The sequence below is a fragment of the Muscardinus avellanarius genome, assembly GCF_963383645.1.
Source record: "Muscardinus avellanarius genome assembly, chromosome: 15".
Classification (NCBI taxonomy): domain Eukaryota; kingdom Metazoa; phylum Chordata; class Mammalia; order Rodentia; family Gliridae; genus Muscardinus; species Muscardinus avellanarius.
Genome location: NC_137801.1, coordinates 65,746,529 through 65,887,740, shown reverse-complemented (window position 1 = coordinate 65,887,740; position 141,212 = coordinate 65,746,529). Strand labels below are relative to the sequence as shown.

General features: G+C 50.0%; 5 protein-coding genes and 1 pseudogene across 6 annotated transcripts in view; 2 read left to right on the top strand and 4 right to left on the bottom strand.

Moving 5' to 3' along the window:
* The window catches only part of NAGK (N-acetylglucosamine kinase), a gene marked incomplete at its 3' end in the record, with an annotated part of 9,380 nt that extends 2,165 nt beyond the window's left edge, over positions 1-7,215 (bottom strand). The window contains exons 1-7 of the mRNA XM_080711119.1: positions 7,105-7,215; positions 5,464-5,548; positions 5,212-5,310; positions 4,255-4,396; positions 3,359-3,469; positions 2,548-2,660; positions 636-723 (exon numbers count right to left, since the gene is read on the bottom strand). Of these exons, the coding sequence (XP_080567245.1) occupies positions 636-723; positions 2,548-2,660; positions 3,359-3,469; positions 4,255-4,396; positions 5,212-5,310; positions 5,464-5,548; positions 7,105-7,133 (667 nt within the window). The 5' untranslated portion in view covers positions 7,134-7,215. The remainder of the gene's footprint in view (positions 1-635; positions 724-2,547; positions 2,661-3,358; positions 3,470-4,254; positions 4,397-5,211; positions 5,311-5,463; positions 5,549-7,104) is intronic.
* Positions 7,216-37,467: 30,252 nt separating this feature from the next.
* TEX261 (testis expressed 261) lies at positions 37,468-43,574 on the top strand (the record flags this gene model as incomplete). The annotated part of the gene is made up of 6 exons (XM_080711943.1): positions 37,468-37,537; positions 38,387-38,466; positions 39,725-39,878; positions 42,475-42,542; positions 43,188-43,290; positions 43,445-43,574. The coding sequence occupies 6 exons, from the start codon at positions 37,468-37,470 to the stop codon at positions 43,558-43,560; spliced, it is 591 nt and encodes a 196-aa protein (XP_080568069.1). The 3' UTR covers positions 43,561-43,574.
* Positions 43,575-46,740: 3,166 nt separating this feature from the next.
* ANKRD53 (ankyrin repeat domain 53) lies at positions 46,741-53,148 on the bottom strand (the record flags this gene model as incomplete). Its single annotated transcript, XM_080711392.1, has 6 exons — positions 46,741-47,436; positions 49,232-49,352; positions 49,757-49,921; positions 51,675-51,874; positions 52,182-52,703; positions 53,008-53,148. The coding sequence occupies 6 exons, from the start codon at positions 53,146-53,148 to the stop codon at positions 46,741-46,743; spliced, it is 1,845 nt and encodes a 614-aa protein (XP_080567518.1).
* A 7,650-nt stretch (positions 53,149-60,798) lies between these two features.
* Positions 60,799-89,951, bottom strand: ATP6V1B1 (ATPase H+ transporting V1 subunit B1; the record flags this gene model as incomplete). The annotated part of the gene is made up of 14 exons (XM_080711839.1): positions 60,799-60,962; positions 61,042-61,171; positions 61,376-61,480; positions 62,828-62,910; positions 63,151-63,301; positions 63,765-63,888; positions 65,563-65,660; positions 66,230-66,331; positions 66,736-66,875; positions 67,306-67,383; positions 67,847-67,940; positions 68,139-68,237; positions 82,339-82,394; positions 89,834-89,951. 14 exons carry the CDS (start codon positions 89,949-89,951, stop codon positions 60,799-60,801), a joined length of 1,542 nt encoding a protein of 513 aa, XP_080567965.1.
* A 2,371-nt stretch (positions 89,952-92,322) lies between these two features.
* VAX2 (ventral anterior homeobox 2) lies at positions 92,323-122,205 on the bottom strand (the record flags this gene model as incomplete). Its single annotated transcript, XM_080711005.1, has 3 exons — positions 92,323-92,766; positions 100,918-101,105; positions 121,959-122,205. 3 exons carry the CDS (start codon positions 122,203-122,205, stop codon positions 92,323-92,325), a joined length of 879 nt encoding a protein of 292 aa, XP_080567131.1.
* LOC308274304 (KATNB1-like protein 1) lies at positions 105,801-106,642 on the top strand (annotated as a pseudogene). The gene has a single exon. The product of its transcript is annotated as a KATNB1-like protein 1 (transcript).
* Positions 122,206-141,212: the final 19,007 nt, after the last annotated feature.

Below are 141,212 nucleotides of genomic sequence, written 5' to 3'. Positions count from 1 at the left end.
TGTCTCAGCCTCCTGAATGCTGGGATTACAAGCGTGTGTCAACATGCCCGGCTGAGGTGGACCTCTTGGCGTGTGTGTGAGCGAGCTTCACCCGCCACACACCCCAGACACTTTCCCCTTCAGAGGTGCCCTGCTGGGAAGGTGCATCGGGCACTGGCACAGGCAGCCCCTGCTGAAGCGCCCTGGCACCAGGTTACTGTGCTATACTCAGTTGGGACCCTGGCTGGGAAGCTGACTGATACTCCTGTCTGTGCTCCCCACCCCCAACAGTCTGCTGCTGGCCAGTCCCTTGCTGGGGATGACTGGGTCCAGCAGAATCTAAGAGAGCCTTGGGCTGCCCTCAGGGTAAGGAATTCAAATTAAGGGTATGTGGACCTTACAGAAGAAACAGGAATGTACAGACAAGCAGGAGCTCTGTTTAGCTCCTCCTGACCCTCAACAACAAAGTATGTCCAAGCTCTCTTTGATCCCCCAGTTTTTGGGTACAATTGGCTAAAAAAAAATCTGTCCGAAGAACAACTGCTTCATAAATTCTTAAACAATAGGCATACAACTTGCACAAGCCATGACAACTGTCATTAAAGATGTCTTTGGGGTTTGCAAAGGCAGACAAAACCCAGCTCCACTTCCAGTACCTTCTGCAATTTTCCGGCAAAACCCAGCAAACCTGGATTTATCAAAGTCCCTATACAGGTGGGTGAGGATTCCTAGCCGATCTGGCACCTGAGAGATAGAGAAAGGACACAGGAAAGCCATGAGAAGCAAAGAAAACCTCCTCCCTGCCCACCCAAGCTGGCCTTCCTGATGCCTCTGCTGTTGGAAAAGCCAGACTCGTTCTGGGGCTATCTTTGAGCTCTAGAAAATGTAAGGATCTGAGATTTCTCATATGAGAAATGTTTTGTTTCCCCAACACAAGCTTCACTGCTGCTACTGATCAGCTTACAAGCAGCACAGGGCTCAGACTTGTACCCCGCACAGTCCGTTCTGCAGTTCCCACATGTGCTCTTGGGCTGATTTCTTTGGTCAAAGGAATCTAAGGAATACTGCATACTGCAACCCTCCCTTGGAGGGTCACAATGCACATTAGCAAATCAAAGGCTCTGAGAAGTATTATAAACAAGAAATTAATTCATTTCTCCCAAGCTTATAAGACCACAGGTTCTTCCCTAACAAACGTTTTTTTTTTTTTTTTTTCTTGTTTTTTTTCAGTACTGGGAACGGAGCCCAGGGGCATTCTACCTCCAGGCTACACCATCAGCCCTATATTTTACTCTCTATTTTGAAACAGGGTCTCACCGAGTTGCAAAGGGCCTCACTATGTAGCTGAGGCTGTCCGCAAACTGCAATCCTCCTATCTCAGCCTCCCAAATGTTGGGATTACAAGCGTGCGCCACCATGCCCGGCCCCTAACAAACTTACACACTCTTAATACCTCTAAATTCTAAAGGAACCAGTGATTCCCCAGAATACATTTTAGTAACGGGGAGATACTAAGATTTGAGTACCTAGAACAATGTATAAAGTATTTTATATACTATGTCATTTAACCTTGGTAACAACTTTAGAAGACTGGTTGAAGGATGTAAGAGGGCGCAGAAGGAATGTTAGTGGGATTTAGACCCGAATGGCTGGGTCTAAAGTCCTACAGAAGTGTTTTCTCCTCCTGGTCCTGCTTGGCACTGGCCAGAATTCCTCTCTACCCACACCAGTGTCTCCGCCCTGAGAAGACAGGCTCCACCTTCCGGCATCTCTAACCAACTTCCTCGGCCTAGCCCCAGCTCCCCTCAGTGGCTGGACAAAGAGGTAGAGACCGCTACTAAACAGACTTATCTTCCTCTTCTCCACCTCTGGCTCCTCACACATTACAAATGAGTCCAGACCAGACGAGGAATCAACCCCCAGTACCCAGGGCAGGAGTCTACCCTGCCTCTTAATGGGCTCTCCTGACCCATATAGGCCAAAGAACAGATGAGTGTCCAACACAGTTGCTCAGACTCCGCCTGCTGTCTCTGCCTCCTGCCTTGCCGGGCACTTTTCATACTAGTCTAGAATGCCCTCTGCTTTCACCTCCCAACAGGCTCACACACCCCTTCCCTCCCTCCCTCCCTCCCTCCTTCCTTTCTTCTGTGGTGCTGGGGATGAAACCCAGGGGCATTTTATCTTTGAGCTACACCCCCACCCTATTTTTATTATTTTATTTTGAAACAGGCTCTCACTAAGTTGCAAAGGGCCCACATTGCTGAAGCTGGCCTCGAACCTGCAATCCTCCTGTCTCAGCCTCCCAAATACTGAGATTACAATTGTGTACCACCACACCAGTTTCCCAGCAGGTTTTATCTAAGAATGAAGTCTGGCTAACTACTTGCCCCCTTTCTCATGACACCCCTCTAGAATGCACTGCCACATCATTCTGAATCCCGTCTTTACCTGTGGCTTCATCCTGCAGTTCTGACCCACCTTGGGTCTAGTCTTTCCTGCAGACACTCTGGCTCAGAGCGCTAGACTGCCCTGGCCCACGTGGGCATGTGAAACGAGGCAGGGAAATACCTGGAAATAGCTGAACATGGCCTGCTTGACATGGCCTATGTCATGAGGAGCCGCCTCCAGGTTGTCGATGGAGTCGAACACTATCTTCACTGCTTGGTGAGCAATCCAGTATGCTGCAGAGAGCAGAAAGCAGAGAGGGCTAAGAAGATGGGGCAAGCTCTCAGAGCTTAGCAGGAAGAAAACTCAGGCTTAGACAGGGTTAGTGATCAGCTTGGTTTGGGAGCAAATTAGGTTTCCCGATTCTAGGCCCTGGGGTAGGAGAGGATTTTTAATCAAATTCTACCTGAATGACCCAGAAAAGGGAAAGCTGGAGGGGGAAGATAGTCTAGGTGAATCTGTGTGCCACTGGCTCCTACCCAAAGACAAGGCTGGTCAGTCACCACAAATACCACCAGAGTCACTGCCACAGCCGGGCCCCAAGGCCCCTATGAAAACGTGTACATGCTACCATAAAGAGGGAGGAGCTTCTACCCCCCTCTCGCTAGCAGACACTGGTATGGTATCTCCTGGCATCCGTGGCCTTAACCTTCATAGTTTCAACTCTTCCTTAGGGTCTCTAAAAGTTAACACAGGTGGGCCATCGCCATTGTGCTGAGGTATGAATCTGAACCCTGGTGTGTGTCACTGCTGGAGCAAGGTCAGCATTCAGTCCAGCATTTGCACCTCCACGACCTGCCAGCCACTACCGTGCACCTGGAGTGGTCACCTTTAGGAGCTATCCCCAGAGAGCCCCCAGGGGACAGCAGGCCCACAGCAGGGAAGAAGATGGGGGCTGCAGAAGTCCAGGCCCAGCCAGGCCGCGTGAGCTCACCTGAGCCCTCGTCTCCCATCATGTGGCCCCAGCCACCGCAGCCACTCTCAGAGCCATCAGGGTTGATGAGCCTGCAGTTGGAGCCTGTCCCAGAGATGAGCACGATCCCACCTGGGGAAAGGGCACGGGGGGCTCAGTGTGGCCGAGGCCCTGCACAGAGCAACAGCTTCTGACTGCGGAAAGACAGGACAGAAACCAGCCCCCCAGGGCAAAGGGATTACTACTCAGTCCTGCAGAGAAAGGGGAGCCCAGTTTCCTGCCTAAAGGGGAGGGCCCACGTCTTGGAGAGACTCCATTTGTACACAGCCCTTCTCTAGGGACAAAGAGAAACAGGAGTTGGCACCTCGCCGCAGGAACATGGTTCGCAGCCTGGCTAGTCTTCAGGGTGCTCCACCGTTTGACTGAGTCCTACTGTGTGCCAGAGATTGTCCTAGACACTGTTGTTACAGGGACAGTCAATACCCTAAAGCACCTTATGAGTACAATTATCCCCACTGTATAGATAAGGAAACTGACATTCAGAGAGTCCAGAGCATTCCCAGGACGATGGAGCTGGCACTCGAAAGCCAGTCCTCTGAGGCCAGCACTCCCCCTGCCAGAGCTCCCCTACCTCCTCCCGGTGGCCGCCAAAGCCGGCTTCTCACTGCGCTGCGCCAGGGGCGCCCTCTGCAGGGCAGTCTGACTCGCTTCCCACCAAGTTCACCTTTCTGGCCCTCCCTCCTCTGACCCCCCACCCCCACTTGCTCTGGCAAGGACTTAGGCTCAGGTAAGAAGGAGGGAGGAAATATGACAAAGGCTTCCTTCTAGATATTTGCAAGACCAGTTTTGCCAGCTACATCTAAGGGGCTTTCCCAAGAAAACCAGTTCTCAACCTCACCCCGCCCCCACCTCCTCACCGTCCGGCGTGGCTGTGGCGATGGAGCCGGCGGCATCGGTGGTGATTAAGTAGCTTTCACTCAGGTAAGGGAATCGGTCCCTCATCTCTTCTATCAGGATCCTCACTGCATCCTCCTGCTCCCCACCGCTCAGGGACAGGCCCTAGGCCACGCGGGAGGTGAGCAAGCCTGCAGGGCCCCAGACCCAGTGCCTTCTCACCACCCCCATGCCTGCCTCCTGTTCCCTCCACTGGCCATACCCTGCTCATGCAGCCCCAGGCCCTCCACCCCCACCCCCACCTCCCCACAGTGAGCCCTCAGAAGGCCAGGCCTCCAAGAACAGCCTGGGCTGGATGGACAGAGAAAGAGGGGACTCAACTGTGCTATGTTTGGAGCTTGGAGAGCAGTGCTCTTAGAAAAAAAACAAGCAGGGGAGCGAGGCGAAGGGAGATGGAGCACAGGAGGGCTGGCTGTGCCTGAAGAACATCTCCCCTGTGCACCCAGGGAATAGCTGCAGCTATAGCAGCTTGGAAGAGAGGTGTGAGCTGAGAATAAGAACATCCGGCATTTAATGAATGCTTGTGGGTCAGGTTCTGTGCTAACTCTCTGAAGGTATATCAGGCCCATGGACTTTCCAGCAACTCTGGAATAGCTACTGTTAGTGACACTTTCCAAATGAGGAAATGGAGGCTCAGAAAAAGTAAACAGCCCATTTAAGGGTCAACCAGATGAGCAGCTGAGCTGGGATTCAAACCAAAGTCTCAATGGCTCTCCAAAACCCCATGATCTTCTGATATACTTGGCTTGGAGGTGGCAACTGAAACCACGAGAAAGCGTAAGATCAGGAGTTTCGACACTGGGGACTGGACCTTGGAGGCCGTTTCCTCTACAGTCGCCAAGCTCGTCCAGTCCAAACTTGCCACCTGTCTTACTTAGTGTGGCAGTTGGCTGTACTCCCAGGCTCCACGCCAGACTCACCAAGCTGCGCAGAGGCACCAGAGGACCCACCCCTGCTTTCCGTTTGGCCCTGTTCACCATCTCGTTGATCCTCTCCACACACTTGTCTGTCCCGATCAGCTGCCCCCAATCAAGAGAAAAAGGAGTTATGAAGGCCGCATGACCTGCGTTGCCCCTACCGGCTGCCCAATGAGTCCCAGCCACCTCCTCAACAGGAGTTAAGGAGAATAAAATCAGAACCGCGCCCTCTGGTCCCCTCGGCATGACTTTTACCCAGTGGTTTGTGCTCAGTCCCTCTGCTTCTGCCAGGATCTGTCCATCCTCGGAGAGTAAAAGGACCTTGGACCTTGTGCCTCCCCTACAGAACACAAGAGGGCACTTAGTCCTGCTCAGAAATCCTGCACACAGAGCTAAGCTTGTACAGTTCCTGCTGCAGGCAGAGCCCAGGGTGACGGAGGCGACAGCTTCAGCAAACCCAATCACTGCTCTCAAACCCACTTTTGTGGTTTAGTATTTGTTGAGCTCTTGAAAGTGAAACATAGTTCTCCCTCATCTGGGCCTTGAAAGCTTCTCTGATGTGTGGTCCACCCAACACACTACTTAAACCTCCAGGAGTTAAACCATCACAGTGTCCCCAGAGCTATTAAAAGGTCCTCTATATTGAGTGCATTCAGTTGTTCTGTGTCTGCTCCTCACTGCCAAGTGTCTTTAAGACACCCTGTGAGAAATGCTGACCAGATGGCAGGGAGAACTTAAGACTTAGTCAACTCAGCCTGCCGATGCTGATTACTGGAGAAAATGGTAGCTTAAAGGGAGATTTATGGTGGTAGGGTGTGTGTTCCTCATTAATTAGAACTTTTAGAAATGTCTTGGAAGACAATGAAGACCCAATCTAGCTCGAACATGACATGGAGTTTCAAGGAGGAGTTAATGAAGTGACATATTTGACATCCAAAATAATCTCTTGACAAAAATGGAAAAACTGGTTTATATCTTAGAGATGAATATAACATGAATGAATGCAAACTCTCTGTGCTCTACTGAGTTTTAAAAAAAATGCTATAGACACATGATGGTACAGAATGGAGAGCATGATGGGGGAGATCAATCTTAATAACTCATGTGAAAAGACCTTGGGGTAAGTCAACAGTGAAATGTGGCTAAATTCAGTTTCAGATTCAAAACTGCAGTGCTTGTTCTGAGCTATCTGCCACCTTCTATTATGCCCTCGTTTGACACGCGAAATGTTGTCACGGGCGGAGGACTTGGCAATCTTGTACATCCTGTCCTCGCTTTACATACGCAGTAACTTAAGCACAGGGAATGCAAATGTCTTGTCCAAAGTCATACCTAGGGGCAAGAGCTATTACCAGAGTTGGATAGACACGCTTCAGAGTAGGAAAAATGCAAGTAAAAAAGAGGGTTCGAGCCAGCATGTTGGGGCTTTCGGGCATCACTAGCACCGTGGCTCCCCGAAGCTCAGGCTCCCAGATACCCTTTGGCAGAAAGAGATTCTGGTCCCAGTTTCTGCCTCCAGCCCCACCCCTAGACCAGAAACTTCACACCTGACACCTGTTCTGCAAAACTCGGAGGAAGACCAACTGCTCCTCCAGATGGAGACCGAGTGGGTCTTTCGTGAAAGGGGCGTGGTTCCGCCCTGAAACACAAAGGACCCCCGGGGTGTGGCCGTGGCACCGGCGGGGTCTGCGTGGCATCGGGCCTTGCACCGGGGGGCGCCCCTAAGCGTGCACGCACCCCTTCTCCGCAAGGCCCCGCAGCCCAGACGCCCAAAGCAGCCGGACCCTGAGGTGCGAAGACACCTGCCTACGCGCCTGGCCACGACCTTCCGCCCCGCCCTGCGGCCGGGAGAGCCAGGGCCGCCCTCTCGGGATCCAGCTGTCGGATCGCACTCACCCCTCTACACCCCCGTAGAGCGCGGCCATGCTGCCGCTACTGCCGCCGTGGGTCCCGCGGGTGTCTGCTCCCTTCTCGGGCAGCTTCCCTCCCTCCAGCCTGCTCGGCCCCACCCCGCGGCACGTGACCGCCGGCGGGCTCGCAGTGCGCACGCGCGGGCGCGGCCCCGCCCCTCGCCCGCTCGGGCCCTCGCGAGGCGACTCCTTCTTTGGGCTGGGAGAGTTCGGCGGCCGGCGGCTGTTCCCTGCCTCGGCCGGACTCTTCTCGCTCCCGGACCCTGCTTCCGAAGTCGGATACCTGGATTCCAAGCGGAGGAACCAGAAAAAATAAAAGTGGCGCCCCAAGTGGACCCGCCCGACTCGTCTCTGCCCTCCCCGCCCGGAAGTTGCTGGCGGCGCCGCGGGGCGCGTGCGCACTGCACGTGTAGGCCACGTCGGCCGGCAGACACGTGTTGACCCCTGCACCGCCGGGCTCCGCGGAGTTTGGGATTCCGGAGCAAAATGAGGAAGCTCGGGATCCCCGCGCGTTTTAGGGAGTTTACTGTAATGTTCAGCCCAACATCTGCCCCTTGGGCAAAGTCACAAGGGCACACAAACACCCGCGCGGATCGTGATGCGGAACAGACCGGCAGGTGCAGTCCTGGCTTCTGGTTCCCATTATTGACACCGTGTTGAGAAAGGGAGTAATATTTATTTATTTATTTACTTATTTATTTATTTATTTTATTTATTTATTTTTATTTTAGGAACTGGGGATGGAACCCAGGGGCATTCTACCTCCGAGCTACATCCCCAGTCCTTTATTTTTATTTTTTCTTTTGAAACAGGGCCTAAGTTGGGAGGATCTCTCACTAAGTAACTGAGCATCGCTGGGAAACTGCAGTCCTCCTGTCTCAGCCTCCCAAGTGCTGGGATCACAAGCATGTGCCACCATGCCTGGCTTTGAGCCACATCCTTTTGACTCTTTCATAACCTTTCCCAGAAGGTTTAAACACTAGGTGCTTGATTATTATACTTGTTACAGTTTTGAGGGAAGATGTTCCGGTTTGGACTGTGACTGTTACCGTCTGGGGAAACTGTCCCCAGGGACCTTTGTTAGACCCCTGGGAATAATTCAAAAAAAAAAAAACCCACAAAAAGTGCAGGTTCTTGTCCTGAGCTAAGGATAAATATGCAATAGCCCCGGACTCTAGCTGAAGATTTAAAGAAGTTTATTAAAAAGATACAAATACAGAAGACAGTTACAGTCTCATGTTACCCAAGGGTTACCCAAGAGTAACATGAGGGGGTGCTTTGAACAAAATCACCCGAGAAAGGGAGTAATATTTACAAGGAGAAAAATATTGGCATGGTATGGGAGAACAGCTATGATTACTGTAGGCCTCGGGCTCATCTGGGCAATTCTTTTTTTGTGTGTGTGTGTGTGGTACTGGGGTTGGAACCCAAGGGCATTCTCCCTCTGAGCTATACCCCCAGCCCTATTCTTTATTTTGAACCAGGGTCTCACTGGGTTGCAAAGGGCCTCACTAAGTAGCTGAGTCTGCCGGTGAGCCGCGATCCTCCTGTCTCAGCCCCCCAAATGCTGGGATTACAAGCGTGCGCCCCCATGCCTGGTTTATGTATATATTATTTTGAAACAGGCTTTCACTAAGTAGTTGAGGGTCTTGCCAAGTTGGCGAGGCTGACCTCAAACTCCTGCTGCTCCTGTCTCAACCTCCCAAGTACGGATTACTTGTACTACACCTGGCCTGCACAGTTCTTAAGTAATTTTTATTTACTAATTAGTATGTGCTTTAAAAAAATTAAAAAAAAATACAAAACTAAAAAAAAAAAAAAATTAGTATGTGCTCTTCTACACAGTATCTGCACAGTATTAAGCTCTCGAATTACCACTAGTCCAAAATGAGATGTGCTGTCAGTGTAAAATACAAGATTTCACAGACTTAGCACCAAAAAAGAATGTAAAGTTTCTCATTAATTTGCATATGAATTATATGTTGAAATGAGAGCATTTTGGCTGGCCATGGTGGCGCATGCTTGTAATCCCAGTACTTGGGAGGCTGAGACAGGAGAATCACAGGTTCGAAGCCAGCCTCAGCAGCAATTTAGGCCCTCCACAACTTAGTGAGACCCTGTTTCAAAATAAAGAAGAATAAAATAGGGCTGAGGGTGTAGCTCAAAGGTAGAATGCCCCTGGGTTCAATCCCCAGTGTCGCACGCGTGCACGCACACACACACACACACACACACACACACACACACGAATGATAGCATTTTGGATATAGTGGGTTACGTTTTTATATTATTGACATTAATTTTTACCAGTCTCTTATTATCATTTCAAATACAGATCTTTAGAAAATTTAACATTGTGAATATGGCTCATATTTGCAGCTCATACGTTTTATTGTGCAGTGTTTCTATGTCTTGTCTACTATCTATTCAGACCAGAATGTTTCAAAGTAATTGAGTGTCTTTTCTGAAATTTGCCATATGATTGATTTAAAGAAGAAAGGAGCATTGAATAAAAGATGAATGATAATACTGTACACATACGTTGCAATTAGAATTCTTTGAAGTCCTTTATATAACTTTGTTTCGTTTATCATCCTAAAAAGTTTATGAGAAAGACAGAGATTTCTGGCCACATATTACAAACGAGGAGATGAGTATGGATAATTACTACAACCATAAGGAGAAAGATGTTGGAATACGGGAAGGTATTCTTCAACCTCTAAACAGCCTTATAAAAGTTTAATGCCCTTTTGCACCGGGCTTGCAAATTCCACCAGCAACTCCTATGAAGCGCACGAGGTCAGTATTGTCCTCTAAGAATCTGTGTCATTCTCGGTCTTCTCTATTTCGTCTCTGTTATGGCAGGAAGGTCATGGTTGCAGGGGAGGCAGAACAGAGGTTCAGGTAAGAGGGACAATGGGAAAAGAGCTTCCATGACAATCCATTAACTTCGTGGAAGAGGAGCTTGGGCTCCAAGAGATAACACTGACTTAGTTCACGAAACACAACCACACCTGCCTGTATTCGCTACTGCATTCTAGGGCTAACTTCAGTGCCAAGCACACGATAGGAGCTCCGTAAAAGGTTTTGAGAATGTTAGCCAGGCGTGGTGGCGCACGCCTGTAATCCCAGCATTTGGGAGGCTGAGACAGGAGGATTGCAGTTCGAGGACAGCTTCGGCTACTTAGGTCCTTTGCAACTCAGTGAGACCCTGTTTCAAAGAATTAAAAAAATAGTCCTGGAGGTGTAGCTTGGAGGTAGAATGCACCGGGGTTCCATCCCCGACATCACAAAAAGAAAAAAGAAAAAAGAATGCTGATAAGTTATAAAGCACTGACTGTCCATAAACGGGTTGTAAAAGCCCTACTGTGAACTAAAAGAAGGAGCAAGCAAATTCCATGCCAGAGACAATTTGCAGAACAGATTGTGGAGAGAAAGGGAAAAAAACGAGAAATGAAATGGTGAACTAAGGAAGGAATTCGGCATGTGGTCATGATGCTGAAGATGGGGACTTCTGAGCCAGTGATAAGAGAAAGGAAACCCAGTTATCCAGGAGGAGGAGCACATGGGCTGAGCTTTAATGGTGGTGGTGGTGGTGGGGTTAACTCAAGGAGAGGGAGAGAAAGATCAGGCTGTTCCCCAAACAAAGTAAGGAGCAAGCCTTTTACTGGGTTGCTGGGGTGAGCGAGGGTCTGGTTGATCATTAGCTCCGTGCTGGTTTTGCCAGGTGACTCCAGAGAAGTCCTTATCACTTGAAGGGCAATCTTCATTTATTTTACAGGGCGCTGAGCTACCAGACCTGTGATCCTAGAAGGTGGCAATTCAGCTTCCATGAGGTGATTTCTCCTGCTTGGGGGTACAGTCTCAACATGGGTGACCTGCCCGCAAGCCTCCACTGTTCCTGGATGGTGTGGGGCAGCGACTGAAGACTTCCAGGCCCTGCACTAGAGGTCTGGAACAGGACGTTGTAAAAGCGCAGTCGAATGTCCCTGCAAATCTTGAGATACCTTCGTTGCCCTTGCCTTGGTGTCTTAACCTTGAAGGGGGGAGATTACTAGCATTAGATGGACACTCCTTGAATGATTAATGTGTCTATGTGCAGGGTTTTTAATTTTTTATTTTATTTATTTATTTTTTGGTGGTACTGGGGTTCCTGGAAGCCCTTCTACCTCCGGGCTACACTCCCAGACCTATTTTTATATTTTTTATTTGGAAACAGGGTCTCCTAAGCCAGCGCGTGCGGCTGGCTTCGAACCTGCGCAATCCTCCTGTCTCTGCCTCCCAAGCGCGGGGATTACAAGCGTGCGCCACCACGCCCGGCTAATTTTTTTAATTTTTTATTTATTTGGTTTTTTTTGTAATCATACATCACTTTGGAATACAAGACTTGAGAGGATATACTAGCACATATCATTCAATAAGCCCTCATCCAATCTCCATCCCATTCCCTCCCCCTCCCTCGATCCCATGCTTAATTGGTGATTATCTTTGATATATTTATTTAAGCACCTCATGAGTTTTAAAGAGATTCCATCCTCCCCCATCCCCTCCCCTCTGATTGGTCACCTTAATTGCTTCTCAATAGGGCCCTTTCTACTACTCGACCTCCTCCTGTTACCCGGTGGCCAGGCCACTACTGGGGCCGTCAAGAGGTAGAATCGGAACTTGCAATGCGGCACGCACAGAGAAATAACACAGAAAATAAAATCCAGATGCTTCCCCTAATTAGCAAGAACTATGTGCAGGTTTGAGCAGAAACCTGACCCCAAGTTTAAGGTCATAAAGGAGGTAGATACAAAATGGAGGCAGAGATGCCAAGCTTTGTCCAGCTTTTAGTTACTCATTGGACATCTGTAGGTCCAAGAGAAAAGTCAGTCCTTTTAGCAAAGGCAACTTCTCTAAGTCTCTGTTATAATGGGGGCTCAGGCTCAGGTTCATTCAGGGTTTTTTTTTTTTTTTTTTTTCGGTACTGGGGATTATACCCAGGGGCCTTCTACTTCCGAGCTACACCCCAGCCCAGTTTTTTATTTTTCATTTTTCATTTTAAAACATGGTCTCATTGCCGGGCATAGTGGCGCATGCTTGTAATCCCTGTGCTTGGGAGGCAGAGACAGGAGGATCGCGCAGGTTCGAAGCCAGCCGTGCTGGCCTAAGAGACCCTGTTTCCAAATAGAAAAGTATAAAATAGGTCTGGGAGTGTAGCCCTAAGGTAGAAGGGCTTCCAGGAACCCCAGTACCACCAAAAAAACAAAACAAAACAAAACAAAAAAACACGGTCTCATTAAGTTGAGGAGGGCCTCACTAAGTAACTGAGTCTGGCTGTGAACCTGTGATCCTCTTGTCTACCCTCCCAAGTACTGGGATTACAAGTGTGTGCCACCATGCCCGGCTTTCATCCAGTTTTTATGGTTTGTGTGTTTACTGGGGATTGAACCCAGAGGCAGTATATCTCCGAGCTACCCCCAATCCTATTTTTTTTTTTTTTTCAGTATTGGGGATGAAACCCAGGGACATTCTACCTCTGAGCCCAGCTCTGTTTTTATTCTTTATTTTGAAACAGGGTCTCACTAATTTGACAAGGCTGGCCTTGAACCTGTGATCATCCTGTCTCTACACCCCTAAGTACTGAGATTCCAGGTGTATGCCACTATGCCCAGATTTATGGTACTTTTAATGAGTAATAGGTCTTTTTTTCTTTTTTTTTTTTTTTTACCAAAGATTGAACTCAGGAACATTTTACTTCTGAACTACACACCAGCCCTGTAGTTTTAATTAATCAATTTAGTTTTAATTAATTCACCCATCTCTTATTTTGAAATAGTGTCTCACAAATTTTCTAAAGCTGGTCACAGACCTGCAATCCTCAGCCTCTCTAGTACTGGGATTACAGGCGTGCATAATCGTGCCTGGCTTGCATGGGTCTTGAGTGAAAGCCTTGGGACTGCATCTGCCCTTTCTTTGTCCCTGTGGTCTCCAACTCTCGGTTAGGAGGCCTTAAAGGGATCTGGCCCTAAAAGCTTCTAGTACATATGTGACCTTAGCACTATGCTTTAGAATAATTAATCTGTCAGATTTCCTACAGTGGGACAAATGGAAGGGGAGAGCTTGGATCAGAGACACTTAGAAGGCTGGGCACTGGCCTAGACAAGAGAGTGATGGCGCACGAGGCAGGCAGGGCCACCGGGAGGGTCAGGCTGGGAATCATGCTGGCCTCTGACTGGGTGAGGAAGAGGAGGAGGGCAGAGCTCACTGTCCTGCAGTGAGGCCTGAGGCCGCCTTGCTGGGGGTGGCAGTGCTGAGATTGCTGGCAACTGCAAAGTAACGAGAGGGCTCTTCTAGACCAACGGGGAGGGGTGTTGTGGGTCTCCGGAATGCAGAAGCATGTGTAGCTGACTGGCAGAAACATTCTGCCCTTCCAGTTTCTTCAGCCAAGTGAAGGAAAAGAGGGGCCTTATGTGCCTTGATCTGAAGTTGTTCTGAAGGGAGTGGGGCCTCAGGCCAGGGCAGCAACCCTAGCACATCAGTTTGGTTTATTTCCTCTCCTTTCCCGAGCATGTGGGTGTCTGTGTGTGAATTTATATGCATGTCTCACCCTGTGTCAATCTCTCAGTCAATGTGCACATATTTATTTGTATGTTTGACCTTGTCTTTATATATATATATTTCTGAGTTACTGAATGTGTCTACAGATGCATGTATTTGAGATAACATCTTTATTTTTCTGTAGAAATGTGTCTACAGAATTAGAATTTGAATCCTTGGGGGAACTGAAGAAATCCTACACAACTAGGTTCCTTCGGACAGATGCACAAATGTGCAAATGTGATTTGGACTGCTCACACCAGCTCACAAAGACCCGATTTTGTGTACCTCTCTCCAACTTCCATTCGGAGACATCATGTTGGGAGCTCCAAATCACCATGGCAGATATATTTTTCGTTTTTTTTTTTTTTTTTTTACAAGTCTATGGATAGAACCCAGGGATATTCAACCTCTGAGCTACACCCCCTGCCCTATTTTTTATTCTTTATTTTGAAATAGGGTCTCACTGAGTTGCAGAGGGCCTCACTAAGTAGCTGAGGCTGTCTGCAAACCGCGATCCTCCTGTCTCAGCCTCCCGAATGCTGGGATTACAAGCGTGCGGCACCCCGCCCGGCTGCAGATGTATTTATACCACAGAAATCAGTAGCTGTTGAAAATAATACTGTTTTTATGGCTGTTTTCAAAGAATCTGTCTGTTGAACATTTACTAATATACCACTGGGTACAGGTTTTATGCACATGGGAATGTCAGTGGTCTGTGTCTGTGCATATCAGCATACAAACATTTTATTTTCCTGTGGTACTGGGGATTGAACTCAGGGGCACTCTACCTCTGAGCTACACCCTCAGCCCTTTTCTATTTTTATTTTGAAAGAGTCTCTCTCTAGGTTGATGAGCATCTCACTACTTGTTGAAGCTGTTCTTAAACCTACAATCCTCTATCTTAGCCCCCCAAGTACTGGGAGTACAGGTGATCAACACCACGCCTGACACATAGAAGCACATTTATGAAAGTGTGTACCTATGTTGTGGGTCCAGCTTTTTATAGTCTACAAACTCAGGGGCACAAAAAAGTAACTACCTGCAACTAAACTTGATTTGCAGTCTCAATCATACTCTCTCCTTAAGAGTAGAAAGCTTGATCCATTCACAGATTAACTCAGCCATTTCACTTGCAACTTAGACCCAGCACCTACCTTCCTCCCCTTGGCTTCCCAGGGCTCCTGTGATGTTGCCATAGCAGCAGTGGGCGGGGCTCCCACATCCATTGGCTGGCATGTGCACTCTTCTCATTGGCTTTTGGCGTCCAGGCTCCTAATTTCTGAGGTTCCTCAGACCCCATGGGCCTCTGGTTGTCCAGTCTCCACTGCCATTTTTGGAATCTGCTCTTGTCAGGTGTCAGAGATATTTATTGTCCTTCTCCTCCTGAGCTCCTGTGATGTTCTTCCAGTCTGCCTCTTCTGGGAATGAGAGAAAGAAGAGAGAGAGAGAGAGAGAGAGAGAGAGAGAGAGAGAGAGAGAGAGCAAGAAAGCCTTATATCACCTGGCTATGTAAATCTGTGTACGCCCATTCTCCGAGGTTAGGGGCCTCAGAGTTGGCCACACTGATGTTCAAACCCAGTTCTCTGCAACCTTATCCACTCCACCAGACGGCCACAATTCCCTGTGAACTATGGTCTCTTAGGACATGCTTTTGGTCATGACAGATTAGGACACTGGTACTCAAACAATCATGGAATCCTTGATTCTGCCTTTGGATCTTGCACCAACTATCAGCTCTCCTAATCCTGTGGTGCAGCAGATGACCAAGTGTGTGTGTGTGTGTGTGTGTGTGTGTGTGTGTGTGTGTGTGTGTGTGTGTACAGAGAGAGAGAGCGCGCGAGCTAGCTGTGCGGGTCAGCCAGCATGGTTCTAGGCAGTGTAAAGTCAGAAGGATCAGCTTCTCAGACTTCCAGCCCCCAGCCTGGCCCATCCCTTTATCGGGATTTGGGTCCCTGGCTCTTGGCTGGAGTCTTGGATATGGGACTTCTTGAACTATGAGCACTGCATGTCCCGGGAGAGAGGGGTGAAAGTCTCAGGGCAGTGGGGTGGACTCTCCTAGAATAGACCTCTTCTGGAAGAGGTCCCAGGGAAGGAGGAGGCAGAGGAGTGAGAGGGACTTGTTCCTGCCATGATACTTCTTGCCTATTAGCACATGTGAGAAGCCCACAGTCCTCCCTTTGCTGGGGATTGAACCCCGGGCCTCACACATGCTGGGTTAAGTGCTCTCCACTGGGCTACACTACCAGCCCTTGAACTACTTTTTTGTTTAACTGAGTTTTGAAATAGGGTTTCTCTCTCTTGTTCAGGTTGTCATCAAATTGTATGGGCTCAAGTGATCCTCATGTTTTGGCCTCCCGAGTAGTGGGACTATAGGTATGTGCCATGGAGCCGAGTCTGAATTCATTCTTCCCTTCCCTTCTCTCCTTCCCTTCCTCCTTGACAGCTCGCTCCTTCCTTCCTTCCTTCCTTCCTTTTCCTCCTTTTTTCTTTGCACCCAGGGGTATTCTACCTTCAAGCTATACCCCCAGCCCTATTTTATTTATTTTTTTAATCTTGAAGCAGGGTCTTGCTAAGCTGAAGGTTAGCAAGACCCTTCAGCTGAAGCTAGCCTCGAACCTGTGATTCTCTTGTTTCAGCCTCCCAAGTACTGCAATCACTGGTGTGTGCTACCACATCTGGCTCTAAATTTCTTTTTAAAAAATCATTAGCTGGTCAGCTGGGCATGGAGGCACACCCTTGTAATCCCCGCACTTGGGAGGCTGAGACAGGAGGATCGCACATGTTTGAAGCCAGCCTCAGCTACTTAGTGAGGCTCTCAGCAACTTAGTGAGACCCTGTTTTCAAATAAAATATAAAATAGGTATGGGAGTATAGCCTGGAGGTAGAAAGCCTCTGGCTTCCACCCTCAGTACCACACACGCACAAAAAAAATTATTAGCTGGTGCCGGGCGTGGTGGCGCACACTTGTAATCCCATAATTCGAGAGGCAGAGACTGTAGGATCACGGTTCACGGACAGCCTCAGCTACTTAGCGAGGCTCTTCGCAACTCAGTGAGACCCTGTTTCAAAAAATGAAAAAAAAAAAAAGAAGAAAAAAATTATTAGCTGGGTTTGATGGTGAACACCTGCAATCCCAGTACTTGGGAGGCCAAGACAGGAGGCTCTCAGCAACTTATTGAGACCCTGTTTCAAAAAAGAGGGATGGCACCGGGCATGGTGGCGCACGCTTGTAATCCTAGCATTCGGGAGGCTGAGACCTGGAGGATCGCAGTTAGCGGACAGCCTCAGCTACTTAGTGAGGTCCTCTGCAACTCATTGAGACCCGGTTTCAAAAATAAAGAATAAAAAATCGGGTAGGGGGTGTAGCTCAGAGGTAGAATGCCCCTGGGTTCCATCCCCAGACCTACAAAAAAAGAAAAAAATAGGGATGGGCTGGGAGTGTAGCTCAAAGGTAGAATGCCCCTGGGTTCAATCTCCAGCACCAAAATAAATAAACCAGGTACAGTGATGCACACCTATAATCCCTGTACTTGGGAGGCTGAGACAGGAGGATCACTGGTTTCAGGCTAGTTTCAGTAAGTTAGCAAGATCTGTTAAAAAAAAAAAATAGAGCTGGGCTGTGGCTAGAAGCTAGAAGGTAGAGAGGCCCCTGTTAGAGTAGGTCACTCTTCAGCTTTTGTGCAGGGTTGGGAATAGGTGCAGGGTCCATAACAGAATCAGGAGGGCGTCTGCCCAATCAGAAGGGGCTCCTGTTGGGGGGGTGTATAGGAAGTCAAGACAGAGATACCTGTGGGGCTTTGCCCTCAGCTCTTGAGCTGAGTGACTGGCAGCCCCTAGTAAACACCAAGTGAATGCCTTGGGGCATGTGATAAACAGCCCAGGCCTGGCACTAAGGCAGGGTCTGCAGAGGGGGTGTGTGGGGTGCACCCCGGCTAAGACAAGGGACCTGGTGACCTGGTGCCTGGTGCAGAGTGGGGGGAGGGTGCAGGAGGCAGAGGCTGGGGCGCTCGGGCAGGCAGCTCTCTCTGCTCTTCCCTTCCACTCGCACCCAAGAATCTCCCAGCTTGAGCTCTCTTCTCCCAGAATCCTGAGGGTTCTCAGTCTCCCTCCAACTTAATTCCACCTGCCACAGATGCACGTGGATGTGAGAGATGGCTCCTCACTGCAATTCCCTGGAGCAGGGATATGGGTAAAGGGCTGGGGGCATCATCAGTTTGGTACACAGATTCCTTTCCTTTCCTTTCCTTTCCTTTCCTTTCCTTTCCTTTCCTTTCCTTCTTTCTTCTTTTTCTTTTTCTTTCTTTCATGACACTGGGGATAGAACCCAGGGGTATTCTACCTCTGAGCTACACCCCTAGTCCTAGTGTTTTATTCTTTATTTTGAAACAGGGTCTCACTGAGTTGTGAAGGGTCTCACTAAGTAGCTGAGGCTGTATGTGAACCGTGATTATCTGGTCTCAGCCTCCCGAAAGCTGGGATTACAAGCGTGCATCACAAAGCCTGGCCAAAACCTATTTTTTTTTTTTTTTTGAAACAGGTCTCATTAAGTTACAGAGGACCTCACTAAGTTTCTGAGGCTATCCTTGAACCTGTGATCCTCCTGTTTCAGCCTCCCAAGTACTGGGATCACAAGTGTGTGCCACCGTTCCCAGTTGGTACATAAATTTTTTAGTATCTGCCTCTTTTTTTTTTTTTTTTTTGCAAGTCTGGGGATGGAACCCAGGGGCATTCTACCTCTGAGCTACACCCCTTGCCTTATTTTTTATTCTTTATTTTGAAACAAGGTCTCATTAAGTTGCAGAGGGCCTCAGTAAGTAGCTGAGACTATCCATGAACTGAGATCTTGCGATCTTCCGGTCTCAGCCTCCCAAATGCTGGGATTACAAGCGTGCGCCACCACGCTCGGCTGCCTCTTGCCACACGTAGTGTCTGGCCAGGCTATGGGTAAGCAGACTTGAGGCCTCACCCACGGGCTGGTGAGGCAAGATGGAGATTCCTGGCAAGTTAATTAAGGAGCAAGAGAAGTCACAAGCCCAGAGTGAGCCCAGTGAAGACTGTGGACTCAGGGTGCAAACATGAGAACAAAGAATAAAAAGGCTGGCGCCATCCGGAAGGCTTCCTGGAGGTGGGGTGTGTTGGCTGGGTGTTGAAAGACTGGTAAGAGCCGGGCTTGGTGGCGCGTACTTGTAATCTCAGCATCCAGGAGGCTGAGACATGAGGATTGCAGTTCACGGTCAGCCTCAGCTACTTAGTGAGGCCCTCTGCAACTCAGTGAGACCCTGTTTCCAAATAAAGAATAATAAAAAAAATAGGTCTGGGGGAATAACTTGGAGGTAGAGTGCCCCTGTGTTTCATCCCCAGTACCATAAAAGAAAGAAAGAAAGAAAGAAAGAAAGAAAGAAAGAAAGAAAGGAGAGAGAGAAAGGAAGGAAGGACAGATGGATTAGATGGGCAGAGAGAGGGGGCAGAAAGGGCACTGCCTGAGGTGAGGGTGGGGGTGGGGAGGGTTTGTGCAGGAGGCGGGGAGCCTGTGTGGGGTTGTTTAGGGTTCAGTGTGATGACTCAGAGTGTCTTGCTTGGGGACCGTGGGCAGGACTAACTTCCCTTCTCCACACGTCCAGGAGACCTAGTGTCTTAGTCTGTTTTGTCTTGTTATAAAAAGAATACCTGAGACTGGGTAATTTATAAAGAGAGGGAGCTGTGCTGGGGATGTAGTTGAGTGGCGGCGTGCTTGCCTAGCGTGCGTGGGACCCTGAATGCCATCCCAGCAGAAGCGGAGGAAGTAAGAATGGATTCCTACAGCTGCGAGGCTGGGAAGTCCAAGATCACATGAGTGCATCCGATGAGGAACTTCCTTCATAGCAGGGCCCAAGGCCTCACGTGGAGAGAGCAGGAGGATGCAAACTCAGGTTTCTCTTTCTTTTCCTATAAAGCCACTAATCCTACCAGGGGCATCAACCATCATGGCCTCATCTAATCCTAATACTACCTAGAGCCCTACTACCATATACATGGATTTCCAACACATGAACCTTTAGGGGACACAATCGAACTCTTGTGACCTGCAGGCAAGAGAGTAAACAGAAGAAAAAGGAAGGATGAACACCATCTTTGTAGGGTGCCCTGTAGGTCTCAGAGAGCTCCTTGGATTTCTTGGTCAATCCCAGCTATTCTAAAAGCTGATGAAGAATGAGGTCAGTGGTTGGCTTGCTCAGGGCTGAGAAGGTTTCTGGGACGTGGGACTTTCAGTTTTATAAATGGGTAAGTCTGATGGGCATGGTGGCACATGTTTGTAATCCCAGTACTTGGGAGGCTGAGACAGGAAGATCACAGGTTCACAGCCAGCCTCAGCTACTTAGTGAGGCCCTCTACAACTTAGTGAGACCCTGTTTCAAAATAAAGAATAAAAAATAGGACTGGGGGTATAGCTCGGAGGTAGAATGGCCCTGGGTTCAATCCCCAGCACCACATACCACACACACACACACACACACACACACACACACACACACACACACTGGGATGAGTCAGTCACTTTATAAAGAAATGCTTTTTGGAAAGGGTTCTTAGAGCAAGTCTCAGAGAGTGACCCCAACAATCCATACTATATACTATATAATACCACTTGAGAGTTTTTAGGAGGAGAAAATATTTGTTTGTTTTCATGGTACTGGGGATTGAACCCAGGGGCATTCTATCTCTGAGCTATACCCCAAGCCCTATTTCATTTATTATTTTGAAGCAGGGCTCACTAAGCTACTGATGATTTTGCTAAATCCTTACTCTCCTGAGGCTGGCCTCCTGTCTCAGCCTCCCAAGTACTGGGATTATAGGTATGTGCCACATTGCCTGGGGATGTTTTTTTTGTTATGTTTTTGTTTTTGCAATTCTGGGGATTGAACTGTACACGCTAGGTAAATGCTCTACTGCTGAGTTATAACCCATCCTTTTTTTATCTTTATTTTCAGACATGGTCTTACTAAGTTGCCCAGGCTGGACTGCAATTTGTGATCCTCCTGCCTCAGCCTCCCATAGGAGGTGGTATTACAAGTGTGCAACACAATACTTGGCATGCTTTTAAGTTTTATAAAATTGTTTCTAATAACTTAGGAGGGTAGGATTTACATATTCCTTTTTTTTTTTTTAAACTGGGAATCGAACCCAGAGCACCACACCTGCAAAGCAGGCGCTTTGCCACTGAGCTACATCCTGACCCCGGATTTACATATTTCTGAAAATTACAGCATGAGATATCACACATATCTATTCATCAATATCTCCCAAATGTATTCTCTCAAGAGATAATTGAAGCCAGGTGTGATGGTGCATGCTTGTAATCCCAGTACTTGAGAAACTGAGACAGGAGGATCTCAGGTTCGAGGATAGCCTCAGCAAGTAGTGAGACTCTTATCAACCTAGTGAGACCCTGTTTCAAAATAAAAATAAAGCTGGGCGTGGTGGCGCACGCTTGTAATCCCCGCGCTTGGGAGGCAGAGACAGGAGGATCACGCAGGTTCGAAGCCAGCCGTGCGCGCTGGTTTAGGAGACCCTGTTTCCAAATAAAAATGTAAAAATAGGTCTGGGAGTGTAGCCCAGAGGTAGAAGGGCTTGCAGGAACCCCAGTACCACCAAAAAAAAAAAAAAAAAGTAAAAACAAAATAAAAATAAAATAGGGCTGGGGGTGTAGCTCAGTAGCTCAGAGGTAGAATGCCCCTGGGTTCAATACCTAGTACCCTCCAAAAGAGAGAGAGAGAGAGAGAGAGAGAGAGAGAGAGAGAGAGTGTGCAATACCTAGTACCCTCCAAGAGAGAGAGAGAGAGAGAGAGAGAGAGAGAGAGAGAGAGAGAGAAAGAAAATGAGAAATGAGAATGAATACTTCCAGAACAAAAGTTCTTGTGATTTTGGGAACTCTGAGTCCTTTAAAGTCCACCTCCTCCACCCTATCTTAGAGAATCATGATTCCCAACAGTACATGAGGCTAAGAAAAACCCCAAAGGAGAGAAGCTTGTTTCGTCCTATTTAATGGGAGGGAAAAAGTTATTAGCTAAGAAGTTTTGTTTCTCAGAAAATATCAAGTCTCCAACACACTCCACACCCCTCTTCACATGCTCCAAGCTTTCTCTTGATTCCAGTTTGGAAAAGTCTGGGAGAAAACAGATCTAAAGGTGTCTACCCTTTATGGCTCTAAAGATCCTATACCAACTCCATGACTCCACAGGCCGACTTGAGGGATAATCCTGATAAAGGTATAATTTCTATTCTTCTTCAATTTCTCTGTTTTTCTCTAATAAGCCACTGGCTTGTAAATGCTGGGTCCCATTTAGAGGCCACGAGACCTTTCAACTCCCCAGATGCCCCCACCGAGGCCCCAGGGCTGGACTCATTCTGGGCTGAACCACCAGCAGCGAGGAGTCCATTCCCTGCAGCAGGCTCCTCCCTGCTGGGGGCCCCTGGAGGAAGCGGAGCCCTTGGCTGGAGGGGAGGCTGGCACCCCTCCGCTCCTCCTTCTTCCCTGGGGCATCCTGCTCTTCCCCCTTGTGTTGTCCTCATAGGATCTTGGCCTGCCCCAGTCTCTTCTGGCCCCCAAGGGGCAAGGGCAGGTGGCTTTCAGCTCTTCAAACCCAGAGCAGGGGCCAGGAGGAGTCACTCACAGCCTCTGGAGTGGCTTCCCCAGAAGACACCAAGAGAGGCCATTGGAGGTGCTGAGCCGGGGGATGTTTTTTGTAGTCATGACTCCTCCCCCTCCTCCAGGTGGGGTTCTGGGCAGAAAAGCTGGAGAGGCCACACCCCAGATCTGCCCTCAGCTCAGCAGAACCCTGATCACGGCAGGTGGGCAAGGATGCAGGCCAGGTTGCTAGACCGCGCCAGAACAGCAGTAAGAGGGACCTTTTGGAGGAGGAAGGATTGGAGGATGGCTTGGAGAGTGAGCGGTATTTATTCTAGTCCCACGCTAGGAGGAGATCTGGGCCCTTAAAATGCTTGGTAAAGCTGTGAAGAAGGATAAGTTGGGCTCCGGAGGCCTGGAAAGCGGACATGATGTGGTCATGTCCTGTAGGAAGCCAGGTCTTCGTGTGTCTGTGGTGCTGGGCGTTGGACCCAGGGACACTCTACCTTGGAGCTACACCCCTAGGCCTATTTTATCTTTCCTTTTTGAAACAAGATCTTACTAAGCAAGTTGTTAAGGACCTCATTAAATTGTGGTGGCTGGCTTCAAATCCACAATCCTCCTGTCTCAGCCTCCCAAGTACTGGGATTACAGGCATGCACCATTATCCTGGCAGAAGCCAGGTATTGCACTTTCTAGTGGTCTAGGCGCTGTCTGACCTCAAACCTCATGGAGAGGAAAGTGAGATAAACCAGCAGCCCCAGAGGATCCCGGCCTTGGCTAAGGATGTGCCGCTCTGAGTTCCCTGGGGCGGTAATGGGTGTGTGGGCAGATACTCGAGGGCCGCTGCTTCTGCCCTGAACACAGTGCACTGAATTCCCCTGGGCACGGGGGCCGGGCTCAACACCACCAAGCTGAGAGGCCTGGCAGGTGGATGGAAGGCAGATCGATGGTAAGATTCGCTGCAAGTGCACTTTAGTGGAACCCTGAGGGGGAGCAGGCCCAGCTGCGGGTGGTTCCTCTAGCAGTGGCACTTCACCGCATCGGGTGTGGATAACTGGCTTGGGTCCTTCCTCGTACCCCGGGGGCCACACCTCGCTCCTGAGACAACTGCCCACGCCACGGCCAGGCCTGCCCATCGAGTCATCCCCGCCGTCTCTCAAGAGTGAGCGGGGTGGGGGCCACCATTGGAGGGGCCCGCCGGCCCGGCCGGTCCCTTGTGGCTGGGCATGTGCGGTTCAGTGGCCTGCTGAGGCCTGAGTAGAAGGGACAGCAGTGGCTTTCCTGAGACAAGTGGGAAGAAGGTATCAGCCATGGCTGACCGAGCGGTGACCCAAGGCCCAACACAGAGCCAATTAGCAGCCACCACAATGGTGGTGGGCTTGCCACGGCGTGCAGGGGCGGGCTCCTGTGCAGCCGGCGTGTCAGGCCAAGTTAGCACCGGGAGGGCTGAACGGAGCCCAGCTGGGCGGGGAGCAGGGGTGAGAAGGCTTCCCGGGGCTCTGGGGAGCTGAGCCCCTTGAGACAAGACCTGCAGGCCTCAGCTCGGGGAGCTGGTGCGGGCTCGCACAGGTGTGTGCTGGGCCTCCGTCTGTGCACACGCTCGTCATGCAGGACTGCCAACTGCAGGCCGTCATGTGTTCACTTAGCACATTTAGTGCATGCCTGCTGTGTGCACTGGGGAATCAGATTAACAGGCCCGAATCCCCATTCTGGGGAGCTTAAATTGGAGCGAGACAGACAGAAAAAAAGATAAGACTTTGCTGTCATGTAGAGATAAGTTCTATGAAGGGAGGTAAGGCAGGTGGACGGGCTGCTGGTCAGCTTGTATGATCAGGGAGTTCCCTTCTGAGGGTTATATATGGTATATCTGGAGGAGGGGGCTGTAGATGTGGGACAGAAAGCAGGGCCACAGTGAGATGAGCTGAATTCTACTATACTGCTGGGCAGACAGGAGGGGGAAAAAAGTGCCATACTTGGTATGGCGTCTAGCCCACAGGGCATCAGCACTCAGTAAGAACCACCTGCTGGGCGCGGTGGCACATACTTGTAATCCCAGCATTCGGGAGGCTAAAACCAGAGGATTGCGGTTTGTGGACAGGCTCAGCTACTTAGTGGGGCCCTCCACAACTTAGTGAGAACCTGGTTCAAAAAAAGAATAAAAAATAGGGCAGGAGGTGTAGCTCATGGATGCCTCTGGGTTCCATCCCTAGACCTGTAGAAACAAACAAACAAACAAACAAACAAACAAACACCTGCTTAGCTGGGCGTGGTGGGCACACTGGTAATCCCAGTACCTGGAAGGCTAAGACAGAAGATCGCAGGTTTGTGGCCAGCCTTAGCAACTTAATGAGGCTCTCTGTAACTTAGTGAGACCCTGTTTCAAAATAAAGGAATAAAAAAGGGCTGGGAGTATAGGTCAGAGGTAGAAAAATGCCCCTGGGTTCCATTCCCATTACCATAAAATAAAAAAGAACCTCCTTGCCCAGCCTGGCTCTGGGAGCCACCTCTGACCCCTTCCTAAGTTCAGCCCCACTGCCCAGAACACTGGGGCCTCCCCTGCTCGTGCACCCGGCACCTGGGACTGTCCCTGTGGGATCCCATATGTCCCTGTGGTGCCCAGCCCCTAGGGGGACACTGGGCTCTCTCAGCTCAGGCTTCCTCCCGGGAGCCAGAACTGGCACAGGTGCCAACCCCGGGTGAGTACGATCACCAAGGCTGGCCCGTGAGGTAGCCAGGGCTTCGCCCGCCCTCTCTGCCCCGCCACCTCCTATGTGTGGGAGGACAGCTCCTGCCCCTGCAGGGCTCCCGTGTCCCGCGGTCCCTGCATGGCGAGCTGCGCACGTGCCTTTCTGAGACTGTGTGTGGGCGTGTGAACATCTCGAGGTTTGTCACCTGTCAGCCTCTGAAATCTACAACACCCTCTTCCCCAGCCGACCTGGAGGAGAAGCTGCCGGTTCCATTCTCAATGCACTGCGGACGGCCGTGGTGAGGAGTCGAGTGGTCTCGGGAGGGACACGCTGTTCTGTGCCATTCAGAGGCTTGCACTTAGTTTGTACTGTGCATTTACACACACACGCACACACACGGCCATGCAGCTAGCCAGGTCAGGGCCCTAAAACCAGTCACACATTGACCCTGGCCTCTGGCCATATGCTTCAGACTCATATCCCTGCTGTCGCCAGCCCCGAGAGCGTGGAGCATGGCGGTGAGCGAAGGCGGTGACTGGCCGGGAAGGGCAGCTCGTTCAGTGTGCTGGCACAGAGAGTTCAGATGAAACTAAAAGGTAATCTCAGCCCTCCCTGCCACTTGTCAACTCCCGCTGGCCACAGATGCATGTGGACTCGAGAGGAAGCCTGCCCCTGCTCCCCTGGCCCCTGGCTGCCCTTCTAAGGAGGGTCCTTGCTGAAATTCTTGGGGGCAGGGAGCATCAACTGGTGCAATTTTTTCCTTCCTCCTTTTGTCGGGGGGAGGGCTACTGAGGACTGAACCCAGGGGCAGTCTACCTCTGCTCTGAGCTATACCCTCAGCCCCCCCCCCTTTTTTTTTTGGTGGTACTGGGGTTCCTGGAATCCTTCTACCTCCGGGCTACACTCCCACAAGCTACACTCCCAGACCTTTTTTTTTTTTTTTTTACCTTTTTATGTGGAAACAGGGTCTCTTAAGCCAGCAAGGCTGGCTCCAAACCAGCGCGATTCTCCTGTCTCCGTCTCCCAGGCGCGGGGATTACAAGTGTGCGCCACCACGCCCGGCCAACCCTCAGCCCTTTTTTATTTTGAAACAGGGTTTTACTATGTTTCTGAGGCTGGTCTTGAACCTGTGATCCTCCTGTATCAGCCTCCCAAGTACTGGGATCACAGGAGTGCACCACTATGCCCATCTTGGCACATAGATTTTAAACATCTGCCTCAAACCAAGCCTGGTGTCTGGCCAGGCTGTAGGTGAGCAGACACAGGGCCTCCCGTTCTGGCTGGTGAAGCAAGTTGACCAAGAAGCAAGAGAAGTCACAAGGAGGCCGAGAGTGAGCCCGGAGAGGACTGTGGGCTCAGATAGGAGGCTGGAAAAGGGCTAGAGTGGTCTGGAGCAATCAGGAAGGCTTCCTGGAGGCAGGGCATGTTAATTGAGCATTATGAGGCTGGTAAGGTGAGAGAGGGAGGAAGGGCACTGTAGAGTGAAGCAATAGGGGGGTGAGGAGGGTTTTGTGCAGGAGGCAGGGCCAGGATGGGCAGGGTTGTTTAGACTTTCAGAGCCAGGACTCGGAGTGTCTGGCTTGGGGAGGGAGAGCCAGGAAAGCCCCAGGGGGTTGCCCTTGCTGGGTAGGGCTGGAAGGAAGGAGTAGCCCTTCCTGAGAGGAGCAGGTGGGTGTGCAGCTCAGGGCTACAGAGGCCAGAGCATCCTCTGCTCGGCTCCCCAGGGCAGTGACTCCCATCTGGCTGCCCTGTGGGGACTTCCAAGTCTGCTGCTGACAAATCTCGCCCCAGTGTCTGCTCACAGTTGGGCTGAGAACCACCCCTTGGACATGAGTTAATGCGGCCAGCAGGAACAGGTGGGGCCTAATTTCTGTTGCGCCCTATTTTTTATTCTTTTGGGACAGTTAGGACGGATGCATTGCAAGAAGCAGGAACTCACTAGCATTTCCTAGAACCCAAGGGTGGTGGGAGGCAGCTGGGACAGACAGGAAGGGCCTGAAATTGTGTCAGAGGAAGGTGCAATGCACACCCGCTGGCCGCTCCCTAGCTCTGCCTTGCTCAGAGTACCGGTGTCTGCTGCCATCACCCACGTGGCATAAGATGGTGGCCACGTGATGCCCCCGCAATGGCCTGATATCACATGCTGCACATGGGCCTGCCCAGCTCCTCTCAGGCCCCTTCTAAGGGGAATGCTATGACCAATATGGCTGTAGGAGCCAGCCCTGGAGGCTCTTGCCACCTTCTGCACCTCTTTGTGTCGGGCATTGAGAGCACAGAGATAAGCACAGTCCTATGGCTTTCTCAGGAAGTACTGGGGCTGGGCTTTGAAGAATGAGTAGGACAGCTGGGCGTGGTGGCACACGCTTGTAATCCCTGCGCTTGGGAGGCTGAGACAGGAGGATCGCACAGGTTTGAAGCCAGCCTCAGTTACTTAATGAGGCTCTCAGCAACTTAGTGAGACCCTGTTTCCAAATAAAATAGAAAATTGGTCTGGGAGTATAGCCCGGAGGTAGAAAGCCTCTGGGTTCCACCTCCAGGACCACACACACACACACACACACACGCACACAAAAAAAGAATGAGTAGGAGTTTTCCAGATGAAGAGGTGGGGTAGGTGTTCATATATTCATATAGGTGTTCATAGTGAGACCCTGTTTCAAAATAAAGAATAAAATATAGGGCAGGGGGTGTACCTCGGAGGTTGAATGACCCTGGGTTACATCTTCAGACCACCAAAAAAAAAGAAAGAAAGAAAGAAAGAAAGAAAGAAAGAAAGAAAGAAAGAAAGACAGAAATACAGAAAGAGGGTCTCACTGAGTTGCAAAGGGCCTAAGTAGCTGAGGCTGTCTGCAAACTGTGATCCTCCTGTCTCAGCCTCCCGAATGCTGGGATTACAAGTGTGCGCTGCCACACCTGGCGGGCTTGGTTTATGAAGTGGAAGGTAGAACTAGTTGCCTTCTGGTTCAGAAATTTCTTAGTGTCCTGGTCAATGTGATCCCTTCCTCCTCCTCTGTCCCTCCTCCTCTTCCTTCTCCTTTCCATTTTTTCCTGCAGAAAGAAGCCTGCAGTCCAAGAGGCGATTCCTTTTTCTCTGCATCAGGAATTCCTGTCAGGTGAGACCACCTGGAGCTGCTGGAATATAGGCAACAAGTGCTCAGGCCTAGGCTTCAGAATGGCTCTCCTCCATCCTGACCAATAGGGCTGCCTCATGAGGAGCTCCAAGCCCAGGCCAGCTGGACGCCCGTCAGCCAGGGGCTCACCACGCTGCCAGGCTGGAGGACTAGAACAGCCCTGCTCACCAGCTCTGGTACTGCTGGTGGTGTGTGTCAGAGAGAGAGAGAGAGAGAGAGAGAGAGAGAGAGAGAGAGAGAGAGAGACAGAGAGAGAGAGAGAGAGAGAGAGAGAGAGACAGAGAGAGAGAGAGAGAGAGAGAGAAGGAGGGAGAGAGAGAGAGAGAGAGAGAGAGAGAGAGAGAGAGAGAGAGAGGAGAGATTGAGAGATTCTGAGATGTCCTAAATTTAGTTACAGGCCATAGAGTGGAGGTGAAACAAGGTAAGAGAAACTATTCAGCTAACAACTTCAGGCCAAACAAAAGACCTGCTCCATATTTCTAAACATGTGTTGAAACCCCAGACGCAAAACCCCATGAGACCATCAAGGCGCCGTCACATTCTGCTGACAGACCCAACCGATCAAGGAGACACCAGCACTTCTCCTACAGACCATCCTCCTGCCCAAAGCTCGCCTGCTTCGAATTGCCCTGCCCTTATCTAGAGTCAAGGGAGGCTCAATGCAAACAATGCATGCTTGCTTTATCGAAATCTTAATTATAAAATACTTAGACTTCGATTGGGCGGACATTTCCCCACTGCTCCGTGGCCCTGATGGTGGTTAGAGAGGGGTCTTTTCTTCCTAGCCAGTGTTTGTTACAGCTCAATGAGCCCTTTTATTTCAGAGATTGCTTGGTCTGTATAATTTGGATTTAGAAGTTTTCTGGAGTCTTTCATCCCCCCGCTGGGTCCTCTTTTCTTATTCCTTCTGTCCACACACACATGGGTCTGTCGAGCCTCCTGGCAGCTTAGCTAAAGATGCAGCGAAGGTAATTACCAAGGTCTTTTGAGCGCTTGTCACTAGAGCGCTCTTTAGCTCAGCCACCTGAGTTGGGCCCCAAGCATGTGACACAGACAGACGGGGCAGCTTTTGGGTGGGGGCAAAGTGCAGAAACAGGGTCAGGAAGCCTACATTACTTGGACATCCAGGCCATGCCATTGGTTTTCACGGTGCTTTGTCTCTTACTAGAATTCTGCCCTGGCTGACCTGCTGTGGAATACCACACAGTAAATCTGCTGACCACGTGCACATCATAGGAGAAATCCCCTAGGATGTGGGGACCTCAAAAAAGACGATAGGGTATGTATTTGGGGTAGAGTGGGGTGGGCGGAAACATAGCTCTTTATTGTTTTATTTTTTAATTTTTTGCAGGTCTGGGGATGGAACCCAGGGGCATTCAACCTCCAGGCTACACGCCCTGCCCTATTTTTTATTCTTTATTTTGAAACGGTCCAAGTTGCAAAGGGCCTCATTGAGTAGCTGAGGCTGTCCGCGAACCCCGATCTTCTGGTCTCAGCCTCCCAAGTACGGGGATTACAAGTGTGCACCACCATGCCCAGCTATAGCTCTTTAAATTGCTTCAAATCTTCTGTGAGGCCCGAAGAACTGGCAGAAAAAGAGCTCAGGTCTGGGCAGGAACCACACCAGAGATTGGGAGGAGAGAGGGGCCTTGTGCCTGGCTGGTGCGTCTTGTTATCAGCTGCAGTTTTCAGCCTGGGGTAGGTAGCAGAGACCCATGCGCTGAGGCCGACCCTGTCCGCAGCTGTGTGCAATGTGTGTGTGTGATCGGCGCTGTGCAGTGTTTGGGTGGGTGTGGACTCTCAGAGCCTCCCACCTGGCCTTCACTCTAAGATGGCAGTAAGGCCCTCAAATTACCTTCCCAAAACCCCTTTCAAGAGGTCAGGAACCCATCCCTGGCTGTGGTCCTTGCCAGCTCCTCCGGTGGCCACTAGAGGGCAGCAGCCACCACGGCCGCAATGGGAACTCCGATTCCTACTCCCAGCTCTTCCCTTCTCATTCCAGGAAACACCTGTCTTGCCCTCCTCCCGGTGAGCTGGGCCACTGGCACCACAGATCCAGCTAAACCCCCGTCTTGGTCTCAGGCACAGTCAAGTGCGGGGAGTGTGGGGAGATGAGATGCTGAAGACACGGAGGGGCGCAGAGGTGGCCAAGGGCAGAACGCCAGGAATTGTATTCGTTAATTCTTGCAAGTACAAAGGTGGAGCGAGATGAGGAAAAGCCCAGGTGTACTAGATAGGGTGTGCGTGGAGATAAGGCGGGACCAACCCAGGGCCAAAAGCACGCGATGAGCCACAAGCCAGACTCTCCCGACTGACAGCAAAGGCGGGGAGAGGGACTTGGAGTGACAAAAGGAAACCCAGCCTGCTCAGAATCAAACCCTAGCCGGGCGTGGTGGCGCACGCTTGTAATCCCCGCACTTGGGAGGCGGAGACAGGAGGATCGCGCGGGTTCGAAGCCAGCCTCACTGGCTTAGGAGACCCTGTTTCCAAATAAAAAAATATAAAACAGGTCTGGGAGTGTAGCCCGGAGGTAAAAGGGCTTCCAGGAACCTCAGTACCACAAAAAAAAAAAAAAATTATTTTTGTTACTGGAGATTGAACCTAGGGGCTTGCTACCTCTGAGTTACTCTACCAACACTTTTTGTTTTTTATTTTGGAACAGGGTCTCAGTAAGTTGCTGAGGCTGGCCTCAAACCTATGATCCTCCTGCCTCAGCCGCCCTAGTACTTGGATTACAGGCATGTGCCACCATCTCCAAATAACAAAATTTGTTATTTTGAAACAGTATCCCACTAGGTTAGCCCAAGCTGGCCTCAAACCTGCAATCCCCCTGTCCCAGTCTCCCAAACTACAGAGATTACAGGCATGCGCCATCGTGCCTGGCTTGCTGTATTTTTATTTTAATATGCACATATTAATCTTCTTCAACCTAAACTTTAACTCTGTACTCCTGTTCTTGCCACTTATCTTAAACATAGATTATCTAGTGCTTTTCTGTTAATCGCCACCAACTTTTAACCCCGCACTCCTGCCTCACTACTGCCTCCTACACTTAGAACTGTGTCTGGCACAGAGCAAGAACACGATAATTGCTAGCATTTCTTTTCTCCTGCCCTTGATCTTAGTCAAAAGGTTGAAAGCAGTTCAATTATTGACCTCTGAGGAAGGGATCCATATGACAGCTGGGCGTGGTGGCACATGTCTGTACTCCCAGTACTTGGGAGGCTGAGAGGATGGCAGGTTCGGGGCCAGCCTCAGCAACATAGAGAGACCTTGGGAATTTAATGAGACCTTGTTTCAAAAAAATGGGGGGTTGCTGGGGGTGTAGCTCAGAGGTAGAATGCCCCTGGGTTCAATACCCCCAAAAAAGATCCATACAATGCTGAACTAGCTGGCTTCCTAGAGAACCCCTACATAGGAATTGGTCCCCACACATGCAGGCATTCCATGGTACCATATGAATATGTGTATAAGTAAAAGTTAAAGGTGAGCCGGGCGTGGTGGCTCACGCTTGTAATCCCCGCGCTTGGGAGGCTGAGACAGGAGGATCGCACAGGTTCAAAGCCAGCCTCAGCTACTTAGTGAGGCTCTCAGCAACTTAGTGAGACCCTGTTTCCAAAATAAAATATAAATGGGTCTGGAAGTATAGCCCAGAGGTAGAAAGCCTCTGGGTTCCACCCCCAGTACGACAAAAAAAAAAAAAAAAGTTAAAGGTGTATGGGTAACACTGGAAAGAGTATGTGCATAATAGTTAAATAATTATATGCTGGGCGTGGTGGTGCACACTTGTAATCCCAGCATTCAGAAGGCTGAGACCGGAGGATCGTGGTTCGCAGACAGCCTCAGCTACTCAGTGAGTCCCTTTGCTACTTAATGAGACCCTGTTTTAAAATAAAGAATTTAAAAAATGGGGCAAGGGGTGAAGCTTGGAGGTCGAATGCCCCTGGGTTCCATCCCCAGACCCGCAAAAAATAGTAATTATTATATGTCAGTAATTAAAGCAACAATCTGGTCCGTCACCTTTGAAGGCACAAACCCTTTCACTCTTAAAATGAGTCCCTTGAATTGGGTATGGGACTTTCCAGCTCCCTCCCCTGTCTGTCCTTTAATCAAGGCCTGGGCTTGCCCTTCCCCAGCCGGGGGTGGGGTGGGGGGGTGGGGTGGGTGTCCTGAGGAGCCTCCTGACCTGGGGAGGATGGGGGGGGAGCAGATGGGAGCCCACAGTGCCTCGGGGCTCTCAGGAAACTGTGGGGCCTCCCTTCCTGCTCTCAGAGGAAATTCAGATCCTCAGTCCTGGCTCCTCAGGGCCAGTTTGGCTCCAAAACTCCGGAAGTGAAAGTGCTCAGCTCTAGAATGACAGCGCTCACTGGTCTGTCTCTACAGAAGGCGCTCAGCCATCTGGGGCCTCGAGTTTCCCTTGTGTCCAGTTCTGGAGAGGGGGTGTGGGATGTTTTTCCATTTCCTTCCTTCTTGGAGAGATATTTGAGGCAAAGATCAGTTGAGAGTTTACTGTGCCTCTACTCACAGAAGCTTCTGTATCTCAAGCACAAACCTCCCAGTAGAAAAGCTCTGAGCATGAAGTTCCCCTGTTGGGCCAATTGGGGATGGCTAGGTCACGTGATTCAAGGTTAGTCCACTTTACCCATAAGGCAGCGCACAGTGGTTTTTTTTTTTTTTTTTAAAGGAGCTGGGTAACAACTGAAAATTTGAGGCATCTTAGCAGGTCCATCATATTATGAATATGTTAATTGTAAAATTTATTTATGAATGTGATATATTCACATAATTTTTGTGGCATTATGATTTGAATCCAGGTGCATTCTACCACTGACACAATTCCCAACTCTTATTTTATATATTTTTAACAGGGCTTTGCTAAGGTACCATGGCTGTCCTTGAACATGTGAGCACCCTATCTCAGCCTCCCAAGTACTGGGATTATAGGTATGTGCCACTGTGCTTGATTTTAGTTCAATGTGTGTGGGGGGGGCACTGGGAATTGACTCTAGGGGTGTTCTACCTCTGAGCTACACCCTCATCCCAATTTTATTTCTTATTTGGAAACAGAGTCTCACTAAGTTGTAGAGGGCCCACTGGCTTCGAATCTGCGATTCTCCTGTCTCAGACTCCCAAGTACTGAGATACAAACATGCAACACCATGCCCAACTAGTTCAACGTTTTCAGGATATAAAAAGTCATGTGGTGGGAATACATTTAAACCTCATCCCTTCTCGTTCTAGGAAGCAAGCAATGTTTTTCCTTCCTTCCTTCCTCACTCTTTCACCTCCCTCCCTTTCTTTTCCTCTTTTTTTTTTCATTGTTGTTGTGGTACTGAGGATTGAACCTAGGGTTATTTTATTTCCAAGCTACACCCCAGTCCTATTTTTTAATTTTATTTTTAATTGTAAAACAGAGTCTCATTAAGTTGCAGAGGGCCTAAGTAAGTAGCTGAGACTGACCATGAACCTGTGATCCTCCTGTCTCAGTCTCCCAAGTACTGGAATTACAAATGTGCGCCACCCCGCCTGACAGCTCTACCTCTTTCTTTCTTTCTTTCTTTCTTTCTTTCTTTCTTTCTTTCTTTCTTTCTTTTCTTTCTTCTTTCTTTCTCTCTGCGGTACTGGGGATGAAACTCAGAGACATTTGACCTCCGAGCTACATCCCCAGCCCTATTTTTTATTCTTTGTTTTGAAACAGGATTTCACTAATTTGAGGAGGGCCTCACTAAGTAGCTGAGGTTGTCTGCAAACTACGATCCTCCCATCTCAGCCTCCCGAATGCTGGGATTACAAGTGTGCACCACCATGGCTGGCTAGTCCTATCATTTTCTAATGTATTCTTCCAGAGATATTTTATGCAAAGAAAATATACCAATAAAGTCTTTTTTTTGTAGTATTGGGGATGGAACCCAGGGGCATTCTACTTCCAAGCTACCCCCAGCCCTATTTTTTAGTCTTTTTTTTGGGGGGGTGGTACTGGGTGTGGAACCCAGGGGCTTTTGTACCTCTGGGCTATACTTCTAGACCTATTTTTTTTTTTTTGGTGGTACAAGGGGTGGAACCCAGAGGCTTTCTACCTCCAGGCTATACTCCCAGACCTTTTTTATACTTTATTTGGAAACAGGGTCTCACTAAGTTGCTGAGAGCCTCCCTAAGTAGCTGAGGCTGTCTTCGAACCTGTGTGATCCTCCTGTCTCAGCCTCCCAAGTGCGGGGATTACAAGTGTGTGCCACCACGCCTGGCTTTACTTCTAGACCTATTTTATACTTCATTTAGAAACAGGGTCTCACTAAGTTGCTGAAAGCCTTACTTAGTAGCTGAGGCTGGCTTTGAACCTGTGCAATCCTCCTGTCTCAGCCTCCCATTAGTCTTTACTTTGAAACAGGGTCTCACTGAGTTGCAAAGGGTCTAAGTAGTAGCTGAGGCTGTCTGTGAATCGCAATCCTCCAGTCTCAGCCTTCCAAATGCTGGGATTACAAGCGTGCACCTCCACACCCAGCTATGTCTAGCTTTTAAGTGGAGTCTTTTACCCTGTCCTTTTGTGCATTGAACCTGTGCTTTGAACCTGTGCAATCCTCCTGTCTCAGCCTCCCAAGTACTGGGATTACAAGAGTGCGCCACCATGCCCTGCTCCTCAAGAATTCTTAGCTGGTGTCCAGAGGCCACTTAGAAACCAACTGGTATAGAATTTAGGGAGATAGAATCAAAGAGGGTCTTTTTTTTTTTACAAAATTTTTATTGAACATATTTGGTTTATATTTAAACTATACTTGGTGCCCTCTCCTCCTGCCCCCATTTTCCCTTCACCCCTCCTACCAATGATTTACCAGGGTAACCATGCCACATTCATAATTTTACACATATTCGGATGTAGATCCTCATTAAACAAGTTCAGCATTCCTCCTCTCCTATCCTTCCATTCAAACTTTGCTGGTATTTCCCCTCCATTATCTGGAGTCCCACTAGTATCCTCTATGTTCCCTAGTTTGGGCATATTAAAGGAAACATATGTATCTTCTCCTTCTGTGCTTGGCTGATCTCACTTAACATAATGCAGAGGGTCTTGCTAAATTGCTGAGACTGGCCTAAAACCTGAATTCCTCCTGTCTCAGCCTGCCAAGTACTAGGATTACAGGTGTGCACCGCCATGCCTTGCAAAATCATATTTTTGATGCAAAGAACCACGACAGTAGTTCTACTTCTGGGTGTAAAAGCAAGAGTTGAGCCGGGCATGGGGAAGCCGAGTTAGGAGGATTGCAGGTTCGAGGCCAGCCCCTGCTACTTAGTGAGGCCCTCTGCAACTTAGTGAGACTCTGTTTCAAAATAAAGAATAAAAAACAGGGCCGGGGTTGTAGCTCAGAGGTAGAATGCCCCTGGGTTCAGTCCCTAGTACCGTAAATTAGTTAATAAAATAAAAGCAAGAGAGGAGAAGGTAGAGGCGTGGCACAGCAGCACTCACTGCAGCATTACCCACCATGTCAGAAGGTGGGGACGGCACAAATGCCCACTGATTAGAGAAGGGATAAAGAGAAAACAGCATATATATTATTTAGCATTTAAAAGATTTGAAGTTAGCCGGGCGTGGTGGCGCACGCTTGTAATCCCCGCGCTTGGGAGGCTGAGACAGGAGGATCGCACGGGTTCGAAGCCAGCCTCTGCTACTTAGTGAGGCTCTCAGCAACTTAGTGAGACCCTGTTTCCAAATAAAGAATAAAACAGGTCTGGGAGTATAGCCCGGAAGTAGAAAGCTTCTGGGTTCCAAACCCAGTACCACCAAAATAAATAAATAAATAAATAAATAAATAAATAAATTGAAGTTGTGACACATACTACAACATGAATGAGCCCAAAAAACTTATGCCAAGTGAATGAACCAGGTATTACATGGCCCCACTCGCGTGGGGAACTTGGAATAGTCAAACTGCAGGGACGGAGAGTGGAACAGTGATTTCCAGGGGCTGGGGACAGCCTCCAGCAGCGAGTTATTGCTTAGTAGAGATAGAGTGTCAACTTGGGAAGATAACAAATGTCCTGGAGATGGAGGTGGTGATGGCTGCAGGACAGTGTGAATGCATGAATGCCTCTGAGCTGTGCCCTTCAAACGGTCCAGTGTGTAGGTGTGGTATTATTTATGTTTACCATCACAAAAATACATACAATTACAAAGCAAAGCAATTATATTAAAATGCAAGTATTGACCCAGCGTGGTGGCGCGCGCTTGTAATCCCAGCATTCAGGAGGCTGAGACCGGAGGATCACAGTTCGCAGACAGCCTCAGCTACTTAGGCCCTCCGCAACTTAGTGAGACCCTGTTTCAAAATAAATAATAAAAACTAGGGCAGGGGGTGTAGCTCGGAGGTCGAATGCCCCTGGGTTCCATTCCCACACCCCCCCCCACAAAAAATACAGGTATCAATTTTTTTTAGAAAACCAAATATGTGCTACTATAATGCAAGTGACTTCTTCAATAATAAATAACAAATAAAATAGGGCTGGGGTGTGGTTCAGAGGTAGAATGCCCCGGGGCTTAATTCTCAGTATACATACACACCTACAAGAAGCATACCAGATTCCGTTATCCGTGTTTTATTTTGCATGCCTGTTTCGGCCGCTAGATGGGGACTTCCTAACAAGGGCCGCGTCCTTCCTTCCTAGCGCGCCCCGGGGACCTTCTCCCGGGCCGCAGTAAGCGCAGGCAGCGCCTAGTGGGCGCACTGCCATGGGCAGCGCTGGGCAAGGTGCAGGGGATACAAAGGCGCAGAACGTATTCCCCAAAAAATTCAGACTAGAGAGAGAGAGTTCGGCTTGAGGGTGACAAGTGAAAGGCACCCCAACTCCTTTGAGGCTTCCTAGAAGTGTGACTTGAGTAACGTCCCTTGGCTCCAGCTTCCCATCCAGAAATTGACGCACATCATCAGATCAGTTTCCCTTTAGGACCCGCAGCGCGGCCTCCAGCACACTGCCAGGCATCCGACAGGCGCTCAGTAACTTTGCCCTTGTGGCCTGCGATTGCAGGGGGATGCCCAGCGGGCAGCCTGCGCTCCGAGCCTCGCCCGGGGAGCTCTCATCCCCGCGGGGACCGTCCCGCGTCCCTCGGGCCGCGGCGCCCGGCGCCCGGGGCAGCAGCGCTTGGCCTCCGCGCCGCCGGGGGCGCTAGCGCGGAGCTGGCCGCGGGCGGCGCTCGGCCCGGCTGCTCTCGGCGGCGGCGCACGGCTCCCGGCCGTCCGCGGGGCGGGGCGGGGCGGCGGCGGCGGCGGCGGCGGCGGTGGCTCCGTGTCGCCGGAGCCGGAGCGCGCAGGCCCGTCCCGCGGCCGGGGCGGAGGGCGGGCGGGGGCGCCATGTGGTTCATGTACGTGCTGAGCTGGCTGTCGCTCTTCATCCAGGTGGCCTTCATCACGCTGGCCGTCGGTGAGAGTGCGCGACCCCGGCCCGCGCCGCCCGCCCCGCCGTCGGGGCCCCCGGGGGTCGCGGCGCGGAGGGGTCGGGAGCCAGTCGGGGTGGGGGGGCCCGGCCCTCCAGGTGCTGCCCCTGCTGCCGAGTCCGGCAGCCGGTCTGGCCGCGGATCCTGCCAGGTGTCACAAAGTCCGCCCGGCAGTGCCCGGGAAAGACTAGGTGCCCGCCAGAGCCCGCGAACCGCCAACCGCTCCCACCCTCGTGGGCTCGCTGCGCCCAGCTCTCCCGCGGCACCTTCTGCCTCCCTTTACTCTCTGGACCTTTGTATTTTTCTGTCCTTCGCCTTTGACACTCTTTCCCCCTGTGGATAGTTCCTTCTCGCGGAGATCTCGCCTCCTCCAGGAAGCCCTCTGAGCGGTGTGATGATCCCCGCCGTGCCTGGCACTGGTCCTTACGTAGCATTCTTACACAGATTGTCTGGCTCTCCTCCTGGCCTGTCTCCGCTTCCACTCCTCAAGTTGGGCCCGGAAGGGGCTTTGTCTTGTTCTGCTGTATTCTCAGCCCCTGGCCCATACTAAGTGCCCTGAAAGTATCTGTTCAGTATATGTACGTATTTTCTGGGCCGGGGGTTAGCAGCGTGCGGAGGAGTCAAAGGCAGCCTTCCAGTTATTCTTATGAAATCTCTCCTTAGTTGCCCACAGTCGTTTCTCTAGACGTGGAAGGGCAACACATGGATTGTTTGGTTTGTTCCTGAGTTTCTGGAGTCCATGAAGGGACCTGACCCCGGGGAGGAGGATGACCAGGGTGGCGGGAGTGATTCTGGCTGATGCTCTCCCTGCTTGCCCCTTTTCCCATTCCCTCCAGCGGCCGGACTCTACTACCTGGCAGAACTGATTGAAGAATACACAGTGGCCACCAGCAGAATCATTAAATACATGATCTGGGTAAGTCACCGCTTCCCTGCACGCTTGCTCTGCCTCAGAAGCAGACACTGGGACAAGTTTGGCCTGGATGATGAGATCCCTGTCTCTTTCTTGAGGGAACCACTTTTACCTCCCTGCCCTGTACCCTGTCTTTTGGGTCTGCTCTCCTAGCTGCCTTTCCCAAGTAGCAACGCTTCACTATGCAGACCTTGTTCTCTACCCCTAAGGTGACAGCTAGGTGTACCTCCTCGGCTGACAGGACCATGACTTGCCTTAGCTTGGCTCTCTCCCGTGGTCTCTGGTTCCTTTCTCTACTTGCAGCATGTAGAACTTAAAGGAACCTTAAGGACAGTTTTGGATGCTCGTTCATTGCCTCTTTCAAGTGGGATTGAATGTTTTGTTCCAAGGGGCACACCTCCCTTGGCCCTGGCCTCCTCTGTCTTCCATGGGAGTCTCTCTTTCTGAATCACTATCAAGGCCACAGGAGTGACTGCTGGTGGACAGATGTCTACCAGCTGCAAGATAGGCTGGGGATGCGTTTGGATAGGAAGAGTTCATTACCACTCAAGTCGCCTGATGCCATCAGCCACTTTTACTGTGACCGTGGTCTGAGTTTAGGAGTTAGTGATGAGGACAGGTCACGGCCCTCGGCTCTGTGTCCAGAGGCCCAGCTTGTGGGTGTTGGTACAGGGATTAGACCTTCACTCAGCCAATTGTCATTTGTTAAGCACTGATGACTACATGTCCTGCACTGATGACTACATGTCCTTCAGGACATGTTTTTCAAACTCTGGGCATGATTCATGATTGAGTTGTATAATCAGTTCAGTAGGTCATAATCAACATTTAAAAATAAGTGAAATAGGGGTTTGGGGTATAGCTCTAGTGGAGTGTTTACTTAGCATGCATCCCTGGGTTTGATCCCCAGCAATCCAAAAGAAAAAAAAAAAAAGGAATAGAAAAGATTAGTATTAATTAAATTATTAAATTTGAGCTCTGATTACATATATGTGTTGGGTCTGTTGGAATCACTGTACAGTATGTTTTTCTTAACTGAGAGTTGTCAAAAAAAAAAAAAAAAAAGCTTTGAGAAATGGCATTCAAAGAATCTGCCCTTTGGGAGCTGAGAGTAGCTGGGGAGCCCAGGCCTGCGGCTGTGAGGCGAGGAGGTGGAGGCGTGGCCCTAGTGCTGCCAGGGCCCGCGGGGTGAGGGTCTGGGCAGTTGCCTGGAGGGCGCCCTGCATCCTGTACCTCTGCCATGTGCATCTGGTTGTTGCAGTTCTCCACGGCCGTGCTGATTGGTCTCTACGTCTTTGAGCGCTTCCCCACCAGCATGATTGGCGTGGGCCTCTTCACTAACCTCGTCTACTTCGGCCTCCTCCAGACCTTCCCCTTCATCATGCTGACCTCGCCTAACTTCATCCTGTCGTGCGGTGAGAGGGGAAGAGTTGGGAGGCACCTGGCGTGGTTGACGTGCCCATCTCAGTACGAGGCACTGGAGGGGATACAGAGAAGGAAGCAGGCCACTGCGGTCCTCCGGGGGGCAAGGCTGGCTGGGAAGGTGCTTCTCATTCTTGAGGACCCTAAATCCCACCTCGGCCTCAGTGCTCAGAGCTTTTTGGGGATGGAGGGCTCAGGCTGGGAGGGCTTCCCCAAGAGGTAAGTTTAAAGAAGGGTTTGGGAAGAGAGAAGAGGTTGTGGATTGGCAGAGGCAGAGCTCCTAGATGAAGAGTCCCAGATTCAGAGAAACCACGTGGCTTGAGTAGCCTGAAGCCCCTCTGGCCGGTGAGCGGCTTCCCCTCCAGTCCTTCAGCCCAAGGTCCTGGGCAGGATGAGCCTCACGGGGACTGCCTCTTCAGGGGCATTTTCAGCAGCGGCAGTTACCTCAGGTTGAAAGCCCAGCCTTCTTGCCTCTGCCCTGCCACTTTCTGACCCTGGGAGTCGTGTTCCTGCTCCGGCCTTTACTGCTCTCTCTGCTCAGAGGTGATGTTTCTGACAGAACCGTTGCAAAACTCAGTTGACACACAGTAGGTGGTTGTAGATATGTACAGATGTTCGTGGAAAGGGCTTCAGAAAGTAATTTGGTCACGAGGCTTGCAGTTTCTTCTGCTAATCACTACTGGTCAGCCTAGCCTGTGTCCGGCTATCAGGTAGAGTTGGGGGTGTTTGAGAGCACTACTTCTCTGTTTCTGTGGCAGAACCTGTAAAGAGAATACTATCCAGGAGAGCATAGTGCTAACTCGAACAGGTCTCTTCCTTGAATGCCCTGGTGGGATTCCACCACAGATCTGTTTAGCAGGGTTTGTGGGAGCCCTTTCCTGCAGACCAGACCCCTCTGCATCATTCCAGGGAAAGTCCTCCACGGGGACATGCCTCCAGTCCTCAGTTTATATTTATTTATTCACTTACTCATTTATTTATTTTGGTACTGGGGATTGAATACAGGGGCATTCTACCTTTGACCTAAATCCTCAGCCCTATTTTATTTTATTTTAATTTTGAACCATGGTCCCGATATGTCGCTGAAGCTGGCTGAGAACCTTCGATCTTCCTGTCTTACCCTCCCAAGGGGATTACAGGTGTGTGCCACCATGCCCAGCTTCCCCTGGCCCTCCATATAGATGCCCAACAGGATTTTTCTGAGAGATCTTGTAGGGCACTAGGACCATTCTGTCTCCCAGTGTCCCTTGGCCTTAGCATGTGGCAAACAGCTGTGGTCTTTGCCTTAGAAGGGGAAAGCGAAGATGGGAGAGAAAGAGACAGGGTAGTTGCTGTGAGGCATGTATGAAGGGGTTTGGATTCAGGGAGCATGTTCTCCCTGGGGCCTGCCCTTGACCCACTGTGGACAGGCAGGGATTCCTGCCTCTGAGCAGCCTGTCCCCGGGATCTGCTCAGTTGCTTCTTTTCATCAACTTAGTTCCACGCTAAGGAGGTGTGTGGGGGACAAGATCTGTCAGTTCAGCCCAGTGTGCCTCGCCCAGGGGCAGGATGCGGAAGGGCCCCTCCCAAAGACTGTACCTCAAAGCATCTACCAACCATTCCCTTTTACTCCCAAGGACCGAGAGCCCCTTTGTTTGAGGCTTTCTTCACGCTGCTCACTTTAGAGTAGAATTTCTTAGGGGTCTTATCTGCACACTCATGACTTTCTTCTCCCTACTACCCATGGGAGAGCTTTCTTTAGGACATATATCCAATAAAAACCAAGTTCATACTGGGCATGGTGGCACACACCTGTAATCCCAGCTACTTGGAACAAGAGATCCTAAGTTCAAGGCCGGCCTGGGCAACTTGGCAAGACCTGTCTTAAAAAGTAAAAAGGGACCGGGCGTGGTGGCGCACACTTGTAATCCCCACACTTGGGAGGCGGAGACAGGAGGATCGCGCAGGTTCGAAGCCAGCTGCACTGGCGTAAGAGACCCTGTTTCAAAAATATAAAATAGGTCTGGGAGTGTAACCTGGAGGTAGAAGGGCTTCCAGGAACCCCAGTACCACCAAAAAAAAAAAAAAGAAAAAAAAAGTAAAAAGGGCCAGGCGTGGTGGCGCACGCTTGTAATTCCCGCGCTTGGGAGGCGGAGACAGGAGGATCGTGCCTGTTTGAAGCCAGCCATGCTGGCTTAAGAGACCCTCTTTCCAAATAAAAATATAAAATAGGTCTGGGAGTATGGCCCAGAGGTAGAAGGGTTTCCTGGAACCCCAGTACCACACACACACACACACACACACACACACACACACACACACACACACACAAAGTAAAAAGGGCTGGGGATATAGTTCAGTGTGTACAGCACTTGCCCAGCATGTGTGAAGCCCCATCTTCAATCCCCAGTACCACAAAAAAACAAACCAGGTCATTGTCCTGAGGCTCTGGGTCCTGTAACACAGGATCCCGTTCTTATAACAGGCCAGGGCACTCTTACCTCCCTCCTAATCAGGTTGGGGCTGGTTTTCCCATCTTGACAGATGGGCCTTTGGAAGTTGTTTCACAGTATTCTCCCCAGACTTACGGACTCTTCCTTCCTTTAACAGGACTAGTGGTGGTGAATCATTACCTAGCATTTCAGTTTTTTGCTGAAGAGTATTATCCTTTCTCGGAGGTAAGAAGTGTCCACCACACTGATCCAGTAACGGGGACTGCAGGTAGAGGGGAGTTGAGTGATTTGCTTTGTGAACTTTAGCTATGATCTGAAACTGAGTAAATTCAGGGATCCCATGTTTTTTTTTTAAAAAAAATGAGACACGATATAGATGGCTTTTGAAAGCAGTATGGCAGAGGAACAGAGGGGATGGCTTTTGCTGAAGTATGGATGACACTGTTCTCCCCAGGGAGTCCATGGCTGCCTCATTGGCAGCATCTGCAGCCCCAGGGCCCTGGGCTGTCTCACGCAGATCTCCCAGGGCAGGGTGGGCTGTAGCCTTGAGCCCTGGTCCCCCAGTGGCCTGCCAAGGTTTGCCCCTCTGGGGGGTCTCCACACCTTACGGCTCTTGGAGACGTGGCTGACAGTGCACAGCAACGGTCACTTCTTTGGGGAATGCGGCCACATTCTTTCGTCAGCTTCCACCTTTTCCACTGAATTATTTCCATATCTGCAAATGTCCTGACCCTGTTTCCTGGCTCCTGGCCCCGCAGAGGTCAGGACGGGTCTTCTGTCCCCCCAGCCACCTCTCCAAAGCCTGGCGCCCACACCAGCCCACTCTTGGTGTCCCCGGGGTACCCTCTGCTCAGCCTCTCTTGTTGCCAGGTCCTGGCCTATTTCACCTTCTGCCTGTGGATCGTACCGTTTGCGTTCTTTGTGTCGCTCTCGGCTGGGGAGAATGTCCTACCCTCCACCATGCAGCCAGGAGGTGAGAGGGGTGTGTAAGGGCCAGGTGGGGAGATGCTGCAGGGCCTGAGCTGACCGGGGACCCGAGCGCCGCCCCATGACAAGGCGCTGGGGCCCTGGGTTGGGAGAGCTGGGCTCATGCACGCTCACTCCTCCCCCTGCCCGTGTCTCCACAGATGACGTGGTCTCCAATTACTTCACCAAAGGCAAGCGGGGCAAACGCTTAGGGATCCTGGTTGTCTTCTCATTCATCAAAGAGGCCATTCTACCCAGTCGTCAGAAGATATACTGACCCCTGTGGGGAGGGGATGTGGGGCAAGATAAGGAGAGTTGGGCACCTGGGCCTCTGTTCTAGGTAGGGCTGGAGCCTGGAAGGCACCTCCGCCAGCCCTGGCTTTCCCCCGCAGCTCCCTCCCCACCCTTCTCCAGGGGCTCAGCTTGGCTCAGATCTGATGCTGGCCAGGTGTGTAGCCTCACAGGGCACCAGGGAGGGTGGCAGAGCCAAGTCCCCAGCACTCCCCTCCCTGTCCCGAGGCGGGTTGGGAGGTTCTGGCTGGGGCAGGGTCTGTGAAGCCGGAGAGCAGCCAGTGATAAGTTCTCTGGGCAGATGGCCGCAGGGAGGGTCCGTGGCTTGGCACATCCAAGAGAAAGGGTTTTTGCTGTTGAACTGTGATTTTTGTCCAATTGCTGATTCCATTTGAATAAAGACTCTAGGTGGCACTGTTTGCCTTAATACCCCAAAAGTTCACCTTCCTGTCTCCCTGCTAATCTTCTGCCTGAAGTAGCTTTCTGCTCCAGGCACTCCTCCTCCGGGCCTGGGTCTTGTCATTCCAAAGGGACCCTTCTTGTGGCCCTTAGTGAGGGCAGAGGCGAGGAAGAGAGCCGGGCAGGAGCGAGGGGAGGGCAGAGGCAGCCTTTCTTATGCACCTCCCTTTTCTTCTATGGCTTCTTTGCCCAAGGCTCTGGCTGTCAAGCTAGGGGTAGGAAAGGAGATAATTTAGGACTGGGCTAGATTTTCAGAAGAACATCTACAGTATCCTATTTATAAATCTTCCTCTGAGGAAATGGAATGGTTTCTGACCGAATTCTATCTCAGGCTCAAAGAAAAAATAAAAATTGGCTTCCAGCAGCCGGGCTGCACAGCCTGTTTTTTAAGGAATGGGGGTGGTGGGAGGGGCTCGTCCCTGAGAGCCCACAGGCCCTGGCTCTTTTCCTTCTGTGTGCGTCTGGCTCCGGGAGGTGATCCCTTCTGAGAAGGCAGCCAGGCCTCAGGCACAGACCAGCATTGTTGACTTTGCACTCCAACTACAGTGCCTTGCAAGTGCTCACGGCACATGCTGGAGGAAGGCCCTGGAGAGCCGGCCCTGCCCTGTGCCTCAGTGAGGCTGGCGGGTGCAGAGATGGACTGCACACACGTGGCACCGTAGACCACTGGGAAGACCCCTGTGCCTGAACATCTCACCTGCCTCATTCTGGAAATCCTGCCGCAGCCCTTTGTCTCCTTGGCTTTAGCATTTCTCTTCTCTTCAACATACCAGCCTTCCTCTGTTCCTGGGAGGACTAGCACGCTTTGGTCTTCTTTGGTGCACTTGAGATTGCTAGGCGCTTTTCTGCTATGTATACAAGGTAGAGGACATGAGGCCACGGCCTCTGTGATGGGCTGACAGCTGGCCCTGCGCTGGCTGTCCAGCTCTGTGTGGCTTCACACCTCCATCCCTCTGCTGCTGGTCAGTGCTGTCGCCAGTGTGACCAGGGGCTAAGTCCAGCAGACGCTTCATGCTTTTCCTCCTGGGTCTCAGTAGCAGTGGCATGGCAGCCGCGGCCTGCTTCTGGAATTGCACTTCTCTGGCACTTCTGTGGCTGGCTGTCCCTCTACCTCCTTGGCTGCTCCTCTCAGTCTCCTGTGCAGACTTCTCTGTTCGCCCCAAGCACACTGGGGTTCCTCAGGGTTCTGTCGTGGGCTCCTTGGGGAAGCCCATGCATGCTGACGGCTGAATTCTGTGACTCTGTCCAGAGACCGAGAGTCAACCTCCAGCCCCAGCATCCCTCCTGATCTTCTGAAGCACAGCCGCCTTCTTGGTGCACAGATAACTGCAGTCCATGGTCCAGATGGCACTCGTTGCTGTCCTCTGCAAACCTGCCCCTCTGGGGCATCTGCCTCGGTCCCCAAATCACTCAGGAGCCAGACAGGATACTTGCTCTCTGTTCCTGCTTCCTCTTTCTGCTCTCCACACCTGACTTCTAGGAACTGTCGAGTCTATTTTCCTGCAGCTCCTGATGGAGCCACTCCCACCGTCGTCAGCTGTTACCTGGTCTATTGCTACAGCCTCCTGTTGCTTCTCTTTCCCTTGACCAGCCAGAGATGTTCTAGAGTGCACATTTGAGCAAATCACTCCTTGGCCTAAAACCTGCTCCCAGGATAAAGTCCAGACCCCTCAGCATGGCTGGTGAGCTCCGGGCATTCCGGCCCTGGCCCCGGCCCCACTCCAGCCCTGTCACTTGCCGTCCTGCACATGGGGTCCCAGGCTCCTGTACACAGAGAGCCGTGGCTCTCGCCACTTGGATTCTCCGTTCTTCCACTCACCTTGGTACTTTCTCTGTTGAGTCTCAAGACTCCAAGGATGTCCCCTGTCCTGCAGTGCCACCCTGGCACACTTCACAGATCATTCTGGGCTTAGTTGCCTGCTTTCTGGTCTGTCTCCCCACTAGACTGTAAGCTCCTTGAGGGCAGGGACTGTCCTGGAATTTTTGTATCAACCGTGCCTGGCTTGGCACCTGGCACACACAAAGCACTCAATAAATGTTTGTTTAATGAATGGACTGTGGTGTTTAATGAATGGACTGTGGAGGTCTCGGGGGACCTGCGATGGCTTCTTGGAAGAAGTGCAGACGTTTTCTTGTCTCACATCAAAGCCATAGCTCCTCCCCTTCCCCAGATTGCTGCTTGTTCACCCCTCCCTGAACTGCAGAAACCTCACTGCGGCTCACAGGGAAGAAGAAGGGACAGCGCCTCACAGAAGCAGAGAAGCCCATGCCAGGGTGATGTCAGCTGTCCTCTACTCTTTGGCTCAGCAGGTGAAGAGTGAGGCATAGCACCTGCTGTGGGAGGCACTGGACAGAGGCCAGGCTCTCTCTGTGCCCTGGAAGCCTCATCCCCTGGCGGGCTGGGGCAGGCAGTCCGGGGAGGGGGCAGTAGGGAACCAGTCACTTTTACACTGCTAGGGCTCAGCATAGCGGCTGACTCCCACTCTGAATCCTGGGACTCCACCCTAATTTGGATTCTGTGGAGGAGCCAAGATATTTTTTTGCAGAGAGGGAGGAGGCCTGGGGTCTAGGTTTGGGGGGATGTGGGGTGCTTCCTGTCCTTGAGCTGGGGAGTGAGAAGCCTATAGGTTCTCCCCCCCTCCATGACAGGAATCACCACACCTCAGCCTTCAGTAGGCTGCCTCAGGCAGAGGCCACCAGAGTAACTTTATGGGGGGCTTTCAGGGGAGGGCAGGCAGGGGAGCCCTTGATGAGCTTCCAGGGTAGCCAGGAAGGTTTCATCAAATGTGTCACACAGATTCATGGCCAGAGCATCGGTCCAGAAGACACTGTCGCCCCAGTGCCGCCTCTGAGGCGTGCGTAGTATGCTGAGGGGATAAAAGCCCTGGGGCACCTTCATCCTGTAGGGCCGAGTCCCTGGGTGCAACACCCGGAGGATGACCTCATAAGGCAGCTTGGGCACGGGCGCCACCCAGTGGCCGTCCTCAGTGAGCAGCCGCGCACCTCCGTGAGGGGCCCGAATCACTTCCAGGAAGTGGCAGAAATTATGCTCCCAGGAGCGGTCGGGGTGTATGCCCAGGCGGATCCCCTGCGGGCACCTGAGGTCAGTGGTGGGCGATCTGGAAGGGTTATTACTAAGGTTCCACATCTTCGGCCGGCTGATCTGGGGATTCCTGTAGATGGGCTTGGGAGGTGGCACCATAGGCTGGAGCATGTCTTGCAGGCGTGCCTCTGCAGAGGGGAAGAAGTTCTTGGGTCTTGGGGTCTTGGAGAGGGCAGTGGAATCAAGTGGGACACCAGCCTCCTCTTGCTTGGTGTTGGAGACCTGGGAACAACTTGGGTGAAGCAGCTTGGAGCGGAGCCACTTCCTGAAATCGGCCTCTCTCAGAAGTTTGCATTCTTTCTGCAACAATGGAGGGCAGGTGAGTGTGGTGAAGGGCTGCTCTGCTGTGTAGATGGAAGGAGTCCCTGTGGCCCTAGTCCTTGGACATCTCAGGTTTTCAAGTGCCCACCCCCACACCGGGTACTCAGCCCAGCGCCTTGCACGTGCTAGGCAAGCACTTTGCCACTGAGCTCGGTCCTCAGACCTAACTGGTGAGATACAGTTCTCCCCACAGGGAAGCCCTGAGTTTAATGTAAGATGCATCTGCCTCATGAGAGCACTGGTTCAGATAGCATAACCGACCTTTCCCTAAAGGAGTTCCTGGGCTGTTGAGAGAGACAAAGTCTGTCCCATGGGGAAGACAGCCAGCCTGGTGGGGAGATAGACCCTCTGACCTCAGTGAGCCTCCAACGTGGGGAGGGAAGGAGGGACACAGTCCCTGCTTTACGGAAAGCCTCAAACCTTATGGGGACTCAGTTCTCCCCATAAAGGAACCCCCAATTTGTAGTGGAGACATGTCCTGCCATAAGAGAATCTGATTTGATGGGGGGAAAGGCAGCTGAGAAGTCCAGACTACATCCCTAACTCCAGAAGGAGAAAGTAGAAAGGTTTGGTGGATCTGAAATCGGATAGAGCTAATCTGGACAGGCTTCTTGGAAGTGATCAGCTTCGAGAAGTCACAGAGGGGAGGATACGGCCAGTTGGCTCCCTGGCTGCACAGCAAGGCTTTTGTCAGGCTCTGTCCTGGCCTCCACTGGAAACGAGCCTCCCTACCCCATCGTCCCACTGTCTCACTCCCAGACTCCCTCAGCACTCAGGTGCTTTGGAGATTGACCCAGCTCCAGGAGTAGGCTCCGATTAGGCTAAGCCAATCATCATAATGCCTTCAGACCCAAGTCAGTCAGCATATGGCTTCCCTTTAGGTCTAGTCATTGGAACAGGAATGGACACACGATCTGATTGAGGCTAACGAGATTCCCCAGGGAGATCTGCAGGGGGTGCTTGGGAAGGGTTAGGGCCACAGGAAGCAGGTGGACTTTGCCTCCTCTGGACATGCTGCCACTGAGGCTGGGTGAGGCTGGCAGCAGCGCGAGAACAGTGGAGAGGAAGGTGCAGCGCACCAGGCCCAGCAGCTCTCCCTCCTTCAGGATCGCTTGAGGTTCCTGCATCTTTCTGGAGTCTCTGTTTTTGCATCATAAATGATTTTGCCCTTCTCCAGCCAAAGTTTTTCATTGACCTGGACCCCCCTCCCACCTCCTGCCAGGCCTCTAGTTTGTCAATCCCCAACTCACACCTGATTCCCACATTAGTCAATCCTGTTCCGTTCCACACAACTGTGCTTTCTACCTGGTCAGCCCTTCCCTATTCCTTCCTATGGCCAAGGGCTGCTCTTTATCTTTATATATAAAGATACATCCCTTAAGTATTGCTTCTGGAGACACACCCCCATGGGAACATCACTGGCCCTTAAGCCCCTTGGGTGGGGGCCACATCTCATTGGTCTTTGGACCCACAGGCTCTAGCAGGTGCCTAGCTGGGAGTGCTAAGTGTGTGTTGGGAGGAAAACCTGTTTAACCAGTGAGTCCCAGTGATAGGCAGGGCTGGCCTCATTAGGGATTCTCTGCACAAGGAGGTGCACTGCTCACTTAAGCTAACTGCTTCCTAACTCAAGACTCTGGATCTGAAGGAGTGGCTCCCAAGGGAGGAATTTCAGCCCAGCGGGGGAGAGAGGGCTCTTTTTGGTTGTGAGTGCTGCTAGCCACTCTTCACCACCCCGGTATACATCCAGGCCCGGCCCAGCCCAACCTCCCCTTACTTGATGTTCAATCAGGTAGCTGTGTTCCATGTGCATCAGCTGGTCCTTGAGTGTCTTCAGTTTCCCCATCTCTTGGGCAAAATCCTTCTTGTCCCGCCTCCACATGGCATCCTTCAAGAACCTGGTGCCAAGGTGGGGGCGCGTCATCTCACAGACTAAGCTTCCACCAGGGCTGGGAAAGCTGGGGGCCACTGAGGGCTGGAGGGGGTGGGAGGAGCCGCCAGAGTAGGGATGAACAAGATGACCGCTCCCCACCATCCAAGGGTCCTTCCAGGGGAAGAGGAATGTGACCCAATCACACTTTTCTGCTGAGGAGCCAGGGGCCCCAGAGCAAGGAAGGAGGGTGCTGTCTAACCTAAGGGGGATGGATCCTGGTAAAAAACCCTGCCAGGGAGATTCTGGGCAGGGGCCTTCTCAGCAGGCTATCACTCAACATCTGGCTTCCAGACCCTCCTCCTAAAGGCTCAGCCTTGGCTGAGGGCCTGGGAGAGGGCTGGGAGAGGGAGGCGGTTCTCACACCCTCACCGGGCACAGGCGCGGTGGTTCCAGATTCTGCAGTGGTCGATGGCCTTGCAGCCCAAGGCGTCTCTGGCGTGAACATCAGCACCGCTCTGCACCAGGACCTTCACACAGCCCAGCAGGCCCTCGCGGGCCGCCAGGTGCAGCGGTGTATAGCCATTGCATGTCTGACTGCGGCAGGGCAGAGGGCAGAAAGGAAAGACAGGGCATCTGCTTATCAGGCAGGTGGGCACACCAGCATCCACACTCTGCTCTGCTGCCAGCATGACCCTAGCCATGTCCCTTCCCCTCTCTGGGCCTCAAGTTCCTCCACTGTAGAGGAGGGTTTGGACTGAGTGAACAGTGAACATCTGATTATAGGAGGTACCAGCAGTTAAGAACCTGTTGGGAGGGGGCTGGGTTGGTCCTTTTTTTTTTTTTTTTTTTTTTTTTGCGGGTCTGGGGATGAAACCCAGGGGCATTTGATTCTTTATTTTGAAACCGGGTCTCACTGAGTTGCAGAGGGCCTCACTAAGTAGCTGAGGCTGTCCGCGAACCGCGATCCTCCAGGTCTCAGCCTCCCGAATGCTGGGATGACAAGCGTGTGCCACCAAGATGGTTCTGAGTCTGTCTCATCTACTCTCAAGCCAGCCACCCTCTCGCCTTCCCCATGTTTTGCCATGATGCTCAAGGTCTGCAGACCTGAGCCCTGCATCTTCCTTGACCCTGCCCTCTGACGGCGGTCACGCTCTTCCGACACGTGGCCTTTGCGTGTGATGTCCCCTCTGCCTGCAACACTTTTCCCTGGTTCTTTGTGTGGCTGGCTCACACAATCTTCAGATTGCGGTTTACATGTCACCTCCTTGGAAGTGATCTCCTCTTCCAAAATAGATCATCCTCGCCTCCTGACTCTCCACCCCTTGGTCTGCAATGTCACTGCAGGGGCCCAGTCAGAATTCTGTCCACTTCATTCATTTGCTAATTTACTGAGTACTCCTGCAGTGGGAGGTCAGCGCTCTGAGGGCAGGGAGCTCTCTGTGTGTTCACTGTGGTACTCGGTACTCGGCAGCAACTCTGTGCTCACTGGCTCCGTGATGGTACGAACGAACACAGCCTCCTTCGTGAATGCCCTGCGTCTTCTCCATTATCAATGTAGTCTTATGTGACAGGCGCTGTCATCCCAAACTTAACTACAAATTGGAACATGTGGGGATTTCTTAAGACTTCCAAAGCTCAGGCCACACCACAGACCCATTAAAAATCACCATCTTGGATGGCTGGGTGTGGTGGCGCACGCTTGTAATCCCTGTGCTTGGGAGGCAGAGACAGGAGGATTGCGCTGGTTCTGAGCCAGTCTCTCTGGTTTAAGAGACCCTGTTTAAAAAAAAAAAAAAAAAAAGGTCTGGGAGTGTAGCCTGGAGGTAGAAGGGCTTCCAGTACCACCAAAAAATCAATCAATCAATCAATCAATCAATAAATCACCTTGGGATTGGAGCACGGATTTTTTTTTTTTTTTTGTGGTGGTGGTACTGGGGATGGAATCCAGGGGCTTTCTACCTCAAGCTATACTCCCAGACTTATTTTATATATATTTTTAGAAACAGGGTCTCACTAAGTTGCTGAGAGTCTCACTAAGTAGATGAGGCTGGCTTCGAACCTGTGCAATCCTTCTGTCTCAGTTTCCCAAGCACAGAGATTACAAGCCTGCGTCACCACGGCCGGCTTTGGATATTGGTATTTTTAAGGTTCCCAGGTGTACACATGAGTTTGGAAATCAAAGCACTGAGACTTAGAGGTTGAATGACTTGCCTAAACTTTGCAAAACCCCTGATTCTCTTTCTCCCCAAATCCCCCCACCACCACCACCTGTGTCCCCAACAGCCTCTCTCCCTGTCCGGCCTGGATCTGCCTGCCTGGAAAGGGAGTTCCTGTCTGCAGGACTCACGTGTTGATGGCTGCCCCTTTCTGGAGCAGGTACTGGATGCAGGGGAGGGCCCTGGTCTTGTTGCTCCTGTGGATGACCAGGTGCAGGGGGGTCTGGTTACCCTCGGTGGGCGAGTCCACAGGAAAGCTGTACTCCTCTACCAAGACCCGAAGGCATTCAAGCTTGCCCCGCTGGGCTGCGAAGTGGATGGCAGTGAAGCCCTGCGTGTCCAGAGTGGGGCAGGAGGCGGCTGGCTGAGCAGGGCCGGGGCTCCAGGGTCCACAAACCAGCCTAAAAAGCGTTTTTTCGGGGGTGCCCTTCCCCTCTTGCCTATGCCCCTGGAAGGGGCCCTTTCCCACTCCGGGTGTGCAGCCAGCTTGCCCGGCCTCCCTGGCCCGCCGTGGGCCGCAGGGAAAGCAAACAAGCCCCCCGCACCGTGGTCGCGCCCGCGGCGGGGCTCCACGCAGCGCGGAGCTCCCGGGAACGGCGCGGGGACCTCGCCGCCGCGCAGCACGCCGAGGTTTATACCTTGTCGTCGGCCGAGATCTCCGCGTGGTTCCTGTTCAGACAGAACCGCAGCCATTCCACGTTGCCCGCGGCGGCCGCGAACAGCTCGTAGCGGCCCCTGAAAGCCTTGAGCTCCCACGAGTCCGAGATGCCGGAGCTGGCGTGGGACGCGCGCGAGCGGCGCGGGGCGGCGGGGGCCGGCTCGCTCGCGCCCGCCTCGGGCCCGCTGCTCCGGGGGGCGCGGGCCGGCGGCAGGGAGCCCCGCGGGGCCTCGCCCGGCTGCGCCCCGCCGCAGTCTCCCCCTTCCTCCGAGGAGAAGGCGATCCCGCGACTCCGGCGGCCAGCCCCGAGCCGCGCGGGGCGGAGCGAGACCCTCGCCCCCCGGGGCTGGGCCGCCCCTCCGCCCCCCGCCGCGGCTTCCAGGGCGCCCTCGGGTGCGGTCGCCTCGCCCGCGGCGGAGACTGAGCCCGGGAGCTGCGGGGCAGCCCGCGCGCCGCCCAGGCTCACCGCCCGGGAGACTCCGCGCCCCGCAGCCGCGGACTCCTGCTCCCATCACAGTAGCAGCAAACAGAGAAACTAAGTGTCACCACCTCGCCGCCCAGGGAAATCGCGGGCTGCTGAGATACACGCGCGCACCCCACACAATTTTGTATCTCTTTTCATTTAGTGTTACATTGTGAGCTGGTTCCCCTAGCCATTCCACAAAGGAAATAGGCATTATGATGCAACCGCGGTCCGCATCATAAAGCCCGCCACTTGCGCGGGGAGAGCAAATGGCCCAGCTCTGGCTGTTGTCCTTGGGAGGAACCCCGGATTACCACGTGGAAGGGAATGTGTCAATACGGACTTGCAAACTGCTCTCCAGAAAGGTTTTCCGTTCGCTTCCACCTTCCCCGCAGGGAAGCCGGATCTGGCTGCACACCAATGGCTCTGGGCCAGTTGATCGACCTCTGTGTCTCGGTTTCTGCTTCAGCAAAATGGGGACCATGGTTTCTACTTCAGAGGCAGCCAGTGCACAAGTGAGAACCGTGCAATCAGAGAAAGACTTTCTACATATATGCTATTATTTAAATAACTTTTTTTTGTGTGTGGTGGTACTGGAGTTCCTGGAAACCCTTCTACCTCCGGGCTACACAAAAAGACATTCACCACCATGTCCAGCTTATTTGTTTATTTTAAGCCAGATCTCACAAGTTGCAGAAGCTGGCCTCAAATTTTCAATCCTCTTGCCTTAGCCTCCCAAGTAACTGAGAGGGATTACAGATATATGCTACCATGCCTGGCTTAATCTGTTTCTTATTGATCTGTAAAGCTTATTAGCATAATAACCCTTTATATTGTTGCCAATATTTTTCTTAGTTTGTCTTTTGATTTTATTTTACAATATGTAGTAGCCAGGCTTGAATCAGGTTGTCTTCCTGAGTCGCCCACATTTTTACCCCTTCTAAGTAAATTGATGCCAAGCTCATTGGAGGGCTGGCCTTGCCACCCATCTTACCACCAACATTCCAAGTATTTTCCCTGGAAAACTGAAAGAGGAGGGAAAACCCCTAAGATCACAGTGCCCTGCACGGAGGGGCTAAAAATACAGATTCTTACTGGGTGTGGTGGCATATGCTTGTGAACCCTGCATTTGGGAGGCTGAGACAGGAGGATCGCGGTTCGTGGACAGCCTCAACTACTACTTAGGCCCTCTGCAACTCAGGGAGACTCTGTTTCAAAATAAGGAATAAAAAATAGGGCTGGAGGTGTAGCTTGGAGGTAGAGTGCCCCTGGGTTCCATCTCCAGTACCGAAACAAAAACAAAAACAAACAAACAAAAAAGAAAAAACAGATTCTCCACCCAGAAGCCAGAAGCACCTTTCCCCCTTTTTAGGGAAACCTCCACAAGCCCACCTTCCCTCTAACCCCAGTGATGAGGAGTGAGCACCCCTAGCAAGAACCTTCAGAACTAGCAAATCATGCTGGCCTTCTGCCCACATAGGGCCTTAGCAGCTGGCTTGAATTAAGGTTAAGCAATGATGCTCTTCAGAGACAGAGTTGGAGGTCTTCCTGGCAACTGGGAGGATTCTGTGGAAAACTGTTGCTTCCAGGGTGTTGGGGCTCTAACTGTGACACCAGGACCCTGTGAATGTGTCAGGATGGGGAGTGCATCTCCAAATTTCTTCAAGTCCTTCCTCATTCTCTTCACTGGGGCATCTTATGGGTTTTTTGTTGTTTTGTGGCGCTGGGGATTGAACCCAGGGGCATTCTACCTTTGAGCTACACCCCAAGCCCGATTTTTTATTCTTTATTTTGATGTGTGTGTGTGTGTGTGTGTGTGTGTGTGTGTGTGTGTGTGTGTGTTACTGGGGGTGGAACAATGGGGCTTTTCTACCTCTGGGCTATTTTATACTTTATTTGGAAACAGGGTCTCACTAAGTTGCTGAGAGCCTCACTAAGTAGCTGAGGCTGGCTTCGAACCTGTACAATCCTCCTGTCTCTGCCTCCCAAGTGCAGGGATTACAAGCATGCGCCACCATGCCTGGCTATTTTTTATTTTGAATCAGGGTCTCACTAAATTGCAGAGTGCCTCGGCTAAGTAGCCAAGGTTGGCCTCGAACCTGGATGCTCCTGTCTCAGCCTCCCAAGTACTGGGATTACAAGCGTGCACCACCATGCCTGGCTATCTTGTGGTCTTTATGGCAGTGCTTTGTAACTGTGTATTAAAATCACCTGCGGGAGGGGGAAGACCAACACAAGGCACTTATGCTAACAGATTTAGATTACTTGATGTGTTTGGGGGCTTGATCATTGGCAGCTTATAAAGTTCCCCAGGTGATTCTCATGTAGACCCTGGACTGAGAGCCACTTTAAGAATTCCTACCTGAGCCGGGCATGGTGGCATACGCTTGTAATCCCAGCATTCGGGAGGCTGAGACAGGAGGATCCGGGTTCGTGGATAGCATCAGCTACTCAGCGAGGCCTTTTGCGACTCAGTGAGACCCTGTTTCAAAATAAAGACTAAAAAATAGGGCTGGAGGTGTAGCTCAGAGGTAGAATGCTTCTGGGTTCCATCCCCAGTACTGCAAAAAAAAAAAAAAAAAAAAAAAAAATATATATATATATATATATATATATATATATATATATATATATAATGAACAGCGTTCCAATAACGTTGGAGTTAAGCTACTCTAAATCTCAAATAGATTCTGATAAGCCAAAATGAATTTGGTAAGCTCTAGAGCAACCACTAAGAAAACAACTAAAGTACAGTGACAAATACAGGAATTAAATATTACACTAGAAAATATTCACTTAATCCAAAATAACGCATTAAAGGAGAAATAAACAAAAAATCCATAACATATACTGAAAATTAAAAACAGCAGGTATACACCCTATCAGTAATAATAGTCAGGCTGGATAAAAATCAATATCCAATGATGATAGGGCGTGATGGCGCACGCTTGTAATCCCAGCATCTGAGAGGCTGAGGCAGGAGGGTTGCACAGGTTTGAAGCCAGTGTTGGCTACTTAGTGAGGCCCTTTGCAACTCAGTGAGACCGACCCTGTTTCAAAATAAAATAAAAAAAATAGCCGAGCGTGGTGGCACACGCTTGTGATCCCCGCGCTTGGGAGGCGGAGACAGGAGGATCGCGCAGGTTCGAATCCATCTGTGCTGGCATAAGAGACCCTGTTTCAAAAATATAAAATAGGTCTGGGAGTGTAGTCCGGAGATAGAAGGGCTTCCAGGAACCTTAGTACCACACACACACACACACACAAAAAATAGTGCTGAGGGTGTCGCTCAGAGGTACCATGCCCCTGGGTTCCATCCCCAGTACCACAAAAACAAAACAAAACAACAACAACAACAAAAAACCCTGATGATGTGTTACCTACAGGAGTCTCTTTAGATTCAAAGATATAAATAGGTTGGAAGTGAAACATGGAGAAAGGGGTATTAGGCAAGTTGCAACCACAATGGGATAAAATTGGAAAACTCATAAATATGTACAAATCAAAGAACATACTCCTGAATAACAAATGTGTCAATGGAGAAATCACAAGGGAAATTAAAAAATACCTCAAGAGGATCAAAAACAATAGAGAAAATCAGCTGGACGTGGTGGCACACACCTGTAATTCCAGTACTTGGGAGGCTGAGATAGGAGGATCGAGGTTCAGGGACAGCCTCAGATACTTAGTGAGGTCCTCTGAAATGTAGACTCTGTTTCAAAATAAAGAATAAAAAAATAGGTTTGGGGAATCTAGCTCAAAGGTAGAATGCCCCTGAGTTCAATCCCCAGTAACACACACACACACACACACACACACACACACACACACACACAGAGAGAAAGAGAGAGAGAGAGAGAGAGAGAGAGAGAGAGAGAGAGATCAATGTAATTAAAAGTTGGCTATTTATTTATTTATTTTTGGTGGTACTGGGGGTGGAACCCAGAGGCTTTCTACCTCCGGGCTATACTCCCAGACCTTTTTATATTTTATTTGGAAACAGGGTCTCGCTAAGTTGCTGAGAGCCTCACTAAGTAGCTGAGGCTGGCTTCGGACCTGTGCGATTCTCCTGTCTCAGCCTCCCAAGTGCAGGGATTACAAGTGTGCGCCACCACCCCTGGATCCAAAAGTTGGCTTTTATTTATTTATTTTTGGTGGTACTGGGGTTCCTGGAAGCCCTTCTACCTCCGGGCTACACTCCCAGACCTATTTTTACATTTTTATTTGGAAACAGGGTGTCCTAAGCCAGCGCGCATGGCTGGCTTCGAACCTATGCGATCCTCCTGTCTCTGCCTCCCAAGCATGGGGATTACAAGCGTGCACCACCACGCCCAGCTTTGGTTGCTCTTTTTAAAAAGCCAACTTTGCTGGGCATGGTGGTGCACGCTTGTAATCCCCGTGCTTGGGAGGCAGAGACAGGAGGATCGCATAGGTTCGAAGCCAGCCACGCGCGCTGGCTTAGGAGACCCTGTTTCCAAATAAAAATGTAAAAATAGGTCTGGGAGTGTAGCCCGGAGGTAGAAGGGCTTCCAGGAACCCCAGTACCACCAAAAAAAAAAAAAAAAAAAAAAAAGAAAGAAAGAAAAAAAGAGCAACCAAATTGGCAAATCTTTTATTTATTTATTTATTTTGCAGGTCTGGGGATGGAACCCAGAGGCATTCTACCTCCGAGCCATACCCCCTGCCCTATTTTTTATTCTTTATTTTGAAACCGGGTCTTACTGAGTTGCGGAGGGCCTCACTAAGTAGCTGAGGCTGTCAGGGAACCGCGATCCTCTGGTCTCAGCCTCCCTAATGCTGGGATTACAAGCGTGTGCCACCACGCTCGGCTTGCAAATCTTTTAAATAGATCAACCAAGAAAAAAGTTTACTAAAATATGCTAAAGGCAGGAATGAAAGAGGGAATATTACTATATACTTTACATCAATAAAAAGGGTTACAAGAACATATTATGAACCTTTAGTTGCCGAAAACCTAGATAACTTTGAGAATGTGGAAACAATTTTATAAGAACACAAGTCTACCAAGAGGGATGTAAGAAAGAAATAAAAAAGCTGAATAGATTTATGACAACTAAAGAAACTCAATCAGTAGTAGTAGTAGCAGCAGCAGCAGCGACAGTCGTATTAACTACTCACAAAGAAAAGCTCAGGCCAAATATTTAAAGAACAGTATTTCTAACAAAAGGATCAAATAAATACATGCAAAAGAATGAAGTCGAGCCCCTATCTTGCACAATATACGAACATTAAATTGAAATGGGTGAAACACATAACAGTAAAAACTATAAAACTCTTAGAAGAAAACAAACATAAATCTTTATGATCTTGGATTAGGCAATGAGTTCTTAGATATGACACTGAAAGAAAAAAAAAGACAATCCAAATTTAAAGCATTTGCACTTCCAGGGATGCCATCAAGAAAGTCAAAGAACGATACTGAGTTCAGGAGAAAATACTTTCAAATCATTGGTAAAGGTCGTCTGTTCAGAATATGTAAACATCTCCAATAGTAAAAGCTCAACTAACCCGATTTAAAAATGGGCAAAAGTGGGGGTGGTGGCGCACACTTGTCATCCCAGCATCTGGGAGGCTGAGACAGGAGGATCGTGGTTTGCGGACAGCCTCAGCTACTTAGTGAGGCCCTTGCAACTCAGTGAGACCCTGTTTCAAAATAAGGAATAAAAAAATAGGGCTGGGGGTGTAGCTCGGAGGTAGAACGCCCCTGGGTTCCATCCCCAGTAACACACACACACACACACACACACACACACACACACACACAAACACACACACACACACACACAATGGGCAAAAGATCTGAATAGATTATTTCTCCAGAGAAGATATACAAATGGCTAATAAGCACCTGGTAAGATGCTTTATGGGGAATGAAAATTCAGACCACAAGGAGACACCACTTCATACCCACTAGGATGGCTGTAATTAAAAAATACCTAATAATAGGGGGTTGGTGATGTGGAGAAATTGGAAACTCATACATTGCTGATACTTTTTGATGTTGTAGCCACTTTGGGAAATAGTCTATCGGTTTCTCCAATGGTTAAACTGCACTGCCAGCTCGTCCAGCAATTCCCGTCCTAGGTGTATACCCAAGAGAAATGAACACATTTATTCACGTAAAAACTTGTTCATGGCCTGGTGTGGTGGCGCATGCTTATAATTCCAGTATTCGGGAGGCTGAGACTGGAGGATTGCGGTTTTCGGGCAGCCTCAACTACTTAGCAAGGCCCTTCGCAACTCAGTGAGACCCTGTTGCAAAGATAGAAAAAGACTAAAAAATAGGGCTGGGAGTGTCATTTGGCAGTACAGTGCCCCTGGGTTCCATCCCCAGTACTGCCAAAAAAAACCCCCAAACCCCAAAAATCTTGTACATGAATGTTCACAGCAGCGTTATTGATTATAACAAAATGGAAATGACTCAGAAACTGATGGGTAAGCAAAAAGTTTGATTCCACATTATGAAACATTATTTGACAACAATGAGAAATGAAGTACTGATACATGCTATAACGTGAATAAAGCTTGAAAGTGGTTGAAAGAAGCCAGTCACAAGAAACCAGGTATTATATGATCCCATGTACATGGGTTGTCCAGTATACACAAATCCATAGAGATAGAAAGGAGATTATTGGTTGTGTAGGGCTAAGGAGCAGATAGGGCGAGGTTGAGGGGTCATGACTAGGGTGCAGGATTTCTTTTTGGAGTAATAAAGATGTCCTAAAACTGAGTGTGGTCATTATTGTATAACTCTGTGAATATACTAAAAACCGTTCAATTACACTATCACACGTAGGTAAATTGTAGAGTGTGTGAAGTATGTATCACTAAAGCCATTATTAAATAGGAACAACAACCCTATGCCCTGTGGACAGCTACAGTTTCCTCAAGGTGGCTGTGAATTGTCTTGGGGGTGGGAATTTTATCCTCAGGGTCTCCTTTGGGCCAACTCTTAACCCAAGAATTCTGACCCAGTTCTCTACACACTGATCTGAAATGAAACACATCTCTCTGTTGAAGTTCCCTCCTCCCACGCCAAGCTTTCCCTGTAAGAAGCATCCGTGATTTCCTCTTAGATGGGACAGAGAGAAGAGGGGAGGACATCACAGAAGAGCCGGCCACTTTTAAAGGTGCCTCGGACATCTTGGATTTTAGTTTGCTCCTCACCAATTTTTTAATTAGGGGTCTTTCCTTTGCCTTCTGCACCCTCTTTCTCTCATATCCCTTGGGCCACCTCCCTAGCAACTCTCCTCCCTTCCTGTCTGCAGCAAACCAAGTTCCTCCCAGCATCTCTGGGGCAGAGCAGGTTAAGGTCAAGCACATCATCTGTGGCTTGCCCCTTGCAGCCCACCCTCTCTCCGCTCCTCAGCCCCGCCGAGCCCTGGGCTCAAGTCCTACCCAAGATTTATCAAGACATTTAAAAAAAAATTTTTTTTTTTTGTCCGTGCACTGTAGTCATGCATCTTAAGGGAGTACAAGATGGTGGAGGCATAGGTGCACACATCACTGATTTAGCCCTTCCCCAATTCCCAGCCACTCCCTCCCCTGCCCTCCTCCTCATGTTTGGCTTAGTGATTGGCTTTGATATGTTTGTGTCACGACATTTCTCAATAAAGATAACTCTCTACCTAAGAGGAATTCTGTTGTCGGCTGTTAAGACATTGACACAACTGTTTTTTTTTTTAAGAGAAAGAATAGTTTAATCGATTCCACATACCATCATTTGCACCTTTGACAATGATCAATTTCTTACTAATCGTGTTTTCACCTAAGATAATTTCATCTCAGTTACTTATTTGGGGGCTTTTAAGATAAAAATGCAGGGCTCAGGGTGTAGCTCAGTGGTAGGAGCTCCCGCTTAGCATGCATGAGGCTCTGTGTTAGGTCCCAGAACCATACACTTAAAAATTTTTTAATTTAATTTTTTTAATTTAAAAATTAAATAAGTGAGTCAGAGCTTAACCGCCTTCTGTTCTTTCTTAGTGCTGGGAGAGAGACGGAGCTTGGGGGCCCCATAGCCCGCCGGGCTGAAGGTGGGTGCGGACGCGGTGAGGTCGGTGTGGGGGCGCCGGCGGGGAGGGGTGGGCGGCCCTGGGCGCGGGGCTGGCGCGGGTCAGAGCGCGGTGTCGGACACGGGGTCCTGCGGCGCCCCCTCGCGGGAGTAGAACTCCTCGATCACGCTCTGCGGGATGCGCTTCAGCATCTCCTTGGGGAAGATGCGCAGCAGTTTCCAGCCCAGGTCCAGCGACTCGAACACCGAGCGGTTCTCGTAGGGGCCTGGACGCAGAGCAGGAGTCTTAGGGCGGCGCGGGGAGGGCGGGGAGGTCGCCGTCCACGCCCGCCCGCCCCGCCTCACCCTGGTTGATGAAATTCTTCTCGAACTTCTGCAGGAATTCCAGGTAGAGCAAGTCCTCCGAGGTGAGCGCCTCCTCCCCCACCACGGCCTTCATGGCCTGCACATCCTTCCCGATGGCGTAGCAGGCGTACTGGAGGCGCGGACAGAGGCGGCGGCCGTCACCACGGGCTGACCACGGAAGCCCGGGGGCCCCAACCCGGCTGCCCTTGGGGACTCTCCTCTCTTCCGCGGAGGACTTTGGCCAGGATTTGAAAAGCTTGTCATCCCACTGGGGCTCAAACCTCCAGCTTCTGAAACCGGATTACCCACCGGCCTCTGGTCCTCTCCTCCTTACCAGCTGGTTGGACACATCTCCGTGGTCCTTTCTGGTCATGCCCTCCCCGATGGCGGACTTCATCAGCCGGGACAGGGAGGGCAGCACGTTGATGGGGGGGTAGACCTGGGGGAGAGAGCGGCAGACAGCAGGACCCAGGTTTCCTCTCCTGCTCCAGCGCTTGTGTCCCTCCCTGTGGTTCTTCATTCATCTTACAGAGGAGGCAGCGGCTACACCCCGCCCTGTTTTACCTCCCCTATAGTCTAGAGCAGGTGTCTGTCTACACACGTGGCTCTACGCAGGATGCGGCGGGAAGAAGATGACATGACATTAGTTCATAAATGGCTCCCTTCTTCAACATATTTGATTAATTGGACAAAAATTAGATTGAAACTTAATAGTCGCTGCAAACTGGGTGTGGAGGCACATGCTTGTAATCCCAGCATCTGGGAGGCTGAGACAGGAGGATCACGGTTCACAGCCAGCCTCAGTTACTTGGTGAGGCCCTTTGCAACTCAGTGAGACCCTGTTTCAAAACAAAGAATAAAAAATAGGGCTAGAGGTGTAGCTCAGAGGTAGAATGCCCCTGGATGGTTCCATCCCCAGTAAACACACACACACACACACACACACACACACACACGCACGCACACACGGGGTGGGGGGAGAGAGAGAGAGAGACAGAGAGACAGAGAGACAGAGAGAGAGAATGCTGCAAAGAAACAGCCTGTTAGGCAAAGAGGGAAATATCATAGGTGTGGCCTTCAACCGATGAATGGGGCAGACACATTTCTGACCCTGTGGTGCATTGGTCACACTCTCTCTGTGTCAGTTACCCCTTGTTTCCTACCTACCAAAAGAACTGGTGTTTATCTCCTATCTACCATCTGCTACACACTTAATTATTTTTTATTTTTTATTTTTGGTGGTACTGGGGTTCCTGGAGGCCCTTTTACCTCTGGGCTACACTCCCAGGCCTATTTTGTTTTTGGAAACAGAGTCTCTTAAGCCAGCGAGGCTGGCTTCGAACCTGCGCGATCCTCCTGTCTCCACCTCCCAAGCGCAGGAATACAAGCGTGCGCCACCACGCCCGGCCTGCTACACACTTTCCATATGCTTCACATAAAGAATTTTAATTTTATGCTCCACAATGCATCAGTGTGTTAAGTATTACTATCCCCATCTCAGGGAAGACCCGGGCTCTGAGAGATGGGATTATTTTCTCAAAGTCCCCCAGCCAAGTTGGCTGGATGCTACCTGGGCTGTGGGCTATTTTCCCTGGGTACTACCCTCCTGCCCACACTGCGTGTCTCCCCTCCCCTGTGGCCCTCAGGAAACACATCTCATTCCTCCTACAGAGAAGTCGGTGGCCAAGGCTATAGCCCCTGCTCATTTATGGAGGGGAGATGGTGGGCATCTGTTCTTTCATGTCCTTGGGAGGGAGAGCAGAAGCGGGCAGGGAGGGAGCAGTACCTGTCTATTGTGCAGCTGTCTGTCCACGTAGATCTGTCCCTCTGTGATGAAGCCCGTCAGGTCTGGGATGGGGTGGGTGATATCTACAAGAAGATGCAGTGGTCTCAGTGTGGGTGGAGTCCAGGTCTCTACCCACTCAGGGTCACTGAGGCTCTAGTCCCCTCCTGGAGCCACAGGGGTGGAATCAGGTGTGAAGGAGAGGGCAGCATCTACCCTGCTAGGAGCAGGGCTGGCGCACATCTGTGTGAGGCAGCAGGGCTGTGTGGTGTCCAGGTGGGCAAGGGAGGGGGGGACTCTGCAGGGAAGGGGCCTGGGGAGGCTACCGTCGTTGGGCATGGTGAGGATGGGGATCTGTGTGATGGATCCGCCCCGGCCCTCCACACGACCGGCTCGCTCATAAATGGTAGCCAGGTCTGTATACATGTATCCGGGGAAGCCTCGGCGCCCAGGAACTTCCTCTCTGGCAGCTGAGACCTGCAAGATCCAGGGGCGTTGGGATAAGAAAGGATGCAAGAGGCCAGGCGTGGTGGCGCACGCTTGTAATCCCCGCGCTTGGGAGGCTGAGACAGGAGGATCCCGCAGGTTCGAAGCCAGCCTCAGCTACTTAGTGAGGCTCTCAGCAACTTAGTGAGACCCTGTTTCCAAATAAAACATAAAGTGGGTCTAGGAGTATAGCCCGGAGGTAGAAAGCCTCTGGGTTCCACTCCCAGTACCACCAAAAAAAAAAAAAAAAAAAGAAAGGAGGCAAGAGGCTGAAAGGAGGAAGAGCGGTTGGGAGGGCTCAGTAGCTTTGAGAGGAGTGCAGTAGAGGGCAGGAGGGGGTGGCCAGGCTGCAGCTGAGCCCTGGAGCTCACAGGAGCAAGGCAGGCCTGGGCGGGTGAGCGCTCTTAGCAAGATGACTCCCTGATCCAAGACAGGGCTGAGCCTGGCAGCTCACCTCCCGCAAGGCCTCTGCGTAGGAGCTCATGTCGGTCAGGATCACCAGCACGTGCTTCTCACACTGGTAGGCGAGGAACTCAGCGGTGGTCAGCGCCAGGCGCGGGGTGATGATCCGCTCGATCCTGGAGGCGAGGAGGCTGGTGTTAGGGAGCCCGGAGTTCCTGGCCTGTGTCCTCGTGGCCCCAGGGCTGAGTGCAGGGTGAACTACGAAGCTGGCTTGTGCGTAGAGGCAGGGGAATGGATGAGATGAGCGCCTACCCCAGCCCCTGGCTCAGTGGGCACTTTCTATTAAGTCCCACAGACCCCTGGCCTGCTGTCTAGGTAGGGGAGGGGCAGAGGCTGAGGCCAGGAGGGGGCTTGGGTAGGAGAGGGCCAGGCAGGGCCAGCGACATCTGATGGGCATGAGGGTGGACTTGTCCACCGTGGGCTGAGGTGAGGGACTCTGGTGGGGGGCACAAGTGTCTGCTCTAGTGGCCCCCTCTTACCAGGGCTCCCTGCGCTCCATGTCCTCGGGATTCTCTCTCACTCATCGTCCCTCTCACTGTTCCTGAGCACACTTAGTGCACACAGTCCATTCCCATGTCTGCCCTTCGTGTGTGTGTGTGTGTGTACTGGAAATTGAACCCAGGGACATTATACCTCTGACCTACATCCCCAGCTCTTTTTGAAACAGGGTCTCTGCAAGTTGCTGAGGGACTTGCTAAGCTGATGAGACTGGTCTTGAACCTGCTACCCTCCTGTTTCAGCCTCCTTAGTAATTGGATTACAGGCGTGTGCCACTATACCTGGCCTGCCCTTCCCATTCCTGAACAGCGCTTTGGCACCAGGCACTCTCAGTCCCTGGACTCTGGGCTGGTGGGTCTTCCCCTTGATAATATCATCATAGCCTCTAGAATTCTGTTCTTGGTTTTTGGGGTACCCTCAATACCTGAGATAGTTTATTAGCATTTTCTTTTCATCCACCCATCTGACTCCCAGATTTAATTTTTTTTTTTTTTTGGTGGTACTAGGGATGTAACCCAGGGGCATTCTACCTCCAATCTACACCCTCCAGCCCTATTATTTATTCTTTATTTTGAAACAGGATCTCACTGAGTTGCAAAGGGCCTCACTAAATAGCTGAGGCTGGCTGCGAACCGCGATCCTCCTTCTCAGCCTTTCAAATGCTGGGGTTACAAGTGTGCAACCACACCTGGCTTAAACTTCCATTTTCTAAATCTTTGTGTGTGTGTGTGTGTGTGTGTGTGTGTGTGTGTGTGTGGTACTGGGGGTGGAACCCAGGTGCTTTTCTACCTCTGGGCTATACTCTCAGACCTATTTTATATTTTATTTAGAAACAGGGTCTCACTAAGTTACTGTGAGCCTCACTAAGTAGCTGAGGCTGGCTTCAAACCCGTGCGATTCTCCTGCCTCAGCCTCCCAAGCGCTGGGCTTATAAGTGTGCACCACCACGCCCAGGTCCATTTTCTAAATCTTTTAAATAGCAAATTTTTTCCTAAATAAAAGACTTAGGAAAATGATATCTCTAGTGATTTTGTAGAATTAGCCCACGAATAAGGGGCTTTAACTTGGGACAGTGGCGTGATGCAGGCTGGGGAAGAGTGAGGGGCTGCAGGTGGCAGGTGGGGTCAGGGTGGGTCCCGGTCTCTTGGTAAGCTGTCCCTAGCCCTTCCTAGGCCTGGATTTCCTCCTCTGCACAACCAGGAAGTGTTCTCCCAGCTCTGGCTCATGCCTCTGGGGACACCCTAAGCCCTTGGGACATGGAAGGGGGCAGTCTGGGCATGGGAAGGGCTCACGTGGGGTCGTTGGCCAAGTTCAGGAAAAGGCAGACATTCCCCATGGTTCCATTCTGCTCAAAGTCGGACTTGAAGAACCTGGCTGTCTCCATGTTCACCTGCACACACAGCAGGGCGGGCTGGAGACAGGTGGGGCCCAGCAGAGCAGGCGGGGCCTGGCACCTCCCAGCTCCCCTCAGAACCAACCTGCGGACTAACTGCATGATAATTGCTGAGGGTAAAGGGGCCAGAGTTTCTGGGGTGACCTTGGGGCTTGGGAGGGCCTTATCATGTCCCCCTGAGTTCGCATTTCTTTGGGTCAACTCTCTCCTTGCATCCCTACCCCTCCATGACCAGCTGCAGAGACCTCCAAGGGCTCCTATCCCCTCCCTGAAGCTGCCCTGTCTCCCTGCGTATGCTGGCTTCCTCCTCCAGCCTACCCTGGACCCATCTCATAGCTGCTGCGGCCTCTGGGGTGCCTTGAAGGACGCCCTGCCCTGGTCCCTGGGCCCGCTCTCACCCTTCAATCAGGCTCTTGCCTTTCCCATCAGACTACCCCAGACTCAGCTTCTCAAGGAGAAGAACCATGCCTCCCCCATCAGAAGAGGCTGCGCCAGGGACCAAGGGACACAGGGCCGCTGCTTGCGTGAAGCTTCTAGAACTGGCCAGTCTGCCCCGCCTCCCTTACCCCCATGGCCGCAAAGATGATGGCGAAGTTATCATCGTGATAATCCAGCACAGCCTTAGATTTCTTCACCAGCCCAGCCTGGCGGCAGATCTGGGCAGCAATCTGCAGTAGAAAGGGTGGAGAGGGAGGCCCACCCCGCTGAGCACTGCTGAGGGTGAGGGACAGAGACGTTTCCCCCTTAGGCCTTGGTTAAGGGGCCCATCTGAGCCCAGAGAGGTGGAGGGGCTGCGACTTCGGAGGCTGGGAGCTCAGCGAGCAGGGCTTTCAACTCTGGGGGGCCACATGGGGGGCTCTTTTGAGCCATGAGTGTCCCACTCACCCAGGGTGGTGTAAAGATGTGAATGGGCAGCAACAGGGTCTAGAAAGGTCTTGTGCAGCCCTGCGCCACCTGGCTGAGCACCGCACCTTCTGGGCCCAGCAGCCCTCCTTGCCAGCCCAGCAACCCACGCCTCTGCTTGTCCCTGCCCCTCGGTCAGTCGTGCCTGCTGGCCCTGCTGGACTCTCACCTCATTGTGGGGCAGCCCGGCTGCTGAGAAGATGGGGATCTTCTGGCCACGGGCAATGCTGTTCATGACATCGATGGGAGAAATGCCCGTCTGAATCATCTCCTCGGGGTAGATGCGGTCGTGGGGGTTGATGGGCTGGCCTGGGAGGGCACAACCGTGGAGCTGCGTCAGGGTTCCAGCCTCCCCTGCCCTGCTGGCCCCCGCAGACCCCTGGGCAGTGCGATCTGTCAGCACTCTAAGCGAATATGGAAGGGACTGTGCTCCAGCTGAGTGGCCAGTGTGGCCTCGGCCACATGTGGCTGGTGGGCACCTGCGGCGTGGGTTTGAAATGATATTTTCTTTCATTTGAACTGGCATAAGTTTAGACAGCCACGGTGAAGGGCCTCCTTGGACAGCACCACCCTGAGACGTCGGAAGCAGGCGGTGGGGACTCAGGCCTGAGACAGAGCCCTCCTCACCTCTGGCTTGTGGCTGGGAGGGGCTTTCAAGGGGAGGGTGGCAGAAGTGATGGCTGGGAGTGGGAAGGGTTGGGGTAGGTCCTAAAGCCATCCGGAGCCTCTATTCACTCACCATTGATATCCAGAAATTCTTCCGCCATGACTGCCGGCCCTTTGTCAATGGGTTTGCCGGAGCCATTGAAAACTCGACCTGAGAATGGGCAAGGGGCATAGGAGAAAGCTCAGAGACAGCACCGGGGCCCTGACTGTTCCCACCCCCAACGCCTCTTGTCCCTCCGTTACCGCAGAGAGCAAGGTTGGGCCCAGGACAATGGCGCTATGGGGAATTACAGTGCTGGAGAGAGGGGGCAAGGCCAGGCCAGGTATGATAGGACTCCAGAGAGAATCAGGGAACACGCAGGGCTTAGCAGTGTCTTTCAGCCTGACCCCAAATAAAGAGCTGCCCAGTGTATCTCTAATTTATTGGACCTGCCTTCTCATTATTGAATGCTTGCTGTATGCCAGGCCCTGAGCTGGGTGGGCATACACTATGAAGAGAAGGTACAACCCCTGGCCCAGATAGCCCACAGGAGAGACAGACGTACAAGCAGGCAAGGATGGTGTGGTGTGCTAAGGGCCTAGCCAGAGAAGCTGGGCCCCACCCCAGCACTCACCCAGCATGTCCTCTGACACGGGAGTCCGTAGGATGTCCCCTGTGAACTCGCAGGTTGTTTTCTGGGCATCAATCCCAGAGGTCCCTTCAAACACCTGTGGGACAAAAGTAGTGACTGGACTAAGGGGCTTGCTGGAGAGAAGGGGGCTTCCTCTCCCAGGCACACTTTGTGCCCAACCCTAGGCAGGTGCTCTCAGGGAAAGAGGGTCACTTTCTGCCTGTGGAGCTGGCAGGGTAGTGTGGGAACTTTGTCATTTCTGTCACCCAACCAACACCTCCTTGACATCACTTACCTGAACGATGGCCTTGGTCCCCGCCACCTCGAGCACTTGGCCGCTCCTCTGAGTCCCATCAGGGAGGGTGAAGTTGACTATCTCAGCATACTGGGCAAACTGGGAGGGGAGGAGAGTAGCCCAGAGCGACCGTGAGACCGGGGCGAAACCCATCTTACCTTGCACGCCCGCCCTCCAGTGTCCAGCTGCTTGAGCCAGACACTCGTGGAAATGAATGTGCACACCTAGGAAGTGAACTTTTACATGCTGTTTGAGAGGAAGTATACGTGATGGTTACTGGGAAGAAATCTGGAGTCAGAGGACCGGGTGAGAATGGAAACCCTGAAGTTTAGTAGCTGTGTGGCCTTGTGGAAGTTACTTAATGACTTTAGCAACTCATTAAGTACTTAAATCATTGAATCCTGAGCCTTAGTTTTTTTTCTCATCTTTGAAATGAAGGTGATAATAGTAATATTTACTTCACAGGGCTAAAGTGGGTAGGAAATGAGGTAATATATGTAAATCCACTAGTACCTGCAGAAGCTCACTAAAACGGTGTAGATATTGTAGCCATCCAGGTCTCTTAGAAGAGACAGTGCTTCGGCCTCTGTCGATTAGCAGAGAACGCAGAGGCAAGGTGCTTGCCTCTGCGTAGGCACCAGGAGAAAGACTCTGCCTCCAGGTCCATCTATACCCACTAGTGGCCACCTTTTCCTGGCTGGGATTGCTGATTCCTGTGTAGTGAGTCAGGGGTTCAGGAATTCTAAACATCAAGCTAATATCCAGAATATACAAAGAACTCTTACAATGCGCAATCCAAAGGATTTGATCAAGGGAGAAGATGGCCAGTATGCACGCTTTAAGGTGTTCAACATCATTAGTCAGTAGGGAAATAAAGATCAAAGACACAACGAGACACCACAGTATACCCACCCAGATGGCTATAATCAGAAAGACAGATAACAGCCAATGGAACTAGAACCCTGGGGGTGTCAAATGGGCAGTCACTTTGGAAAGCAGCCTGGCAGTTCCTCAAAAGGTCAAACATAGCGTTGCCATATGATCACCGACAATTTCACTCTTAGGTATATAGCCGAGAAATGAAAACACATCCATATAAAGACGTGTTCATGAATGTCATTTTTCTTTTAGCGGGTCTGGGGATGGAACCCAGGAGCGTTCGCCCTCCAAGCTACACCCCCTGCCCTATTTTTTATTTTTTATTTTGAAACAGGGTGTCACTAAGTTGCAGAGGGCCTCATTAAATAGCCGAGGCTGTCCGCCAACTGTGATTCTCCGCTCTCAGCCTCCCGAATGCTGGGATTACAAGCGTGCGCCACCACGCCCAGTTTAGATGAATGTTCATAGCCGCATCATTCACGATAGCCAAAAAGGAAACACTCCAAATGTCCATCACTTGGTAAAAGGATAAATAAAGCATGACGTATTAAAAAGCACTGAATTTGCTTTTTTTAAAAAAAGTCTACATATGTGAATTGTAACTCAGTTTTTAAAATCCCATCAGATTATCTCTTCAGAACCACAGCAGCAGATGGGCAGCTCGAGCTCTTCCTTAAGGGATCCCCAGGCTCTGCCATCCTTCTGTGCTCTGGGATCACAGGGTGCGTCCTCACAGGGGTCTGGGGAAGGCTAGGAGCTTGGCCAGGGAAGCTGAGCTGGAGTGTGCACCGCCCTCCCCATGCACACAGGTCCTGGACCAGTGCCTTCAGCCAGAGGAGGACCTGGAGCGAAAGCAGGGCCTCCTCCACCCCACCTTCGCCACACTTTGCAGATGCTGATTTAACTCAGGGAGTGAGCCACAGTCTACTCCAACAATAGCAACAACACTAAAAAAAAAACAAAGACGCCCACCCAGATTGCTAAGATTTGGTGGGAATTGAAGTAGTCCTCTAAGTTACTCCTTGCACAGTCAAGACGACCAAAACTAAAGTGACAGATCACCTAGAAAAGAATGGATTGGATATCACTTCATGCCATGACCCAGGGCATACATAAAGCTACATCATGTTCTCTGACATCATCAGTGTAAGTTAGGAATTGAGAGCAACAACAAATAGGAAAACCTCATCCACTGGAAAATAAAAACATTCTAGGTACAGAGGATCCTCACCCGAATTAGAAAGTATTTAGTGGTAGACAATAATGAATCAACAAGATGTGGTACATTTAAAGTTTAAGGGTTTATATTAGAACAAGGTTGAAGAAGATTAAGAGAGTGTAGCATGAGGGGAAAAACCATTAAAACCCCACAAAAAGCAGAAGAAATTATGAAAGGGTGGAAAGTATTGAAACAGAAAAAAAAAATGAAATAGAGATGATTAAGCCAAATTGACCTTTTGAAAAGTCTAACAAAATAAACAAATAGGCAGCATTAAGAAAAAAAGAGAAGCTGTAAATAATTGTTAGAATAAAAACATCACAACCAGCTAACTGAAAATATTAGAGAGATCATAAAGAGAATTATAAACAACTTCCTACAACATATTTAAGAATTTAGATAAAACGAATGAAGTCCTAGAAGAGCACAACTCCCACCAAAGCCAATTAAAAACTAACAGAGCCGGGCGTGGTGGCGCACGCTTGTAATCCCAGCATTTGGGAGGCTGAGACCGGAGGATCGTGGTTCGTGGCCAGCCTTGGCTACTTAGTGAGGCCCTCTGCAACTCAGTGAGACCCGGTTTCAAAATAAAGAACACAAAATATAGGGCTTGGGGTGTAGCTCGGAGGTAGAATGCCCCCTGCTTCCATCCCCAGGACCGCAAACAAAACAAAACAAAAACCTAATAGAAAGCCAGAATGACCCAATAATTTTTAAGATATTGAATAAATACTTAAAAATCTTCCCAGCTGGGCATGGTGACACATGTTTGTAATTTCAGTACTTGGGAGACTGATACAGGAGGATTGCAGGTTTGAAGACAGCCTCAAATAGTGAGACTTTCATTAACCTAGCCAGACTCTGTTTCAGAATAAAAATAAAATACGGATGGAGGTGTATCTCAAAGGTAGAATATCCCCTTGGTTCAATCCCCAGTACCATGCACACACACACACACACACACACACACACACACACACTCTTCCCAATGATAAAAGTACATATCTCACATAGTCCTACCAGTGAGTTCTCACAATTAAGGAAAAAATAATTTGAAATTTACTTAAGTCCTTCAAAAGCTTACATGTTAAAAAAGTTACTATGTTCATTTTTATGTTAAGCATAACCCTAATACAAAAATAAAATAATTATAGAAAAAGTATAGGTAATCTCATTCATGAACAGAGATGCAAAAAATGCCTAAACTAAATATTAGCAAACAAATACAGCAGTGTACAAAAAAAAAACCAAGTTACAAACCAAAATAATATAAAACCAAAATGAAGATACACACAAATAGAAAAAAATGACCAAGTTGGGCTTATTCCAGGAAAAATTAGAAAATCTAAATTAGGAAATATATTCATGTAGTTCATCTTACTAATGGATTAAAGGTTTAAAAAATGAACCGGGCATGGTGGCGCACGCTTGTAATCCCACCATTCAAGAGGCTGAGACTGGAGGATCATGGTTCGTGGATAGCCTCAGCTACTTAGTGAGGCCCTTTGCAACTCAGTGAGACCCTGTTTCAAAATAAAGAATTAAAAATAGGACTGGGACTGTAGCTTGAAGGTATAATACCCCTGGGTTCCATCTCTAGTACTGAAAAAAAAAGCTATGATCATTTGGAAAATATTTTGAAAATTTTTAATGATTACAGAAAGCAAAAACCAAAAATCACTCTTGGAAAACAAAGAAACTAGAGGGGAAGTATTTTAATCCCCAAAATAATATCTTTTTATGTGTGTGTGTGTGTGTGTGGTACTAGAGATTGGACTCAGAGGCGATCTATCTCTGAGCTACATACACCAGGCCTATTTTTTAATTTTTTTTTTTTTTGTGGTACTGGGGTTCCTGGAAGCCCGTCTATCTCCAGGCTACACTCCCAGACCTATTTTATTTTTGGAAACAGGGTCTCCTAAGCCAGCGCGGCTGGCTTCGAACCTGCGCGATCCTCCTGTCTCTGCTTCCCAAGCGCGGGGATTACAAGCATGCGCCACCACGCCCGGCCCTATTTTTAAATTTTGAAATAGGATCTCAGTAAGTTGCTGAGGCTGACCACAAACCTGCAATCCTCCTGTTTCAACCTCCCAAATGAATATCCTTTTAAAAAATTACAAAAAAATGTATATAAGATACCATATATCAGCTGAATGTGGTGACGCATGCTTGTAGTTCCAGTACTTGGGAAGCTGAGACAGGAGGATCACAGGTTCACAGCCTGCCTCGGCTTCTTAGTGAGGCCCTCTGCAACTTAGTGAGACCCTATAAATAGTTGTCAATATTTAACAATATAATTAATAATAAAGGGAGTTTGTCAACAAATTTAAAAAGAAAAACCTTTTGGCATTATGTAAATAACATTGTGTGTGTGTGGTACTTGGGATGGAGTCCAGGGGCATTCTACTTCTGAGATACACCCCCAGACCTTGCTGGGTTGATGAAAGTCTCACTACTTTTTTTTAATTTATTTTTTATTGGTGCATTATATTCATACATCATATTGGGGTAAAAAACTTGTGTGTACATACATGTACACATCACCGATTTAACCCCTACCCAATTCCCACCCCATTCCCTCCCCGACCCTCCTTCCCTTGCTTGGCTTAGTGGTTGACTTCGATATGTTTAAGTACATTGTGTGTTTTAGAGATTTTCCTCTTCCCCCCTCCTTTCTCCTCTATAGGATATATGTCTTGTTTGCTCCTCTATAGGATTTCCTTTTTCATCTAGAGTTCCTCCTATGACCCATTTCTCCCTAACTCTCACATATTAGGGTAATCATCTGATTTCTTATTTTTTGTGCCTGACTAATCTCACTTAGCATAATGTCCTCCAGTTCCATCCATTTCCCTGAAAATGATGTAATTGAGGTTTTTTTGATGGCTGAGTAAAATTCCCTTGTGTACATACCCCACAGTTTTGTAATCCATTCATCTGTTGATGGACATCTTGGCTGGTTCCATAGTTTGGCTTCGGCGAATTGTGCAGCTATGAACATAGATACAACTCACTACTTTCTGAGACAGTCCTCGAACCTGTGATCCTCCTGTCTCAGCCTCCCAAGTACTTGAATTACAGGCATTTGCCACCATGCCTGACTAGAGTCATGTAATAGAATCTGAAAGGCTTTTGATAAGTAATGTAATTTTATGTAAAACAGGAATGGAAAGCAAGGAGCGGAACACCATCAAACCAGCATCAGTGACCTTGTTAAATGCTGAAATGCTAATGTCGTCTTCATTTCCAATGAAAATCATTAATGAAGATACTTATATCACTGTTTTTGTTTAGTGTTGTTTTAGAAGTCTTAGTTTATACTATAAGATCAAATATTTCAAAACGTAAATGGAGAATTTTTAATTTTTATTATTCTTTGTGGTACTGAGGATTGAACCCAGGGGCATTCTGCCTCCAAGCTACACCCCCAGCCCTATTTTTTATTCTTTATTTTGCAACAAGCTCCCGCTAAGTTACTGAGGGCATCACTAAGTAGCGGAGGCTGACCTTGAACCTGCGATCCTCCTGTCTCATCTCACCCACGTACTGGGATTACAAGCATGTGTCATTTCACTTTAGCTGAGTTTTATTTAAAAAAAAAAAAAAAAGGTAGGCTGGGCGTGGTGGCATATGCTTGTAATCCCAGCATTCGGGAGGCTGAGACCAGAGGATTGCGGTTCGTGGACAGCCTCAGCTACTTAGTGAGGCCCTCTGCAACTCAGTGAGACCCGGTTTCAAAAATAAAGAATAATTAAAAAAAAAAAAGGGCAGGGGCTGTAGCTCGGAGGTCGAATGCCCCAGGGTTTCATCCCCTGACCTGGGGAAAAAAAATGGTAGTAGTGAGATGGAGCTGTGTTTTTCAAAACTATCAAAGAAAGACTATGGGAATGTCTACCTTTGAGCTATACCCCATCCGTATTTTATTCTTTTATTTTTTGAAATAGGGTCTCACTAAGTGGAGGGGGGGTCTCACTAGGTTGCTGAGGCTGGCCTCCAACCTGCAATCCTCCTGTTTTGGCCTCCCAAATACTGGGATTACAAGCTTGCGCCATCACCCCTGGCTTGAAATAGTTTTCCAATAAAAGTGTGCTTATATAAAAAGAGACAACCAGGCGTGGTGACGCAGGCTTGTAATCCCCGCGCTTGGGAGGCGGAGACAGTGGGATCGTGCAGGTTCAAAGCCAGCCGCGCACGCTGGCTTAGGAGACCCTGTTTCCAAATAAAAATGTAAAAATAGGTCTGGGAGTGTAGCCCGGAGGTAGAAGGGCTTCCAGGAACCCCAGTACCACACACACACACACAAAATTAAATTTCAAAATAAATAAATAAATAAATAAAAAGAGACATAACTCCTCTTATTTGCAGATGGAATTGTAAATCTAAAAACCCAAGAGGTTCTAGTTAAAGCACAGATGCATCCACACACAGCAAATGGCTAGTATGGATGAGAGAACGTGGCTGTATGCAGGATAAGTATCGAAAATCAACCATTTTTTCTGTTCCAGTGATAACCAGTTAGATGAGGCAATAGAAAAATCAACCCATACACAACAGAGCCAAAACTCATGGAATATCTGGTAATAAATGTGACAAAAAGAATGAAATCTTATTGAAGAACATAAAACGAGCCCTGAATAGAAAGCAGTATTTTTTCCCAGACAATGAATTACCATAATAAAGATAGGAATCCTTTTAAAAGTATACATTAAATCAGCCTCAATAAATGGTTTCTTCTAGAATTTAATAAAATTATCTAAAGTTTATATAAATGTCTGAGAATAGCCCAACAATAGTGGAAAAGATCAGAGCGTGGGGACACACATCTGTAATCCCAGTACTTGGGAGGCTGAGACAGGAGGATTACAGGTTCAAGGACAGCCTCAGAAATTTAGCAAGGCTCTCAGCAACTTAGTGAGACCTTGTTTCATAATAAAAAGTAAGATAGGGTTGGAGGTGTGGCTCAGAGGCAGAACAACTCTGGATTCAACTTCTAGTACCAAGAGAATGAGTAAAATGTGCATCTACTAACCTAGAGGGAATCCTTAATGTGGAGAGACCAGCACCCACGTCAATCCAAGCAGCTGTGGGTTTGCCTGTGTGAGCACATCCGGCAGGATGCTTACTGTTTTCCTGGGGGAGGATGGACTAAGAATAAAGCCGTTATCTGGGAGGCTGAGACCGGAGGGTCACAGATTCAAGGCCTCAGCAACTTATTAAGATCCCCTTCCTTCCTTCCTTCCTTCCTTCCTTCCTTCCTCCCTCCCTCCCTCCCTCCCTCTTTTCTTTTTCTTTCTTTCTTTCTTTCTTCCTTCCTTCCTCCCTCCCTCCCTCTTTTCTTTCTTTCTTCCTTCTTTCCTCCCTCCCTCCCTCTTTTCTTTCTTTCTTCCTTCCTTCCTCCCTCCCTCTCTCCTTCCTTTCTCTTTCTTTCTTTCTTTCTTTCTTTCTTTCTTTCTTTCTTTCTTTCTTTCTTTCTTTCTTTCTTTCTTTCTTTCTTCTTGTGGTACTGAGGGTGGAACCCAGGGGCTTTTCTACCTCTGTGCTATACTCCCAGACCTATTTTATACTTTATTTAAAAACATGGTCTCACTAAGTTGCTGAGAGCCTCACTCAGTAGCTGAGGCTGGCTTTGAACCTGTGCGATCCTCCTGTCTCAGCCTCCCAAGCGCTGGGATTACAAGCGTGCGCCACCAAGCCCAGCTTTATTGAGACCCTATTTCAAAATTAAAAAGGGATGGGAGTTGCCAGGCATGGTGGCACAAGCTTGTAATCCCAGCATTTGGGAGGCTGAGACAGGAGCATCCTGGTTCGAGAACAGCCTCAGCTACTTAGTGAGGCTCTTTGCAATTTAGTGAGACCCTGTTTCAAAATAAAGAATAAAAAAATAGGGCTGGGGGTACAATTTGGAGGTAGAATGCCCTGGGTTCCATCCCCAGTACTGTTAAAGAAAAAAGGGCTGAGAGTGTAGCTCAGAAGTAGAACACCCCTGGGTTCAATCCCCAGTAACACACACACACACACACACACACACGCACACACACACACACGCACACACACACCCCACACCAAAATAAAGTACTTGGCAGCAGATAGTTGACTTTGTCTTCTTTGTTTTGCTAGCTACAATGAGTACATTATTCTGTAATTAAAAAGGTAATACCATTGAGCCGGGCGTGGTGGCATGCTTGTAATCCCCGCACTTGGGAGGCTGGCTTAGGAGACCCTGTTTCCAAATAAAATATAAAATAGGTCTGGGAGTGTAGCCCGGAGGTAGAAGGGCTTCCAGGAACCCCAGTACCACCACCACCAAAAAAAAAAAAAAAAAAAGTAATACAATTGTGGGATTTGTTGCAGTGGTCATCCTCACCATCACTCCAATTATGTCACCTGTTGACCACAGACTAGTGGCCTTAGGAGCCTGGGAGAGGAGCCGATGGTTCAATTTCCCCAGCAATGGTGACCAGGGCAGGGCCATCCCCCAGGGCGTCCCTGCTGGAGTCACAACTAAGTGTACAGGATTTACACCTCTGAAGCCACTGAAGGCAGCTCTGGCTTGGGCCCCTCTTGCTTTGGGAAGAGGATTGCAGAAAAGTGTCCCTGTGTTCCCCCTAACCAGCCCTCAGATCTGGAAGCAGGGTCTTCAAGGAGGAGACCCACCCCAAGAGAAATGTTCCCAGGGGTAGGAGCTGCTAATGCCCAGCGGTCTTGGGTTTTTCAACCACAAGAGGGAGCCAGAGAGTAAGGACGGCAAGAGCCTGGGAAATGCCTTCCCAGTGCAAGTTCAGGCACCCTCTCCTCTCCCACGGTGTGGGGCTGTAGCTCTGAAATGGCCACTGGCCACATAGCTCGTTCCCGCATTGGAGGTGATGGTGGGCTCTAAACTCCAGGAAAAAAATTGCTGGGTGGAGCACAGGCCAAGCAATAGGCCCAATAAAACTAGTCGGTGGGGTGATAAAAAGTGATCATTTTAGCCCAGTCTGGTGGTGAACCCCTGTCATCCCAGTACTTGAGAGTCTGAGACAGGAGAATCACAGGTTTGAGGCCAGCCTTCGCAACTTAGTGAGGCCCTCAGCAAGACCTTGTTTCAAAAGAAAAAATAAAGCCGGGCGTGGTGGCGCACGCTTGTAATCCCAGCATTTGGGAGGCTGAGACCGGAGGATCATGGTTTGCGGACAGCCTCAGCTACTTAGTGAGGCCCTCTGCAACTCAGTGAGACTCGGTTTCAAAATAAAGAATAAAAAATAGGGCAGGGGGGTGTAGCTTGGAGGTCAATGCCTCTGGGTTCTATCCCCAAACCTTAAAAAAAAAAAAAAAAGAAAGAAAGAAAAAAGAAAAGAAAAAAGAAAAAAGGTATGAGGGGGTATAGCTTAGAGATAAAATGTCTCTGGATTTAGTCCCCAATGCAAAAAAAAGTGATCGTTTCATGTGGGTAAAGGAGAGTAGGGGAAGAGGAGAGTTTACGGGAGGTGCATTGTGTGTCTCTGAAGGATGAAATAAGAAAAAGTGAATTTAAAATAGCAATAGCAGGGTGGGCGTGGTGGCGCAGGCTTGCAATCCCCGCGCTTGGGAGGCAGAGACAGGAGGATCGCGCAGGTTCGAAGCCAGCCATGCGCGCTGGCTTAGGAGACCCTGTTTCCAAATAAAAATGTAAAAATAGGTCTGGGAGTGTAGCCCGGAGGTAGAAGGGCTTCCAGGAACCCCAGTACCACCAAAAATAAATAAATAAATAAATAAATAAATAAATAAATAAATAAAAAAAATAGCAATAGCAGAGATTATGGTCAGACAAGAAAAACTGTCAGGCCCATCACATCTGGGTCATCACATCATGCGTGACATGGTAGGTGAGCGTCTGAAGTCCTTTAGGAAAAGGATCCCTCTGTATGTGTGGGGCCTGTTTCCTGGAAAGCAGGAGGACTTTATAAGCAGTCAGAACAGTGGGTGGAGGGACAGAATTCCAGGGTGCAACAGTCCAAGGAGCCGTTGGACCTCAGAGTGGGGATGTTCTAGTGCAACTCACCCCCATGCTGGAGCGTCCACTGAGTTCTCAGCCAGCAAGGGGCCAGGCCCGCGAGAGCTGCTGAGGACACAGTGAGGACTGGAAAGTTCTGAGCAGCCTGCCAGGACTCACGCAAGGGAGTGCTGGAGCCCAAGGTCTCTCCTGCCGAGGAAGGCCTGGGTGATGTGGGAACTCCTCTCTGGAAATGGGCTTCTGGGCTCATGCACAGTCTTTTGAAAGCAGACACAGATGCTTGGGATCGAGATTGCTGGATAAGGTGGTTGCTTACTCCAAGTAAACGGAAATAAGGACTGGTGCGAATCGTGGGACACGGAACGGGAGAGCCTCTAGAGCAGCGGTTCTCAGCGTGTGGTCCCCGGAGCAGCAGTAGGAGCACTGCTTGGCAACTTGTTGGAAGGGCAGATTCCTGGGCCCCACCCCAGACCTGCTGCGCCAGAACTTGGGGTGGAGCCCAGCAGCCTGTATGAGCAAGCCCTCCAGAGGACTCCCATGCACTGAGAGCCACTGCTCTAGAGAGACCTCTCTAAAACACCCCGTGCAGGAGAATGTCAGCTATCCAGACTCCTCTCTAATGCTTGCGGTGACTTATGTGTGAGTTTGAGTGTGAATATATGTGTTAGCATATGAGTGTGTGTGTGTGAATGTGCAAATCTCTGAGCTACTGAGAAAGTATACGAATGTGTGTGGGCTTGTGTGAGTGATTTTGTGAGATCAGGGCTGGAGATGTGGATGTCACAGGATCTAAGACGGTCAATTTCACACTCTACAGGTCAGAGATTTAGCTTTGTCTAGACAACAGACCCTGGAAAATCTGATGAAACTCCCTCCAGGAAAACACTTAGGTGCATACGTATAAACCTTCAACGGTTGTGTACATTTTTTTTTTCTGGTACTGGGGATTGAACCCAGGGCCTTGCACATGCTAAGCAAGCTCTCTGCCACTGAACCATACTCCCATCCTGGTTGCATATGATTTTGAGAATCTTATTTCCTGAGCTAAAAACCTCCAGCCTACACAAAATTTTTTTCCCAACACGTTTTTCCATTTGAGAATGGAAGCAGGAGTAAGTGTGTGATTCAATACAGGCAGTAGGTGGCGCTGTGGAGACAGAACGGCGGCATAGGTCTCTCTGGAAGAGGAAAAGTGGGGTGGGCGGCGAAGAGAGGTGCAATGGAGTGTCTTCCCCTTCTCCTGGGATTATGAAGCTATACACCACAGTTTCCTTTTCTTCCTCCACAAGGATACTTCCCTCTAGGTGCCTCCAGCACCTAGTTATTTTGCTCTGTTGGAGTTACAGTTGTATCCAGTAAGAGCTTGGATTTCCTGGGGTGGAGAGTGGGGGAAAATGTCTTCATAGGTCCTGACTCTCCACACTGCCGGGGTCCCCTGTAGACTGAGAGGTGCAGCGGAGCATGTGGGCAGGACAGGGGGGTAGGGGGTATTGCAACTGTTTAATCAGTTAGCATTGCTAATAGGGCTGAGCTATTGCTGGCTGTTCTGGGGGAGGAGAATAATAAAAATACATTTTTCTCATGTGATCCTCATACCACCCTGTCATCGTTTAATAGATGAGAGAACCAGGGATTATAATCCTGGAGAGATAGTTCTCAAACTTGGAAGGCTTGTGAAAACAGACTTCTGGGTCCCAATCCAATAATTTTTATTTTGTCAGTCTGAGGTAGGGCTCAAAAAATTATATTTTCAGAAAGTTCCTAGGTGGTGTTGAAGCTTTTGACCAGGATTAACAGGGAGCTGAGATTAAATATAAGGAGTCATAATTATACATTTAAAATAGCGAGAGCAGAAGAGCATGGAGGCCCCAACACATGGAATATTAACATTGGAGAAGGTGGAAATGCTAACTATTGATTTAATTATTATACATTATGTAATGCATCAAATTATAATACTGTGCATCATAAGGACACATATAGCAATATATGTTTACAAATGCATATGTTTTTCTTTATTTTATTTTATTTGTGTGTGTGTGTGTTACTGGGGATGGAACCCAGAGGCTTTCTACCTTCGAGTTACACTCCCAGACCTGTTTTCTCTTTTACTTGGAAACAGGGTCTCACTAAGTTGCTGAGAGCCTCACTCAGTAGCTGAGGCTGGCTTCGAACCTGTGCGATCCTCCTGTCTCAGCCTCCCAAGCACTGGTATTACAAGCGTGCGCCACCACGCCCAGCTCTTTATTTTCCTTGTGGTACTGGGGGTGGAACCCACGGGCTTTTCTACCTCTGGGCTATACTCCCAGACCTACTTTATACTTTACTTGAAAACAGGGTCTCACTAAGTTGCTGAGAGCCTCACTAAGTAGCTGAGGCTGGCTCTGAACCTGTGCAATACTTCTGTCTCAGCCTCCCAAGCGCTGGGATTATAAGCATGAGCCACCACACTGGGCTATATATGTTCCAAGTGCTGTAGTGCATGCCTGTAATTCCAGCTTCTCAGGAGGCTGAGATAGGAAGTTCACAAGTTCGAGGTCAACCTGGGCAACTTAGACATACTTTGCCTCAATTTTTTTTTTTTCTGGCATTGGGGATAGAGCCCAGCAGCATTGGACCTCTGAGCTACACCCCTAGACTTACTTTTTATTCTTTATTTTGAAACAGGGTCTCACTAAGTTGCAGAGGGCCTTACTAAGTAGCTGAGGCTGGCCACAAACCTGGATCCTTCTGTTTCAAGCCTCCCAAGTACCGGGATTGCAAGTGTGCGCCACCATGCCCGGCTACCTTGTCTCAATTTTTAAAAAGGGCCATGGATGTAGCTCAGTGGTAGAGTGTCTGGATTTACTCTCAGGTGAAAGAACAAAACAAAACAAAACACCCAGCAAATTAAGTGCTATTTGTTCACACAGGAACAGAATCATCTTTGTCTTTTAAAATCATTATTACAGCAGTTTGGATATAAACACCAAGTCATGTTCCTTATCACCATTTAAATACTAAAAATATTTCAAATGAGAAAAAACAAAAATTTAAAAGTCCAATCTTAGACTCCCTGACCACAGTGTGCACACACACTTAACCCCTCGGCCACACTTCCTCCAGGACATTCCCCGCACAGTGGACCAATGATGGCCATCTGAACTTGGAATCTGTATTCTAGTGGGTTTGGTATATAGTTGGCTCAGGCCTTGACAAGTCTATATCTACCTACAAACACTTATTCATTCTTGTATTTATTTGTTCATTTCACTGATTTACTCAACTTTCCTTTCAATAAATGTATACTTAAGACTGATTTAAGTCTTAAGTAGTAAAGACTTAGTAAGATCTTCTAAGTATAGTAGAGGTCCTCTGTTGGGCTCCTGTAAAATGGTGCACGAGCCCGAGAGGAGGGGGCGTGTGCTGTGGGGGAGGGGCTGGGAGGAGACATGTGACCCCATCAGGACCCAGCGCCCTGAGGGTTGCTGTTCAGGACCAGAGGGGCCAAGGGTGCCATCCAGGCTTCTAGTTTGCTCAGCTTCAGGGTGGGGGGCAATGGTGGCTAGAGGACTGGAACTGATAGTGGAGAAAGGACAGCAGAGTGACCATATTACATCTCTGTTTATGACTCTGACCCCAGGACTTAAAATGATGCCAGTTCCTACAGATGTGATGCAAAACACCTCACACCCCATGTCCCTCCTGGGGCCTCACTCCCTCCAGGTGGCCAGTTCTGATACGGAGGTAGTCCAGAGGTTTTTGGAAACCGTCAAGCTCCTGGGGAATGGTAGGTGGTGTGCACGGGCTGCCTCCTGCTCCTCCCAGAGAGAGCAGCAGGTGGAGAGTCCCGCCTTGGAGGTTAGGCATCACAGGGCACCTCATGAAGACGCAGGTACCATGCCCCAGATCCACCAACCCATCACTGGCAGAAGCAGGTTCCCCAAGCCCAGAGCCAAGGTTTTCCCAGCCCCACCGACAGGCAGGAAGGGGAAGCATCGGGTACCTGGTGACTTGAGTAGAGAAACAGAAGTGGAGTGGGGGATGAGGGTTAGAAAGAAACAAGCAGGAGAGGGGAATTTAAAATAAATTCCATGAGGGGGAGAGAGCACTGGGATTTGGGCTCAAGGCCTAAAGATGTAGAGCAATCTTACCTTGACCTGGTCCAGTACTACCAGGGGTCCATTGACGCTGCACACGGTCCTGTAAGCTGGGGGAGGAGCAGGAGGCGGGTGAGGGTCTAGCCTTCATCCCCCCCACATGTCCTCTGCCTCTAGGACACACACACACACACACACACACACACACACACACACACACACACACACACTGTCTTCCTCATGCTGCCCCACCTCCTCCCCAGCCTGGGCCATCAGGGTCATTAGCTGTGACAGGGCCAGCCACCATTGCTGTAAGGGTCATGCCCCTGCCCGCAGGGCCCCTGCTGGCTTGGACACCTGCAGGAGGCTGGGGCTGGGGGAGGGCAGGCGGGCAGAGGCCTCCTGGGAGTCCTCTAGGCCTTGCGGAGGGGGAGTACCTTCCCTTCCCCTTGGGCCCCACCCTCAGCTCCACTGTTCCCTCCTCTGACTTACAACATTTTTCAAAAGCTTCTGCCTCCAGCTGTGGCTGAGAAGTGCCCTCCGCCGCCCCTCCCCAGGCCACATGGCCCACGTTCACCCCATACTGACAGCTCTGAGGGCTGCTGCAGGTTTCCTTGAGAGAAACAGAACAGAGCCTCTGCTCTCCCAAGGCCCCCGTGAGGGCCTGCCCAGGAGGACCCTGCTGCACTGGGTGCTCTGTGGAGGTGGGGGCGAGGTAAAGGAGGAAGAGAAATATTCACAGCTGGAAAGCCCATAAACGGGACCTGAGTTCAACTAGCAAGATGGGATTATCTTAGATACCCAGAAACCCTTCCTAACTCCAGGGTCAGGATGGAGGGAGCGTTGCACTGGCAACCAGGAGCCCTGGCATTGGTCCTCCCGGGGCTGGCTGGGGCCCCCGGGAGAGCCTCTTGCCTGTGGCGATGGGATGCCATTGCCCTTCTCTGGGGCCCTGCGTGACACCAGAGACACCACCTAGAAAGAACTTGGCCAGGCAAATGGGCAGGTGCCGGCCAGTCACAGGCTGGTGGGTCTCGGAAGAGAGGCCAAGGAGATGTGGTCCAGAAGTGACAATGGCCCAGGACCCAGGGTACACAGGAGACACAGCGGCTTCCCAGCAGCCCACTGGCTCTCTTACACCTGCTCCTGGACAAGCAGGGCCCCAGCCACCGAGCACCAAGGGAAACCGGAAGCCCCTCGCCCAAGCCCTGTCCAGCCTGGGCTTCTGGGGGCAAATCCTTTGTGTCAGCTCTGGACTCCTTTAACCAGGATGCAGACTGGGCAGGATAAGGATGTCTGCAAAACTCAAGGCCTCAAGGAGAGCACTGGAAGATAAATTCTGCTGGGCTTTGGGCTGGAGCAGGACTCCCTCACTCCTTCCTCGGATTCCCACGAAGAAGGCCCATCTTCCCTGTTAGGCAGTTCCTGCTCCCCCTGCACCAAGACAGACCCTAGAGACAACCGAAGGGCAGCACCTCCACCCTCGGTGCTCTCCCGCAAGCCAGCTCTGGGGAGTTCCATGTTCATCTCTTTTTGTTTGTATGTTTTTGTTTGAACTGGGGATTGAGCCCAGGGACACTGTACCTCTTAGTTATACTCCAAGTCTTAACTTTATTTTATTTTTTGCGGGTCTGGGGATGGAACCCAGGGACATTTGACCTCTGAGCTACAACCCCTGCCCTATTTTTTATTCTTTGTTTTGAAACAGGGTCTCATGAAGTTGCAGAGGGCCTCACTAAGTAGCTGAGGTTGTCTGTGAACCGCGATCCTCCTGTCTCAGCCTCCCAAATGCTGGGATTACACCACCACGCCCGGCTTAACTTTATTTTGAAACAGAGTCTTGCTAAGTTGCTGAGGGCCTCACTAAGTTGCTGAGGCTGACCTCAAACTTGTGATCTTCCTGCCTCAGCCCCCCACCAAATACTGGTGATTTTCTCTCAAGAAACCCCCGTTTCACTGGGACTACAGGCGTGTGCACCACCATGCACGGCTGGCTTTCCCTTTTTAATTTAATTTTACTGTGTGTGTGTGTGTGTGTGTGTGTGTGTGTGTGTGTGTGTGTGTGTTGCTGGTAATTGAATCCAGAGGCATTCCACCTCCAAGGTATACCCCCAGCCCACCAGTTTTATTTCTTATTTGGAAAGAGGGTCTCACTAAGTTTCTGAAAGCCTCACTAAATTGCTGAGGCTGGTTTTGAACCTGTGGTCCTCCTGTTTCAGCCTCCCAAATACTGGTATTACAAGCATCCGCCACCTTGCCCGGCTGGGTTTCTCATTTTCAAAGCTATTCCCTCAGCTCCCATCGCTCTCCAGCTCCTGCTCTCCAAACAAGGTCTCCAGTGAGAGTCTCCTCCCTTCCCTGCCTGCCGCCCTCTCTGTTTGTTCTGCCTTCCATGGGTGTTCCTCTCCTGGACACCTCTGGATTGAAATGTGTGTTTTTTTTGTTTTTTTGTTTTTGTTTTTGTTTTTTGTTTTTTTTTTTTTTGGTGGTACTGGGGTTCCCGGAAGCCCTTCTACCTCCGGGCTACACTCCCAGACCTATTTTATATTTTTGAAACAGGGTCTTACAAGCGTGCGCCACCACGCCCGGCTTGAAATGTGTTTTGAGTGAATTAGCTGGCTCCATCATTTCGGTATGTCCCACATCACACCCACCATGTGCCCCTCACGCCTTCCCACGCCCTAGGTCAAATGGGGTCACACCCCTAGCTCTTGCCGGCTCCCTGTGAGATGGGGTGGAAGAGAGGTGAATGCCTGTGCCACGGGGGGGGGGTAGTGGGCAGAGTGAGACCCTTAAAGTGGGAGGGTCGGGGACCAGGCTGGGGCATCATATTTAGCACCAGGAAAAAAGTCCTGGGGCCGGGCGTGGTGGCGCACGCTTGTAATCCCCGCGCTTGGGAGGCAGAGACAGGAAGATGGCGCAGGTTCAAAGCCAGCCGCGCTGGCTTAAGAGACCCTGTTTCCACATTAAAAAAAAAAAGTATAAAAATAGGTCTGGGAGTGTAACCCGTGGGAGTGTAGCCAGAGGTAGAAGGGCTTCCAGGAACCCCAGTACCACCAAAAAAAAAAAAAAAAAAAAAGTCCTGGGAATAACTGTGCCCCATCCTGTGCCCACGGGTGATGAAACCACCTGTGTTAGGATGGGAGTGTGAGCCCAGCCAGAGCTGGAGGGGGAAATAGATTGCTCCACCCACCTCCAGACAGATTGGGGGCAGGGGAGGCCCACAGGAGAAAAGACCAGACTGCCACAGGGCTGAGCCAGGAGAAGGAAGCCCTGGACGCCCAGCAGGTGGGCTGGGAATGGGGAAGGTGTGAGGACCCCCAGGGGAAATCACTGCCAATTCTGCAGCCCTGGAGACAGGTCTTTCAACTTCTGTGATTCACAGCCCCCTACTTCACAGCCTCCATCACAGCAGGTCCCCAATAACCCTGACGTCCAGCAACTCTTCCTGCCTTGGGGGATGCCCTGGAAGATGGGGGGTTGGAGGAGCCATACCCCATCCTAAGGAGGAGGGGCTGCCACTAGCCAGCCCAGCCCTTGGACATCTGGCTTCTCCATTCTGCTCTGGGAGTCAGGGTAGGAGGTCCAGGCCATGGCGGCCCAGAGTTCATAGTGACCAGCTTGAGGCCTTTAAGTCCCTATCTTAGTGCACCAGGCTCACCCCCAAGTCATCCCCCAGGATCCACGTGTAGGATTCCCAAAGGGCTTGGAAGAAGCATCGCTCTGGAGCCCAAGTTATTACTGTAGACAGTCTGGACTGTCCACACCTGCAGGGTCTTGCCTTCCACTGCCCGCTGCAGTCCTCTGCCCTAAAACCTACAGACTGGAGCCTGGGGTGGAGAGAAGTCCTTAATTGCAGCTCTTCGGAGGCTGAGATAGGAGGATGGCAAGTGTGAGGACAGCCTCAGCAACCCAGTGAGACCCTGTTTTTAAACCAAAAAATTAAAAAAAGTTGCAAGGGTGGTGTAGCTCAGAGGTAGAATGTCCCTGGGTTCAACCCCCAGTACCATGGGGTGGGGGAAAAGGTCCTTGACTGGCAGCCCTTTTATCTGCCCATACCCCTATTCTGTGTGTGTCCATTGCTTGGAGAGGCAGGCTGAGGCCCAGGAACTCAGCTAGTTTCTGTTGGGCCACACCACAATTTATGCCAGCATCCTTCGGCACTCAAGGATTACGCCAGCATACGGCACTGGGGCTTGTTCCCCCTGACCCTGTGGAGGGACGGGGGCTGCCGGCTGCGGCGGTGGGCTGGCTCAGCTGACCTGCAGGGCACTGTCCCCTGCTGCTCGGCCCACCCTCTCCACTGTCCAGGCTGACACTCAGAGCTGCACTTTGGACCGCGGGCTGGAGAAGTGCCTCCCTACCCCCACCTCCCCGCCGGCTTCCTCGTCAAAGGCCCAGCGGGGCTCCCGCCCGCAGCACTAATTAGCGCCAGCCCAGCCACACCTGCAGCGTCCCCAGAGGGCTGAGGCGGGCACCCAAGCGTGAGGCCGGGGTGGGGGCAGGCCTGGGGCAGTAGGTCCCCACCTCCTCCCCATCTCTGCTGGAGGGATTGGGGAGGGCCGACTGAGGCTGGAGTCTGGGGGATTCTTAGAATCAGCCCAAGATCCTGCTGGGCGGGAATCCTCCATGTAACTTCCTCTCCTTTCAGTAGAGGAAACTGAGACTGTGCAAAGCCAGTGCTTAGAGCCCCCGGATGGTCTGACCTGGCTCCATCCCTCCCACCAGGCTGCCAGCCTGCCCTTCACAACCTCGCCCTAGGCTGTGCCCTCCTCCCCTCCTCCCCTTCTCCCCAGGGGCCAGATCAATGGAGAACCTAGGAGAACCAGCCTAGCTCCGAGGGGCAATGGGGACTCTCTTTCCCAAGCTGGATATTGCTGAGGTTTTCTCCTTATCCTGACCACCCTGCTCTTCCTTTCTGGCCTATTTTCTCCCTTAGCCACTGTCCTGAAGTTGCCCTTCCAGCCTCAGTCGGGATGAGCTCCCCTCCACCATCGGCCATCACAGCCAGGGGCCCCTGGTCCTACCCTAGCTCTCCTTCCGGGCTCGGTCTCTATAGAGTTCTCCAGCCTGGGAGAGTGCTTAGTTAGAGTCCTGGGGAGGGAGGCTAGGCCAGGGATTGGGGTAGAGAGGGAAAGCAAGCCTGCTGGTGGTAGCAGCTCTGGTAGGAGGGGGGTCCTCCAAAACCTATCTGTTTCTATGCCTGTCTGTCTGTCTCACCAGGAGAAATACCCCCCAGTTGCTCCAAAGGACGGAGGGAAATAGGAGACCCTGCATGTGCAGAAGCAGACAGAGGAATCCCAGACTGCCCTCAGGGAGGGTGGTGTCCCCTTGGCCTGTGGTGGTTTAGGTGCACGCTGTGGACACCCACGAGGTGCCACAAAGTGAGGGCACCAGCCACAACAGAGCACAGACGGTCTCCCTCACTGACCTTTGCTCTGGGCCAGCTGCGGGCTGTGCACATATTTGCCTGGGTAGGGAGTTCCTGCAAGAGTGGGGCCACTGTCACCCTGGGTCTCAGCCTGGGAAGGGCCTCCAGGGTGGTTGACTGTAAATAAGGAGCAGGTTGTGTTGGGGGGGGGCTGGCCGGAGGCTGCTCCCGACGGGGCAGTCCAGCCTGGGGGAGGCAGGTGCAGGGAAGTTGTACCTTCAGGACCCAGGCCACGGTGCCCTGCCTAGCAGAGCTGCTCTCCTGCGCCCACCATGGGGGGCACACGGGAGGGGCTGAGCTCTGGACCCAATGGGGCCTCGGTCACTGCTATTTCTGGGCTCTGGTGACCTCAGCTTTGGCCTAGGGAGAATCTGGACTCCTCTGTCTGTGCCCATCCTCCTCTCTACTGGCCTAGGGGGCCTCTCTGAGAAACCTGACCCCGCCTGACAGCCCTGACTTTTTCTCCAGACCTGGAATGCGCTCCACCCTCAGTTCTGTCTCAGGCCTCCCTGGGGCCCCCACACCCCAAGGCTCGGTTCTGGACCGCCTTGGGCTGCTTGACCTCAGCCTTCTCAGCCCCCCCCCCCCCTGCTCCGGCTGGCTGGCTGCGGGGAGGCGCAGGGAGCAGGTGCGGGTGCCAGACTCACTTCCTTTCACCCCACACAGGGTTAGGAACCTGTGCTCCTCCACTGGGGCGGGCCGGGCCGGTTTACTCCAGTGAGTTGCGCAGTCTGGGAAAGCCTGTCCTTAGTGACCTTGGACAAGGAGATTGTTGTGTGTGTGTGTGTGTGTGTGTGTGTGTGTGTGTGTGTGTGTGTGTTCCTTTGGTGCTCTGGGCCTTCCTAGGTTCTCTGCCCCGACATCTGGACTTGGCCCAACCCTGCAGAACAGGTCTCTGAGCCACATGCAGGTGTGAAACTTTTTTTTTTTTTTTTTGTGGTACCAGGAATGAAGCCCAGGGGCATTCTACCTCCGAGCTACACCCCCAGCCCTTTTTTTTAAAAATTATTTTTTATTTTTTTGCAGGTCTTTGGATGGAACCCAAGGGCATTCGGCCTCCGAGCTACATGCCCTGCTCTGTTTTTTTTTTTTTCTTCATTTTGAAATTGGGTCTCACTAAGTTGCAGAAGGTCTCACTAAATAGCTGACGCTGTCTGCGGAAACACGATCCTCCGGTCTCAGCCTCCCAAATGCTGGGATTACAAGCGTGCGCCACCACGCCCGTCTTTTTCTCTTTTATTTTGAAACAGGGTCTCATTGGATTTCAAATGGCCTCACTAAGTAGCTGAGGCCGTCCACAAACTCGTGATCCCCCTGTCTCAGCCTCCCAAATGCTGGGATTCCAACAAATGTGCGCTACTACGCCTGGCCCCTGTGAAACTTGAGTATACCCCAGCATGTGCGCACAGATACGCTCTACACCTGACCCTCACCCCAACTGTATACACATTTGCATACTGACACATGTATGACGTCGCCCTTGTGCACACACCGCATCCCAGCACTCACAGACCTAGTGTGTTATCCCCCCAATGTGTCACACATTTCCTCCCCTAAGCGAAGTTGAGTACTCACTCCTCCAGGCACAAGCCTGCACCCCCTAGGAGGTGCACCCAACCTGCACCCACTGCCAGACACACGGGGGCACCTAGTGCGTCCAGCTGAGAGCACTCAGGGGCTCTACATTGGCACAAGGGTCACTCGAGTGCACTTCAACCTGCACTTCCCGGGCTGAGTGTTCTGAAGCACGCACACACAAGCTCCCCCCCATATCTCTCTATCTCTCTCTCTCTCTCTCCTCTCTCCCTCCCTCCCTCCCTCCCTTACTCTCTCTGTCTTTCTTTCTCTCTCTGGACATAGTTTCTTGGGCAGGCCTGGGGATGACAGCTACTCCCCAGACGCCCCTCTGGGTTAGCCTGGGCTGTTCCTTCACTCCTCCACCTGCAGAGGTGACCCCTTCTGGCGCCTGCCTCACTTGGTGACTCCTGCTGAGACTCCTCTTCCCAGGTCTCAGTCCCCTTTTTCTGAGGCCAGAAGCAGGGCCTGGGGACCCAGCAGCCCACTCCGGCAGCCTGTCCCAGTTCCCCAGCCCAGCCTCATTGTGGGGCCCGTACTCACTGATTCGGGGGTGGGTGATGTAGTTCCGGGTGACCGCCTGCATATGCTCTCGGGCTGCGCCCAGGTTGTAGCCACTACCCGGGAGCCCCGCAGGCCTGCTGTCTACTTTCATGGCCATGACGTTCGCTTGGGAATCAGTGCCTGAAATGGCTGGTGGCAGCCCTAGACTGGAGGCCCAGCTGGAGCTGGAGCGAGCTGCCCAGCCAGCACCTGCAGCCACCCCTCCCCTCCTCCTCTCTCCTCCCACTCCTCCACTCCTCCCCTTGGTGGACTGTAAACAGGGAAGCCCAGGGCTCCAGCCCCAAGCTGTCCGGCTGTCCTGTGCAGGGCTGGGCAGGGAGGTGGCGGTCACCTGAGGACGGGAGGATGTGAGGGAGCGGAGGAGGACCACACCTTCCCTAGCCTTGGCTGCCCCTCCGCCCACAACCCGCAGTGAATGTGAGCACAGCTCCTCCCCTGGAACCGGGCTCCCACAGTCCCACGCCCCTCGCCACCTCTCTTCCTGCTCTCCTTCCCACGTCCACCCAGTTCTTGGCAGACTGCCCTCTCTTTGCCGTCCTCCCAACCTGCCCTCGCCCTGTCCCTCCTGCCTTGCCCACACCTAGGCATTTCTTCCCCCGCACAATCCCACCATCATCTTGTTGCAGCATCTACAGAGGACCATCTCTTGCCAGCTTCAAGGCCACCTCCCCTGGGTCCCCGGCATCCTGGATTCACCACACACCTTCCTTCCCTCTTTTATTGCTGCTGCTATGCTGTGAGCCCCAAGAGCTGAGCCAGTGTGTCTTCTATTGGATCTGGTGCCCTGAAGCCTTTCTGTCTCCTGCTGTTAAAAATGTCCTGAGAACCAGAGCGGGTTCCTGGGACCCAGACTCGCCTTCAGACCTTCTCCTCCAGGCTCCCATACAGTGGGCCGCCCGGACATTCTCAGGCCAGGACAGAAAGTACCAAGGGAGGCCATTCCTTATATTTCTAAACTGTGGGAATTGTAAACCAGGGAGTGCCCCCAGCCTGGCCTGGGTTCCACTCACAACCCTGGGGCTGCTTCCCAGGAGCCTTCCGTGTGTCCCCTGGGGCCAGCAGAGTGTAGCCCAAGGCTAGCCCAGCCCAAAGCCTGCCCGCCACTCCCCCGCACCCTTCCAGACTCAGGACTTCCTGCATTTCTAAGCACCTCCCAAACAATATCACTGGAAGGCAGAAGTGCAGTGGCTGGGGGTCCTCGTCTCCCAGCGCCCCATTCTGCCTATTTCACAGGGCAGCCATTTTTAAACAAAAGCGGCAGCTACATTCCCTGCAGACCTCGCAGACCAGGCAGACCAGAGCAGGCTGAGTCTTTCCTGCCCCCCTGGTCCAACTCTCACCCCTCATCGGCCTGCTGAGGACTCCTTTAGGGTCTCTGTCTATGAATTCTGCTGGGGACAGTGGGTGGCTGTGACTATAAAGGGGGCAGCAGGAGGGTGATCTTTGGGGTGATAGGAGCAGTTCTGTATCGCAATTGCATGGACGTCCCACAAACCTACCCAGGTGATGAAATGACAGGGAGCCATGTACACAGTACCAATGTTCATTTCTGGAATGATATGAAACTAGTTATGGAAGATCAACCATTGGGGGAAACTGGATGAAGGAATTCTCCGGCCCTATCTTTGTAACTTCCTGTAAATTTACAATTGTTGAAAAATAACAGTTAAATGAAAGTGCCTTAAGCAAAAATAATTTCTTTTTTAAAGTGCTTCATGCTGGGCATGGTGGTGCATGCTTGTAATCCCAATTTCTTGGGAGGCTTGAGACAGGAGGAGCTCTGGTTTATGGCAAACCTCAGCTACTTAGTGAGGTCCTGTTTCCAAAATAAAAGGAATAAAAATAGGGCTGGGGGTATAGTTTGGAGGTGGAATGCCCCTAGGTTGGATCCTCAGTACTGCCAAAAAAAAAAAAAAAAAAAAAGTACTTCCTGGGCCCCTCCCTCTCTCCACTCACCTTGCAGGGTTCACCCTCTTAAAGGACTTTACTGCTTTCCCCTTTCCAGGAGTGTCGGGTTTAAAAGGACTTGCTGGGGTGATTCATAACCAAATAAAGCACTGCTGTAGGTATCCAGGTCTTGGTGCAGCGGAGGGGGGAGCTCCCTGGGAGGGAGGGGTCCCGGGCTGTGGACTCACACTTATGGGTACCATGCCCTCCCCCTTGAGGTCCCCTGGCTCCTCCCCATTTCCCCTTGCAGTGAGGATAGGGAGGGAGGGAGCCAGGTGGTGCTGCGGGACTGTTTCCCTTCTTGTCTTTGTTTTCCTTTATTTCAGTGAGAGACGCACGCACACTGCACTCACACACACAAGCGGACCGGCGCCTTTCGGTCGAGTCTCTGAGCTGGGGCGCGGGGTGGGCCTGCGGCCGCCACCCCTCCTCTGGGGCCTGCTCGGTGCCGGCAGCCCGCCGGGGCTCAGGAGGCTGGGACAGTGCTGTGCTGGGGACTCAGTGTCGCGGGGGTGGGAGTCTTAAGTGCTAGCCTTCTTGCCGCCGCCGGGGCTGCCTACTTTCCGCTCTAGCCGGCTGTAGGGCTCGAAGGCGGAGGAGCCTAGTTCGTAGCCGGCGGGCAGGTCCAGGAGCGGGGCCATGGAGAAGCAGACTGCGGCGGCGGGCAGAGGGGGCGGCAGCGGGGAAGATGCTGAGGCGGGGGGCAGCGAGTGGAGGCGCGGGGACGAGTTCCTGGGGTCACCCATGGAGGTGCCCCTGTGGCCAGCAGGCAGGCCTGGCAGGCCCGGGGTGAGCGCCAGGAGGCTGGGGGCCCTGGGCACGGAGAGCAGCCGGCCCTGCTCCAGCAGCCGCAGGATGTTGGAGGTGGCCAAGGCCTCGGAGGCGGAGGAGGACGCCTGTTTCTCCAGGTCCCGGCTCTGGTCTTTCTTCTGCTTGGTGCGGCGGTTCTGGAACCAGACCTTCACCTTGGAGTGCAAGGGTGGAGAGGGGGCACCGGGAGGGGGAGGAGATGGCGAAGCAAAGTGGGGCAGGTGGGAGGAGAAGAGGGGAGGAAGTGTGTGGAGTGGATGGTGATGGTGGGGTGGGGCACAGGGTGTGTGGGGGGAAGAAGAGAGCATTGTCATTAGGGTCTTCCCACGGCCAGCCTGTGGGACCCTCAGCCCCAGACTATGGACACCCTCTCGTCGCTAAAATTCACTCTGCCCTCGGATGGAGAAACTGGCCTAGGATGGATTGGCAGGGGGAGGGTGGAATTTGAGGGTATCGTTGGAATATTATAGTTTCCATCTTAGCCTGCACACACTCTTTTTTTGTTGTTGTTGTTGTTTTGTTTTTGTGGTACTGGAGATGGAACCCAGAGGCATTCTACCTCTGAGCTATACCCCTAGCCCTGTTTTTTTATTCTTTATTTTGAAACTGGGTCTAAGTTGCAGAGGCCCTCACTAAGTAGTTGAGGTTGGCCACGAACCTGCAATCCTCCTGTCTCAGCCTCCCAAGTACTGGGATTACAAGCGTGCGCCACCATGCCTGGTGAGCGTGTGAATATTTTGAAACAGGGTCTTGTTAGGTTGCTGCGAGTCTCACTAAATTGCCAAGGCTAGTCTCAAACCTACAATCTTCCTGTCTCAGCCTCCCAAGTACTGGGGTTACAGGTACAGGCATGGGCCACTATGCCCTGCAACCCCTTGGCTTTGCAGAGTCCTCACCCCACAGGGAGGGGCATGGCCAGAGGAGGCCAAGCGGGCCATCAGAGACTGGGAGCCTGGAGCAGAGGCCAGGCTGAAGAAGATCCTAGCCCCGCCTCCAGCCTGGGTCTCTGGGTGCCCCTGGGTGCCCCTGGGACAGCGCACCCTAGCCCAGTCTGACCACTCCTATTTGACCTTTTCAGCAGGCATCTGTGTGCCAGCAGGAGGAGCAGGAACCATGGAGTGGAGGCTCTGAAGGAAGGGATGGGGGCCTGGGTGGGTCTCTCAAGTTTTTAGAGGACCTAAGAGGTCCAGCCACATCTGCAGCTCAGAGTGAAGGAGCCCAGAGAGGCTCAGAAGTCAGGCTCTGTTCTTGGGAAGCTGGGGGTCTGGAGGGAGGGGAGGGGCCCACCCACTCCCAGCAAACCCAGGCCAGTTAGGTACAGGGAGTGGCAGTTACAAGGGGTGTGGCAGCCGTGGAATGACAAAGCTTGAAGAAGGTACTCTCTGTCCACCCAGTCTTCCTGCAGCTCTGGGTGTAGACCTGGGTGTGGGCTGGCTCTGGGTTGGGGAGTCTCCTGGGCAAGTGGGTCCCGGAAGGAGAGAGGAGAAGGCAGAGGGCAGAGGGCGGTGGAGCGGGGGCTGGGACCTGGAGTGGCATTTATAGGCATGTGCAGGCTAGGTCAAGGATTCTCAACCTTGGCTGCACATGGGAATTAGGGGATATTCTTCTACATCCATCTGGCACCCATTCAATCAGAATCACTAGGGGCTGGGGCTAAGGCATGGATTGATGTTATTATTTTGTGGAACTGGGAATCGAGCCCAGGGACATTCTATGTCTGAGTTCCTGAGGCCTGTCTGTTTTGTTTTGTTGTGGTACTGGGGATGGAACCCAGGGGCATTCTACCTCCGAGTTACATCCCTAGCCCTATTTGTTATTCTTTATTTTGAAACAGGGTCTCACTGAGTTGTGGAGGGCCTCACTAAGTAGTAGCTGAGGCTGGCTGCGGAACCAAGATCCTCCTGTCTCGGCCTCCCAAATGCTGGGGTTACAAGCGTGCACCACCATGCCCGGCTTTTATTTTTATTTTGAAACAGGGTTTCACTAAGTTACCGCTCATTGGCCTCAAACTTGTGATCCTCTTGTCTCAGCATCTCAAGTACTGGAATTACAGGTGTGGGCCACTGTGCCCGACTATTGATATTCTTTAGAAACCTCTGTGGATTCTTATGCTCGGCACTGTGGCTGTTGCCAATTTCAAGGGTGTGAATGAGAAGATCTATGTCTTTAGTCCCCACCATCCCCTCCCCTGTGGTCCCTGGATCATAACGCCCAGCAAATATGGAACAAACTGAGGAGGAGGAGGCTTAGAGCCCTCTCCACCTGTCCCTCCTCCACCACCTCTTGTCATAGTTAAATCCAAAGTTATTGGTCCTTTGAGGCTCAGTCATACTCTTTCAGAAAGCCATCATTGGCTGGCCCCATGGGTGGCAGAGCCGAGCTCCTGTCTTGAAGTACGGAGTGCTTCCTAGAACATCCCTGCCCCTCATTTTCTCAGTGCTCTCGGGGGGATTGGTTCCTGATTGCCGCCTTGGTTCCTGCAACTCAGTGACTGCGTGGTGGCTTCACATCCTCTCCTCTTGCTGGGCCACACCGTGACCAAAGGCTGCGCACCAGGAAAGGACGCAGTTTTCAGGCCTGGAGAGGCGTTTTCTGGGAGGTTATCTATCATGCTCTTTGGGCTTCTGGTCAGTGTTAAATTTCAGGACTGGCTGGTTATTTGGAAATGATGCTAATCATGTAAAAGACTGCTTCCTGTGACCATGGACGCACACTGAATCTGACGACGAGAGTGCCTGGGTATCTAGGATGGCTCTGGGTTTTGTAACCCGCTCTAGGAAGGCGCCATCTATTCTGCTGTTCTGGAAGATGCCACCTGGGGCAGGGCTGAGGACAATTGCCAATGGGCTCGTGGTGTGTGTATGTGTGTGTGTGTGTGTGTGTGTGTGTGTGTGTGTGTGTTGACTGGGATTGAACCAAGGGGCATTCTACCTCCAAGCTACATTCCTAGCCTTTATTATTATTATTTTTGTTTTTGAAATAGGGCCTCACTAAGTTGCTGAGTCTTGCTACATTGCTGATGCTGTCCTCGAACCTGCCACCTTCCTGTCTCAGTCTCCCGAGTACTGGGATCATAGGTGTGTGCCACCATGACCGGCTTGGAGCAGCTCTTATCTAAGCTAGTTGGTGAACTCGTCAGTATCGGAACTTGGCAGTTTGTCCTGGCTTGGCTCTGCCAAAGTCCTCCGGGCCAGCGAGGGAGGGGACCCGAGCCAGCCTCTCACCTTTCCTTCCTCCGCAGACACGTCTTTTCTTACTTCCTGCTCTGACCCTGGTGCTCTGGTCATGCATTCATATAACACATAAATATCAAGCATCCGATACTTGCCAGGTGCTGAAAGAACAAAAGTAAATAAAACTCGATCTCAACTCACTTGGCTCTCAGACAGTAGCTGTGGGGAAATGGGCATGTTGGCAAGTGTCTTGGCAGACGCAGTGAACGATAGAGTGGAGAAGAACCGGAGGTCGGACAGCCCTGAATGCCGTTCCGGTTCTTTCTTTAACTAACTGGCTGGGTGACAGGGAGCAAGTTGCTTAACTTCTCGGAGCCTCTGCTTTCCCATCAGTAAACAGGGATCATAAGAATGCCTCTTTATAGGTTTCTTATGACTACATGGACCAGTAACCAGGAACATAGCAAAGGGCCTGGCAGAAATTGAAAGCTCTCATTTTTTTTCTTTTTCTTCTTCTGATAAGATCTTACTATGTTGCTCAGGCTGGCCTTGAACTCACAACCCTCCCATCCTAGTTCCCTGAGTAGCTGGGAGTAAAGGCATTCACCATGCCTGGCTAGAAATGGAATTTTTCCAGTGCTGGCATTCTGCTTTTGAGATACACTCCTGGCCCTATTTTGTATTTTTTATTTTTGAAACAGGGCCTTACTAAGTTGTGGAGGGCCTCACTAAGTTGCTGAGGCTAGCCATGAGCCTGTGATCCTCCTGTCTCAACCTCCCAAGTACTAATATTATAGGCATGTGCCACCATACCTGACTATTTTTATTTTTAGACAGGGTCTTGCTGAGTTACCCAGGCTGGCATCAAACTTGTGTATCACTTTGCCTGGCAATGTGTGTGTGTGTGTGTGTGTGTGTGTGTGTGTGTGTGTGTGCGCGCACATGTGCTAGGGATTGAATTCAGGAGCATTCTACATCCGAGCTACATCCACAGCCCTATTTTACTTTTTATTTTGAAATAGGGTTGTGGAGTTTTCCTTTGAAATCTGACTAGGACTAGGGCTGAAGGTGGCACAGGCATCTATTTTATTAAGAATCCTAGAGGGGCTGGGCCTGGTAGCGAACGCTTGTAATCCCCGCGCTTGGGAGGCAGAGACAGGAGGATCATGCAGGTTTGAAGCCAGCGCGCTGGCTTCAGAGACCCTGTTTCCAAATAAAAATATAAAAAATAGATCTGGGAGTGTAGCCCAGAGGTAGAAGGGCTTCCAGGAACCCCAGTACCAAAAACAAAACAAAAAAAGAATCCTAGAGGGGTTCTGCAAAGCATGCCTTGAGAAACACTGCCTTAATTAAACACTAAACTTTCTCTTTTCTTTCTTTCTTTCTTTCTTTCTTTCTTTCTTTCTTTCTTTCTTTCTTTCTTTCTTTCTTTCTTTTTTGTACTGAGGATTGAACCCAGGGACATTCTATCTCTGAGCTATATACCCCAGCCCTATATATATTTTATTTATTTATTTATTTATTTATTTATTTATTTATTTTTTTGCAGTACTGGGGATGGAACCCAGGGGCATTCTATCTCTGAGTCACACCCACCAGCCCTATATTTTATTCCTTTTTTTTTTTTTTTTTTTTTGCAGTACTGGGGATGGAACCCAGAGGTATTCTACCTGCAAGCTACACACTAAGCCCTATTTTTCACTCTTTATTTATTTATTTTTAAAAAATATTTGGTGGTACTGGGGTTCCTGGAAGCCCTTCTACCTCTGGGCTACACTCCCAGACCTATTTTATATTTTTATTTGGAAACAGAGTCTCTGAAGCCAGAGTGGCTGGCTTCGAACCTGCATGATCCTCCTGTCCCTGCCTCCCAAGCGCAGGGATTACAAGCGTGCGCCACCACGCTCGGCTTTTCACTCTTTATTTTGAAACAGGTTTTCACTAAGTTGCAGATGGCCTCACTCAGTAGCTAAGGCTGTCCTTGAATGGAGATCCCTTCTGTCTAAGCTTCCCAAGTACTGGGATTACAAGTGTGCACCACCATGCCTGGCTCCAACTTTCTCTTTAAAATAAAGCATGATGACCAAGTGTATCAGGTTTCTAAGAGCAAGGAGAACTGGAGGAAGCAGGACTATCCCTGTTCCCTGACTTGAGAAGTGTTTCATCCATGTCCCCCTGGGGGACCAGAATGGGTGGGGCTCTTCTGAGGGTTCAAGTGTGAGGTCCCATGAGGACTCCCTGGCCCCATGCCTCCACTGCTGCACAGCCCCAGGGTCTGGGCAGGTCCGCGGCGGAGGTCAGCTGTCTTGCTCACTGAGCCTGCATTGGGTGGAATGAAGCCATCAGTCTGTCTGGTGGGAGCAGAGGGAAGGGCCTTGCTGTTCTGCACACCTGGTTCTGCAGGTGGGCTTACTTAAATATATACATGACTCAATGTAATTGGGCCATATAGAGATTTGCGAAGAGTCTGGGAATGAAGGCAGGTCCTAGGCAAGCTCAGCGTTTTCTTTGCCTGTTAAAGAAAACCCACGCCTGGGCCTCCTGGTGTCCAGGGAAGGGGTAGCAGTACTGATTGGCTGCAGGTGGAGGAGAGGGCAGAGAGGAGCCAGTGCTCTGAGGGCGGTGGGCCACATCTTCAGTGGGACACTGGAGACCCTCTGAGAGCACCTGGCGCTAAAACTCTTGGTCCAAAACAACCCTCGCTTCCCGACTCCCAATCCCATCCGCACTATGGCTCCTCTTCCTGAATTTCCACAAGATCAGGTCTTCTTTTTTGTCTTTTTTTAAGTCTCTTCATAGTTGATGCCTTATCTGAGCTCACCAGAAGGAATCTTTTCCTTTCACCCAAAGAGTCCTGACCAAGACCCTCAGATAAATGAGAGAAAACCCAGCCCTTCCCCAAGATCTGACATGCTGCCTCCTGACCCTTCCACTTGGATCTTAAACTTCAGAAACACCCACTGCCCTGCTCCTTCACAATCCCTCAGCTGTATGAAGGGTTTTACCATTCGCCCAGGTGTTCAAGTCCAAACCACCTCCTCTCCCTCGCCCTGGGAATGCAACCCATGAGCGAGACCTAAGGCATTGCAGCTCCAAGTTGGGGTAGGTCCGAGAGCAGTCTGCCACCGCTGCTAATGCACCAAGTCGGAGCCCTAACCCAGTCCACTCACGGCCCCTGCGATCCACCCTCTGGATGCCGGCCAGCGGCTTCCAGAAAGTGCCGGTGGTCTGTGATGCTCTCCTTTCAAAGCCTTACGGTCAGCATGGTCTGCCCTGCCCTACCCTGCCCACCCGATTACCCTCTACTGCCAGCCACACTGGCCTTAGGCACCCCTATGCCAGAAGATTCCATGCCAGGTCCCACCCCCAGGTCTTCACAGTTACCCTCCTTGGCCTTGACTTCTCTTCTGGCTCCTCCTCTGGCCATCTCTTTCCTGGTGACGTCCATAAAAGCCTTCCCCCGAGTCTCTATGCCATTACCTCACTGCACATCCCTCCTAGCACTTAGCATTCTGCAGCGCTGTCTTTCCCTCCTAGGTGTTAAGCTGCGGGGGCAGGTGCTGGTCTAGGTTGTTCTCTCCTATGTCCCTGCTGTCTTAGAACAGCACCTGGGATATAGCAGGTGCTCAGCAAAGTTTTATTTTCTTTCTTCTTTGTGTGTGTGTGTGTGTGTGTGTGTGTGTGTGTGTGTGCGCGCGCGCGCGCTGGAATGAACCCTGGCCATTCTATCTCCAAGCTGTACCCCCAACCTTATTTTCTATGTATTATTTTGAATCAAGGTCTTGCTAAATTGCTGAGGGTTTCCCTTAGTTGGCGAGGCTGGTCTCAAACCTGCGATCTTCCTGTCTCAGCCTCCCAAGTAGCTGGGATTATCAGTGTAGGCCAGGGTGCCTGACTTCTGAGTTGTTCTTTGAGAAGCTCAAGGAAAGGGGCCCCAGTTACGAGAAGCCTAAAGGCGTCAGACTGCTCTATCCATATCCCTGCTCTGGGACTAATTAGCTGTATAAGCTTGGACATAACCTCCCCTCTTCTGTTAAGTGGAGGAAAAATGTTGATGGCTGCATCACATGTTTATTGGGGGTAATTAGTTAACTAACATATGCAGAGCACTTAGTGTCTGCCGTGTGTAAGTACTAAGTATTATCTATTATTATAGATTTAGTACCAGCTTGAAGTGTTTCTGTTCATATAGGGGAGGTGCTTTATTTATTTATTTATTTATTTATTTATTTATTTATTGCGGTACTGGGGACTGAACCCAGGGGCATTCTACCTCTGAGCTACACCCCCAGCCTATTTATTCTTTATTTTGAAACAGGGTCTTGCTAAGTTGTGGAGGGCATCACTAAGTTATTGAGGCTGGCTGCAAACCTGGGATCCTCCTGTCTCAGCCTCCTGAGTACTGGGATTACAAGCATGTGCCACCATGCCTGGCTGGGGTGATCCATTTATAAAAGTTTCTTCCTCAGGGTTAAACATACTATGGTTATAATGCCAGCGCTTCCTGGGCGGAGGGGGCCTTCAGACCCCATCCTCTGCACAAGAGGGCCGGAGTCACCCTAAGATGAAGGGAAAGGGGTGGAGGGTGGGAAAGGGCCCAGATGGGGAGGTGAGAGGTCCTCAGCCCAACTGTACTGTTTCCTCTCTCCCCAGGTCCTTTTTTTTCATTAGTTTGTTCTTTGAGACAAGCTCTTCCTATGTTGCCCAGGCTGGCCTTGAACTCCTAGGTTCAAGCTATCCTACTACCTCTGCCTCCTGAGTGGCTGGAGCTACTGGTTCACACCCCAGGTTCAGCCTCTCCCCAGCAAGCCAACCTCTCACCACCTCTTCTGGAAGCTCCTCTTCCCTGCCCTTCCCCCAAGCCGCTCGCTCCCTGCGTACTGAGCACGTCCCTCTGCTTGCTAGATCCCACCCAGGGGCCTAGCACTGGCAGGCCCCTGCTGCAGGCACTTACAAGCTGTCTCTTGTGGGTACTGCATTTGCTCTGGTTGGCCAGTAGCTCTGAGTCTCTTCCTGCATGCATGTCTGAGCTCCTCTAAAGTTGGGGGTCTCTGTAGTGACCCACAGCTGTATACTCCAGGGGAATTCCAGGGTGCTGGGACAGGAGCAGAGGGGCCTGGGTCCGTGTCGTACCTGGGTCTCAGAGAGGTTCAGCTGGCGGGCCAGCTCAGTGCGCTCGCGGCCCACCACGTACTGGCAGCGCTGGAACTCCATCTCCAGGCGGTAGAGCTGCTCTGCGGTGAAGGATGTGCGGGTGCGCTTGGGCCGGTCCAGGTCCAGGCCCTTGGGCAGGACGATTTCCCGGATGGTCCCCTTGGCGTCTGCAGGGGGCATGAAGGGAACCAGGTTAGTGCACTTGCTGACTATGGACAAGCATCCTGTTGAGAACCTCACGAGGAGCTCCTCTGACCTGAGCAGGCTGCGGGGCCCCTGACACGTTGCTCACCCTCCTTGGGCCCCGCTTCCTAACTACCTGGTGCACGTGTTGTAACTAATGGGAATGTACCTGTGAATGGAACTCCGTACAAATGTTAGGTCTATCTGGCTATCATGGCCTGATAGCTGAGCTCATGGCAACGTAAAGCTCGGAGCTCAGCTGGAGACCGCCCTGCAGGAACTGCCCGCACTCCACAATTGCAGGAGTGCCAGCCGCCTCCAGGGGGCGCGCACAGTTGGTTTTTGCAATGTAGCCTGACGGGTTAGCGGTGGAGCCTGCTCACAGAATAGCTGATACTTCTGCAATACTTACTCTGTGCCAGGCACCATCTCCAGCACTTTAACCCTCCCAGTGCCTCAGTGAAGTTGGAACCATTATTATCCCCATTTTACAGATGAGGTAAGGGAGGAATATGTTTTAAGTAATTTACTCAAGGTCACATAGACCGCGTGCTATAAATTCCAGAAACACCCTCATTTTACTTTATGAATATCCCCTTCGGGGTAATCTTTAATAGTTCAGTTCACGGGTTACAATGAAGAGATTTTGGACGTGGTTAAAAATGGAATCTTCTGAGCCGGGTGTGGTGGCGCACGCTTGTAATCCCAGAGTTTGGGAGGCTGAGACAGGAGGATCGCGCAGGTTCGAAGCCAGCCTCAGCTACTTAGTGAGGCTCTCAGCAACTTAGTGAGACCCTGTTTCCAAATAAAATATAAAATAAGTCTGGGAGTATAGCCTGGAGGTAGAAAGCCTCTGGGTTCCACCCCCAGTACCACCCCCCCCCCCAAAAAAAAGGAATCTTCTGGATGGGTGCATCATTCCCCTGGAGAACGTGTGAAAGGAGCTGCCCTGGGACTCAGTGCTACTTTTAAGATCCCTGTATAAATAGCCAGAAGTGGTAGCTCATGCCTATAATCCCAGCTATTTGGGAGGCGGAGGCAGGAGGATCACAGGTTTGAGGCTACTCTGGGCAACTTAGTGAGAGAATCTTGTCTCAAACTAAAACATAAAAAGGGCTGGGCATGAAGCTCGGTGGTAGAGCATCCCTGGGTTTAATCCCTGGTACCAATAAAAAAAAAAATCCCTACTCTGGAGGGAAACCTGAGCCTCCAGCCTCACCTCAACCCATGATCACCCTGCCTGGCTCCTGTGCCAGAGGGGGACAGGTCATCCCTCCAGGGTGCTGTGGGCTCGCAGAGGTCCCAGCTCACAGCTCCTGCCCCTGATCTCAGAGGTCCTTGAGCGCCTTCAAGTTCAGTCAGCCCCAGGGAGAAGCTGAGCCATGCTGGGGGACGCTCACTGCTCAGAGGTGTCCCCAACCCATCAAATAGACGAAGGCTCTGCTCTTGAAGTGCCACGGGAGCCACAGGCCTCTTGGGACAACTCAAGCTCCCCAGGTTCAGTTCTTTCCATATTTCAAAAAATAAGGTAATAGTTGAGGCCACATGGTGACTGGGTCGGTCTCCTTTGCTTGGGTCCTTCATTACCAATTGTGAGACCAGACTCAGAACGTCCTCACAATGGCCCCAGTGAATCCATCTCCACAGGCACTGGTGTATTGAAGTGTGTCCTAGGAGGCATGGGTAGGAGGAAGAGTACTGTCACCCCTGGAGCTAGAGGCTGCGTACCCCCCATACCTCACACACCTTTCCAGAGCCCACCTGAAGCTCCTGACCTGAGACCCTGACCATGAGGTCACACCATGCAGGCCCTCCCTTCCCTCTTCCTACAAAAGCTAAAGGCAGTGGTCAAGATCAGCCCTTTCTCTCGGGGGCACCATACACGCAAGGCAACCTCAGACTTGCCACCAGATACAAAAACACGGCACACAAATCACGTGGAAAGCTCTTTCACATCACTAGCCATTACGGAAAAGTGAATTAGGACCACGATGAGAAAAGCCTGTCAGAAAAGACAACTTAAAAAAGACCGAGAAGCTGGGCGTGGTGGCGCACGCTTGTAATCCCAGTGCTTGGGAGGCTGAGACCGGAGGATCGCGCGGATTCGAAGCCAGCCTCAGTTACTTAGTGAGGCTCTCAGCAACTTTGTGAGACCCTGTTTCCAAATAAAATATAAAACAGGTCTGGGAGTATAACCTGGAGGTAGAAAAGCCCCTGGGTTCTACCCTCAATACCACACACAAAAGAAAGAAAGAAGGAAAGAAAGAAAGAAAGAAAGAAAGAAAGAAAGAAAGAAAGACCAAGAACTGGCACACTACTGTAATCCCAGTAGCTGGGAGGCTGAGACAGGAGGATTGCATGTCCAGGGCCATCCTCAGCAACACTGGGAGACCCTGTTTCAAAATTTAAAAGGTGGCCGGGCGTGGTGGCGCACGCTTGTAATCCCCGCGCTTGGGAGGCGGAGACAGGAGGATCGCGCTGGTTTGGAGCCAGCCTCGCTGGCATAAGAGACCCTGTTTCCAAATTAAAAAATATAAAATAGGTCTGGGAGTATAGCCCGGCTATAGAAGGGCTTCCAAGAACCCCAGTACCACCAAAAAAAAAAAAAAAAAAAAAAAAAGAAAGAAATTTTTAAAGGTGGGGGTAGAGATATAGCTCAGAGGTAGATTTCACCTGGGTTCAACCTCCAGTAAACAACTTTAACAACAGAGAACCAAAGGCTAGGGAAGATGCAGAAAAAACTGGAACTCATACTTTGCTGGTGGGAAATGAGAAATGGTACAGCCACTAGTCTGGCAGTTCCTCCTCCTCCTCCTCTTCCTCCTCCTCCTCCTCCTCCTCCCTTTTGATTATGTGGATCACTAAATGTGATAAAACATCACAGAACTATATGCAAGAACACAAAAATGAGGAAGAGCTGTAGTCCAGTTAATTATATTATGCTCAAGTCAATTTTCTGGGTTTTGGTAATGTGCTAAGATTCCTAATAGATGTGTAAAATGCCCCCAATGGAACAAGCTAGATTGCGCGATGAATATGTCGAACCTCTCTTGAACTATTTTTAAAATTTCTGGTAACTCTATAATTAATTATTTCCTTCCTTCCTCCCTCCCTCCCTCCCTCTTTTTTTTCCCTTCCTTCCTTCCTTCCTTCCTTCCTTCCTTCCTTCCTTCCTTCCTTTTCTTTCTTCTTTTCCATACTGGGAATGGAACCCAGGGACATTGTACCTCTGAGCTACACCCTCAGCCCTATTATTTTAGTCTTTTTATTTTTGAAACAGGGTCTTGCTGAGTTGCAAAGGGCCTCGCTGAGTCGCTGAGGCTGTCCGTGAACCGTGATCCTCCAGTCTCCCGAGTGCTGGGATTACAAGCGTGTGCCACTACGCCTGGCTATAATTATTTCAAAATAAAAATTTAACAACAACAAAAACATGCCATGAAGCTAGAGTGATGGACTGCCATGAGACGGGCACGTTCCTTAGAGGAAATACTACTGTAGTGTTTCCCCATAGTACCTCTGCGTTTTGCCAAGATTGCTAAGACGATTTAAAATGTCACACTATATTTTTTGTTTCAACAGTTATGCACTTATTTTAATGTTTTCTAGAAGAAAATTTAAACCCATGATTATACATGCCTAGGATGAGGCTAAAGTATTTAATTTTAAAATGCATCATGCTAAAATGTTGAATAAATACATGAGATATGGATATAAATAACAGAAATGGGGATGGTGCTCGACTGACCACTGAGAAACAGAGGGCTGCACTGTTAGACACATGTATATATAGTGACTGAGTTTATTATTTATTTATTTGGTGGTACTGGGGGTGGAACCCAGGGGCTTTCTACCTCCGGGCTATACACCCATACCTATTTTTTATATTTTATTTGGAAACAGAGTCTCACTAAGTTGCTGAGAGCCTCACTAAGTAGCTGAGGCTGGCTTTGAACCTGTGCGATCTTCCTGTCTCAGCCTCCCGAGCGCGGGGATTACAAGCGTGCGCCACCACGCCCGGCTGTGCCTGGGTTTATGATACAGGGCATTCTGAGTGGGGACAGGGAATGCTAGTTGGTAAGTGGAGTTAAGTAGATTGGTGACCCTAAATTATCTATTTGGAATAAAATTAAATTTCTATCTCATACCATAAATAACAAATGTCAAGTAGATTACGAAACAAATTCTAGAGTACAAAATGACAAAGGCATTATAAGAAAATATAGGAGATTTTTATAACCCTAGGCTTGTTAGGAGCTTTCTTTTTTTTTTTTTTTTTGGGGTCTGGGGATGGAACCCAGGGGCATTTGACCTCTGAGCTCACCCCCTGCCCTATGTCTTATTCTTTGCCACGATCCACCCAAATTCTGGGATTACAAGGTGAGCCACCACGCCCGGCTTGTTAGGAGCTTTCTAAGCAAGATAGAAAACTGGAGGCTGGGAAGGGAACACAAAGGGTGTCTGAGGATTAAAGCTAAACACTCGAATGAGAAAAGCACCGAGACCAAGAAATAGGTTTGAGAAAAATGTTCTTAAAGGAGGCAAAGAAATAACCCCCACAGAGTGGCTGTGAGAGGGGCCGGGTGGGAGTGAGGGACGCGCCAGGCTTGTCCGCGTGGTTGCTCAGCCCCGGGCTGAGTGTGAGAGCCTCGGCACCATGGGGCGCCGCTACTTCAGAGATTATGGCGTCTGAAGCCCACAGTGTTAAAAACGGATTTTTTGTAATAATATTGAGAATCAGTCCACTGATCTTCCTAGAAAAAGGATCTCTAATTTCACCAATAAGAACATGAAGGAGGTTAAGATATACAAAACAGTTGGCTGTTTACATAAATAGAATTATAGTTGGACATGTTGTGAAAAGCCCAGATAAACTACATATGGTGATCTACCACAAAAAGAAAGTTCATCAGCCTGTTCTGAGACCTTGTTACAGAAAAAAGAAAAAAAAAAAACCCAGTCCTCTAAAAGTGGGGGCTATGACGAGGCAAATAAAGAGAATGAACTGGAGTGTGCAGGCACATGCCTGAAAAATTACGCCCTGATAGTGGAACATATTTGGTTAACTCCAGTGGTTCTGGTCCTTCATAGACAGAAAGCCCGCCATCAAAATATAATGTGTTTTTTTTTTTTCCCCTGAGGTTTTCAGGACCATGAAACAATGGCCTGAGTGTTGTTCAGCAGGAATTTGAGATTGAATGTAGCTTTAACTTTCTAGAAAGAGAGTAATTGAACGTGTAGCTTATTTGGTGAGGATGGAAGGTCTTGGAGTGGTGGTAGACTGCCTGCCTGCCTGTGCTCCCCAATAGCTTACAGGAGGAAAAGCAATAGATCTCACTTGGCTGCTGGGTAGATAGGCCTCCAAGTATCATCTAAATCAGAAACTATAAATGACGGAAATACTAAGATTTTAAAACAATAGTTAAGTGGATTGTGGGGACAGGAGCACCATCTTACCTCGGTTTCAGGATACACTGGCACTATAGTTAAGGACGTGGATGCTTATTTATTACAGTCGCATTGAGAGATTTCGTCTACTTAAGAGCATTTGGTTATTCAGAGCATCCCTGGACTATACGATTTCCAAAAATAGGTCTAAGAACTGTGAACTACAGGAGAAATAAAAACTGTTTTTTTTTTCTTTTAAAAAGCCACATAATAAAACCACTCATGAAAACCTAACAATCTGCTTCACACTGAGGTGGAAAACTATCCTGAAGGAGCAGCGTCGGTTTCAATGAGCAGGAAGTGCTCTACGGAATTGCTCGCCTTTGCTGCGTTCTGGATTTCATGGCTATCTGGCCATATTGTTGAAGAACTACTGTGCAGTCCTATATGAGGATGTAATTTTTTTTTTTTTTTGGTGGTACTGGGGGTGGAACCCAGAGGCTTTCTACCTCCGGGCTGTACTCCCAGACCTTTTTTATATTTTATTTGGAAACAGGGTCTCACTAAGTTGCTGAGAGCCACAGTAGCTGAAGCTGGCTTTGAACCCGTGCGATCCTCCTGTCTCAGCCTCCCAAGCGCGAGGATTACAAGCGCCACCACGCCCGGCGAGGATGTAATTTATTATGTGAAAACCAAGACAGGACTTATTACTAGGAACCACAAAGACCAATCATCATTAATTTTTTATTGTGTTTTATAAAAAAACACTTAAATGCATTCAGCTATTTTCTTATGTTGAAAGACTTTGAAAGTTTAAAACATAATAGTAAATAATCAATATTAAAAATTTCTGTTCACACCAGGTGTGGTGGTGCACGCTTGTAATCCCCGTGCTTGGGAGGCTGAGACAGGAGGATCACACAGGTTCAAAGCCAGCCTCAGTTACTTAGTGAGGCTCTCAGCAACTTAGTAAGACCTGTTTCTAAATAATATATGAAATATAAAATATAAAATATAAAATAGGTCTGGGAGTGTAGCCCGGAGATAGAAAGCCTCTGGGTTCTACCTCCTGTACCACCAAAAAAATTTTTTTTCTGTTCACACTGAGATACTGGGTATAAAAATGCCTTAATTATTAATAAGCCAATGTGTTGTGATACCAAATTAAAACCAACTACAGTTCTGGTATGATAAAATCATGGAATTAAATCAGGGGTTTTAGCCGGGCGTGGTGGCGCACGCTTATAATCCCCGCGCTTGGGAGGCAGACAGGAGGATCGCGCAGGTTCGAAGCCAGCCGCACGCGCTGGCTTAGGAGACTCTGTTTCCAAATAAAAATATATAAAAAAGGTCTGGGAGTGTAGCCCAGAGGTAGAAGGGCTTCCAGGAACCCCAGTACCACCAAAAAATAATTTAAAAACTCAGGGGTTTTAACAACATTCATATAGAATGTTGTTGAAACATATTCCAAACTACTTTTAAAACTTTAGAATCTTTTCAGTAGCTCTGATTCTTTTTTTTTTTTGCCAGAATGCTCATGTCATGTATGTATATGTTATCTATATATAAATAAAAGAAGTGAATATGTATTTGTATGAGTGCTTACCTGGAAATGTCCATGGACTTGGCTAATTTATATTCACTTTTTATTATATATAGATCTCTAATATTTCTCATTTCTGTATCATTTAAACTTCCTTCATTTGAGTAAATTGGCTAAATATTTTCAAAAAAGAAATAATACTCAGAATATGAAAAATGCGATTAAAAGCAAGCAATAATTTCTCTTCCTCTCCCCTTCCTCCTGCTTCTTCTTTTTTCTTTCTCTCCTCCCTCTTGCAACTCAGAACACACACCACTCTCCCAGAGACCTACACCCCTAACTCAATAAGTGATTTTTTCTTTTTTGCAGGACTGGGGATTGAACCCAGAGACATTCTACCTCTGAGCTATACCTCCAGCCCTATTTTATTTTTATTTGGAAACAGGGTTTCACTAGTTGTGAAGGGCCTCACGAAGTTGCTGAGAATGGCCTTGAACCTGTGATCCTCCTGTCTTATTCTCCCAAGTACTGGGATTATAGGCATGTGCCACCATGCCTAGCTTGATAACATGATTTTTTTTTTTTTTTTTTTTTGCGCAGTACTGGGGATGAAACGCATGGGCATTCTACCTCTGAGCTACAACCCACCCTTATTTATTTATTTTTTTTGAAAGGGGTCTCACTGAGTTGCAAAGGGCCTCACTTAAGTAGCTGAGGCTGTCTACCAACTACGATCCTCCAGTCTCAGCCTTCTGATTGCTGGGATTACAAGTGTGCACCACCATGCCTGGCGATACATGATTAAAAAGAAAAAAAAGGGAAATAGCCTCGTAGAAAAGAGGCTCAAGAAATGTATCTGGGTCATTCACAGAAAACGACACCAAGTGGCTAATAAATATATGAAAAGATGGACACGGCTGCACAGGAATCAGGGTAATGCAGCAGCAGAAGCCGTTTATCTCCCACGACATGGGAACGGCATTATTAAGAGGTGATTGAGAGAGCTATGGTGCACTGCAGGGAAATCCACACTCCCTGCACCGTCCGTAGGACCAAAAATTGTTATAACCTTTTAAGACTGCATTTATCAGCAATAAATATGCACATAACTTTGTTCCAGCGATTTTATTTTAGTGGGTATTTGTCCTAGAGAAACACAGGCTAAAGTGCTCCATGGTACATGTAGCAGTGGTTTTATTTTTTGTATCACTACTCAAAATATTGAAAATTCAAAAGCATCCTCAATGTTACCCGCAAGGAAAATGGCTGAAAAAATTATGGTACATCCATACTATAAAATACAGCGATTAGCCAGTCGTGGTGGCACAAGCCTGTAATCCCAGTACTCTTGAGAGGCCGAGACAGGAGGATTGTAGTTTAGAGGACAGCCTCAGCAAGCAGTGAGACTCATCGACCGAGTGAAGCCCTGTTTCAAAATAAAAATAAAATAGTGTTCGGGATGTAGTTCAGAGGTAGATTACCCCTAGGTTCAAACCCCAGTATCTCCAAAAAATATAGCAATGAAAAAGAATAAGGCTATAAATATATAAACTGACATTAAATGCAAGAAAGTCATCTATAAAATATATATAATAGTATCCCATTTGTATAAATAAAACAACCATAGATATTCAACCATTCAGCATATTTAATAAATGCCCACTTTGCGCCAAGTACTATTTTAGAGTCTGGGAAATATAGAAATGGGCAAAATAAACAAAGTCCTGTCGTCTTGGATCTTGTGTTGGGGAGGGAGACAGAGACTAGATTCAGAATGATTCAATAAAAAATAAAAATAGGTGCGATTATGATGAGAACTAAAGAAGACAATAATTTTGGGGGCAATTTCTTTCCCTCCCCAAACCCAACACGACAGCGCAGTGTGTGTGCACTGCCGCCCCCTGTCTCCCTGTGGTCACAGTCCTGGGAGCAGGAGGGGAGACTACCTGATGGATCCTTCTTATGGGGAGAAATGCATTTGTTTTGGTTAAGCCTCTGAGATGTGGGGTTGCCTCTGCAGAAAACTCTAGCTCATTCTTAAGACATGGCCCCTTCTCTGAATCGCTCCTTTTCTGGATGGAGCCTAGGGGAAGCACCAGGAAGGAGGGACAGTTTGTTCCAGGGTCTTCTTCGGGTACTGATAGGTGAAAATGCTCAAGCCTTTGCTGCCCCTGCCCTGCCCTCCCCTGTCAGGTCTCTTCAAAGAAGGGTAAATTCAAGCCGGACACACTTGTAATTCTAGTACTTGGAAGGCTGACACAGGAGGATTGCAGGTTCAAGGCCAGCCTCGGCAACTTTGTGTGAGGCCTTCTGCAATTTAGTGGACCCTGTTTCAAATTACAGAATAAAAGTAGGGCTGGGGTTGTAGCTTGGAGGTAGAATGCCCCTGGCAGGGTTTAATCCCTAGTACTGAAAAAGAAAGAAAGAAAGAAAGAAAGAAAGAAAGAAAGAAAGAAAGAAAGAAAGAAAGAAAGAAAGAGAAAAAAGCATTAAGTTCTTGATGTGAAGGGGAAGTGAATATTGTCCCAAAGCCTTTATTTGAACCTCTCCCAGCACACTTCCTGAAAGCGCCTGCCTTCAATTCCTATCTAGCACAGGGATCATCTTTTTTTTTTTTTTTTTTTTTAATAACAAGCTGCTACTGTGCTGATTTTTAAGTGAGACAAAGGCTTCCTTTCCTAATCCACAAATACAATGCGATTGCTGTTAAAATTCCTTATGGGGGGTGGTAGTGGTATAGATCTCAGAGCACTTGCCTAGTTGAGCATGGCCTTGGGTTTGTCCACAGCAATGGAGAGAGAGAGAGAGAGAGAGAGAGAGAGAGAGAGAGAGAGAGAGAGAGAGAGAGAGAGAGAATATTAAAGTATCCTGGAGGACATGCAAGGGTGTGTTTAGAATTTATGCAAATCCTACACCATTTGTGGGTGGGTACTGGGGATTGAACCCAGGGGCATTCTACCTCTGAACTACAACCCTAGCCTTATTTTATTTTATTTTATTTTTTGTGGTACTGGGGGTGGAACCCAGGGGCTTTTCTACCTCCGGGCTATACTCCCAGACCTATTTTTATATTTTATTTGGAAACAGGGTCTCACTAAGTTGCTGAGAGCCTCACTCAGTAGCTGAGGCTGGCTTCGAACCTGTGCGATCCTCCTGTTTCAGCCTCCCAAGTGCTGGGATTACAAGCATGCGCCACCACGCCTGGCTTTATTTTTATTTTGAAACAGGGTCTCACTAGCTTGATGAGAGTTTCACTACTTACTGAGGCTGTCCTCGCACCTTCGATTCTTCTGTCTCAGCCTTCCCAAGTATCGGAATTACAAGCATGTGCTACCATGTCTGGCATCTGAGGGTGGGTGGGGTGTGTATGTGCCCCAGAACCAGTTTCCCAGAGGGAGATGTGTGTGTGCACGTGTGTGTGTGCACGTGTGTGTGTGCACGTGTGTGTGTGTGTGTGTACATATATGTATGTACAGAGTTTTAAACTTTGGATGGAGATCATTATTTTTTTTAAGATTTAAAGAAGTTTATTAGAAAGATAGAAATACAGAAAATAGAAATACAGCCCCATGCCAAAATGGCATGAGGGGTGACTCGAAATGAATACACCCGGATGGAGATCATTCTAATCAGAAAACAAAATCTAGAAGCTTAAAGAGAAACAATCATTAGATGTGATCACAGTTAAAATTTTAATTTAAGCCGGGCTTGGGGGCACATGCTTGTAATCCCAGTATTTGGGAGGCTGAGACAAGAGGATCACAAGTTTGCAGACAGCCTCAGCTACTTACTGAGGCCCTTCACTACTTAGTGAGACCTTGTTTCAAAATAAAGAATAAAAAATTGGGCTGGCGATGTAGTTTGGAGGTAGAATGCCCCTGGGTTCAATCCCTAGCACCACACACACACACAAAAAAATAAATGAATAAAAATAAAAAATAAAATAAAATTTCAATTCAGAAAAAATAATCTCACAAGCAAATTTAAAAATAATAAGAGACCTGGAGGGTGCGTGCAACATATCACAGCAAAAGGGTTCATTTCCTTCTATAAGTAGCATTTTCAATTGTAAGAAAACAAGAGAAATGACTAAAAATATATGAAAAATAATTCAACAAAGAGAAAATTAAAGAATAGATATATTAAATAGCCTCATTATCACATGCTAATAAAAATATATTTTTTATTTGAAAATATTTTCCTCTAGAAGTTTGAGTATATCTTGGGTTGGAAGGAGGTAAAAATGATATATTTATACTCAATTTCAATGAATATTAATTAGTACCTATTTGGCATAAAATTTGGAAACACCTCTCATAACTTTAAAGGCATAACTTGGATATTCGAAGTTTATTTCTAAACCAGGTGCTAGTGGCATACGCCTCTAAGCCTAATACTTGGCAGGCTGAGACAGGAGGATCACAAGTTCTAGGACAGACTCAGCAATTTAGTAAAACCCTGTTTCAAAATAAAAAATAAAAAGAGCTGGAGGTGTAGCTCAAAGAGAGATTGCCTCTGGGTTCAGTCCTTAGAACACACACACAAAAATTCACCTCTAGGAACTTATTTATAATCATACCATGTATATGTGAAATGATTCTGATTACTTAAAACATTTTATTATGACAAATTTCAAACATATGCAATATCAAAATAGTATATTGAACTTTGATATACCTATCCCCCAAGTTAAACCATTATAAATTTAGGAAGAATCCTACTTTTCTATATTGATATGTTTTCAAGGAAATCACAGACATCATATAATTTACCATAAATATTTAAATATATATCTCTAAGGTTGAGACAGGAGGATTGGAGGTTCATGGCCAGCCTCAGCTACTTAGGAAGGCCCTCTGCAACTTAGTGAGACCCTGTGTCAAAACAAAGAATAAAAAATAGGGCTGGGGGTGTAGCTCAAAGGTAGAATAGTTCAATTTCCAGGAACACACACACACACACACACACAATATATATATATATATATATATATATATATATATATATATATATTACCCAAAAAATTAACAATGGATCCTTAATATAAGATAACCAACCCATTACTGCATTTTCCAAATTAACTTATAAATGATATTTTTAAAAAATTAGTTCATATTATGATACAAAGATGTTCACTACATTATTGTTCATTATAGTGGCAAAGCAGCCTCAACTTAAATATTTATCAAAAGGGAATTGTTAAATAAATTATATGATTTCTACTGTTCAAAAGAATGAAGCAGTTCTGAATATAAAGAGTTCCACTGATATCTGTTAAATGAGAAAAAATCAGTTTGCAAGAAGATCCCATTTTTTGCAACATATAACTTGCATATTTGTGTTTTTTTCAATGACTAGAGAAAGTTTGGGAGATAAATGCTGGGAGTGAAAGTGTATTATGTGAGACGGGGAACCTTCTGCTTTAACACAGCAAAACAGTATGAATCGCTTTAACAGTTAAAAGGTATTTATAGTTTGAGCCTGATGTGGGGCGCAGGCCTGGAATCTCAGTACGGGGGGGTGGGGGGTGGGGGGGGCGGCGGGAGCTGAGACAGAAAGATCACAGATTCCAGACTAGTCTCGGCAACTTAATGAGACGCTGTTTCAAAATTTAAAACAAGAACAAAACCAAAAAGGGCTAGGGGTACAGCTTGGAAGTAGGACACACTCATCCCCACAAAATGATGTTTACATTTAAAAAAAATAAGATATTATAAACAAAGTTAAAAGATAAATTATAAATTTAAAATATTGCAATATATGGAAAGGAATGGAATATTGTTCATAAGACATCATTTTACAATTCAACAAGAAAAGGGTACTGAAAATTCAAATTGGTCAAAGGAAACGAGTTAGTAGATAACAGCAGAAAAGTACAACTGGGCAATAAACATGAAGAGAAGCTTCACCTCAGTGTCAAAGGAGAACAGGTAAAATACTGCCAAGGTACTGTTTCCTACTTATAAGACTGACAAAGATGAAAAGATGTCTAATGTTCAGTGTAGGGAGGGATAAAGAGAGAGGGATAAGTTACTAAACTTTTTGCACAGAATAATTTCACAATGTCTATCAAGATGTACAGTATGATCGGTCTCAGCAAAATTTAGAGGAAGAAGCACTTTGGGGGCATTGCTGGTAGGAGTGCAAATTGCTACCACTGGATGGAGGGCAATTTGACATTATCTTCCAAATTATAAATACAGATATCCTTTGACCCAGTGACCCACTTTTACAAACTCTCTGACAGATGTACCCATACATGTGGAAGTGTTCAAGGAACAAATTTATTTTTTGCACCATTATATATAATGGCAACAGATTTTTTTAAAAAGCTAACTTGTAGCTGGGGCGTGGTGGCGCACGCTTGTAATCCCCCCGCTTGGGAGGCGGAGACAGGAGGATCGTGCAGGTTCGAAGCCAGCCTTGCTGGCTTAAGAGACCCTGTTTCCAAATAAAAATATAAAATAGGTCTGGGAGTGTAGCCCGGAGGTAGAAGGGCTTCCAGGAACCCCAGTACCACCAAAATAATAATAATAATAATAATAAAATAATAATAATAATAATAATAATAATAATAATAATAATAATAATATAGGTCTGGGAGTGTAGCCAGAAGGTAGAAGGGTTCTATCCCCAGGACCACCAAAAAAAAAAAAAAGCTAACTTGTTCACCAACAGGGCACATACATACATATACATATTTATAACATACATTATCATCTACCCAGTCCACATAAAGGGAATACTATAAATCTGTAAAAAAAATAAACAAGATATTAATGATGTTTCAAGATATGTTTGAAAAATAATATAGTTACATAGACTTGTACAAAATGTTATCTGGAAGGACATATTAGAAAACAACATAAATGGTTGCCTTTGGACTCCCAGGGAACGGGGTGATCTGAGACAGACAGGAGAGGCTTTTTGCTTTTACTTAAAAAAATATATTTTGTTGTATTTTTTAAAACAATGTTTTGATGAATTAATTTCCTATTTTACAATTAAATGAAAAGGTACCAGTTGTGTGTGTAAACTCTTTGAAGCCCCGGAAATGCTGCTAGGTATCTATGGAAATATTCAAAAAGAGCTGAAACTCCTGGCCTTGGGAATTCATTCCAGCATTTCTATTATGGAAGAATAATCAGAGCACCCTTTCAGAGGTTAGGGGATATAAGCTTCCCCCAACCTAAGGAGCTCCAGGAACTGGTACAGCTGAAAACATGATCACTGCTGATTCACTTTTTTTTTTTTTTAAGGTAAATTGCAAAGCAGCCTATGCAATGTTATTCTGCTTTTATTTATGTTTGTATATGACCATGGAAAAATTGCCTGGCGGGAACAGGAATGGTTGCAATTTCTGGGTGCCACCTACCAGCCTCGCTTTGCGGTGCTGAGGACTGAACCCAGTGCTTGCTGGACAGGTGCTTTACCACTGAGCTACTTTCCCAGCACTTTTTTATTTTTTAATTTGAGGCAGGGTCTCACTAAGTTGACAGGCTGGTCTAAAATTGATGATCCTTCTGCTTCAGCCCACTAAATAGCTGGGATTACAGGCAAGTGCCACCACACCTGGCCTGGTGTTGTTTTTCTATGAAGCAGGTCTCCTTCCTTCCTTCCTTTCTTCCTTTTCTTCCCTTCCATTTCCTCCCCCCTCCCTTTTGCTTTCTTTTGCTTTCTTGGAACTGGGAATAGAACCCCGGGCCGCCCTATCACTGAGTTACATTCCCAGCTCTTATTAATTTTATTTTTTGTGGTACCTAGGATTGAACCTGGAGATGTTCTACCTCTGAAGTACACCCTCAGCCTGATTTTTTTTTTATATTGGGGATTGAACCCAGAGGCATATTACCTCCAAGCTACACCTCCAGCCGATTTTATTTTTTATTTGGAAACAGGGTCTCACTAGATTGCTAAGAATCTTGTTAAATTTCTGAGGCTGGCTTTGAACTGCGATCCTCCTGTCTTAACCTCCAAAGTAGGGATTACGAGCTTGTGCCGCCACTCCCGGTTACCGATTCTATTTTTATTTTGGAACAGTGTCGCCAGGTTAATGAGAGTCTCACTGCGTGCTGAGACTGTCCTAGAACCTCTGATCCTCCTGTCTCAGCCTCCCAAGTAGCTGAGGTTACCCGCTGCGTCTGCTCCGCTTAGCCTTAGCGTGAATTACTTTTTAGATTTAAATTCTCTATATACTTTTCTACATTGTGAGGCTCTGAGCCCGGCTGGACCGCTCAGGGTGTCCCCCGCCGGACCCTGGTTCTCCGGTGTGTGTTGGACTCTGGAATGAGGGATCCTCGGAAGGGTCAGAGCTTTCAGCAAAACGCTGAACCAGTTGCCAGGCTTTTTCAAGTCTTGATGTTGTTGTTGGTGGTGGTGGTGGTTGGAACCGGCACCGGTGCATATTTCTCGGCGCATATTTATCGTATCTCTCTCTACCCTCTAGTGAGTATTGCCCGGACCGGGTAGGGCATTCCGCACACAGCCACGCTCCGCTCTGGGCTTCCCTGGGCCTCGTTCTCGGTTCTCCTCGTTTCTCCGAGTCCTACCCGCCCAGAGCAGCCTTCCCAGGCCAGGTGATCAAGCTACCGGCGCCTGTCTGTGGCGCGGATGGGGTGGGCTGGGGGTTAAGGTTTTTCTGGTTTTGTGTTTCAACGGTTCCCAAAGTTTTGTGGTGCACAGAATTCCAAAAATAAAGGTGTATATCTTAACAAGTATGTAGTATTTTCCCACCATTGCCATTTCATAGGACCTGGTAACTTCAAAAATAAAAATTAACAATAGTAATACTAATGATGATAATAATAATAAATGTAATTTTAGAACTTACAATCTCCAGGGGTAAGAGCTCTGGCCACTTTGTACATCAGGAAATACGCGATATTGTTTATTTTTGTTTCCTTTTATTGATTCAACAGATATTTGCGTGCCTTCTGTGTGAGAACGCATCTGGGGAATCACGTGAGTTGGCAGGCGCGACTTCCATCTCCTACCTGGTACCCGAGCAGCACAAGGGAAGCTGGCTGGGCATCCTGGAGCTCAGCCCCAGGCTCCGCGCCACAGGAACAGGTCAGGAGCCACGCTCCTCCCCAGCGTCAGCCTCTACGGTGGGGGCACAGAGTAGGTGCACATTTATGTTTGTGGAATGAGTCAGCTAGTGAGTGAGGACAAGGCTCTGAGAGAGATGACTCCAGGGTCCCCGCCCTGATGGTGCAGGTCTCCATTAGGGCCTTGCAGCTTTCCTCTCGGAGGAGAGGCAGGGCAATCTTTATTTTATATTAAGCAAACAGAAAATTGAAGGCCAAATTCAAAGTCCCCCCCCCCGACCCCCGCCGCCACCCCTTCCCAAATTAAACATAAAAAGACCATCACTAAGGGCTTGGGCCCCGGAGGTAATGGAGGAAAGGCTTCCTGTCCTGCAGCGTCTCCGCACAGACCGTGCCAAGAGCAGAAGACTGGAATCGGGTGTAGACACCCAGGTATCCAGCCTCAGTGACCGCCTGCAGCTCCCCAGCACCAGTGCCCACTCACCGTCCTAGCTTCAAAGGACTTGTCCTCTAAGACCTGCAGAGTCGCCAGGTGCTACTTGGGGTTCTGTCCTGTGTGTGCGTACACAAGTGTGCATGTGTGTGTGGATTCCACCGGCGCCAGGTCCATGCAAGCACAAAAGGGCAGAAATGGCACGGGAGGAACCATCCAATCCCCTCCCCTGAAAAAGACGACTGGGCCCAACACACACCAGCAAGGCCCCGCTTCTGGGGTGGGGTGAGGCCCGGTGGGAAGCAGATGACTAGGAAGACCCAAACCCCAAATGACTGCTCTGGCCTACACCCACAGAGAATGTGGGTCTCCTGTCAAAAACAAATGAAGCCAAAGGAAAAAAATAAAGCAAAGCAATCTTAAAAAGAAATTAAAAACCTAATACTCTCCACAACATTAAAATCAAAAGATGAAATTAAAAACATAGTATAAAAATCCCTAAGTGTCTTTCAAACCCCACCTGGGGTCTGGGCCTATGTTATCTGATCTATCAACAGACTGAGTCTAAGATCCCATGTTTCGCAGAGACCCGATGGCCTGGTCTCAAAGTCCAGTGCTCATTCTGATGTAACACTGGACCCCATCTTAGCTGCCAAAACGCCTGCTCGTCTGAGCTAGGCCTGCGGCCGGGCCCAGACTCCCTAAGCCCAACGGTTGCCAGAAATTCAAGGGAAATCGAGCGGATGCCCGGCGGCACCGAGCCCCAGACCCTGCTGCTGAAGGGGCGTCTTCCCCAGCAGTCGGCTTCCAGGCGGCGCCTCTGAAGCCACGGCCCCTGGGGTGGCGCTTGTGGACGCCCCTGGGAGGTAGGGCCCTGCCGGGTGCGAGCCTTTCCGCTGGGTGAAAGTGTTCTGGATTCCCCAGCCACGCAGCCCACACCAAGGTGATCCCTCTCCCTCCCCACAACCCCACGACGGGAGTGCCCGGCCGGAGCCAGAGGCCGGGACTTTGCGTGCCCCTCTGGACCCCAGCCTCCGAGTGGAGCGTGTGCTGTGGGCGGATGGATGGATGGATGGATGGATACGAAGGTCCTCGGAGGGCTCGGCCACTACATTATCTCGCCCTCAGGCTTCCAGACCCTGCGGCGGGAAGGTGCGTCTTGACCCGGATTTTCCAGATCCGATCCGCAGGGCCCGCTCGCGCGGGGAGAATTTGGGTGAGCAAACGCCGGGGCCTGGGAGTCCTTAGGAGCGCAGGCGCGCATTCACGGATCTACCCATGAGTTGTTGAATTCACGTCCGGATTAATTTGGGGCGCGCATGGGCGCGGCGGAGTGAGCGCTGGCGAGCTTGGATTGCAAGGCTGCAGGGAGTTAGGGGTTAGAGTTGTCTGAGGCCTTCTGTTCCCCAGGATCCCGGCTCCACCGAAAAGGCCAGCACAGGGCTGTCCGCACTGTAGGGTTGGGGCCGCCGCGCCCAGGGCCTGCTCCTTAAGATTGCTCCGGGCCTGCGGTTGGTGTGCCCTTTGCGAATATAAAACCCAAGGGTCCTTCCACCCCCACCCCTCCCGGGCCACCCTGCTGCGCTCTGGGCCCAGGTTGGAGCCTCAATATGTCGGAGGTATCTCTTGTGGGTCCTTGCGGTCATCTTGGTGGCCCTGCTTGTGCGGGTGTCTAGAAGCAGCCTCCATTTTGAGCCAGGGTGGGAAGTCCGCCTTCTGGGCTCTCTATTTTGTATTAGCAGGGGCAGCAGGAGATTTGTTTGAGTCTGGCCAAAGCAGGTCTCAAAGGGGACCAGGTAGGGCCACCGGGTAGACTGCAAGGTGTCACAGATTCTCTTGTACCACCAGCCCATTCTTGCTAACACACCCAAGCCCCGATCCAGGGCCAGGAGATCTCCTGCGTTGTGGGGGTGAGTTGGAAGAGGCCTGGACTACCCCAGCCTGACTGGCTACAAAAGGTTTGTGGGTCACCACGGAGTTACCCCCTCCTTCCTCCAACATATATTTGTGGAGACCCTACTGGGCATTTGCAGATTACAGAGGGGCACCGGTCATTCTTAGCAAGCCCTTCAAGGTAAGGGCTGTGGGGCCTTTTGTACAGACAAGGAGACAGGCATGGAGACAAAGGAACTGGTTCAGGTTCAAAAGGCTGTAAAGGCCAGTATTCTAAACCAACTTTGGTTAACTCGCTGACCAAGCCCTCCCCTGCCTTCCCAGTGCCTAAGGAAGCCCTCAACAGCTCTGCTACCCAGAGGGCCCTCAGAAGTACGGCCTTTACCCCAGTAGCAACCAGGGCCAGAAAGGCTCAGGCCTCCTTCTGCCTTTTCCTTTTTTTGCATTGTTTCGCTTTTATACTGGGGATGGAAGCCAGGGTAGCATGCTGGGCAAGTAATATACACCCCTAGTCCCCTTTCCAAGGTACTTTGGGTGAATGTGTCCTCAAAGTCAAGGGCGAAACTGCATAGTATGTGGAGGGATAGTCATCCCGGTGCCAAGGTTCTGTGACTTCCTCTTGCCAGTGCTGGCCTGTGTCTTTATCAAAGCCCCACCCGCGCCACCATGGTGGGGCTGCCAGTGACTGACGCAGGTGACCCTGACCAGGAGGGATTAGTGGTAAATGACATCCTGGGCCGTTCAGGCCTGTAATAACCTCCTCATCATTAAATGGGGAAGGGCAGAGGGATTTGTGAGGGCTTCACTTGCTGTTGATTTTGTTAAGTGCATAAATACATCTTCTGTGGTTTACATCTAATATTTCCATTATATTTTCCAAATGTAATGGCATCAGCATGTGTGCATATGTTTATGAAAGTACACTCCCGGAAAACGTACTCAGGGCGCCCCACATACAAGGGGAGTTCGTCTCTGCTCGGTTTGGGAAGTCCCACCTCACAGAGTAAGGGGCCACTTTTGACCCCCACTTTCTGAGTCCACACCCAGAAAGCTGTTTCATTGACATCTATACGTACACTTTATTTGTTCAATGCACCACGTTAATAGAATGAAGGGGGTGGTGGGTGGGCTCAGAACTCAATTATCCTGGCAGAAGGAAACGTCCATCCATCCCCAGATGATGTGTGATGTAATATCATAGGCAGGGGCTTGTGTGGATTTGAGGGACTCATTTCTCTATATCTGGATGCCCTTAATGAAACCAAGCTGGCTCAGGACAACCCAGACCCTACAGAATGGAATTTAATTTAATCCCAGGTGCCCAACAGGTCCACACACCTGCTGTGGAATTCCTGACGGTGTACCTGCTTTGACTGGCGCCTGACCCCACGTCAGGGGTGGCACCCGGTCTCCTTGGTGAGGACACCTGGCACCAGGAGTGTTTGGGAAGCCAGGTTCTCTGTGTTCAAAACAAGTATGCCTCACCACCCTACTGGGCTGCTCTATGCTCACTCGACCCCAGTTCTGGAAGCCACCCGGCCACTGGAGGCGACTGGCCAGAGCCCCAGATGAGCTCGGACCTCCCAGGAAGAGGACCAGGAAATCAGCTCTGACCAGGGCTTCCAGAGGCACAGTGGCTTTCCGGAGAGGGCCTGGGAAGCAGAGGCTGAAAGAGTCAGCGAGAGGAAGCCAAGCGAGCGATCCGAAGAGGGAGCTCTGGCACGCCGTTACTCCGGGGTGGTGGGAGCGACCGACTTCAGGCCCGGGTCAGGCCTGGCGAAGGGCAGAGGGAAGGACCCCGGAGTCTCCTTCCTCCTCTCGTCTCACTGGGCGAGGCCCAGATGGAGTGAGAGAGCAGCCCTCCGTTCGGAGCCGGGGGCCTCGGCCTCCCGGAGCGCTTGCAGGAAGCCCTGCTGGGCAGGCGAGTTCGGCGCAGGGATGGCGGGGCCAGGGAGGAAGGGAAGGACGCGAGCGGCTGGGCAGGGAGAAGGCGGCGCCGGAGCCAGCTGGGCCCCGGCTCGGCGAGGACCGGGAGCCGGCACGGCGCGCACGCACCCTCCGCGACCCGAGCGGGCCCGGGCGGCCGGGGATGGGGAGCCAGGCTGCGCGGGAGGCGGGAAGGGCTCCGGCCCTGCGCGATCGTCCGCTCGGCTCCCTCTACGTCCTGCCCCGCGGAGCGAGCGCGAAGCTCCTCTCCGCACCTGCCCCGGGGGCGCGGGCCGGGGACTCGGCCCCCAGCCTCGGCCTCGGGCTCCCACCTCTGCCCCCGCGCAGAGAGCAGCCCGGGCGGCCTAGGTGAGGGGGGCCCGAGGAGCGGAGGCTGCAAGGGGAGGACGGGGACTTCTCTCCTGAGCTGCGTTGTCCCCTGCGCCTGGCTCAGTGTCCAGCACACAATAGACACTCTAAATAATATTGGCCGAACAGCGGCCGAACGGTGAACGAATGGCTGTACCCAGTAGGCAGCGGAGGTTTCAGCGAGGTCGGTGCCCGGGATGGCAGGGCGGGGGCGCAGGGGCCGGGCAGGCTGTCCCCTTACCTCGTACCAGGATGCGGCGGCAGTGGTCCGCCTCGCCGGGCCCGGGCTGCCCGTCGCTGTCCGCGCCGCTCTCCTTGGACCCCGCAGGGCTGGAGGCCGAGGTCCCGGCGACTTCCCTGGGGCTCCGGCCGCCCGCGTCAGCTCGCAAGTCCTCCGCTCCGCCGAGATCCCGGCTGCGCCCACTGCCGCCGCCAGACTCCGCCCGGCGCGCAGGGCCGCGGTCCCGCTCCGCGCCCCCATCGCCCATGTCGGCCTCCTCTGCAGCCTCGGCGGCCGCCCGGCCCTCCCGGGCTGGCCAGCCCGCGGCTCCCGCCCCTCGCGCCCCCCGCCCGGTCCGGCGTCCCCGCGCCCCGCCCCTGCCCGCCGCCCCGCCCCCGCCCCGCCCCTCCCCGCTGATTGGGCCGGAGTCGAGGTTCACCGGCTCCGGGCTGCTCTCCGGGGCTCCGCGCCTCGGGGAGGGGAGAGGGGAGGCGGCGGAGGAGAGGGGCAGTGGCCCCCGTCGCCCACCCCCAGGGCAGCCCCGCTGGGAGCCCCGCGGAAGGAGGCTGAGGGTACGGAGGAGCGCCCTACACGCCCTCCCGAAGTTCACCAGCCTCCTCTGCCCATCACCACCCCGCAGCCGCTCTCCTCCCCACTCCCTCGGTCCCCGGGAAGCGCAGCTCACAGCGCTCCCGCCAGCTCCGCTGGATCAATAACCAAAGTGCGGGAGGAAGGCGACCCCGGCGCGAACCAGCAGAGAACTGGAGGTTGGCCTTGCTCGAGTGCTCGGCGGGGCGGGGTGGGGGTGGAGAGTGGGGCGCAGGCCCAGGGTTCAGGGCGCCACTCCCCGGATTCAGACCCTCACCCACGAGCGAGAACGCAGACCCCTCCCGGGAAGGCAGTGGGGTAACCGAGCCTGGGAGAGTGAGGCGAGGATTCACCCTGCACCCTGGCGTGTGTGTGTGTGTGTGTGTGTGTGTGTGTGTGTGTGTGTGTGTGTGTTGCAGATTAGACAGCAGGGTCCAGGGGTCCAGAGGAAGGCCGAGAACTAGGTAGTAAGTAGCAAACACCCGACTCCCCCTGCAGCTCGGAGACCGCTGCTCTGGGGACTGCCGGGCATTTCCTTGGGCTTTCTCCCGCGGAGTTGACCCCGCTGGCTCGGTCCCGCCTTCCCCCGTGGGTCCTCCGAGCAGCAGCGGCCCTCGGGGATAAGCAAGGCTGGAAGCAGGGCAAGGCCTGGCTGCTGAGCCCTCTGGAGTCTAGCTCCTCTCTAAACAGCGACCCGAGGTGCCAGGCTCGGATTTCCCTTTATTTAACTGGCAAAGGGGTTTGGAAAAAAGATTGCCCAGCGAAGGTGTGTGTGCAGATCCGTGTGTGTGCCAGAGACAGTGACCTCTCCCTTAATGCACTCTAGTCCCAGACCTTCCTCCCTTTCTCTGAAATGCCAGGGTGAGTCAGATACCAGGCGAGGATGCTTCAGTATGTGCCAGGATGTGGCTGAGGGCGTCTGTGAGAGTTGCTGTGCATATACAGGGTACCTGTGGCACAGAGAGTCCCGGGTGCAGCCTCCAAGACTCTGTGAGGGGTGGGCAGGTGCGTCAGTGTCTTAGCATGTGTGCAGAAGGCAAGTGATCTTTGAGTGTGTATGTCCAGTCCAGATGTCCATGAGGAAGTGGGCAGGGGCATCATTTGCTTACTTGAGTGGACTCTCAATGACTTCTGTAATAATATGGAACCCAGGCAAAGGAAGGGTATGGAAGGCACAACAGAAGTTTTGCTGGTCGAGTCTTTTTTTTTTTTTTTTTTTTTCGTCTCCGTACTGGGGATGGAACCCAGGGGCATTATACCTTGGAGCTACACCTCCAGCTCTACTTTTCATTTTTTTTATTTTGAAACAGTGTCTCACTGAGTTGCAAAGGGCTTTACTAAGTAGTAGCTGAGGCTGTCCAAGAACCTCGATCCTCTATTTTCAGCCTCCCCAATGCTGGAATTTCAAATGTGCACCACCAAGCCTGGCTTTACTGGTTCATTCTAATGGAAAAAAAGGGGGAAAAAGAGGGATGGAGAAAGGGAGGAAGAAAATGCAGCCGCGAAGTGATGTGAGTTGGTGACTGGGGGTATATGGGTGTATATCGGTGTGCAGAGGAAGAGCCATGTACACAAACTGTAGATGCTGAGAGTTTGGGGTGGGGGTTAGGCTGTTTGTGTGTGTTGGTGTGTGGGGGGCACAGGTGAGAAAGGAGGTTTGTAGAATTACAAGAGGGCTCTGGGAAAAGTGTGCCCAGCTCCATCGAACTTGGCTGGAAGGATCCATATGTTCCTGAGGCCTGGCCCAGCAAGGAGGCCAAAACTTCAGTGGCTTCCTTTGAGTCCCTGCCATCTCCCTTTAGTAGGATGCTGGTTACCCCACCCGCCAGCCACCTCCACAGTGCACTTCAGTTTTTCTCCTTTCCGGAGCTCTCAAGTCTGTTTATTATTCAAGTAAGACATGTGCAGTATAGAAAAATACAAGCAGAAGGCAAACACTTGGCTCCACCTTCCGCCCTCCATCCCCCTTAGCTCCGCCGGCCACATAGAAAGCCTGGGTTTCTGTGTGACCAAAAATGGTGCCTGCTGAACCTGGCCAGGTTCCGTTCATTTTCACCGTAAGGTCACCAGCACCACCACCACCATCATTATTCTCATTCCTTGAATGGCAGATTTCTGTGCCAGTTACTCAGGTCTCTGTCCCCAAGTCCTCTTCTGGGATCCACAGATGGGCTTCTGGGTGCAGTAGTGTGTGAGCAGATTCTCCCCAAGAGGCCAGTGGCTTCCTGCCAAGTCCCCCTGAGACCAATCCAGGTTCTGCTGCTCCTGGTCCCTGGTTGCGAGAGAGCCAGCTGGTTTAGAGCTTTTTCTTTCTCCCTCCTCCTTCAATCTTTTTCTCCTTTCATTGCGGTAGGTATATAACCTAAGCTCCAGCTCTCTTGTCCTGGTCCTCTCGCAGAACTCGGCAATGGGGACCCAGCGGCATTGCGTGTCTGCTCAGTCCAGGGAGGAAGTCCGGGCTCCTGCACACACCGAGGACCGCAGAGCATGGGGACTGGGTCTCCTCTCCAAGAAGCGGCTCTGGCCCAGCGAGGCCCATTCTAGGCCAAGATTGGACAGACGCTTAAACCCAGGCAGCCTGTGGTCCCCAGGGCTTTCCCGGCATGCCGCCCTGCTGGCCCGGTTGCCTGCCCAGGAGGCTGGTGGTGCGAGTCCTTCGGGTGAGGAAGGCTCCGCCGCCGCGCTGGTGACTGGGTGCCGCCACTTGGCTAGGGCATGCGGCTGTGGGGCGGCGAGGGAGGTGCAGGGTTGTGGAGTGGTGTGGGCCTCTTCTGAATGTGTCGTGGCAGGGCGCTCAAGTCGGAGCAATGTCTGGCTTTGGGGTATCCAACCGCTTAGCTTAAGAGGGAGGTGGAGTGGAGGCGTTGAAAGTCCGGCCTGTGTGAATTCAGTGGGATATATCATGGGGAATGGGAGGGATGGGGCCAGAGAGCCAGAGAGTGCTAGCGTTGTTCACCATCAGACTGGACCTTTTGCTTCACTGACATCCTAATTTGGTTGACACCCTAGAGACCCTAAGAGAATTCCCTCTGCCTCTCTACCTCCGCTCCCATTTGGGAAATCATTTAAAGGGCCTGAAGATGGGGTCCAGATGAGTAGGGAGCAGGATGTGGATTAACTCAGTGGCGCTGGCTTGGCTGCTGCTGCTTCGGTGTAGACAGACCCCAGGTGCTGGCCTGGGACCCGAAGAACCACCTCAACCAGTGCCAAGCGCAGCTTGATGGGTGTCAGTCTGTCTCCCTGTATTGGCCCGAGGAACTCCCAGGCTTTGTCACATGAGAAGAAGGTTCAGGCCCACCCCTGTGCTGCGTCCTGCCACCAGGATGCTCTGTCCTCCACCAGGTGTTCCTCTTCATGGCAGGTTCTCCACCCTCAGTGGGAGGGATGGAGACAGAAGGCAGGGAAGGGCGCCTCTGCTAGTGATTCCCTTCAGAGACCCTTAAACCTGGATATCTTTGGGATTTCTCCAAGGGTCTGCCTAATTTGGGGAAAGCAGCCATCCTCTTTGACCCCACCTTACTCAGTGTTGCCAACCATACTCCAATTCCTCCAATTCCTTCATTCCTCCATTCCTCCAGTTGCCTCTACAGGGTGTGGGCCTGTGTTAGTCATTCTTGAGGACCCTTGGGTCCCAATCCATCAACCTTCTCCTCAGTGAGTGGGAGGTACTTCTCCACCCTCTGTGGTGCTGACAGTGAGTCCCTAGCTGCTTGTGAATAGATAGCATCTCCTCAGACAGCCAGGAGCTGGCTCTCTACGGTGGGGTAAATGAGGCCTGGTCTGGTGCCAGGGTAGCAGAGGTGTGTGTGTTGGCAACAGCCTGGGTCCTCTAGTGCTGCCCAGTGTCTTCCTTCAGAGCCAACAATCCTCCAACACCAGCTCTTTGGTGGCACCAGCCAGAGCTTTCGGCACCTCTCTGGTGCTTAGAACCTGTGTCTGGCCCTTTGTCTATATTCTTCAAGATGCTTTGACAGGTGTGCCAGGCCAGTTCTGCAGGCTCCTTGTGGCTTGCTTCCTGCTGAGGCTGGGCCCGGCCTCTACTCCATATTCCCACTCCAGCAGTGTGGGCTGAGCTTGTAGCTGCTGCCAGGGGTGCTTTCATGGTCTTACCTCCTTCTCTTCTCTCTCTCAGGCTCTCCATGTTTCTACCATCCTCTCGCAGCCTGCGCAGGGCTCCAGCCCTTATCTGGCCCCACTCACTTTCTGCTTGGGTCTCCAGTCTGTACCCCACCCCTTGTGCCTGGGAGCCAGACCTCTACACTAGCAAGCTAGGGAAGGGCCCATTATCCCACCTACCCACCATCAGAGGAAAGTAAGTTTATTAGGAGGTGAGATGCTATTGGGAATTTTTGTTACAAGGGGCATTACAATTTTTGTAAAATGATATAAATACATGTATTCCTGAGAAGAGTATTTGGGCTCAAGCTGAAGGAGGCAGCTCTACCAATGAGACTGCAGGCAGTTCAGTTCCTTGTGATGGCAGCAGAGGATCTGGGGCCTGGGTGGCTCCACAAATCCTGCTGCTCAGGCCCCTCCTGGACGCTGGCTGCCTGCTGGCTTAGCCACATCTAAACTCTGGGGCATCCTGCAGGAGCAGGACTTTGGGGAGCAAGACCACGAGTGTGGTCATTCCTGCAAACATAGTGGTGAACGATTGTATTATCAATCCCAGCTACTGGGAGGCAGAGACAGAAGGATTGCAAGTTTGAGGTCAGCCTGGGCAATTGAGTGAGATTCTGCCTAACAACAACAACAACAACAACAACAACAACAACAACAACACTAATACTACTGATAATAACAATAGGCAAGGGATGTGTAGCTCAGAGGTAAAGCACTTCTGGATTCAATTTTCAACACTGGGGGGAAAAAATCCCTCCTGATGCGGGAGCAGTAACCCTAGCTGGGCTAGGGCTACCTGGTCCCGGGTGAGCAGGGTGAGGTACCAACGTTACCAGCCCCTGTGCCACTTCAGGGCCCACCCACCCAGCCTGCTATTTCCCTTCTCTGGCCGTTCTCTTCCAGGTGGGCTTCTGTTGGCTTTGTGTGCTTTGGGCCACAGGACAGATCATCTCTGCTGCCGCTGCTGCATCCTTCCCTCTACCACTTGGGTTCTGAGTTTTGGGGATGTGAGCCTGGGCACAGCCTAGATCTCCCAAGGCTGCATCTCCCTTCTTTGCTGTCTCTGACTCTAGCAGGAATCCTAGCCAGGCTGTCAGAGTGCTAGAGCTGTCAATGGCTGCTGCCAGTGTGCCAGGCCTGGTACAAGGTCCTGGCAACTTTCCCAAGCTGCTGAGCCCCTGGGTCTATCTAGGAGGGCTGCCTGGGGGAGGCTGTGGGTCTTTCTAGTCTTCCCACTGAAGGGGCTGATAAATGCTGACAGCTGAGGTCTGACAAAGCCCTCCAGGTACCTCCAGGCTGGTATGGAGTAACAGGCAACTTCTACCTTGGCTTTGCCCTTGACTCAAGGGTGGGGAGTCTTAAAAAGGGGAAAAGAGTTCTCTATATCCACCACGTATTAAATCACTCAGAGAACTTAAAAAAAATATTCCTGTTCAACTGCAGACCACATGGATTCCTAGTGGTATCTAATGGACATCCATATATTTAAAGAGCTTCCAGGTCTAGATCCACAGAATTGGAATAAGTGTGTGTGTGTGTGTGTGTGTGTGTGTGTGTGTGTGTAACTGCTGGGGCAGAAGAAGTCTGGAAGTGATCAACATATAGTGATTCAAGAAATGAAGCCGGGTGTGGTGGCGCAGGCTTGTGATCCCAGCATTCAGGAGGCTGAGACCGGAGGATGGAGGCTCGAGGACAGCCTCAGCTACTTAGTGAGGCCCTCTGCAACTCAGTGAGACCCTGCTTCAAAATAGCTTGGAGGTCAAATGCCCCTGGGTTCCATCCCCAAACTCGCAAAAAAAAAAAAGAAAGAAAGAAAGAAAAAAGAAAGAAAGAAAGAAAGAAAGAAAGAAAGAAAGAAAAGTGAGAGATAGTAGCCTTGGCCAGGGCTTTGAGTGGACAAGGGGAAGGCAGGCCTGCCTGGCCCCTGGGAGGTGGCTGACTCCCAGTTTAGAGACCTGTTTTTTCTCTAGACAGATTCTTCCCACAGCTATGTCAGCTCCTCCTCCTCCTCCTCCTCCCTGCTAGTTCTCTGGGAATCTTCCCCCTTTCCTCACCCCTGATGGTTTGGCCTCTCCTCCCTCGGCCTCATTTTCTCTTCCTGTTCTATATCTTTCCTGTGCTCACCGCTGTCCCTCTCTGGGGCAATCCAACCCTCCCCGACCCATTCTTCTCTTCTTCTCCCCTGCCACACACCCCCCACACTTACTTTTCTTCAGTCCTCTGCGGTTGGGGTGGGACCACCTTCTTTTATTTGTCCACTTCCAGAAGTTACAATCCTGCTTGGCACAGAGTTTAAATGAACCAAGAGACTAAAAAGACTCAAAGATCTTCCAAAATGTTTCCTTCCTTCCTTTCTTTCTTTCTCTTTTCCCTCCTTCCCTCCCTCCCTCTCTTCCTTTCTTCCTTCATGGGGATTGAACCCAGTGGCATTCTACCACCTAGGTACATCCCCAGCCTTTTTTTTTATTTTGAGAGAAGTTCTCCCTCAGTTCCTGGGCTGGCCTTGAACTTGCCGTCCTCCTGTTTCAGCTTCCCCAGCTGCTGGGATAATTGGCACCTACTGCCCTGTCGAGCAGTTTCCTTCTTTCTCAACAAAATCCCTATACTCCCACCAGATTCGGATCTTGTACCGATCACCCCCCAAATCATTTCCACCTGTTTTTAGCAAGGGCCGCGCTGGCTAGGTGCCTGGCACTGGGCCAGGCGCATCACTTCATGACATAATCATGTCACTCTTTATGGTGGGGACTCAGTTGCCCACTTTGCAGGGAAGGAAACTGAGGCCAAAGTCATATCGCAGGCTTGTGTATGTTCAGGTGTAAGGCCTCACTCAAGGCTCTGCCAAAGTGAAAACCTTTTCCCTCTCTTTCCCTGCCCTCTAACTTTACTCTGAGAACTGCTCCCTCCCCTGCAGGCTGTCCCCTGCAGGCCTTGGGTTGGAAGGCAACTCCCGGCCCAGCTTGGGAGGGGGCTTTGGGATGGAGCAGACCCGGCTCCCTGTGGATGGGAGCTGTGTGCTCTGTGGAGACTGAAGGAATCCTGGGCTGTGAGCCCAGGCCTGGGTTTGCCTGGTGGGTGGCTGTAGTCTCAGGCCCAAGAAATGTGTGTGTGTTGTTGCTTTGTTTTCATTCTGGTAGCAGTCTTATTGAGATCTAATTTATACATCGTATAGTTTCAAGGTTCGTTCATATTGAAACATGTACCAGTACTTCATTCCTTTACATGGCTTAAAGATATTCATTGTATGGTTGTAGCACATTTTGTTTATTTATTCATTACTGATGGGCATTTAAATTCGTTCCATCTTTTATGTGAGAGTGTTTTTGTGCTTTCCTGATTCCAGGTGTTAGCAGCTCAACCAGAAAGGAGAAGTTTTCTGGGAGCAGCTGGAAGACTCTGGGGAGGACCAGGGAACTGTCATTTGATGGCTATGTGTCTGTCTCCAGTCGCCTTCTGGAAGCGTCCTGTCAGTTTAATGAGGAGGGGCCATCAGGACTGCTGGTCATGTAGGAATTACAAGCTCTGGATTAATGATTCCGAGTCATAGCTCTTGGCTAGGCTGCATTCAAATCTTGGTTCTCCCACCAGCCAGTTGCTAATGTGTCTCTTAACTTCTCTGTGCCAGTATCCCCATCCATTAAATAGATATAACATTATTGCCAATCTCTGTAATGGTTGTAAGTAAATCATTCTTTTTTTTTACTTAAAACATTTTTATTGTGAATCATTTGACCAGTTAAAATTATTATTATTTTTTAGGGCTTGTTTTGGGGATAACATTTTTTATTGTGTGTATATGTATGTACACATCACTGATTTAACCCCTACCCAATTCCCACCCCATTCCCTCCCCATCCTTCCTTCCCTTGCTTGACTTTATCTGGTACTAACACTCAGTAAAGAAAATTTAAGCTTCTATCAGTTCAAGCTTAAAGTCAAGAGCACACAGTCACACCAGTTGGTCCCCTTCCTCCTCTGGCCAGGACGGATGAAGGAATGAGGAGGAGGTTAGCTACTCTCTAGCCTTGTCCTAGGAAGATGTGGAGAGATTCAGCTTGAGGGTTGTAGACCGGATTCTGGGCTCTAGCGTTCATCTGCCTGGGTATCTGTCCTAGACAGAGGTACAGGAGAAATTCTACTGACTGCCAAGGCTCCCAGGACAGCAAATCTGCCAGTTTGGGCCAATCTTCTCTTACCAGAAGTGGGCTTTGAGCTAGGCATGGTGATGCATACCTGTAATCCCCACAATGGGAGGCTGAGATAGGAGGAGGCCAGTCTGGGCAATTTAGAGAAACCCTGTTGCAAAATTAAAAAAAAAAATTAAGCCAGGTGTGGTGGCACACTTTTGTAATCCCAGCATTTGGGAGGCTGAGACAGGAGTATCACGGTTTGAGAACAGCCCCAGCTACTTAGTGAGGCCTTTGCAACTCAGTGAGACCTTGTTTCAAAAATAAAGAATAAAAAAATAGGGCTGGGGGTGTAGCTCAAAGGCAGAATGCTCCTGGGTTCCATCCCCAGCACTGCAAAAAAAAAACAAAAAAACCCCAAAAAAACAAATAAAGAACTAGGGTTATAGCTCAGCGGTACAGTGCCCCTGGGGTTCAATCCTCAGTTCCAGAAGAAGAAGAAAAAGAGTGGTTCTTGAGCCAGGCATGGTGGGGCACGCTTGTAATCCCTGTGCTTGGGAGGCTGAGAAAGGAGGATCGCACAGGTTCCAAGCCAGCCTCAGCTACTTAGTGAGGCTCTCAACAACTTAGTGAGGCCCTACTTCCAAATAAAATATAAAATAGGAGTATAGACCCGAGGTAGAAAAGCCCCTGGGTTCCACCTCCAGTACCAAAAAAAAAAAAAAAAAAAAAAAAAAAAGTGGCCCTTGAGCTCAGAGAGGACGGTGAACCAAACTGGAACCTTGTCTTCAGGCATTCAACTTGGGACAGACACTGCAGAGCTTTTTCTGTCTGTAGTTCTACTTGGGCCTTCCTTTGAAAGCCAGTTTTGTCCTTTTCCCAGTCTGACACCCCCAGATACCCACCCTATAGTCTTCTTTGAGATCCAGGGTCAAACAATTGAGGGAAGCACCCGGGAATGGGAATGAGGGTGTGAATGGGGATGAAGGTGGGCAATGTCCTAGAGTCCTACCATCTCCTGGACACTTCCTACAGGGAGGGAGAGAGAGGAGTATGAAGTACTGGTACCACTCCCTGGGCCACTTTTGGGCAGGGGCCTGGAGGCCAGCAGGCATGGCTTTTATATCCTTGAATACCTTTGGATTTATGGGGTATCACAGTTCAAAGGAATCCAGTAAAACAAATTTGTAAAGTGGTGTTAGAATGGGCTTGCGAGGCTTTTTATTTTCACGCCCTTATCAAAGGCAGCTGCTTCTCTGACTGTATGGCTTAGAGAACTTGCGTACAGTGACTCAGATGTAGTCAGGGCCCCACGCTGTCTTTGCTGTGCCCTCTGCATTCGCAGGAATGCTACACTTTCAAGGTCACCAATCACTCCTGGGCTTTGTCTCCAGCACTGAGGAATCTCAGCCCCAAGGAAATGATCGTTTGTGATCAGTGTCACCCGCAGGCAGATCCAGCCTGAGCTTGGTAATTGGGAGCCTAGGAGATGGGTGTCTGTGGCACCCACTCTTCAGTCATCCTGGCTCTGGGGTCTCCCCGGCCCCCACCATTACCTCCCCATGGTGGAGACTGATTGCTGCCTGGCAAGGCGGGTGGGTCTGGACAGGAGCCCCTGTGGCCTCTTGCAGCCTCGCCTGTGTCTGGGGTGCTGGGTGGGGATGGCTTGGATTTTGCACTGTTACAAGGTGGGGTGAGCTGGGGGAAATCTCTATCTCTGGACCTCGGGAAAGGACCTCCAAAATGGAGGGGTGAGGGGCCCTGCAACGGCTTGTGTTGGGTGACTGTTGGGCCTTTGTGGGAATACTAGAGGGTGTTGGCCACCAGCGGAGGACCCCGGAGGTCTCAGAATAAGGAGCCAGTTCCCTACTCCAAGATGCCACTAGGGATTTATGCCTGCTGGGAAGGGTTCTCTAGGACTTGTTGCATACTCCTTGGAATATCTTTTATCTAAAAAAATTTATTTAGCTACGTGCCAGTCAGCCTTTCAGGCACTGTGGAACAGTGGTCCCCAATCCCCTCCGTAGTAGACCTAAGGCACTGGAGACAGCCAGCGTTCCTTTGAATAGTCAGGCCGGATGACCTCAGAGGTAGATCTTTTGGGACCGTTCCACCTGGTGGTTCACGCAGATATGCACAAACCGGCAGGTGACTAAAATCAGATTTATTTTCTGAATTAAAAAATAGCTTCCGAAAATAACTCCCTATAAAGAAGTTGTTTTTGCAAAGTTTCAGGGGGCCCTGTGAGGGACAGAAAAGGAATCCCGTAGCCTGCCGCTCTGTTCAGTTGGCTTACGAAACACACTGACCGCAAACATTCGGACCCACACCTCCGGTGGTGGTGTGTTTGTGTGAGGTGAGTTTGTAAGTGCATGTGATGCGAACTAATTTAATCTACATTTGGAGTACCGCTCGGTTTTAGTTTCTTTTTTTTTTTTTAAAAAAAAAAGAAGGCAAACTCTGAGTGTGAAGGCACGTACCAGTTATTCCAGTGATTGAGGAGGCTGAGGCAGGAGGATTGCTAGTAGGAGGTCAGGCTGGGCAGCTTAGGGAGACCTGGTCTCAAAATATAAAAATAAAAGGTGTGTGACTCAGAGGCAGAGCGCCCCTGGCCTCATTCCCGGCACCAACAAATAATTGTAATAACAAATAAAAAGCGAGCATCCGAGATAAACATTATAAAGGAGTATAAATGACAAACAGGTGTCTCTCCAGGTTCTCAGACCCTTCTCTAGAACCCCCAAATTTTCATGGCATCTTCGACGCGAGTCGGCTTCCACTTTGGAAACAGGGATGGAGACGCGCGAGGTCCGCTGTCTCGCAGCCTCCGGGTCCATCGCGGCGGCCGCTCACCCGCGCAGCTCACTGTGGGCCCCCCGGGGGAAGGTGCCCTGGCTCCCCAGCATCGCCCACCGAGTGTGTTACGGAGGATTTGGATCTATCTGGGTGAGGCCGACGAGTTTCTTAAATGAATCACACCTCGAGGAGCCGGGAGAGAGCCCCCGTTTGCAGCTCGCCGCAGGTTGCTGGGGTGCAGCGGGGTCAGCGGGAATTAGCGCGCCGGGCCGGGGCGAGAGTCCGGGACGGGATTAGCGGGTTCAAAAGCAGGTCAGGGGGAGCTAAACGTGGCGACGAGGTCCGAGCGAGGTCAAGGTCCTCGGGAGAGGCGGGTTCCGGCCCGCGATGGCGGAGCCGCCGTCGGAGCGCAGGGTCCCGGGGCCTGGGCCGAGGGAGGAGCTGGCCGGTCCTCCCGGGGCAGCCGCGGCTTCCAGCGGAGTCCGAGCGCGCGACGGCGCCGATCTGCGGTCAGCGTTTACCTACTTTTCTTTTAGATTTTAAACCCACTTCTTTTTTCTTTTTAATAACACCTTTTTTTTTTAACCCCTTCTTGGCAAGGCAAAACATCCATTCGGCCACAGGAGCCAAGCAGTACGAGGGGATTTTCTTGCCAAGGGCCAGCCTCGCTCCGTCCCCGGGCACTGCGCCCCTCCTCGGGGGCGGATCCGGGGAGTGAGACTCGGTTCCTGGGAAGCGACCCCGGCCCTTCTCCGCCCTCCGCGCGTCGGCACCTGCGCCGGGGGCAGGAGGCTGGGAGGCAGGAGGCTGGGAGGCCGGCTGCGCGAGGCTGGGCCTCCCCAAGGGCAAGTGTGTGCGGGCTACGCCGAGTCCCGAAAGGTTTTTAGGAGGGTGCATTTACCTACTACTTGAATTCCCTCCCCCCACCCCTTTAAAGAGCTTCCAGATACCCTAGGAAAACAAACTCGGGGATGCTGAGGGATGCGAAGTGCGGATGCTTCACTCTGAAATCCGGGCCTTCGTAGACAATTTAAGGGGGAAAAAAACAACAACAACCCAGCAGACGCACAGACGAGGCCCTCGGGTCGCAGGGTGCGGTGGCCCCGCCCCGTCGCCATCTCCGGCGTCCCACGCTCCGTCTTTCCTCCCACGGGGACCCGCTTCCTCCACCCCCCGCTCTCCTGGCCCCCGATGCCGGCTGGGGAGCCGGAGCCCCCACGCTCGGCGTCCCCGAAACCCGGCGCCTCTGGAACCGGCCAGGGCCATCCCCCCGGAGAACCGCCGCGCCCTGCGAAGCCTGCACATTTTGAGGGAGGTGGTGATGGGGGGCAGGAGGAGAATGGGGGAGACGTGCAGGCTGGGCGAGGGTCGGCGTGGGAGAGTGGGGTCCCCGGGCAGGGGCGGCGGAGGGGCGAGGGGCGGGGCCGGAAACTGCGCCCCGAGAGACAAAGCCGGTCCCCAGGTCCCCAGGCCGCAGCCTCATCCCCCCATTTGGTCTGGGTGGGGACCTGTAGATTGCGGATGGGGAAACCGGTCCAAAAGGACTGATCACTGGAGAAAAAGCTTTCGCCGAACCCGCCGGTCCCAAAGGACCCGGTCGCCCAGGCGAAGTCGGTGGCTCAGAGACAAGGGGCCCCTTTCTTGCTTTTGGTCCAGGTGGACTGCGCGCCTAGGGCTTTATTCTGAGGGACCCTGGGGATGCTGGTCGGTCTAGGTGCCGGGAATCCCTCTATGAGAAATGTATAATACTGCCTGAAAATTTTCTCGGTTTTTAAGTCTTATAAACGATGTTGCGACTCTCTTCCAACTTTTGAAAACGGTTCTTACGGCTATGAAAACAATAGATCTGAAAACAGGAAAAAGAAAAAAAAAATCCCACTTCCCCAAAGACTCCGTGGTTTGTTAGCGCGCACCCTTATTTCGCATAATTTGAGTTTTCGCCGTGCAGTTTTGTATTCAGCTGTTTGCCGTCACAACTATATATTTCCAACCACGCTTCAGTATCAGCCGTGTGCTATGATCTGCAAAGGTATACTTTTTAACGGCCAATTAATATTTTATTACGTTTTACGGTGCAATTTACTGAACCATTCAATTTTCAGATGCCCCAGCGTCTTAATTCTCTAGCATTAAAACAATACACAAAACAAATATATGTATGTAGCTTTCTTCTTTAGAGAGGATTATTTCTTCAGGATTCTATAGGTTGGACCGGAGAGGAACTTTTTTTCCGCTCATTACTGGGAGTCGGACCCAGGCCTCCCGCACGACAGGCAAACGCTGTGCCCTGTGGTTACATCCCGAACCCTTTTTATTTTATTGTGAGACAGGGCTTCTCTAAATTTCCCAGCTAGCCTTGAACTTGCAAAAACCCTCTAGCCTCAGCCTCCCAAGTAGCTGGAATTGCAGGCGTATGCCGAGGTACCCGGTTCACAGACATTTACTGCTGAAATGCTTTCCAAAGTAGCTCACACATAGGCATTTATTTAGAACCTCCGTGGTCAGAAGCTAGCAAGTCAGGGATGTCAAGATGGAAAGAATCAATTCATCTTAAAACACTTTCTCGCATCCCCTCCCCCCAGTGTCTGCAGAGACAGGTCCAGGATTAAGAATTACTGCGCAAAGTGGGGAGTCCTCTAGGCAGAGAGAAGAGGAGGCGAGGGAGGTGGGGTCCTTCCCCTGCCTGGTCAAAGTCAGATAAAGCTTCCCTGGCAAAGGCAAGGCTGGGGTTCAGCTCCAGGGAGAGACCTGTCAGGTAGAAACCGAGGATGGTGGGCGGCTCGCAGGCCTGAGAGTTCAGAGAGATTCAGCTACCTGCTTAGATATTTCCAGAGTGTACGTACAGGTGGGAAGGTCCGAGAAAGTTAGACTCACCATTCTGGGTCAGCGGAATTGGAATCCCGCAACCTCACCTTTGGGCATTTGTATTATTTTAAAAGGCTACTGTATTAATAGAGGCACAATTATGAAATCAGCACTGTTGTACACTGCGTTTTGTTGAAAGGGGATTTAGATTTTCTTACTTAAAGCTACTAATTGAGCCCTGGTAAGCGCAGGTCTGTAATCACGGTACTTGGGAGGCTGAGAAAGGGAGATCAGAGGTTCAGTGACAGCCTCATAACCTAGGGAAACCCTGTTTCATAACAAAACAAAAAGACAAACAAAAAGAGCCGGGGATGTAGTCGGAGGTAGAATGCCCCTGGGTTCAATCCCCAGTGCCCCCCCCCCCAAAGAAGCAATTCCTTTAAGAAGCAATTTCTTCTTTAAGCCTTTTAATATACATATTTTAGGTCATAAATGCAATGGATTTATTATTTGAATTTGGACATAATGATAATACATTCATATATTATATGATCAATTTTAAAATCATAGTTTAACATAAATTCATAAATTAGACTGAAGTATATACAAGTTCATCTATATCTAGTTTTCCATTAAAAAAAAAGCATAGTTTAAACTGGGCACAGTGGTGCACTCCTGTAATCTCAGCACTTGGAAGCTGAAAGAGGAGGATTGCATATTTGAGGAGAGCTTCAGCAAATAGACTCTCATCAACCTAGTTAGACCCTGTTTTGAGATAAAAATAAAATAGGGCTGGGGTGTAGCTTGGAGGTAAAATGCCCCTGGGTTCAATTGCCAGTATCTCCCCACCTACACACACACACACACACACACACACACACACACACACACACACACACACAGAAAAGCAAAAGCATAGTTTATAGCTTATAGCTTACAATATGCATTTGCCACATGTAAACTCTCATGTGTTTTGCAACAATGATTCATATCATCTCTGTTACTCTGCAAGTTACCTTAAAAACTTGAACATAGGCTACAATCTTCTTAGTGGATGTAGGGGTATCATTTTAAATAGTTTTATAAAATAAGTTACATTGGTGCTTCACCATTTTCTCCCTTCTTTAAAAACAGCACAAATAATGCGAATGCATTTTGTATCATGGCATGGAGACGATGCTGAGGTGCAGAGGTAAAGCATGAAGCCCTGGTTATATTTGGCTTCATGCCTACCCCACCCCACTGCTCAGAAATGAGAGCTGAGAAAAATTTCTTTTTCGGGGATTGTCTTGCCATGTTTCCTCTCTAGTCTTTCCAAAAAATTTTCAATATATTTGGTGTAGGCTAAACACCCCTTTTCCCTCTTTCCTGCCTTTTCCACCCCTTAGAAACCACTGGATAGTGTTTACTGTTTTATATTTGTTATTGTATGTTCTTATGAAATATGCATTGCTTTGTGTGCATGTGTTTTAAATTCATGTGCACAGCATATTGGTTATTGCATTTCATTTTGTCTTTAAGATTGTTAAGACATTATTTTTAAAAATTTCAAATTTGTGGAAAATTTACAAGTTATAATATGTTTGGTTGCATTTAAATTTTTTTCTCTACATCATTATAGTAAGATTATTTTTCTAAGGCATTTGAGAATAAATTGTAGACAGATGTCTACGTTTTTTTCCCTTTGGTACTGGATATTGAAACCAAGGTGTTCTACCTCTGAGCTACATTTAAAAATATTATTTAAAATATATTGCAATTACGTTATTTGATTTTGAGACAGGGTCTTGCTACATTGTGGAGACTGGTCTTGAACTTGTGATCCTCCTGCTTCAGCCTCCAGAGTAGCTGAGATTAAAACTGGGAAAATTATATATATGTGCAGGCAAGCATAACCCATGCCCTTCTACTTTAAAAAATGTCAGTGTATATTTCTTTTTTTTTCTTTTCTTTTTCCTTTTTATTTTTTAGTGGCACTGAAGATTGAACCCAGGGACATTCTACCTCCAAGCTACACCCCAGCCCTATTTTATTTTTATTTTTAAACAGGGTCTCTCTAGCTGGCAGAGAGTCTCAATATTTGGGCAGGCTGTCCTTGAACTGGTGATCATCTGTCTCAGCCTCCCAAGCACTGATTAATAGGCTTATGCCACCACAGTTTTTAAGAAGGAAGATTTTAGCCGGGAAATGGTGGCGCATGCTTGTAATCCCAGCGCTTGGGAGTCTGAGACAGGAGGATCACAGAAGTTTGAATCCAGCCTCAGCTACATAGTGAGGGTCTCATCAACTCAGTGAGAACCTGTTTCCAAATAAAGTATAATAGGTCTGGGAGTATAGCCCAGAGGTATAAAAGCCCCTGGGTTCCACCCCCAGTACCACAAAAAAAAAAAAAAAAAAGAAAAGAAAAGAAAAGAAGAAAGATTATTTTCACCTACATGGCTACAATGTAATAATTAAAAAAATCAAGCATTGATACAATGCTATAATATAATCTTCAGATCTTATTCAACTTTTGCCAATTATCCCAATAACATTCTCTGTATTATTTTTTGTGGCCCGAGATTTAATCCAATATTATTTATTGCATTTAGTTTTCAAGATCTCATTAGTCTTCTGTAGCTGGAAATAGGACATCAACTTTTCTTTGCAACAGACATTTTTGAAAAATATAGGTCGGTTATTCTGTACACATTATAGGTTTTTTGTTTTATTTTAAACAATCTGCAACTTACCAAAAAGAGCAGTACAAAGCACCCTCCTTTACTGACCTATTTGAGCATAAGTTGCTGACATAACCTTTGTTTCATATTTCTAGCAAACAAGGACGTTCTCCCTCAAAAAAATCACACTGCAATAATTAAAATCAGAAAATTAACACCCTCGCCATGGATTCTCCAGGCCTTATGAAGTCTTGCCGATGGTCCTGAAAATGTTTCTCATCGCCAAAAGGACGTAGTCAAATGTTGCTTTGCATTTCATCTCGTGCCTCTTCAGCCCCTTTCTATTTCCGCCGGTTGGCTCCAGTCTCTGCTCGCCTCTCATGGCCAGTTATTATGTAACTTGTCCCTCAGTGTGGCTTTGTCTAATGTTTCCTCCTGACTCCATTCAATTATGCACCGTAGGGGACATCACAGAAGGGATGCTAAAGTCCTCTCACTGCATCCTAGGGGAGGGGCATTATTTTGATTTATCCCATCCCTGGTGATACTTTGATCATTTTAGCTAGATGTTGTCTGTCAAGTTTCTTCCTGTAACGTTATTATTTTTCCTTTGTAATTAATAAGTATTTTACAGGGAGTAACATGAAGGCTAAGTGTATATCCTGCACCTCATCAAACTCTATATACATTGTTTATATCAGTATCAACCAATGTATTTCTAGGGTATTCAACCATGTTACTGTAATTATTTAATTGTTCCATATGTGAGAGTCCCTTTAAGGTGGTTTCTTTGTTCTTTTTTGCTAGCAACTTTATCAAGATTTACATAGCATACAACCTATTTAAGGTGCACTACTTAATGTTTTTATTATATTGTCAGAGTTGTGAAACCATCCTTAGAACATTTTTGTCACCACAAAAATAAGAGCCATACCTTTTAGCCATCAACTTACCGCCCTCCCATACTCCCCAGCCCTAGACAGCTAGTCATCTCTATCCTGTCTCTATAGTTTTGCCTATTCTGAACATTTCATATAAATTGTAGAATAGAGGGTCTTTTGTGACTGGCTTCTTTCATTTAGCATTTCAGGGATCACCTGTATTATAGCAAGTATCAGTACCTCCTCCATTTCTTTCCTTTCTCTGTGCTAGGGATTAAGCCCAGGGCGTCCTACATGCAAACAAGGGCTATACTGATGAGCGCCATCCCCAGCTGACTTTGTTCTTGTGAAAGTTTATTTCTCTTAGATATACATCTATGAGCAAAACTGCTGAGTCAGTTAATGCTTTGTTTAACCTTATGAGGAACTGCCACACTGTTTTCCAAAGTTGCTACACCATTTGTACCCCATTCTGCATCCAGCCATGAGAGTTCTGATTGTTTTCATCCTAACAGTGTTATGATCTATTTTTTATTACAGCCAACCTAGAGGGTGTGAAGGAGTATTTAATTGTGCTTTAATTTGCATTTTCTTGTTGACAGATGACGTTGATCATCTGTTCAAATATCTATTGGCTATTTGTACATTTGTAAATTGTCTATTCATATCCAGTGTCATTTTTATATTGGGTTACTTAATACTATTGAGTTTTAAGGGTTATTTATATATTGTAGATATATCCCATAGCATATATCTAATTAATAAATACTTTTTCTTATTCTGTGGGGTGTCTTCATTTTCTTGATACTGTCCTTTGAAACATGAAAGTGTTTAATGAAGTTCAATTTATCTGATTTTTTTTATTTTGTTGCTTATAATTTTGGCATTATTTCTAAGAAGCTATTGTCAAATCTCAGGTTAAGATTTAGACTAACATTTTTCTCCTAAGAGGTTTATGATTTTGTCTCTTTCACATTCAGGTCTTTGATTACTTCTGAGTTAATTTTTGTATGTGATGTAATATAAGAGTACAACTTCATTGTTTTGTTGTGAATATCCAGTTATCCCAGCATCAATTTTTTTTAAAGATTACCCTTTCTTCATTGAGTTGTCTTAGGACCTTTGTAAAGAGAACTCCTGTCTCCTAGGCTGGGGTGTGGCTCAGTGGTAGAGCATTTTCTTAGCATGCACCAGGCTCTGGGTTTTATCCCCATCATACAGACATGCACTAAAAATTAAAAAATCCTGTTTCCCTTCCATTCTTTGGGTATTTCATTTTCTGGCACATTAGTTTTA